The sequence below is a fragment of the Semicossyphus pulcher genome, unplaced genomic scaffold (assembly GCF_022749685.1).
Source record: "Semicossyphus pulcher isolate SPU_LCO1_2020_fin unplaced genomic scaffold, fSemPul1.0.p SCAF_6, whole genome shotgun sequence".
Taxonomy (NCBI): Eukaryota; Metazoa; Chordata; class Actinopteri; order Labriformes; family Labridae; genus Semicossyphus; species Semicossyphus pulcher.
In genome coordinates, this window is record NW_027211737.1 from 25,193,535 (window position 1) to 25,330,275 (window position 136,741).

Genomic DNA, 136,741 nt, shown 5'->3' on the forward strand with positions numbered 1-136,741 from the left:
AATATGAACTAAGAGGGGGTCAGAGTAAAACCAAGAGACGCAGAGAAAGAAATGAAATGAAAATGAGGGAAAAGGAAGATGAAAGGGAGAGAGAGATTGGTAGCTGGCTGCCATTCTGGCCCGGTGGCCCCTCGGCTGATGCACAGGGTTGCGTAATGGGTCTGCATGCAGTGTGAAGCACAGCAAACAGGGCTACAGCACATGTAGCTGAAGAGACCACTCAAGCCTTCTGGGGAAGGGGAAGTTATTTCAGTGAGCACATACATACACAGGATGAGACAACCGTGTTTTGACACAGTGCGCTAAAAATAGCACATTCTTAATAAAAAAAAGCAGAGTGCCAGTCAAATCCAGGCTGGCACGAGAGGGTAGAGATAAAACATCGCTTCCAAAGACAGTCCTGAGAGCTGAACCGGGGGGCATGGTAAATAAGAGGAGGGCGACCCGTTGCAGGGCAAACCACTCAAAATGTGAAACGGCTCACATCTCACTGAGACTGTGATCCCACCTGACAAGCCAGGCCGCGCAGCCACAATCACACACAATAAACGAACCAAAGCAATTAAGAATCAGCATGAGCAACTTTGCAGCTCTGTTATGTAATTCTCAGCCTGTGGGGCCGTGTGTTGGGAAATGGCGGGAGACAGGCCTGTTGTGTTTTCTGCTGCACATATATGGCCATTAATCACGCTCGGTCTCTCTGCTCTTTTTCTATTTCCAGAGAAGCGGAAGCCCGAGGGCAGCGGACCTACGGCGCTGCAGCACGTGCAGGCTGGACTTCAGCATCACTGCAAATGTCACACAATGTTAGGCCGCTCACTGGAGGGCGACCCGCGGTGAGACGATCACGAGAAGAATCTATAAATGGCACCTTTATGGAAGCAATGTTTGCTGTGCTTTGATCCGATGCTTGACTCAGTCTGCTGAAATAATGACCTCAAATGTGGGCTCTCTGAGGTACTGAGGCACTTTTAAGAGATATTAAATGCATCTGATGAATATAAATGAACTCCTGAAGACCCTCGGTTGGAGATATGAGAGTCGGCTCCCTGAATGAATGCGAAATACACTCAAGGGTCTAGCGGTTCAAAAACACCAGCTGCATGTTTCGTGCAAGGAACAGGAGGGAATACTGATGAGTCCAGGTATTTCTGTAAACAGGCAGACAGAGCAGGCAGATCAGGACACATGAACGGGTATATTGTGTGTTAGAGCCACGTAAAAGAACACATCCCTCTCCCCTCTCTCTCTTTTTCTCGCTCTCTCGGGTGCATGAGAGGAGATTTCTGCAGGGTGTGTTGGAGTGTGAGTCATCATCAGTGCAGAGAGAGAGAGAGGGGAGAGGCATTCTTTAAGTCGAAGGCAGTGCTTATGGCAGCAATGCAGCAAGGAAATACCAAACGCCCTGCCTCTTTAAATGAGTTCAAATCCACCACAGATATCAAACAACAGCTGGTAATGGACTCCCAGCAGGTAAATGTATACCCGAATGCTATGTTGGTGTTATGCAACAACACCCCGGCACATCAGCTCCAATGCAACCTACTGAATGATCAGAGCATCAGACACCAAAGCCTTCATGTTTGAATAATAATGAGTGACTTTCCATTGTGGTCATGTTACTCCTGCACACACCACTGTAGATCACAAGGTACAAAATGGTACATGACGTATCGAGTAAATATGAAGCATCCTTCAAAACTAATTCCATAAATGACATCTTAAAGGTCACTTTAGAGCTGAGACAGATTAATGTGACCAAGTTATTGATTAGTTGAAAGACAGAAATTAAGAATTACCGCTTTGCAGATAGACGTCTCCGCCAAGCAGCCAAGTTACAGTTTACATCATTCAGTGTTTGACGCTGTGACTGTGGACAGGTAGGCGATATACACGTTTTTTTTGACAGTATCTGAAAGATTATGTTAACCTAAAACAGAAGAGGAGGGACACAATACCAGAGAACGCCTCTCTCTCTGTGTTTCTCTGCAGAGCACATGAGGTAAACCATAATGACAGCAAAGAGAACCGGTAAGAACAGGAACTGTCCATGAATGGATTAGGGATGATGTACAAATGCAAAACAAACCAAAAAAAAGGACCTGAATAATCCCTAAGGGACATCTAGGCCATGACTTCAACTCCCCTGTGCTGGGATCTTATTTATAAAAGAGTGCACTGAATCCAGACTAAAAGTGTGCGTGCAGCGAAAACCCTAAAATAATTCAGATTTATAAAATCATGCGAAAGCTTTCTAATTTATGTTGGTTAACTTATGATGAACTAGGCCTGCACTATATTGGGAACTGATTAAAAGGATGTGTCGTGATTTTGCGAGAGCTGTCACTGACTATATCTACAGACACAGTCATCATGTGCAGGTGATGAAGATGTGCAGGGTGAGGTGACAGGTGAGGGCAGAGCGCGTGAGACTCTGACGCCACAGTTGTGATCACAGCAGTTATCTCACACAAAAAATCCGTATTGAAATTGTACTTGTGATATTCACAGTATCGCAGTATTAGAAGATTAATGAATGAAACTATTGAGGCTTTGTTCTACAATTTTTTATGCTTCTGATTTTGTATTTCAGGAAACAGCACTCTTTCCTCTGTGCTCCGGGGGAATGTGCAGGTGAGGCAGAGCAGACTAAATATTAAGCAGACTTTTAGTGAACATTTGTTAAAACTTTTAATTGAAAGGTGCTTCTGGAATGCGGTTCACTACAGGTACAAGTTCTAATAACACTGCTGGTATGAATGTGATGATGACTTGGATCGGTCAATAACGTTTGATATTTGCAGAAATAAAATGTGCGAGAGTCATCGATATACAATCTGGCTTCAATTCACCACCTCACCATGTGCGCCGCCAGTCTCGCCTGCCTCCAAAAGTATGCATTGGTACAGAGTTTGCTTACCATTGCACACATTTTCATGTCAAGTCTGAGATTATAGATCACAACTTTTGCATGCACAGTGGGGTACACCACTTTAAGGTAACTACAAACCAGAACACTACCCATTCGATATGTTGTCCTGAGCCTACAGACTCTGCATTCGTGCTCAGATATCTGCTGATAGAGATTAACAGTTGGTTGATGACTTGACACCCAGATCACAATACCAACAAATACTGCTTATGCAAAGCCTTTCATCAGTGGTTCATAGGCTCAACCAGGATATTCTTCATTCATTTGACAAAAGAGAGTATTTTAATGTACCGTTTTTTAACTGAAAATCTTTGGAATATAACTCTAAACAGAAAATCCAAATATTAAATGGGTCCAGCATCTCTCACGGTAATGAGTCGTATCTCAGCTCATTTTCTTTAAGTTTGAACAAAATGCAAAACATTTATCATAAACCATTAGAGCCAACAACAGGACAATCTTGCTCCTTGAAAGTAATGCTTAACATAAATATAGTGTCTACTGAAGGGATCTGACCTTTATACAGAGAATGGTTTCTCGACTTTTCAACAGACGTGATGTACTGCAATGGAAGGAGGAGGAGCTATCTCACGCCACTGTCAGAATTTCTCAAAGGCTTTATGTAAAAGTTAAGACTGAATATATAATGACTTGTTAAACTTGAACATAAACTCAAATACTGAACAGTAAAACGACGACTCGGATAAATAAGCACTCGTTATTAATGAAACGTTAAATTGTACAAGAAAAGGTTATCTTGATACAAAGACTCTTTCTAACTTGAACAGCAGCACAATCCAGCATTTCCTGTTGTGTGACTACAAAGAAAGAGTAATCGAGAAACAGGTCAGAAGAAGGTCTGACACTGACAAAGGCTGGCTACTTGTCCCATCGTGAAACATCAAAGAGACAACGTTCAGTCCACTCGTCTGAACTTTCCTCTGACTTCCTGGATTTTCTCACCCACACTGCACAGAGGTTACCTTATCAAAGAACTCTCACCGGCTCAGCCTTACCTTCTCCCACACAGAGACCGTGCAAGCCTTAAAGACTAGTTCCCTCATATCCACACAGGCAGCAGGAAACAAGCGGTAGGTTACGCTCTCCCAAAGTCTGTCCGCACTGTAGCGCAGATGGCGAGATAGACGGACCTCCCATCGCAGAATTTTGAAACCTAGGCACAGGTCTGCAACCTGATCCTGAAGTTCAGCTGAAGTCCAGGCTGCTATCTAAGCCTGCTGATTAAATTACTGCATGCTGCGATAGCTCCAGTCTCCCAATAACACACCATCGCAGGCTCTAACTGATAAGCAGAGCGTTTGACACAGTAAATTAAAATGAATTTGAGACCAGCAGTACTTCTTCAAGTGGTAAAAGACAGCCTGTTTATTTAGCAGTGGTACAAAATGCTTCTTTGATATTGTACACAGGTATTTTTTGACTCTCAGCCATTTCCTGGTCTTTCTCTTACTCCCTGAGGGAGTGCGAGTAAAATATTCAGTCCACGCTAAGTGGCTTGGTGCCATATTTTACTCTGTGAGACCTCTGTCAGACTACTCTTAAAGCGTGCAGAGTACATTTAGATGCTGCTCTGGGAGTGGGAGATTGGCTGCTTGCTATCTTTTTTGGATGTCGATAAAATTTCCAAAATATAGTGGAGGTTTATTCACTTTGATTTTGCTCTAATAGCCACATTCACAGGACTTTCCTGAGCTGTCTGGCTCTCATTTCTCTTTAAAGCTGTGGCAGCTTAGACATCAACAAAAAAAAAAAAGCAAGAAAGAAGGCGGAAAGGAGAGGAAGAGAGACGTAATCCAAGCAAACGACCCAGAAAATAACCTTTTGGTGAACTCATTGGACAAAAAGTCATGTCAGCAGTGGGAGCGGTCTGTCAGGACCGCTTGCCCCTCACACTCATCCCAAAGTACCAACTGAGATAAAACCTCACAGAGGACAACATCTCAAGAGCAGCAAGAGGCAGAAGTCTGAACTTCGACAACAAGCTCAGAGAAAAAAAACTCTTAACCACCGAACAAAACGCTCTGATGAACAAGCATGCCCATCTGAGACAAAGGAGCAATTTGGGGAAGCAGGAGAGGGTATAGCAGGATACAATAACAGCACTCCAGACACAGACAAAGCTCATCGCAACTCTTCTGACACAGTGAGTGGCCGGCTTATCAGTCAGCTCCTCTGCCTGTATGAGAAACGCTGGCAGCCATCGTTGGCCTTTAATTCCACCCAGGCACCAATCCAATTAAGAGGCGCTAGACTGAGCGAAATCACCCACCTCCTGATGACTTACAATTACACAAAGATTTCTAAATAAAGCAGCTGACGCATTGTGCAAATATTCATATCATATCAATAAAAGACAAAGAAGAAAACATGTGCAAGTGGAGAGTACTGAGCACCAAAAAAGCACTTTATATTTAGAGCTACAATAATATCACATCTTCATATAAGTATTATCATGGCTTGCCTAGTGATGAAGGCACATTTCATATAACCACATAGTGAATCATAGCTGCCTCTCTCTTGCCAGGTCATTTTTTTAAACACTCTTCTTCTCTTCATCTTCCAAATAAAGGCAACAAATACAAAGAAATTGGCAGCTCTTAGGATTCAATTAAATATATTTTTTTATTTCTTGTTTAGATGTGAAGTGTCCCTTTAAACCGCTCTTATACTTGACAGTGCAGCTTTGGGACTTCTATGACAGGCTTTGTAATTAGCCACCACATAATGGGAATGACCTTATTAAGCTGCTGCTGGGTCACAAGCAGATTTAGGTTACCAAAACACATGAGCTACCAGTCATTCTTCTTCATCAGGTACTATCTCTGCATACTTCTTTTTTAATCTTAGTTGGCACATGATTGCACAAACACATGAAGTCGGATCTTTTTTCAGGAGAGCGACTATCAATATTTATGCACTGGCTGAGTCCATAAATACCAATGGCCAGTCCAGAAATCAATGCACGCCTGCAACATATTTTAATCTCCCTATGAAGGTCACATTACTCCGACAATGCTTGAGCGGTCGAAGCGCACATGAACTCAGCTGTCGGCCAGCAGCCTTTGCATTTACACCACCCTGACCCTGCCCCAGTTCAAGTAATGTCACTGAACTACAAACTGAATCAGAGAGTGAAACACAGAGAGAGCTCATCAGCCATAAATGGATTATAAAAGCCATCACACAGCAGAATTTCTGGCTGCGTCTGAAAGGCTGTTTTCAGGGTTTAGCCCTTTGTAACTCGTGTACATTATAGATGAGGACGAGGAGAATTGGAGTGTTCAGTGGAGCGCTATCAGTTACCAGAAGGCCAATCTAAATCTCCCCCGTCATGACTAACCTCAGGGTTGACACAGCAACGAGCTCAGCCTCCCCTGCAGGCAGCTGTAAACTACAGCACAACTCTCCGGCCTCCGTGCAGCTGCACCGGTAGGAGAAAAAAAACAACAACTTTGTGTTCATTTCTAAAAACCGACAGACAGCCAAAGTGTTTCCTGCCATCACATGAATTTGTCACTTTGCTAACAGGGCTTATAAAAGTTAGATGAACATTTTACGATCTTGTTAAAACCGGTTACATTATTAAAAGGGCACATTCATCCTGCGGGGCGAGAAAGAGAGCCTGTAGCAGATTGAAATTTTAATAAGCTCATTGCAGTGGCTAGAGATTGAGAAACTTGGCAGAGATTTAGCTTTGAAATCCTGAGTATGGGCATGAGTTGATTTAACCGCATTGTATCATGCATGCACTCAAGCGGGTCAAAAGACAGGGGGATTCTGCGAACCTGTGATAAACCCATTAACTGGCTTAACTTCAGATGCTCCCCATAGCATTTTAATCTGTTATATGAAGCAATGTTTCTACTGCTATTTCATATGTAGTCCCTTTAAGTTCAGCATCAGAAGACGCTATCAGGACTACCAATATTTTTCTTAGAACAGATTATATTTTGCACAACTGTACCGGCATTTTGTTATCTTATATCTGCATGTTTTGCAGCAATGGGGATTTCTCTTTCCTACTGATGAATGAATACAGAGAGCTGTAGTGCGATGGCCATCATGAAAGCCCGGAGTGTAGAGGAAGGTGGTTCTGAAACACATGACCCTGGAGCAGACTGGAAAGGACTCTCTCTGCTATCTCTGATGAGGCTGTGATAAACGCTATCGCAGCATCATAAGTGTGCTGTTATCTGTGTAGTAAAGGCTCAACCACCGACTACATACAGTGCTGTGTGCTTGTATCTTTGTGTGTTTGTTTGCCCTTGTTTGTGTTTGTGCTAGCACCAGACACTCTGTGTGTTAAATCATGCCATCCATCCCGCCAGCTCCTTGCAGACCTGTTACAGCAGAGATGCAATGGGCCTTATTCCAACAGCAACACAATCTTACAGTTTACATTCAGGGCTTGTATCGCAGGCAGGAAATAAAACCGCAGTCAGAATCACTGCGCGTGAATGATAACATGTTTTTCAAGCCTGAATACTGATTTGTGGGCGGGTGATCATCTCTCAAGAAGGTTGGGGGTTCGATCCCTGACTGAACCCCAAAGACTAGAAAAACAATATATAAGTACAGTCCATTTACCATTTGTGGAAACAGTTATTTTATAATTAATAATTTATTATCTATTATTAAAAAATAATACTGAAAATTCAAGCTTACAACTAAGTTTACATGCTTTTTCTCTATAAGAATTTGACTTATTGATTCCTTGGAGGGCTGTAATGCAAAGAAGTTATCTGTATCTGTAACGTGTGTATTTAGATTTATAAAGGAAGTGGACAGGGCTTAGTTAGACATTGTATAGATTTATGGATTTTTCAATGTCTAAGATATAAAAATGAGAAGATATTGACAAGGTAAAATCCCAAACTAACTCACTGGGTCGAGTGGTATAATTTGAGAAATAGGAGGTTTGTCACCTAATGGGATGAGGTCCAAATGGAATTACAGTTAGTCTGAAGTGTCTATGTAAACAACAGGAAGCCACTGATTAAAATTTTAAAATCTTGATCATTTAACAAACACTTGTTAGATGGTCCCTAAATTCAGCTCATCTTTTAACTGTTTGCTGTCAAATGTTGGAGACTGGAGGCTTCAATATTGATCTTGAGATAAAAATAGCACCAGTGCAAAATCAGTAAAGCTTTAAAGAGCAGCTCCAGTCATGTAAGACAGACATATAAAATGCTCTGCTTGAAATAATAAATTGTGTCTGATATGTTTTTTTCCGCAAAATACATTTAATTACCTTGTAAAAATCCTCCCAAGACATCTCCTCCTTCTCTCTCATTAAAATTCCTGAATCTGCGTAGTCCCCGCCCACTATGCAAATTTTCGACCACCCCCTCCGTTGCAAAAACAAAACACGTCTCTGCCATCGTTTGATGGGAACTTGTTGAAACTTAGCTAGCTTAAAATGTAATAATTAGTAGGAGTAACGTTAACGTTAGTAGTCAGTAGTGAGTTCCGACGATAGTTACACATAATGATATGCATAGCATCACCCCGTCCATTAACGGGATTGGCTCCTTAGGTTTGTGACGTCTCAAACCTGCCAATCTGAAAACGTGTTGTTCAGCCTGTCCTTGGTACACTGCAGTTTAAAAGCAGACAGGCCCAGACATGGAGATGACTGCTTATGTTGTCCCTGATGTGACTTGTAGCACATGAAAAACACCACATGGAGATGTTTACAAGGTTAAACATTGAATTTTGACTGGGGGGGGGGGGGGGGGGTTTAACCTGCACAACCAATCAAATCCGTAGAAGACTGGTAAAAGTTAGTGAAGATAAACATTTAAAAACCTTTTATTGTACTGAAAAACATCTGTGTTTAAAGCCTATAGCCTTTACATTTGAGCAAATCTGAATTTTTCAGTAAGGAAAAGTTGCTTGTTTTGGACATCTAACAGACAACTGCAAAATGCTTGATATCATGAAATACTCATTTCAAATCTAGCAAGACTAAAAGCAATGGAAACATGGCACTAAAATATTCACTGTAGATTCCCACACTGCACGGTGTTGCATGTAAACCCTCTTCAGCTATATCTGCCATAATTGCAGACTTGAGGCTGGTACTACAGGCATAAACAAACTGATATCAAGCTTCCCTCTCCTGGATAACCCCTGTGCATCACTCAGACAATGACTGGAAAAGGAGTAAGTCCGCTGGAGAAGCAGAATGGGCTGCTGAGTGAACGGTGTGCAGCCAAAGCAGTGTGCGGTCCTGGGTCATCCAGCAGCATTGGAGCGTTAATAAGGGGGGTAATTGAATTAGAGGATCAGTGGAGGCCTGTAGTGTGGGCGCCACGCGGCTCTAATTTCATTACAAGTGATGTAAACATGTGGTTGGCCCCGAGCACAGGGGCCTCCCACATCAATACATGCACTAACTCACACGCACACACACACACACACGCAGAGAAAAACAACGCTCACATATTGAAATAAATGAAAGCACATATCTGCACCTGTTTGTCTCAGTGACATCCTGTCCCAGCATCCAGAGACTCAGCCTGGTGTTCACACTGTTCGATTCTCAGCCTGTGTGGTTTGAATGTTTTCTGAATATGAATAAATATGAATAAATGATCAATCTGGCATTCATGCTGGTGTAGGAGTATAGGAGACATCAAGTTGACACCAGGGAGTATTTTTAGTTGTTTGTTTAGAGGAACATGATGGATACAACCTATGAATATACGACAGTGTTTTTTTGAATCTGTGTGATTCATATTTATGATCAGAACCCTAATGTGCCTCGGCCTGATGACTCACTTGACCATCAGAGTGAGCGCAGCCGGAGTAAACCCGCAGGTTTGTCTGTAGGCCTGCTCCCAGTGAGGAATAGTTATGAGGGCAGGAGTTAACCAAGGAGAAACTGTTCACATCCCTAATAAGTCTCGCCCCTTGCCATCTCAGCTGCGACTATGAGACACTCGGAGACAGATCGGTAGTGGGTCACATTCTCGGCTCTTCATTATGCAGGTAGGCCAGTCGGAGCGCTGAAGGAACACGGACGGATATGGAGACAGAAATAGTGCATTTCCTATAACTCTTTGGCAAAACATCACAAATTGAAATTCTGGCAGCAAACGTTCTCCGCTTTAAACAGCACATCTGTTCATTCAACTCACATCTATCAAATGCTCAGCAGTAAAAAACGCTCAAACCTTGCTTCAACCAGTCTTTGACAGATGTGCCTGTTATTATTTTTTGACTCCTTAGAAAGTCTGCCAATTTACCTCGTAAGTTTACCCCTGCAGCAGAGCAGCAGGAAAACATGGAGGAGGATAGACTCACCAGATACAGAAACATCCCTGTTCTAAGTTATTCCTGTTGGTGTATTTAAGGCAAGGCTATGTAACTTCTGAGAAGAGAAAGAGCATGTTCTTCCTAATGCAAATGAGAAGCTTAATTAATAATAAGCCTTTTTGCTCAATTCATTACATCCAGAGGCTGTCTTGCTTGATCTGAAACAACAGCTTATAGTGGCCCATGTTGGCTAATGTTAGCATGCTTTAGCTAAATGTTGCTGACTGTCACTTTTGATCACGGTGGACCAATGACTGTACAACAACACTAGGTCAAAGCCTAGTATGTGACTGACCACATCAAGTCAATGTGCGCTTTTGTGGGCAGTGTGTTACAAGGACTGTCCTCATGAGGCCGATGACAACGTGTTTGAAAGCAGGTGTGCGCTGCGGACGTTGGTGATGACAGCGGAGGAGCAGCCCCGCCTACTCCCCGAACTAAGTATTCAGAGCCATATAGACAGAGAGTCTCGCATCGGAGGTCCTATATGCTCCATGATCCACCATTGTGATGTCACAACTCTCTCTCTCTAGGGCTCTGAAAGTACCGTCACTCACTCACTCACTCAGTCACATACAGAGCCATGTTTAGGGCTGACCCCTGTGGTCATCCAAAAAGATGGACGACATGACAGCTCCCTAAAAGTGAAGCCAAAACATCTCTAGTGCCCCCTGCTGACTGGCTGCAGTATAGGTCATAAAGCCCGCCTCTTCCATGTTAACAGATGGGACATGAGTCAAACTATTAACTATCATGCTGATTTACGTCCAAGTGTTTTTTCTAACAAGTTTAGTTTTAATTAGTTATCTGATGCTATAAAAAGGATGATTGACAGCTCTGTTGACAAATCTGGCTCCTGCAGCCGATCTGTTCCTGATTAGCAGAGTAGAGGAGGAACGGAGAGAGGAGACGTAACTAAAACAATCACTACAGTCATTGAAGTTCCCATACCTGTGAACGTCTGCTTCAGACCAACACAAGAAGCTGTTCTGCTGTTAAATAGACCGACGTGTGGGATCTTTGCTGTCTCGGTAACTTAAGTGTGTGTTTTGCTGAAGTGGCTGCGGTGGCTCCAGCCGCCAATCTCTACTGTGCAGCTCTGGCTCCAAATGACGTCACCATCGCAAGAGCCCAGTAGATAAGTTCTGGAAAACGTGTATAAAAACCAATCATGGTATTGACGGTATTGCAAAATCCATGTCGTGGCAGCACGTGACAAGACTAGGGCCCCCTTCACGAGGGTATTTTGGCTTTAATTTTGTTCAATGAGAGCAGATGGAGATGCGTCATCCATCTATATATATAGTCATTGTGGTGGACTCCGTTCAGCCAAAGTCATATAATATCTATTTTAAGAAAGAAGGGGCTTGGAAGAAAATAGCTGTGGAAGTGAATCTGGTCTGTGTTTGTGTTTTTGTGCCTATCGTATTCTTGAGAAAAGCTGCAAAAAAACGGTCCATCTCTCTACAAAGTGAATAAATTAACTCTCTTTTTGTTAAAACTTTCCTCTGTGTGGGTTTTAATGCACTAATTTTACAACAGATCAAACCAGCACAGTATGGGCAGAATAATGTTTGAATCTGAAGAACAATATGTTGTATCTAAATGTGACTGAAAAATAATGAAATGACTTTAATTTATATTCTATGACTGCATCTTTCAACTGTTAATGCATATTTTATAGGCAGCAAGTGACTAAAGAGAGAGAACTACTTCTTTCTTCTGCCACTTTCCTTGATCTGGAAAAACTCCTGCAGTCAGACACTTGAAAGTCTTATAACAGCGGAAAACGTTACATAAATGTCAACTTTTGCAGAATAACAACTCAGTATCTGTGAAATTCCCACTTCAGCACAAATCTGTATGCATAAAAGAGGACAAGCAACAAGACTGAAAAAGGTAGAAAATCTCTGGGGCAAAGTTAAAAAAAAATGTCACTTATCAAGATTGCTCACGGGAGAACAAACGCTACAACAATGTAGCGGCTGCAGACAGCTGTGTACACGAGCAAGATACCTTCAACAGGGTGTGTCTGCGGTCTGTTGATTGCATCTCCATCATAAGATAACGGAGCTGCAGGCTAATGGAGCTTGCTGAAGAAGTGCTTCGTGCTCTGTCAGTTTTTCATTACCACTTCACTCAGCTTTACGTAGGAACGTTCAGTATTGGTAATTACTGATGCTACACCAATCTTTCAGAATCCATAATCGGCTGTTTTTCCACTTGAGGGAACTAACAACACCACCTCCAACCCACCCACCCCCTGTTCCTCCCAGTCCATTTCTCTGTTGACTGAGCGGTGCAAAACAGCAGCTTAATGACATGATAGGATGAATGTCAACTTCAAAAGTGCTTGTTTCCCAGCAACCACCACAGGTACAAGGGAAGAGCTTTTATGTGACCAGACCTCTTTCAAGGATGTTAGAATACAATACAGTGAATTAGGAGTGAATTAATACAGTTGCCAAGTTAATCCATAAACTCAACATATCATATTAAAAATCACAAAAAGTGTCAAAATCTCTTTCAAGAAAACACAGGATTAAAGGTGCGTTCCACAGAGTTGTTGCAGGATCTTCATAGAGTTTGACAAATTCATTTATATTTCACTTTAAAGCCCCCCTCCAGTGAAAATCAAGTGTTTAACCTTGTAAACATCTCCATGTGGTGTTTCTCATGTGCTACAAGACATATCAGGGACAACATAAGCAGTCATCTGCACGGCTGGGCCTGTCTGCTTTTAAACTGCAGTGTACCAAGGACAGGCTGAACAACACGTTTTCAGACTGGCAGGTTTGAGACGTCACAAGCCTAAGGAGCCAATCCCGTTAATGGACGGGGTGACACTATGTATATCATTATGTGCAACCTATGGCAACCATGTGAGCCAGCTGTAACCATCATCGTAATTTTTGCAAACTCACTTTTTTGCAGTCTACATTTCAAACATGACGATTTTGAACGAGACATGACTCATTAGAAATGCGGAATGTCTGGAAGGGAACAGGAGAGCAGACAGCACATCAAGGCACCACACGGAACAAATGATTACATTTGACAGTGCATGTTTTTTTTTTAACTTAACTCTGCAGACATCAGAGGCGGGCGTCCTAGATTGAAGAAGTGTAGTTTAGCAAGCTCCCTGGCCTCCGCCAGATGACGTGTTTTACGTAGACTGGCAGAGGTTTTCCAGGGCCCATTGGAGAAGTGGATAGCGTCCTCCAAAGCCACAGAGCGAAATTGCATTTTTTTTGTACCATAATGGCATTAGCTCCCCATAATTGCATGATAGGACTAAGGTTGAAAATCGGCGAACCGGCCCTGTAACGTTACTACTACTTAATTTCAAGATAACCAAGTTTCAACAAGTTGCCACTAATCAATGGCAGAGACGTGTTTTGTTTTCGGCTGTAATTTTACGATGTAGCTTTCCAGTTTGAACATGCGAGGCTGAATTACCCCTTTATCACCACTTGCCACTGTGTAGCATACAGAAGCTAAAATAGCAAAACTGAAAAATCAAAACAAGCATTCAGCTTTCTGAGTTTGATGGACAGTTGAAGGGGAGCAACAGGCTCGTGACTGAGGGGGCAGTTGGAAATTTGAATAGTGGGCGGGGACCATGCAGACTCCCAAGGAGATGCCTTGGGAGGATTTTTACAAGGTAATTAAACATATTTTGCAGAAAAAAACATATCAAACACAATTCATTATTTCAAGCAGAGCATTTCATATGTAAAAAAACATGACTGGAGCTGGTTTTTAAAACATGTATTATTAAATTTAGTTGCTTGGGAAATGCTGCACCACATGACTGAAATGGCAGGCGATCCCTAAAGACATGTTGACAAGCTAATTATCAAGGAGCCATGTCACAAGCAGGCGGAGAATTTAAAAATAATGTTCACACCACCCTCATTATGCAAACAATCACAGTCAGTAGCGCTAACCTCGCACCCCTATAGACCATACAGCTGGCAGACTTCAACACGAGAGGGCCACGCTCTCAGTGTGTGACAAGAAGGTTAGAGGGTGCAACATAAAAAGAGAGATTATATAGATAACTACACTTATACTACACTACACACAGCCAGTCAATGATATCTCTCTCTTAATCACCAGGAAATATACTTCAAGTTTCATTAACATGCAGGAGAAAGCTGCTAATAACAACGCTTTAGTGTATGGTTTAGCCAAAAGATGTCACCCATAACGTCACCCTCTGTGAAAACAACAGTCTGGGGAAACACAGGACAGAAAGCCAGCAGCACCACGAACACACACACACACACACACACACACACACACACACACACACACACACACACACACACACACACACACACACACACACACACACACACACACACACACACACACACACACACACACACACACACACACACACACACACACCCAGAAACATACAACTCATTCCCTCTGCGCAAGCACCACACTGAGGTCTAATCGATGCAGCTCATTCATATTGAACCACAGACGTCAGGGGAAGCCGGGGGAATTACAAGCAGCCTCCACTGTGAGATCGCAGCCTGGAGGAAGTCTGAGGAAGACAAAGCCAGCCTCGCTCTGGAAACCTGCTGCTTACTGTCCCGGGTATTTTTCAACAACATGGCTACCAGGTCTCCTCGCTCCAAAGGGCATGATGCTGAACAGGTACAACACTAAATATACATATCGTTAAAGAAGTGGAGTGCAAATAATGAACAATTATACTAATATTATTTGGGGCTTTAAAGCCTATTTTACAAAACAAAAAAAAACTCTTACTGCTTTTACCACACTTGGATTAGCAACTACAAATAGACTTGTGTGCTGCAACTGGGTTACTTGTCATCAACTGTTTCTAATGGTGTTCAAATGTTTAATCAGCGTGACCAGTCCCGTGACGGTAACTTTCAGACTACTACTTCCTGTCACCAAACCCACAACCTCATGCAGTATGTAAGCAGCAGGTGAAGCGGCTAAAAGTAAACACTCTGCAGCACCTCTGCTCCGTGAACGGTCTGTTCATGCAGCCACAGCACCGGGAGGAGGTTCCGCTAATAATGGGGACACATTCACTGCCAACTCGCATAACTGCGCATCTGACTCAATCATCCCGCCAACATCATATACGCTGCAGCGTCACGCACATGTCTACAGGCAAGTGACACTCACTATGCATGCAGAGTGTCAGGCCTGTGTGTTCTGCGGAGATGCACTAAGTGATCTCAGACAGACTTTTCCTGTAGATAAGTTATGGAAAACGTGTATGAAAACCAATCATGGTATTGACGGTACTGCAAAATCCATGTCGTGGCAGCACGTGACAATGGTGACGGTGTGAAACCGGTATACCACCCACCCCTCCTTTGTGTCGCAATTTAGGTTGCACTGTCTTGGGGATACAACTGCCAGTCTTTTTACTAGTGGACGAGCACCTTGGCCTTCTGCCTTCTTCGCCCCCTCTTAATGATTTTAGTTTATACATTCATGGTTTAAATTACCAAACAATCTTCATCATATTTATTTCCTCTAAAAAGAAAAGAAAAAATCTCCCTCACCAAACTGATGCTACAAAGTTCATTCAGAATAGATATTTTAAAAATTACATAACAGAAATATGGATGACTTAATGCATGCTAAGTAAGCTAACGGGTCAGTCTCCTCCTCAGGCAGGGATGAAGTGATAGACAGGCCTGACTAAAATGGCATTGTCTCCTCACTTTTCCCTGTCATGGTCAGCGGTTATGAAATACCAAGAAGACTGCCACGAAGACCCCAATTAATCCCAATGACGATTCTAATTGAACACGGACAGAAGCGAGCATGGGTCATTTCAAAATTAAACCAATAACTGGAAGAAAAATAACTCACGGTTCACAGTTCACAATCCAAGGCAAGGAGAGGAGCATGAAAGCTAGACAACTGCTGAGAGCAAATGCCTCAGTAGCAGCCTTAACTGCCCCTAATGGTCCATGCCCAGTTCAGCATCAACAAGCCTTTATCTCCCTTTCACACAGAGAACTCACCAGTAATTTCTGGTTTAGCCTTTGGTGGCTCAGGGTCTCCGGGCCGAGTCTCAGAGCTCTGCTGTTGTCCTCTAGAAGATGAAAGCTGTCCACATGGTGCACACCTGGGTGCTGGAGCGGTGACACTTCATTTCTCTGTGGGAGCTGTGGGATTTAAAAGAAAAGAACACATTTAGTCAACATAATATAGTGATAATAATACTGTGTAATTTATTCGGAAACAAAACCTTTTCACAATGTTGAATTATCAGTATGACAATAGCATTCTGCCACATTGATTTGGCTGTTTTTGGCTGGCTAACTTACTCCAAATAACCCTGCACTACTGCCACCAATGCCCCCTAGTGATGAAATCTGCTGGCACTCTTCCTCCAAGTGTAGTTGAGTGGCCGCTCAGAGCTAGCAGGTGGTCTGAGTGGAAAAACAGCTAACAGTACACACTCATGCAGTGCAAGCAGTGAGTTTCCCTTCATCGATCCTCACAGGTTCTGTTTCACAAAAGAACGAACAAAGTATCTACTGGACTACCTGCCCACCTGCTGCTCTGAGCCCACATTGAACACAGCGTGCCACTAAACAACACATTACATAGAAATTCACATATGATAGAAATAGGAATGTTTTTTTCTAATGGATCAGCTGTAATATCTAATTAAAAATCTTGATGCGCTGTGTGAGTTAATATCTTCATCTCATATGCCATCAGCTGATGGTATAATGGTGACTTAATTGTATTATCACAGTCACCCAGATGCTTCACACAACTCTGTTTACTCACTCCAAAATCTGCAAACAACAAAGCAACATGTTGAACTATTGTATCAATGAAAAATAACACTTAAGCACTCATTCAACCAGATACTTACAAACCCACACAAGTATAAGATGCCAACAAGGTAAAATAACATCCTCTCCCCATGTTCAACCACTTAGCCAGCAACGCTGATAGCCCTACCTAAACTGCTTGTTATTGCCAAGCTAGTGGAGCTGGCTGGAAATAATAATGCCCCCTATTCAATTATTCATGGCTCCAGTCAGGTGGAACCAGATGCTGCTTTTGTGTCATAGAGGGAGAGCTGTAACTCGACTCAAGCATGGAAGGCCGTCGCTGCATGGAGGTACAGGCTTCATGGAACAAGCGTGGATGCTGCTGGGCCACAAACAAAAACACAGGATGTCATGACACTCGCAGGAAAATGTCACATGGAAACACAGAGTACACACAGAGCATGAAGGTTCAGTAGGTTGGTCCAGATGTGGGCGAACCCTCGGGCCCTGCTTGCAGCTCACCCACCCTGACATTTGTGGCCGTGGCCAGCAGATGACCTTTTTTATCCATGCCATGTTTTAGCTGAATACTAATGCTATGGTGCTGTGTGCCCGCCACTCATGGGAGCAAGCAGTGCTATTTTTAGCCACGTGTCCCCAGCTGCACATCTCCAACCCGGGGCCAATGGGCAATTAGTGTTTGTTTCTAATGGCGGGAGGCAGTGCCTTAACCTCGCTAACACAAACAGACATCTGGACAAAGGCTTTCTCTGTCCTGCCCCGTACCCCTGCTGCAGGGCACGGCTCCTAAAGCCATGTACTCCCTCCATCCCACTGAACCAATGTAGGTGCTAAGACGCTCTCCTCTCCCTTACATCTACTGCCATTAACTCTGGGAAAAGGTAACTTTTTAACCTACTAGTCAAGACATTTGCTGAAGGTTATATTGTCCTGTGCTTGTATTTATATATATGCTAACGTGAGTCCTTGCTAAGTCCAAACCTCTCCTTTTTTGGCAAAGGTGCCATCAATTTTAATTCTCAAATGCTGTAATTCAGGATGCTTAATATAGGTTTTTCGGTGGACAGAGCCTTACAACTGAAGAGTTAGAACAAAGTTATCTTCAGATTTTCCCTTCTGTTAATTTGCTGATACTTTAAACTACTATGGCCACAATATTTGAGAAGTAACATGCACAAACATTTCATTACTGTAAACATGCTCGGTTGGCTCAGACACACACGTAGGATCTGATTGAATGACATTTAAAGCAGCGTGAGCTCATTATTTGTGATAATTGTCAGAGCTGGGGGTAAGCTTGTTGTTTTCATCTACATAAGGAAGAATGTTTCATGCAGGCATTTCTAATTATGTTAAATTAGACACTGTTTGTTATTCCAGCATACAATCATTTTGCACAAACTCATGTTGGGTTGTGGCCCCTCGACTGTCAGCAGCTCTAAGATAATACCCTGTATTATGATATATTTGGCGGAGCGGGTATAATGAGTCAGTTTGGGAGTCTGTATGTCATGACGGCCTCTTTAATTCATTTTAGTCAGGGCAAAGCTAATTCAATCCATCTTATTACAGCTTCTTCATGCAATTAGCCTGTGCCCCTGTTCGATGATGGGACAACATGCAGGCAGTGGATTGGACAACGGGCTTACCAACCCACCAGGGACCTGGAAGCTAGGACAATGCAAAGTGCCCCATCATACACTTATAGATGGATCACTACAAAAAAGGATTTCTGTTGCATAAGATGAGCCTTTTTTCCAGGAATCTGCTGTGAAATTCCACTTGATCAGGACATTACAATCAATTACAGCCCCACATAAACACAAAGCATTAACTCTGGAGCACATTAGCATTCCATTAATCATCCTCAACAGTAAAAGTGCTGCAGAAACAGAAAGAGTGCCTTGAACTGACTGGCACACTGTGTCTGGAGCATTTGCTGCCAATAATATGTTATCAAAGCGTGTGCAATTAACCTCCAGCATAGTGGACAATACACAGAGCAGAGCGTGTCCGTATTAAGGACGTGAACATTGGACATGGTGTTCGACAACGACCTCACACATCAGAGGATCCTCCTCTTGTTGCCGACTGTTGTCAACTGTAAGCTCATTGAATGAACCAGGGTTCATACCACTCTGTACCGTCTTTTTCAAACATATCATTTTCTAAGTTAAGGTTTAATTAACTTATTCAAAAGGAAACTGAAAATGGTTTTGCTATTTAAAGAATGACCTAGTACATAGCAGACAGAGTAAGATAAACCTGTAAGCAGAAAGGCAGAGACAGAGACAGAGACCGGGATTGAACCTGCAGGATAAGCTTTTTATTACAAAGCAAATCCTTACAAATAATCATCACTGCCTGTGGATTTTGGCAAGATCCACATAATCATCCTCGGCGCCCGCCCTCATGCGTAAACGTCAACCTTTCAGAACGGAAGCAAACAGCCCTCCACCTCACTGAGCTGACCACAAATACAAACTCACTGACAGCTCAGAGAGAGCAGCAAAACTCTCTAATTGTCTTTCAGAAAAAGCTGTGGGTTTTGTCTTGTTAGTCGAGCCTGGCTGGAGCAAGCTAAAATCCTGTTGGAGTGCAAGGCAGGCGCTTCGCCTTGTCATCCTATTTCTCTCCTGCGCTGAATTTCTATTAAAGACAATCACTTACCTATCTTTAGCAATTTAACGCTGATGAAGCTAAAAGGAAGATCACTGTTGCAACTAACTACTCAGGGCTGCACAATATGGCAAAAAAAACTGTATTAGAATATTTTTTCTATTTTGATCATCACAATATCAAATTTGATAATGCTACCAGTTTGAAGAGTATCCTGACAATCCTGAAACCAGATGATTTAAACTTTTGCGTATATAACTTGATCAAGTTTTCTATCAAACATTTTAAAGCTGTTTTCCATCTGCAGTCAGTATAATCAAAACTGGTTAAAAGACAACATAAAGCAGTCTCAGGTCACAAATCAGTCCCTCTCTCCGACCCCCTTTGGCAGACACAGCATGTTCAGGAGGGCTGTGAGGCTAGCTGACACTGACATTAGCTCAGCTTGTTTCTAGCAGCTCATACTTTTAAGGAAAGATTCCTTTAGTGTTCAAGGTTTTTAACCAGAGGCAAGTTAGTTGCAGAGGTCTTCTCATCAGAACATACAGAGGCAGGGATAAAAACAAGTCATAACACTAAATAGGGCAGTTTGAGGTAGAAAACTAGTGTCCCTCAAACAAGGGCGACATTGGGGGGGGGGTCCAAATGAGAGTTATCTCCCAGAATTCTTTGTTCAAAAAGATGCACATTTAGAACATCGTTTGGATGACTACATTTGCCATTTGAATTCACACTTAAAGGAATAGACTGTGATTTCATTGAGATAGTCTCTGCCCCTCTACTTGGTTTTGGTCAGTTGCTTACTGCTTACTATCTTTGAACACACCTTGAAATTAGAAGTATACCTTTTCCAGTAGTAGCGAATAGGATAGCTTCCAATGGGGAAAAATACCAAAAGCATGTTTACGTAAATATGCTGATTAGAATAACAACTAATGCTGTACTTGAACAAATCACACATTACAAGTGCTATGGACTTTTAAGTAAGTCAGAGTTATTTAGTATTTCGCTGATTTGTCTCAAAATATGTCTGTGCATTTACATAGGAAAGCCTAATATGAATGAAATCATAGAATTATAGATTACAATTAATTTATAATGCGTTTTCTCTCTTCCTTATCATACCTTATCATGTTGCTTCACTCACTGTATAATATTTTGCCTGCTATATCTTTATTTATAGATGGTATTCATGTAATTTTGAATGCAATACAGGTCTACCCACAGCAACAATTCAAAAGTCGCCCTATTCCGAGGGAAATCCGCGAACCTGGCAACCCTGCAACGACGGGAGCGCTTCTTTGGGAACACACCGGTGTGTACATTTGGGAGGGGTGTCACACACTTAAGTTTTCCTTAACAAATGGAAATAAAGCAGATATGAGGACATATTTTCGACTGTATATTGGGGGGGGGGCAGATGCCCTCCAACACCCTTTGGCAGATACAGGTATGATGTGAGAGGCTGCTAGCTGAGCAGCCACTCATTTTTTTTCTTTTACAGAGTACATCCACTTTCTTCATGGGCAGTTAAAACAGTTCTTTTCAGTGGGAATTTGGAGTGTACTCCAGCATTCACCTCAAATGAAAGCATAAAATCTGCATGCTTACTGGCTGCTGCATTTGTGGAATAGACAATAGTTTGATCCATATAGTAAAAATGATTCTCACCATTATGGATGTAAATTTGATCACTAACCCCTACCGAGATCTTTTTACTGTCCAGTCTTAGATCCACTACCACTAACTTCCGGGGGCTCGTCTAATCTCATGTTGTTTACACCAGATCAGTGTTTTTTATCTGACTGGGTGGACAGCCCTGATCAACTCCAGGAACAATCAATTATGAATGCAGCCAGATCCCTAAGGTGATTACTGGCTACTCTCCTTTGACCTCAGCTGAAGTCAGCAGCCAGTCACTCTGGGCCATCCGAGCACCACTACAGCGGCCAGTCAGCGGTGCCGACATGACGACAGCTGGCACAACATATCTTCTTACATTACATATGAGCCGCAGGAGCTACGGCATTAACACGAACATGTGCTGTGTGTAAACATACACATGCTCATACATTAAGATAAAAACTGCAACACTCGCATCCTGGTGTTAAGACATGCAGGCAGATGCATGCAACCATATATGGACAAGAAGACAAATACACTGAACATGCGCTTTAAACGGATCAGGTCCGGGGGGGCTTATAGCACAATACATTTACATAAATCTGTCCTCACATGAAAATACCCTCAGGACACATCAGAGACACATGCTTGCTTTGTCATGCGCTGGACAGTTCAACAATCAGAGCGAGTGATGCCATCGCTGACAATGATAATGCACTTTCACTCCGCTGTCACTTAGTCTCCCGGAGCCATCTTTACAGAGCTTTCCCAGCGAAGATGGTGTTATGTAACAGCGGCCATGGACCCTGCTGTTCATATCACTAATGCCTCACACTGTGGCGGGGTCACGTGCTTTATCCAGGCCACATCCAGGCGCCAAGAGCACAATCCAGCTGTTACTACAGCATAGCTTCAGTCACTCAGGACCATGCTGAGCCATGCTTCTCTCACACTGTTACATCCTCCGCTGAGCAGCCATGTTCAGCACCTCAGCACTCCTCCTTTCACTTTGGTCTTTTACAACAGTACTAGAGACAGTGCTCAATTATAATTAAAAGTAATTCACCACATCTACCAAACAACATACACACTACTAATGTGTTAATACTGATGATTACTGGGGTGTTTTCAACTGGGCAAGACAACAAATTTGTCCCGGATTCCATCTTGGTTCCCAACTGCTAGCTGTGTGCACCATCTGCATTGCCCAAAAGGTTGCTAACTGTGTCACCACATGAGGTTGCACACTCATGCACATGCTGCATGAAGCAGCATTGGGCTCCTGATCGTTTTTATATAGACTTTAACAGAGCAGCTTCATGATGTATTGGCAAATTACTCTGCAAAATTGGTAAACGAGCATGAAGGTATCTTAAATAGGATTTTGGCTTATTACATATACATTGTTATTGGCATGTATGTCAGTGTCAGGTGCAAAAAACAGCAGTACAGTATGTTTAAGATAATTCTAACACTTAAACACTTTCTCAAATACAAAATCTCCAGAACTGACAAGTATACTTTTCAACTTTGAACCTACTCTAATTAAAACGTTATTTGTTCAAGGATCAAATGTTTGGTTTTATGTGAAAGGGGCTACTACTACACAGAGAATTATTATAGCTCATCGTTTTAGTTGTACAGCCACACCTTTACAGTTTTAGGTCACTCTCAGTGCTCTGCTCAGCTTTATTTCCAGACCCAGCTGCTGTTTTCAGCAAAAAGAAAAAACAACTCTGATAAATCCAGTGCACACTGCATGCCCAGCATAACAGCAGACAGACAAAGTTAGTGACGAGAAAGTGAAGACATTGGAGCATTTAACAGATAAATATCTGTGCGGGAGATGTAAGAGAAGCATGCCAGGTGGACATATGAATGCTAGTGTTAGGTCCATGTCTGATGGGTGTGTATAAAGTGCTAACTTAAAGTAATAATCTTTACGATTTTCTTTTAAATAAATGTCTGTTAAGTCATTATCTATTGCCGAATGAGGTAACATCATGGTCATGGAGCCCATTGATGAAAGCCTTTGCATTTGCAGTATTATTATGGACTGGATGTCTGTGGCAACATTCGTGGAAAAAAAAATCCCAAGCAGCGCCCAGTTAGTGACGCGTTTTCCATCACCTGGCGGTGGTTGGTCTAACAGAGAGGGTAGGCGATGCTAAGCGGATGCATTTCCGGTTTCTTGTCCTAAATAAAAACAAGCTGCAGTGTTTTTAAAGGATCAGTTAATTCTGCACGGCAGGAGACGTGTTGCATTTCAGCAATTAAAATGTACCATTTAGAAAATATCGCTCACAATTCAAATATAGCCTATAACCTGTTTTCGGGCAAAAATTCAAATACCAGCAAATATATCAATATATGAATTCTTAAAATGTCTTGAAAAACTAGCTCAATCAAAAACCCAGTCCTTGTGTTTTTTATTTGTACAAATACCAGATGGCTTCATTCTGGTATAAAATAAGTGAGAGATGCTTTTGTATTTAAATTCAGTGTAATGATTGGAAAGAAAATGATTGAACTCCCACTGTAGTTACCCTCGCCCATTTGGTGCAACCAGAAGAAGGAAATAAATAGTAAGAATTTTATGCAAATATTATTTGACCCAGGGCAGGATTTAAGAATTCTTAACAGTACTCCTCCTCCCTCCTTGAGCTCCCCCCTAGCCACAAACAACCCCTTCCCACCTCCTCTCTTGCAATCAGTTCATTGCAGAGCAAACAAATTTAGGTTAGAAATATGAATACCCGTCTCCTGTGCATAGTGAAGATAAAAGTCTCTTGCTGGCAACTCAGGGATAACCAGCAAAATGATGAATGGCCATGCCTGCTTGTCAAGGTGGGCAGGAGGAGCCACAGTGTGAATGGGAGTTTGTCGTCAGAGTACTCTCTCACACCCCTGTCGAGACTGACAGGCCTAATTATGGAAGCTCTTCAAATGAGCGACCTTGGGAGGCGGCGGAAACATCCATACCTGGGCACACATGCAGAGACACAGACAACACATTTTTGCACAGTTCAGCCTTCACTGTTTATTCCCACTGCAACCCTCTGCACTCATGACTGCCACCTATAGGATCCTGTCTGATTCGAAACTGATGACACGACATGCAGAAACACTTACATCCTTTACATATCTATTAATGCCCTCTACAGCCCTCAGCATCAATGTATAATGTGCACACACACAAACACCCTCAAGGACACCTTTTTGGTGTGTGAAAAAACAAACAAACCAAACCACACGGTATCAGCTGATGTCTCTACAGCCTTGTGATGGAAACAGTCTACACTGGCAAACAACACTGAAAATAATCTGCACAAATGCTTGACAAAATCCATACAAGCAGTTTGATCAATAGCAATTTACTGCTGTTTACCAGTTAGCATTCATGTCACCTAGTCATTCATGCAACTTCTTTACCCTGATGATTTTTCTCAACTAAAAAACACACCTCTGCTCTGCATGCAGACTCAATAGAAAGCATCTTCTGACAGGCATGCCAGTGACAACCGGAACAAGACCGATCATGTTATATCACCCACAGACAATAAACACACTGCTCCTGCTGTGCAGAATGAAGTGATCCTTTAAAAACACTGCAGCATGTTTTCATTTAGGACAAGAAACTAAAACTACATAGCAGTATGACAGTGAATCCTTACTGCATGCAAATGATGTGCAATGTCCTCTGACTCTTCTCAGCGCTGTCTAACCTGGATATTCTTATCTCGTCTGCAGAACAGCTCAAAACAGGCTTATCCTTCTCTTAAGAAATGCATATAAGGGTAGAGGGCTACATGTGTATGATAAGCAGAGGAGTACATTTCAATTATCGTAGCCGCTAAGAGTCCAAGACATGTTATGGTCATCCTTATCCCTCCAGCAGCAGCAGCAGCATCAGCAGCAGCCAGGGATCCTGCAGCAGAGGCAGCACAAACATCCCTGGCTCAGAAAAACACACACGGCTTGACAGCAGACAGTAGATGGTACAGTACCTTAGCAGCAGCGGTTTAAGCAGCGATGCAGTGGCAGGTGTTTCTTAATGTGTTAGAAGGACAGAGAAGCAGCCGGCAGCAGGACTGGGACGATGGCTACGGCAGCTCTGTAGCATAAAATGGTTCATTAATGCTCGGCAGGAAGAGGCACAGCCAGGCAGTGCAGGGAGAGAGAGAGAGAGACAGCCAGCGAGCATCACTCAGCTCACACTACCGTGGCTGTGCAGCAGAGCACACACATCAACACGCCCCCTTTCCCTCTCTCTCTCTATCTCTCTCTCTTTCTCTCTCTCTCACACACACACACGCTTAGTCACACAGACACAGGCACGCAGGGGTGCAGAGGCAGTGCAGTGCGCAGCAGCACCGAGCAGCGCTCCCTCGTCAGGATGCCTTTCGTCTTCCTTAATCAGAATTGGTCATTCTCTTTCTTATTCTCAGCAGTCACAGACGATCCTGTCAATAAACCCCTCCAGCCACGTGCTCCATCGCCCCGCCTGCCCACCTAACCACCTCTGATGAGCAGCCATGATTGAAGCTGGCAAGGTCATGTGAGGTTCCCTGGCGTCCCCCCCTTGGTCTATGCTCCCAGTCTCGTTGCAGTGTTTATCAGCTATTTTTTTGCAAAGCCGATACAGGGACTCTGCCTCGCATCGTCATGGGTCATTATGCCACAGAGGCTCCCTGGAGGCTTGGCTTGACAAACCCTCACTCACTGCACGGTGGTCCAGACCAATCAGCTATCACAAACAGCAGCAACAGAATTACCATCCAATCACAGGTCGGGAAATCAAGTGCAGAAGGGTATTAAAGGGGATTATTTGGGACATCCTGGGTTTTTTTTCTCCACAGGGAGATGTGGAGGAGAACAACACAGCATGTGCAATATGGCTGCCCTCTGTGGCTGACACTGGTGCTGCACTCTGTTGTGGGAAAAGGCAGAGAGGAGGAGCAGGGCCCAAAACAGATATGCTCTCCTCAGCATTGGATGCCTAGCAACCAAAGCAGCTCCTTACCTCTGTTAAGAGCCGTCCCTCCCCCTCCAGCGGGACCACCTCTGCAATCCCAATTGAGAGCTTATATTGCACAGTGGCTGTTTAACACGCAAGACACCACAACATCACACACAATTGATGTCAAATGTTCCCGCCCATGTTCTCTACCTGGTGTGTAAACAGGGGGAGTAACTGCGCTCTAACAATAAGCAGGAAGCACACCTGATGTTTTCACTCACACATCGACCGCCATGGGGAACTTTTTAGACATATTAACATTGTAGATTAGATCTCCACTTCGGCCATTACTCAATAAACCCTTAAACTAAAGACTTACACTTCTTTCATCATTTTGACAAGGAAACAGAAATCTATCTCTGTTCCATTTAACCTGGATGAATGACCTTCAATTGTCTGGTTGAATGTGTCTCAATGAAGGAGAATAATGTAGTTCTTTATTTTTAGGTCAAATTCACTTGCTTTGGGAAAGTTATAAGAAATACGAAAGTTTGCACTGACAGAACATTTTAATAAAATCATTAACTGTTAATGTCAAGCTGTAAATGATGTCTGAGCTAAGTGGGATCAAGGCTTTCTCTGACTCTTCACCAGGGAGGGCAGAGCTTTGTAAGGTGAACCAAGTAGCTGGTGCTGCTGCTGGTTGCGTGTAAGCCTATTTTTTAAATAATGATTCAGAGGACGCTTGCCTACCTTGTACTGTTTAGGGGAGCCAAACCTGTTCAGACAGCTGTCAAAGGACGTCAGAAGGCAGACCAGGAGCTCCGGGCCTGCCTTAACTCAGCTGGGTGAGACACGTGTGAGGTGTGAACAACTGTTTTGACATTCCCTTTTGTGAAAGCCTCTGCAGATTAAAAAAAGCTGCATGAGGTGCAACAAACACATCAACACAGAGAGCTAAGGTAGCTTCTTTATCGAGAGGCAGCAAATACAAAGGAATAAAGAATGGCATCACTGATGTTTTGGGGATGCTAACTTGTGCAGTCAGATATACACAAGACATCTTGAGACCAAAAAATCATAGATTTTAAATATAAAAGTAACAGGTCTACCTGTACAAAAATTCTTTAATCACATCCATCTTTTTCAACACGAAAGCGGGGCATAAATGCTGGCTTCTGCTACAGACCAGTTTGACTGACTTTGCTCACAATGACAGTTCATGTGTACTTGTGAACAACTCTGATGCGGTCAATATCAGCTGGTGTTCTTGCTCACCTCTTGTTTCTACATCAGAGTTCTGTCTGGCTCTGATTTCTAAACAAGCATCCGTATGAAAGGCGAGTGGATTGTGGATTTTCCTAACAGAAAAAACCCTATTCTCTTTGCAGACATGGGCGGGCATTTGTCATGCTCATACAGATGGGCAGTAAAATGCGAAGACTGTACCGCAAGGCTATGCAAAGAAAACACTTATGAAAAAGCATAACTCTTAAAGACACTCGCCTCTCTTACTTCCATTCTAAACAAATGACTGCAACTGTGCTGATTATTTACTCAAGCAACAACAACAATTTGGCCCAGTGGGGAGGACAGTCTGCCAATAATAACCCTGATCTAACACTTAGTAGTAGAGACATGAAAATGCTACTGTAGCCATTGTGGGACTGAATAAGCACTTTAGGTTTATGTGTTGCAACGTAATTTTAGTCAAATTTCACAATTCTATTGTACTTCCTACGAGAATAGTCTGTTACTTCCCATCAATACTTGCACAAATACAGATCAAGGAAACACAGAAACTAACCCAGTTCTGCACTTGAAGTTAAACAGATTAATTTAAAACAGCATGGCATCAGTCAGGCACAAAGAGGCTCCAACAGGATCAACAGCAGCTAAAAATGCTTCATATCAGATGATGAACTGGACCTTGACACTGATAACATACTAATTAAAAGCAAATGTGTTGCATTGTTTGTCAATGTGACTGAACCTATCTGAAGCTTAAAGTTTATTTCAACTGTTCCGCTAACTCATAACTTCAAAAGCAGCATGGGATGGTATGTGTATAAGTGTAACCAGCTTAAAATGGTTTACAGTGTACCCTTCCTAAATCCAAAAACATCCATTAACAGGTTCTCATATAGTCACGCACAGACAATATAAAAACTCAAGCCACCCTGTAATGACTAAATGTTAATCCGCACATGGGCACTGATGTAAGCTACTTAGACTATTTACTAACCCAGCTGCATTTTGCACATCCGGAAAATAAATGCATCTCATTTTGTTGCATCTGATTTCTGCACTGATGATGCACAGCAATTTCAAATCAGGTCTGTTCTGTTAGATCTCTTTCTTGTGAGTCTTCTGTACAAATGAATGAACTACCAGTAGTTCAATGCCACAAATTCTACTGCTAAGAAAAAGTCTGAGTTTCTATACTTAAGTAGCTCTTTGGCTCTTTGTCTGCTCTTGTGGAGCATTATGTCTAGTTCCTGTGAATCCCTGAATTTCATATTCTTTAAACCTGCAGCTAACATGCCGATTATGAAAACTAACATGTCACTAAATCATTTAGTATGCTTTTTATCAGTTTAAATATACTTGTTAAGGTGTGGGTGTATACTTTGATAGAAAAATGCAAGAGTTGTGGATAAACAGCCTAAATTCAATTAACATGTTGTCACTGTATATTGATGCCTTATTTACTAAAATGCATATTACATAATGGCATGCTGGGTAATCTCTTGATAAACAAGCAAACAGCACTAATAGTAAAGCATTACAACATCTTGTTTGTTTGGTTGCTAAATTCATCAGCGATGTAAATACAATCACCGAGTGCCACATATGGTTGCATTTGTTAATGATGAGCCTTAGTGACAGTAAAGAGCCTTGGCTGAGGAGTGCAAGCTGAGGTCACACAATGGCTGCAAGCATCAACAAGTGCTTATGCTGCTAGTGTCCAGACATGGCTGAATCAAAGCTTATTCATAGAAAGCTTTAAAAACAACACACCACGCTCACCTTATCTGTGTCCCTCACCCGGCTGCTCTTCTTTGCTGTGGCTAACCTCTGCCTTTGGTTCCACACCACTTCCCTCTGTGGCTGCTTCAGGAGTTTCTCCACCTTGCAAGTCTTCTGACAACCCATTGTCCCCTGGCACATCAAAACGGATATCAAGTTAAGCCACGCATCAATCACATTAAATCTTAGTGATACATTTCCAGTTTGGTGCAAGCAATAACCTACCATGACAGAACGGTTTGCATGCTTCCCCAAACGCTTGTCATGGTCAGCAGCGCTGGGTGATGTCATAACTCCAGCATGTTCAGATTATAAATATCTGTATCCAGCAGAGTTACATAATAATGGATGTTGGATTACTGTCAGTACAGACAGGAAAAGACAGCACAGCTGCCACAGGAAATACATAAAACTATAAAACCACCTAAAATGGCCTTTTAGTGATTTAAAAAAAAAAAAGTGGCAAAGGCTGCTTGTAAGAAAGTCCATGTGTGTTTAAAATATGTTGAAAAGAGTATATTAAGATTTTTCACACGCATCTTAAAAAGTGTAGAAATCATGAAAAAGGTTACATATTTTTAAACCTTCAGTTTGTCCAAATACATGGAGACAAAATGCATTTTGATTGACTACATAACTGGACAAGAGCCCACAATTAAAGGTTTTAATTGACTTTAAAATTGGGATTTTAGAAAGCAGCTTCAGGCTACATGTGACTAAAGACTAATAACACTCTACAAATCCACTAATTTTAATATTTTGCTCCCACCCACCTCTGATGCAGGATAAGCCAGGGGTCCATTAGAAATGAGGCAGCATTTTAAAACGTACAGAGGTCCTTTCATTCAGCATGCACCAAAAGAACTGCAAAAGAGACCCAAAGCTCCCTTCAAAGTCAGTAGCAATTCCAGCTAGAGCAAGCACTCAATTGTACCATGCAATTCACTCTTACAGCTTTAAAAGCAGGCCATATTTCAGACAGTGCACACAGCAACAAAAAAATCTTTCTGCTGCCTACAAATGCCATAAAAGTCGCTTCAACCGGAGGACAGGTATTGTAGAGTGAAGGACTCCACTTGAGAAATATCCAGTAGTGTAGGTTTTCCTGGCATGTGTGCCATGTTTGCCTCTGGTGGCTGTGTAACTTTGTAGCCCATGACAGAAATAAACATTTTGTATCGTGAGGGAGGTAAAGTATCCAAAAACTGTACTCAGATAGATGAGGCAATCAATATAACTTCTTGAGTAAGAAAACAAAAGTATCCACTAAAAAATTGACTGGTGGATAAGATAGTTGGTAAAAGAAAAAAGAAAAAACACCGGCACACTACTGTCTTTTCCCTACTTTATACTTAATATGACATCATCTCACAACAGCAGGTGTTTTTCTGGTAACGGTAAAGACGTGAAAATGTGCCTGAGTTTATGGTCAGTTGGTAATGATATGTTGCTTCATCATCTTCTGATTAGATAATCTGCTAAATATACTCTCCTACAGTCTCCTACACTATTGTGATTTTTCAAATGTATAAGAACATTAGATTTGCATGGACTATGTCTAATCTGCAAACAAATATAAATATAAAAAGTATCAACCTGTTACAGCATCCCTCAACTTGATAAATCCAGTACAAAATCCCAGTCCATCAGACAACCACGGATTATGTGTCAGCTACCACATCAAGGTCTCTCCTGTAGATGCTAAGATTACAGAGGTAATCAGATTAGTCTCTAATCTTAAAGAAAATGTCCTATATCAGACAATTTAAGGCTAATAAGGAGATACTTACATGACGTTTTATCATTAATGGAATATTAAACACAGGTGTTCGTTTCTTCAGTATTTCCTGACATAGAAAATGGGTGGTTAAAATGTTGTATCGGTCATTCCCACATGAGCTTAAAGAAGCAAAATAAATATTTCGTGAGTACATAATTCCAGTCAAAAAAGTTTAAAAGCCTGATATACTGTGTACGTAGAATTAAACTTATTAGCTCAAAACATAGACATGTATAAACAAGGCTCAAACATACAAACGCTCCCTGTCATTTCAGTGTCACTATGGTTCATCATGATGTACTGACCTCAGACCAGCGTTTACAACCGGAAGTCGCTGAGCGCTACGCTGTTTTTTTATATTACCTTTCCTACATGTACTTTTGGAAAGCCAGAATACGAATATAGCAAATAAAACAAGAGAACCCCAGAAAGCTGTGCCTTATCTGAATTTTCCGCTGTAGTTGAGATATGGGGGGCCTGGCTGCGATGGGATAATAGAGCACCAGCAGACCTGAGATCAGGGGACCACCAGCCTATAGACCATTTAAATATTTTATATCTAATTAAGATGTTTCCTGTAAATTGTTCTCCCAAACGTTACTGATGTACATTGAAACCTTATTAAAACGACCAATTTAGTGTATATAGTTAATAAAATATATTTTACCAAAAAACGTATTGTGATAACAAATTCGCGAAACATGCTAGCTGCCGTTAGCCCTGAAAAGTTGTAGCTACTGCATCCAACTTACCAATAACGTCTCTCCTCTGTTCCTGTGAGGACAAGTGACGGCGGAAGAAATAGCCGCAGGTCACACTGCTATTATTCCTCCAGAAGTCTCAACCAGCAGCAAAACAGTGTATACCATAGTTAAGTTTCTAACTTCTATTAGCGCTATGGAGCAGTTTTGTTTGTCAATTCAGACGCGCGCGCATGAGGGTGACGTACTTAACGGCCCTTTAGACAGGTGGAGGTAATGCAACAGGAAATTAGGGTCAAAGTCCCTCCCCTTTTTGTGGACTCTAATAGGACTCTACTAATTTCAGAGCAATGCGGTTGTCAGTGATGAGAGACAGATATTTTATTCACATGTCAAATTGATCAGTAAAAATAGTTGTTAAAACTTAAATATATTTTTTTACGCTGGCCTCACCAATACCAACATGGCTGTGACCTTGGCTTATTTCCTGGTTCTATCAAAATTGGGGGAAAGTATACAAAAAGAGGTGAAAATCACTATAGGCCATGTTTAGAGCTACAGCTATGCAAAAATAGTTAGAACTAGCATGCAGGGCTGCTCTAAAAGTTTTTTTGAGTACTAAACTTATGTCTCTTGTGTAAGAGTGTGTAGTCTCTTTAATTACATATTTTCATATTTTACACTTTTACTGCAAAATGTGTCTTTCTTGACTTGCAAAATTATATTTTACATTGACAAAAAACAAATGTTATGGCACAATACAAAGGGACACAAAAGTTATTTGTCTCTCACCACTGACAATCATACATGTAACCAGTATGGCACAGAACAAGAAGTTTCTTAGTTGGGCTGAACTGAGGGTTTGAATTTTTAAATGGTGAATTTGACTGTGGATTCACAGAGGTGAATTTGTGAGGTACATTATGTTGACTACAGACTGTATTGGTGTGGAACTAAATGTGTTCACTGTTTCGAGCTGGACTGAAATTGCAGTGAAGAGAAGAGGGAAAGGGTGTTAGAAGAGGTGGTAAGAGGGAGTAAATCCATAAAAGCTAGTAGCAGTAAGAGATTGAAAAAGGATGCAGCCTGCTCAGGTAGGATGGAGAGTTAGAGAAGAGAGGATAAGGAGAAGAACCAAAATGCACGATGTAGTGGTAAAAGATGGGGGAGTAAAGATAGTGGACTAAAGCTGTCACTAAAGCTAACAAAAATCTTTGTAGTGTAGAACCAATGTGCGATAAATAAGTTAAATATTGTTACATTTCTGACAGACTGACAACAGAGTTGGGTATGGGTATACTAGAATTTTAACTGGGAGAAGCAGTAAGGTATAATAACCCCTGCATTAAAGAAAAAAAAATAAACGAAGAGAAAAGCAGTACCATGGTGGGATGACAAATGTATATAGCGGTGGGATATAGAAATGAAATGTAAAATGACTGGGAAGGACAAATCATTCGATATGATTCAGTATGAAGAAGCTCAGGCAATTGTGGGGAGTACATTAAGAGGCAAAAAGGACTCAACTGGGAGCACTATTCAGGTAGGAGAGGTGTGAAGCATCTTTAAAAAACATGGCAGAAACAGAGGGGGATGAGAGTTATCCAGTATTAGTACACATCTTTTATAATTGTCTGGGGAAGAAGAAGAGGCAGATGGAAATCCAAAAACATGGAGGCCCAAAGGATAAAGAAAAGCAGTGAGTGTGAACAAAATGCCCCATGTAGCAAGAGATGACAAAATAAGGCACTGACTAGAACTGGGTCGACGACAAAAGGGAAATATGAAATATGTAACATCATGCTGAAATGTTTAAGTATGACAGAAGTGATAGTGTTAGTAATATTAGATAAAGTGTGGGAAGAAGGAAGAACTCCAGTGATGTGTAAGGAGGTGATAAATATTCAGATAAGGAAAAGAAATGCTCCCAAGCTGCCAAACTACAGACCTTTTGCCTTGACATCACGTCTGTACGTTGATGGAGCAGATTGTTAATGAGAAGCTAAAAAAAAAAGAGGTATGATGGCTATGAACCAAAGCAGATTATGGATTCAGAGTCGTGTCTGGAGGATGAGATAAGAAAAGCTTGAGTAAATAAAGAGACAGTGGCGGCAGTGTTTTTGATGTTAAAAAGCAGATGACATGTTATAGAGAGAGAGGTTGATGAAATTGTTATCTCGTTTGTTGTTATGGACTGTCTAAGTGGAGGAGCTATTCAGGTTAAAATGGGATCAGACTAATCAAATAAACACTTAAGACTGGAGCACCTCAGGGAAGTGTTGTAGGTCCTACTTTATTTCCTGTTATGATGAATGGCACGTTTGTAATTGTGCCAGTGAATCGCTGTCTTTGGCTTTGTGGAAAAGAGGAAGAATAAAGAACATTAGGTTAAGAAAAAGTTACAATAATTTATCCCCTCTGCACTGCTAAATGCTCCATTGTTTTTTTCTTTCATAGCAAACTGATGTTTTGCAGTTTTGTCAAGTGTGTTCATTTATCAACAACAAAAGGTTCATGCAGTTTTCCTAAAGAAGGAAAGGGCACAAAAATAATTTCCAATTCCAATTTTGGTTGGATTGATTTTGCCCAATTGTAATATTGGTTATTAGACTTGTCTGAATATTATTTGTGTTAAGATCTGGAACTGTTTAAGATCAACCGCAGTATCAAAACCACGGATTATAATTTCTATAGTTACAGGAAACAAGGCTTACTGATGGATAAAAGGATCCACATTTAGATGCAGGCAGCTGTGATTCACAGACACCAGGTGAAAATAGCAAAATAACATCAGTTTATTTCAATGTATGTGCTGTTGCTGTATTTGTTTGCTGTGTCTGTTATGTAATAGTGGACTAAACAGGTGAGATCAACCAAAATACTCTTATGTGGGGACATCTACACTCAACCTACAATAACATTTTTTAGTAAGAGATAAGTGGACCCAACATTTTTAAAAGGGCACTTTTGATGAAGGTTACAAGGTCATTGTGATCAGTGTAGTTAAAAATAGACAGCAGAACATAATGTAGTAACAAGCAGAAAATAAACTGCAAAAAGACCAGTGATGATCACGTAATTGGGGACAGCATGGCGAGTAACAGGAAGTGTAAAAGTATGAAAGATTATGGAGATGGGGCAGCGTGAAGGGCAGAAAAACATTATTTGATATATTGTGATTTTTTTTAGGAAATCTACTGGATTAATTGCACGACTGTAAAAGATAATTAACGGATATCGAGGAGGACTATTGCCAGGAGGAGGCAGACACACAACATAAAGGAAGCTAACTGCTGGATAAAGTATTATATAATACTCAAATTAATTCAAACAGACTGCTGGCTGTCACAATAAGAACCTCAGGCTAATGTCACATGATGAAAACAAATATATTATAATACTAACATTTAAAAATACTCTAATTAGAATAAACAACCATACATGTCAGTTAAAATATAATTTATTCTCACTTACTAAACCTTAAACATCTGCATCTCACCCTGGAAATTATTCATCCAAATGAACTGCCGTGTCCCAGTAAAATCTGAGTTCTTAATATCACTGGACTTGATAAAAAGGATGTCTTGCTTAGTGTCCTGAAGCACCCCCATGTACAGATTTTTAGGACACACACTGGCTCTCTGAGTGCACCTCTGAAGTTTCCTTTGATGTGATTCAAAGACAGAGTACAAGTTGCCCTCTGGGGACTTTCTTCCACTCTCTTCACTAATCTTGTTTGCTTGATTACACGGAAGTCAAGCGCTTTGTGCAAAGTGCTCATTAGTCCTGAAGTTAACAGCACCCTCTTTCTGTTTTCCTGTAAACAAAGTGAACCTCGAAATGTTTGTAGTATTAAAAGAACAAACAAAATCACCATTACAGTCTAACACATTCAGGGGTGTTTGCACTTTCAGATATCTGGAGCGACTCTGTATTTGTGTCTTAAAAATTCAACCTTATTACCTTCAACATGAAAGGAAAGAGACAACAGAAACTTTCTTCACTGACTTTCAACTGTTTATTTTATAATTACATTGCTGTATAATTAAGTTTCAGTACAAAATACAAGATATAACTTACAAACGAATAAAAACTGAATGAAAAAATGTGTGCTCTTAAAATAACATTGTTCAAGAGTCCAACGCAATATTTCAGTCATCGCACACTGTGATTGTGATAAATACAGTTCAATAAGTTAAGGTTTCAAAATAAAGGTCAAGAAGGCACTTCACTAAGGTGACTGATTAAGAGCTGTTACTAATAATCTGAAACAATTCCTTCTGATTATGGTATAGTTAACTAGTAACTAGGACATTTTTATACATCTGTATATATATATCTACATCTCTAAATGTCTCCTGAGCTGTAGCCTTTTTACATTCAATTCACATGAACTATACAGAAGGACAAGAGAACATGAGGAGCATAAACCTGAACGCGTAAACACAATTTTTAGCGATTAATAATTGCACAGTGTCTTTTAAATATCTAAGCAATATTTCAACATTTTGGTTGAAGACCTTAATCACTTTCTTGCAGCGAGTAAGATGAGAAGACCCCTCTCATGAGGCTGCAGCCAGCAGTTTGTTCGCCTAGCTTAGCACAGAGTTTGGAAACAAATGGAAACAGCTAGCCTAGCTCTAGAAAGTAAGAAATCAGCCCGACACCACATCTAAAGCCCAAAAAACATCTTTTTTGATTAGATTGGACACAAAAAGAAGCATAATTATGAAACATGGTGGTTTTACGAGGGAGTAGCATTTTCCTGGAGTTTAGCTAGTTGTCGCGAAACCTCACAACAAGACTCCAGGAAATAACTGCTTAGCCACAAAATAGTCCGACATATAACCCCTCCTGTAAAACCTCAGGGTGTATTTTTTGTTACTGCTTACTTTTGGACAAAGTCCGGCTACCTTTTTTCTGTTTTACAGCCTTTATGCTAAGCTAAGCTAAGCTATCTGGCTGCTCATGATAGCTTAATGTTTACTGTACAAGCATGAAAGTTGTATCAATCTTCTCCTTTAACTCTCAGCAGTAAGATGAATTGGCTTCTATCCAAGAAAGAAAACTATTCCTTTAAAGTAGTTAGACCAAGAAATGTCTAAAAGTGACACATATTATATAATTTTTTTTTTTTACAACTGACATGACAAAATGGCAGCAATACAGACTGTAGACCAGTGTATAAATCCGATGCGCTGTCAGGGATGTCTTCTAACAAGACCCTGTATTGTAACTGTAAAAAATAGCTCCAGGACAGTGTGGTATGTCATGAGGTATGATGTTACCGCTGCAAAGTGGATCACACACTTTATAAAGTGTGTTCAGGAGATCCTCTCTGTAATGCTGTTGAACAGCGAATGGCTTTTTATGATCTTATCATGCTTCAAGAGCGGACTGCTGTGAGGTTGTGAACCATGAAATCCATCACTCAAAGGTTCCAACTATTATGATGAGCAAAAGGAGGAGACCTGCAGCCGCACACATGGCAAGACGGAGAAGTTTCTGTCAGGAGAAAAGGGGAGAAAAGCCTGTGAAAAAGTGCGTTAAAAATCCTACTAAGAATGAATTAATAAACACAAGATAGATGAATGGACGAATGCTGTGTTTAAGGAACTGAAAGTGCTGGATGAAGTGTTACCTCACGCAGTAGTTCTCATACAGGCGGTTTGGTTAGTCCAACAGACAGGCCAACAATTAGTGCAATGATAGCAAGCAGGATCAACAGAGCAAAGGCAAGGATGATGTATTTCTGCCAAGTGAAAGAGAGGTGGTTATTTGAACCTCAACTAAAAGTAGGTTACATGGCTTTCAACAGTTTTAAAAGCTCACATGTAATGACCTTGATACCATAAATAATTGACATTTTTGACAATTATTTTACTTGTGAAACTTTGGTAACACATTATTAGAAAGGAGCACATACCCTCCGTGACTTTTTCTGGTATCTTAGGGCTTTTTTCGTCTCCTCCTTTGCACTACAAATGTATTCGGCCGCACTGGAGACGTTGTTCTCAATGTTGTTCACCATTTCTCCCTGTAAATAGGAGAATCCGAATGCTTTTATTCATAGCATATATTATTGGGTTGGCAGTATTAGAAAAGAAACACAGTGGCTACATACTGACACACATGTATTGGAAGTATCCTATGACAGATGCTATTAGATACTGACTAACACGACTAAATGTTGCACGTTTCTTATTGATAAAGTGGGTTTTTCACCTATGAAACTTTCAAGTTGTTTTACCTGAGTTTCTACCAGCATTGCCATGTCCATGAACATGGCATGCAGCTCTCTGATGCTCGACTCCAGGCGCATGATGTCCTGGTGTCGGGACTCGATCTCATTCAGGGCCTGACGTGTGATCTGGGAATCAGAAATAATCTGAGGGAGAAAAACAGGGATCCAAGGTGAAACAATGAAATTAAAATCACCAAACAAATTTTCCCAGTAAAAACACACCCTGGCAGCAGACTACCCCACCCCCAATGATTTACTCCTCCTCCACCACTAGATGGCAGTATAAGCCTTTAACCCTGCAATGAATGAACTATACAGCATACTGCACAGTGAAAAATGAGAGAGCTCACATCAGAAGTGAAGATTGATGGATTTCCACTTTCCAACATGTCCTCCAGTTCTTCATTGGTGGTCACTCTTCCAGCTGAAACAACAAATAGCAGGCAGTGATTATTCAGCAAAGAATTAAAACTGCGTCCACCTGATTTCTTACTTAAAGATTGAAACCTTTAGCAACATGTTGATGATCATGGAGTGAGGACATAGGAAACGTAATGCATAAACCATCCTTATGAAATAATTCAAATGTACAGTAGATGTCAACCTTTCTCTATATACTGTAAGGAAATGTATTATATTCTGGGAGTAAAGTAACAGACAACCCTGGATTTAATGGGTTTGTATATATTTGAAAGAATGAATGACTGTTAAAGCTCCTGTGAGGAACTTTTGTGTTGATTTTGGCGCCCCCTGTGGACAAAGCCGTACCTCTCATCTCTCTGCCGATTTTGTCCTGTACATGCTTAAGTGGTGGTTTTTAACAAGAAATCTCATCGTGCTGTCTTTAACAGTCATATGTTACACTCACCTTAGATTTTTGCCCTGGAAAATGTAAACAAAGGCAGCGCGCAGTTAATCACTTCGTCTGACACCTACCCCCCCCCCCGCCAGCAATTTCAGGCATTAAAAATAACTACATAGAAATAATCAATCTTGTCGCTGATAGTCTGGTTTGCTTTTGTAGGTCATATAGAGTCATCAGAAATTATTTCAGTCTGTTTCATAACCAGCTAAAAACTCCTCACAGGAGCTTTAAACATCATTTAGATGAAGAAATTGTTCTAAAAAGGTCCAGAAAACTGCTCAGAGACAAGAAATATGAGAACATATGATTTAATTTACAGGCCTTAAGGTGACTGAAAAGACTGCAGCTATTGATCGCTTGTTAGGTGAAAACTGAGCCCCAAGAACATAACAACACTCTTGCCCTTTTATTTTCCCTCTGGACCTTTGATTCAATATCCGGCATTAAAACACATAAAAAGCCAGCAGTGAGGGAAAGGAGACAGAGAAAGGGTTAAGGTGTAGTTTAGTCAATGACTAAAAAGATTGATTATCTGACACACTTTATAATAACTATTTTTATCATCATACTTGCAGCATGCTTGAAAATATTAAAGACACAACTCAGATGTTTAAAAGACAAAGGTAGTGAGTGTAGATGCCAAGACTGAAAGCAACAAGCACAAAGATTAATCTCGTTACATTGGAAGGAGGCCTCGTCTCCCACACTATCAGGGATACTTGGAAGTTCTTGACTTTAAAGAAGATAAGTTTGTTATTTGTGGGTCTAATATCAGTTTCTCTAAAGTTTGGCAGCCTTTAATCACATACTTTGTTTAATGTATTTATCTTCTGTCAAAGCAGTTTAAAAAGGCACTTTGTAACAGCAACTGCTGTTAGTGTTGTCTATCTTATTGTGTTTGGCTATAAATGTCTTTTTTCTTTTCTTTTGCTTATTTCTTCTGGCAAACAGGATGATATTAATTATCATTTTAATGATAATGTGTTCTGAAATGTACCATATAAATAAATTGGTTAAATAAAAGAGAATAAAAACAACAGACGCTTGTGCTTGTCTCTGGAACAATATATACTGTTGTGTTGTTTAATCCCAGGATTATACATTTCAGTGCAGTGAAGCTGCTGTGTGAAGAGAAGAAGCCTCATTGTAGCTTTATATATTGAGCTCTGTTTTCTACCCAGGGAACACAGCAACAAACACAAAGCTGACTTTTCCTCAGGTATAAGGAGATGTAATAAACCAATACTGACTTGAATATACTGACTTTATGGAATAAGACTTTGTTTCAAATGTGATGCTGAAATAACTTAAATGTTTGACAGCTTTAAACTAAGGCATAGCACGAGTTATAATGGTTGTTAAGGGTCAGAAAAAATGATAGCTAAATAAATCTACAAACCTAAGTGCAACAGTTTCAACAATGTGTTTAGTAGTGTGCTGCTAATTTAAATAACTTTGTGTTTAATTACTGTATTTTCCTGCTGTGTTTCCAGTTAATTCCTGGGTGAGGGTGTAACTTGTGCCTAAGATTAGACGCGTCTAGAGGATCAGAAGAGGAACAAAGGAACCCGGCAGCCCTCGTAGACAAACAGCTGCTGAAACTCTATAAACAGAAAGCTTTCTCTTCCTGAAGCCGTGCCTCCTGTTGTACACCAAGCTCCCCGGAGAGACGGATCTGTGGGCAGGTGCTCACTGTAAGTCACACACCTTTCGACTGTTCCTCAGAGAGACGGAGCCAAACAGCAAAAACACACCACCATTACACCTCATCAATGCACATCAAGCAAACACAGTAACACCTCTGAATGATGGGGATTAAAGGTGTAAGTTCTCAACACTTCAGTGAGAGGAGGCCGTGTCAGAGACAGGTGAACTACTGTTACACAGGCCGCTGAGCCCTCTGCCCGTTTCCCTGGTAACACAAACACAGCGAGCCGTCTCCAGTATCAGTCTTCTGTCTGCAGAGCTTCTCATTAATGGCCGCAGGGATCATGGGAGATAGTCCTATTTTTGCCTTTTGCTATAGTCTTGTGTTACTCATATGTGCACTATACAATGCACCTGATAGACACGGCCTCTCATTTGTTTCTCACTCTTACTTTAAACAAACATACTCCTAAAAATGCTGGAAAAACAAGTTAAACTAATAAACCTATAAAAACATAATATATATTTATTTACACTGCATGTTTTTTGACACCTATACAGCTTTTTTTTTTTTTGCTTTTATTTGCTTTTATTTTATTTTATTTTTTTTACATATATTAGCATTTATCCTGGTTTGCTGGTACCTTACTCCTGCCAGTTATGTATCTACATACAGGATACTAAACAAGAAAACATAAGGACCACATTTTTATAAGTCTTACCTACCATAAAAGAGTTTGTGAAGCTACATGATGTTTTCTGTATAGATTGTATGTGCTGGAAGTCTCCTGTCTTACGTTGAACAGCTATTTTAAATCTGTTTTGTAGATATTGATACTTTATTGTACAGCCTTTGCTTTGAACAATCCTACTAATACTACTTCTCATTTCACTTCCAGAAAAACTTGCAAAACATTAAAACTCTAGTTTTTATATGTGAAGATTTGTGACTTTGGCTGAGCAAAAGAGAGCCCTGAAATCTAAAAGAAACCTGAATAAACTCCGTCCTGCTGCCGGCGTCTGTTTATCAACAGTCAGGTTTGTGTTCAGAGACTCAGAGAGGAAACCGGTGTGGTCTGTTTCCTGGATCCTGTTCTGACACAGCCTCAAGGTTTTATGTGTCTCTCTTTTATCTCTGGATCCTGCTCTTACAAATCTTCAACGTGCAACCGGATTGAATCCTTTGATGTGTTTAAAATAAAGACGTAGAATTCTCTATAATTCCTGTCCTTTGAGGGTCCATTATTTGTCACTTACTTATCTCCAATTGTCTCTGGATCCTTCCTTTGCTTCTCTCCCGAAAGGACACTTGGGTCTCGTTGTACTGGGTCATGACCTCCACAAACTTCCTGGACAGCACTGTGTGCTGGGGACGAGTGACAACACAAGGACAGAGGGTGAATGTACATAATAAGAACACTGGTATGTATATGGGATTATAAGAACATTTTTACAGGCATTTCTAAGCTAAGGTTTGAAAATACAGCATAAAAAGGAGAACCAGTTTATGGTGCTATAGATTTTCATCTTGTCTGTCCTTTTAGTTTTTACTTAATTTTTCTTTTATGAAAATATTTCTCTCCTTTTTTCTTCTTTAAGATTATTTGGCCTTTATTGCATAGGACAGATTAACAGGGAATGGGGAAGAGGGAGTGGGGATGACATGCACCAAAGGGCTGCCAGTCAGAGTCAAACCCACCGCCGACGCGTCGGGGTCCGGAGGATTTTGCCTCTGTGCATGGGGCGCCTGCTCTACCAAATGAGCTAAACCAGCTCCCTCTACACTGGTTTTAATGTTAATTTACTTTGTAATTATTGTTCCTGTGAAATGCCTGTATAATTTGCTGCTGTAGCACAATAACTCCCCAAGTACTGGATCAAGAACCCATGTCTAGCTCTGGATCGATCTACAAACTCAGGAATAGTGTATGTGTCAGATAAAGTTGGAAATTTGAAAGGACACAGTTTTTATATCCTACAATAAATCCGTAATAATTACTTTAGCTCCGGTTGTTTATGTACAACTAAAAGATGGGCGATGTTGATCACATATGGGCTAGAAAAATATGCAAGCAATAAGCAGCCGTCCATCTGTTTCCTGACCTGAGTCTTCTGGATCCTGAAGTCCACAGAGGATCTGTTAGATGCGTCATCTTTGGGCATACTTTGCTCCATGGCTACAAAATGAGAGAGTGATGATAGAACGTTACACAACAGCAGATAATATCAGCTTTTGTACGCTGTGGTCGATTAATGTCTGGGTGTGACAGTCGCCTACATTTGAGTTTAGTCCGCACCACGTTGGCGTTCCCTTTGATATCGTTTGTCAGAGTACCCAGTTGATCCTTTGTTCCTTAAAACACAAACATGAAACACATCACACAGTAATGTAATTTCAGCTCATCACCGGCTTCCTCCTCCTGTCTCCTGTAAATATTGAATTAGCTGTGATTTCCTCGTGTAACTTGGCAACATAGCAGAGACAATCTAGCAGAAGTCTGACAGCTGCAGGCACAAGCCCATTGTTTCTTTCCCTGTATGTACTCTACCAAGTCACATCAAACACAGTGGTGGACAAAGTGCACAACTTCATTACTTGAGTGAAAGTATAGATACTCCTGGTCAAAGCATTCACTTAACACAGTGAGAAAACACTCAAATCTTTTTTAAACAGCCATTATGTATGTGCAAGGCCTCTTGAACGATGCAATTGCGCAGCATGTTCTGATTCCTGATGCTGCCAAAGCTCCCTTTGCTTTTTTCACTTCTCTGCAGCGGTGTTAGCATGCAGAATATACTAAAACATGTAAAAAGAAAAGGGCCTCTGCGACAACTTCTCTATTCATATTCTTATCTTAATTCCCTGATGCTGTATACTTATCTGATGATCTATGTAACCATGGAGATGCGCAAGGTACAGGTACGGCAACAGCACTTAGACAAACGACACGCAGAACTACACGAACACAGTTTATTTTCTTTCTGATTTTAGAAAAGAAAAGACAATTCATGAGCTGACTTCAGAGCAAACGTAGCGAGTAACGAGAACATTCATAGAAATGTAGTGGAGTCAAAAGTACCATATTTCACTTTCAAATGTAGTGGAGTAAAAGAAACATGGTTCCCCGGAAGATAATACTCAAGTTAAGTACAGATACTCAAAAAATGCCAGGGCCAGGGGTTCATCCAGTAGTAAAACTCAGATGCATACACAAATGTCGAAGTTATAAGGGTTTAAATCCTAATAAAACTTTGAAAATGACTAAAGCTAAAGAACGAGTGCCCACCAATGACAGCATGTTTGAACCCCTGGCTGTTAAAAGGTTTTAAAGTCGGAGCCCAAACTACAATAGGTTGTACTTTTTGGAACAAAACAGAGCCGTCACAGGTTTCCTGCACAGGCGGCTGTTCATTTACACTGAGGAGGAGAATATAACAAAGGAAGTGAGACATTTGTTGTGCGCCTCAAAAGTCAAACCCCAGCCAAGCCAAATTAACCCTTTAAAAACTGCAGATATAACACTGAACTTCAAATACCCTCGGTTTCCATTCTAATGTTTTATGAAGACACACACTTACTGTCATCTGGGTTGGGTGCGGACAGGATCATGCTGTGCATCTTCCTCACCTCCTCCACTTGGTAAGAGATCTTATCAATCAGTCCTCGAACTTCTTCCACCTGAATCAAACAATAAAACATGAGTATATCTATCCAAAAGATTAGGTGCACATCCTGGAAGTTGCTGCAGAGACACCCACCCTTCTGAAAAAGCCCTCCATGAAGCCATCTCTGTCGACTGCCACTGTAACACCCTCTTCTGCTTGTGTCCTACTCTGTACGGATGAAAAATGCGTTTTTATGAAGCCTGAATGTTTCACCTGTCAAGTTTTAAAAAGAAAAACAACTTACAGCAGCCAACTCAGCCAGTCGATCCTTCATCCCACCGATCAGCTCGTCTCCTGCCAGGATATTTTAGTAAAACATCCGCTGGGTCATCCTGGAAGTCTCCGTGTGTAGAGTAACATTGAGCACCTTGTGCACGAGAGCTTTGACATAAGGCCTACATCGGCTTTATTAAGAATATAGAAATAGGAAGAAGCAGCGTCGAGTCTAAAAGTTTGAACTCAAAATTGGATGTAAAATAACGCGATAAAAAGTGAGACCTCGACAAAATAAATGTATTTTTCTAGTCCAATCTGTGTCGATATTTCACACCGCACGAGCGCTAAGGACCTGTTACATGTCCACGATATCTCTTTCACCGGGATACGCCTTTCCCCTCACCCCTGTCCCTCCCTCTCCCTCTCCCTATCTCTCTCTCTCTCTCTCTCTCTCTCAGGGGGCAGAAACTAGTCCACCCTCAATTAAATTTGATCGGTCCATCATGATAAACAAACTGAATTAAGGTAATCCTATTATATTTGTGAAGGGTGGAAATAACAGAGGGGAGGGGAAAGGAAATATTGTATTAACTCTATTAAAAAGTATCATTGTGACACATGAGTCCTCTGTGGTTTATTATCGAAAACAACAGTGGTTTTCTCGTATATTTTATCATATGATGGATTTCAGTTTGACAGAAAACACCCGCAGGCAGTTATACGAGAAGGTTGGATAAATATTAGATGAGCACGTCTGGGTGGCCTCTGAAATGTTGGTTGTTATGCCACATGGTGGCGCTGTTTAACTGGCTAAGTGTGCAAGTTGACCTTGGAACGAGGACGGGAGTAGTGTGACTTCTTCAGGTGATTCCCACACCTGTGGGTACTCTCCAAACTCTTAGTATATTTTACTTAAAAAGAGGAGATGAACTCATCTCTTACAAGTGTATTATTGTGAAATGATGCAGAGTGAGGTAAGTTATCTTACTAAATAAATGTCTGAGTGCTTGATTAAATTAACCGAACCCATTAGGTCACGCTTAAAAACTAATTAGTGTTGCAGTTACTGTATCTGATTTCGGGGTCTATGTGTCTCTCAATTAACCATTAATGAAACCAGCCATCCACACATCAGCGTCCCTGTTGTTCCCAGAGGAGGTTGTCCTGTATCGTCATGACACTACAGTATCTTTTTTATCAAAACAACAATATTTGAATCGCATCGGACGGATCCTGATCTCATTCACTCCTCGCGCAATCTCCAATTACGCACAGATAATACCATTTACGCACAACTCTAACGCCCCTCCTCAGAAGATCCAAAAAAATGACATCACGTTTTGCAATTCCCACGTTCAGTCCAAGAAGTCAGTCCGCCTCCACGGAGCTCCCCTTCTCTCATACAGTTTCCAGATGCAGGCAGAGGAACTCAGAGAAGTTCCATGTAGGAATACGGATCACGGATTATAACTTTCTGCGTGGAAGTGAATGTGGGGCTTCAGATTTATATTATGAAAGAGCATCTTCTGAAGTTTTTCTGCCTCATGCCAGGACACTAGGTTGACTCATTTTGCTAATATTTGATATTTATCTACATTTCTACGCCTGGACACATGGACTAATCAGAAGTTTTCACATGTTGGAATAATGCGTGTCTCCTCCTGGATTCATCTTTGTCTGGGGATTTAACAGTTGTTTAAAAAAGACTTTTTTAGGGTACATTTCACAAAAGCTATGGGATTTTCTTTGAAAATTCATCTTATTACAGCTTTTGTCTCCTGTATTAAGGTAAGAAAAAAAAAGCCCACCAAACATCAGTTTGATCATCTGTTGAGTAGCATCCTTTATAAACACATTTGATTTCTTTACAGGTTTGTGCTCAGGTGGTACAATCTGCGAAGCACCCAGGTAGTAATTACTTTTTGGGTTGTGATTTACTTAAAATTTAAGTTGCCATACTTAAGATGACATTATAAAACTTTATATTGGATCAAAACAATACGATGAAGGGTAAAAACAAGTATCTTAGCATTTTATAACCATTAAATCAGAGGATGTTATATGTTTTCTCCTCTTATTACCCAGAATAGTCTGTTGCTTTTACAGCTGTTGGCTTTTTTTTATTATCAATCTTTTAATCTCCTAAAATTCAAAATGCTTTGCCAGGAAAATAGATGTAGACTAATGGGCAGATCTTGATTAGGGGGGAAAGCCCCTTCTGGACGCTTGTTTACCCGTGAACTCTTCCTGCAGGCCTGCAGGTGTTGTCCACGGCTTCGCATTATTGGCCTCTCGATGCCGTGGACGGAATCCATGAACTGTGGGACCAGATTGGAAACAGACCAGGTCATGTTAACGGGAGTAACATAAGTATGTGCATACATAAGCAGACTGCATATGCTCACAGGAATGCAACACTTAAATGTTTTTGTCTGATTGCTCTCTGCATGGTCTCAAGCTGTTTCTCAGCACCATCCTTCCAGCCACAGCCATCGTGTCTTTTTGAATATGCTGCTATGTTAGGAGATTTCTCACCAAAATTATGAATTAAGTATCTTAAGTGTGAAGTAACTTGTGGTTTAAAATGCTTCAATTTCTCAGATAAATATTTAAATATGTGGAGGTGGAAAAATTATAGAGATGTTCCGATACCTGGGGAGACTGGGGGCAATTGTAACAGGGGGCAATTGTAAGACACTTAATTCCTCCAATAAGAAACAAGCTAGAGTGATGAAAGTTACTTTGCACATATTCAGTAGGACTCTCTGCCTTCTACAAAGGAGCAGGATCACTTCACCGTAGCACAAGTACAGTATTTCTTCTTCTGCTGTCTAAAGTTTAGATGACTGTGAATTTAAACTTTGAACAATTTCATCTGTAGGCTATTAATTAAAAATGAACATGAACCACCTTTGCTAACATAAGTGTTGCTAGCTAGTATACGAGATTTTATCATGGCTGCCGGGTAGGGGGCAATTGTAACACTGTGATCGTATTATTTAGTAGTATATGTATCTTATGTTAAAAGTTGACAAGTGTATTTCAATTAAACTGTGGAACATTTATGAAGGAAAATGTAAAAAATGTTACAATTGCCCCCGGTCTCCCCTACTGAATCCAATACCTCGACTTAAGTGTTGCCCAATACTGAGCACTGCTCCAATACCAGCGTGATTAAAAAAAGGAAAAATGTAGGCTGTGCTACTAAACCTGTATGAATTCAATGTAATTGCTATCCTTGTTGTGTGGTCTTTCTCAGTACACAGAAGAGATGCTAACCTAAAAATAAGCTGAGCTAAAGTAAGCGGCAGCTCATGTGAAACATTTTATTTTTGTTTATTTACCACTTTTGACTATCTTCACTTCACATTTTAATAACAAGTACAGACATAAATTGTGTGACAGGAATAAAGTAATTGCTAACATTTTTTTGCTAGCTTTGACCTGGGTCACGCTATCTGCTCGCTCCAAACAGTTGTGTTTGCTAACGTCACATCATAAATGACCTTACTTTTTCTCTTTGTCATTAAAAATAGAAGTAGTATAAAATATCATTTTTATGTCGGCTGCTGTTTTAGAGAAGAAGAAACCGGTCAATTCACCATATTCACACAGCAGCCATTTTGACAATGTTAGCATTCTGCCACTTACTAGCTAATATACCGTTATCTAAGACTCGGCTGAATGCTAACATAAGGCTACATTACATTTTGGGCGACAAATAGATGACGGTATTAGACGATGCATTGACAGGCGTCCTTGCCAATACCTCAGATGACATTTTAGACTTATTGGAAGCATTACGATTCTAGCATGGGTATCAGAGCATCTCTAGAAAAATATAGGGGGTAGATCATTATGCTGCATCTTAATTTTTTTCATTATATTGTAAAGTACACATTGAGTTCACAGCCATGTCAATATTTTTGTTAAAAGTTGTAGAGGGATCAGGTATAGACTCGAGTTCGATGTGTGGAGTCACCTTGAGTATGGGAAAAGTTAAGAGCTGAACCTCTGTGAGCGCTGCCACCGTGCACTCAGCATCACTCTGTCTCATACCTGCGCACCACGTCCCTCCTGTTGTCTCCTTTCACTTGTGTCCTCTGTTGTGTGTCTGTTTAGGTATGAATCACTGTTTCTCTCCGTTGTCTCTGTCCAGCTCTCAGAATCCACAACCACACTGTGCTCCCTTCCTCACATAACTCTTCCTATGTGTATACCAATGACTCTGCCTACACTAACATTTCTGCAACAGTAGGTGAGGATCAATCTCTTTCTGCTCTCTCAAATTCATCCGTGCATCAACACCTGCTCTCCGGTGTCCCATTTCACACTCCTCTCCATGTTCAGTCTGTTGTCTGTGCAGCACAAAATAAGGAATTCTCTTAATCATTTTTATATTACATGTAGGTCACTTGTTTAATGACTTTGTGTTATTTTATGAGATAACAAGAAAGCTGTAAAACCCCTCATGTTCATTAGCTGGAAAACTTCATGATTAATTGACTATAAAGGGACTTTGGATAATATGATTTATTAGGTACACAGAGAACCTAATATTTTAATGTTTTGGCACATATCTTGGCAACCAAACAGTGCTCATAATTTTCAAGCAAAATGATGCCTTTGATTTGTGGTTTGCTGCAGATATTGTTGAAGGAATGGTCAACAAGGGCATCTTTCTGGATGGAGACAACGGCGGTACTTTTCTCCACTTTGGAAGCTACCGGAACTCTTGCATTAGTGACCCCACTCTGTGTGGTCCGGAGGGTGAGTGCATGGCAAATTATTTTTAAAACCTTTTCCGTCTTTTATGTTGATGACTACAAACTTTTCCTTTTTCTCCAGGGATTACATTCTCCTTTTTTTGGAAAAACCAAGAGGCAGAGTCCCGCTTCGCTGTGGCCTCTGGAGGGAAAGTTATCTCTAATGGCTTCTCCGTCTTCACCAATCCCTTTGGAGGATATGTGGAGTTTTACACGCGAGGAAACTACCACAGATGGAAGGCAAACATCAGAGTTCCAGGTAATGTGAATGAATTTGCCTTTTTATTACATAATGTTCATTTAATTTCCCATCATGAGGAATGCACTTTGGTCTTGGAATTATGTATTTTTCTGTTTTCATACATAAATTGGAAGTTATGTAATTGCATTCACGCTTTGGTTGAATGAAACCAGATGTAGTCACAGGGAGTTGATTTGGCAACCAAAGGATACATTTCATAAATCGTTTGCTGTTTCACAAAACATACAATTATCATGGCTGGGTAATGAGATCCAGTTATTTCTCTGCTGAATACAATAATGTTTTGTGAAGAGTAAAAGTTAAGTTAGATGAAATTTGATAAAAGTCAGAGTCACTACTTTCAATTCAATTCTAACAATAAGAGTTATGTTTAAATGAGATTATAGGATTTGTGAAACTGTTTTGACAGAATGGGAAAAAACATATGAGGCTTAACGTAACGTGAAACTCTGACAGATCAGTGTTTTGTTCTCAAATGACTTCTGTCATTTCTGTTTTTGCTGCTTTTAGTAGAGCTTGTGTTCACGGGGCGTCATAACTCAATTTGCATTGGAGTGTACAGTTACCGAGGATCAAACATCATCTGGTTCTCATACAAAGTGAAGTTTCAGGACAGTTTTCTCTCCTGCAAGTGTGAGGAAAGGCTTTCAGCATTATGGATTAAAACCTTGTGACAAATATAATTGTCAGTGAAGGCTCCGAATACAGCGTTACACATGATAAAACTCACTTCATAAAGAAGTGATAGTGAGAGTTAAAGCGTTTTAGTGGGGTTGGTCTTTGGCACATATGGTTTATATTTTTAACACAAATGAGATGTGCTCTGGTTGTTTTGCTCTACAGGCAGATCTGTTTCCAGACAGTGAATGTATTGTCTTTTGGGACTCCCCTTGTTGTAAATTTTGTTCAGAGAAACAAGGGGAAGTGAGGTCTTTGTAATGTAAATGTTACTGGGAAGAGCTAGCAGGAGGAGAACACTGACTGTGAAGACTGTGGCCTTGAGTTCTCATAGGGACACAGGATTTATAATAAAAAACAATTAAAACATTTAGAGCTGTAACAATATTAGCATAGCCATTTTAGCATATTAGCGTGCGGGTGTTAGCTCAAAGGTTCAGCTTGCCTCACAGAGCCAATAATATGTTGCAGACTCCTGTTAGAGGAAAATGCAAACATTTCTTGCCGAAAGAATATTATTTAATTATTAACCATTATTACATTAAATGAATTAGCAACTACTCTGATAAGCTATCAATGCTGTTTTAACCGAACTAGCATTGACAAGAGTAATTGTAATAGCTTTGGTGGTCCCTTTTTCATCCAGCACATCCAGTAAAAAAGTATTTTATACATTTTGACCAAAAAACGTAATGACATTCCTTTAGCGTCAGTAATTCTTTGTGTTAAAGGATATTTGAGAAACGTTTGCATTCTAACGTGCTAAATTAAAATGGTGAACAAAAAAAAAAGTTAAATGTTAGCATGGTAGCATTGCATATTAGCATGCAGCTGTTAGCATTTAGCTAAAAGCAGCGGCATGCCTCACAGAGTTAGCATGTTGTAGCCTCCTGTTCAAGCAAAGCGCTAGTATTTCTTGGTTCCATCTTCTCAGATGTAATGATATTTTGCCTCTTTGTGTGATAAACGACAACTTACTGAATATATTTAGGCAAAACAAGCTACTTCAGAATAATTACAGATTTTTTATGATTTTCTAATGTTTTTGGTGTAATAGTGAACTGATTAATGGTGTAATTGTAAAAATATTCCACAAATTAGCTGCTTACTACAAGCTTTATTTAAGATAAAAGCAATAGGCTGGTTGTGTCCTGCTCATTTTTATTCCTCCATTTCTTTTCATTCCCCTATTATATTTTGCTCTTTATTTCTTAATGCTTAATTTTATAGAGCTGCCATTTTAAATTGCATACCATATACTGTATATGGCTTCTTTTTCAGGGCCTTACTGGACCCACATTCTGTTCACGTGGACCAAAAAGCATGGTCTGATGGTCTACATCAATGGGACCTTCACCGCTGGTGACACTAATGGCAGTGTGTCGGAGAACTATGGTGACCCCTACCCCGACCTCGTAATCGGAACTGGCAACAACAGGGCATACAGTCACTATGTTACCGGCGCCTTCGATGAGTTCGTCATCTGGGAGAGGGCCCTTTCACCCAGCGATATCTTGCTGTACTACAGTGCAGCCATAGGTAGGACGTCACGCTCTATTGGATAATATTAACTGTCAATCTAGGACATGGCATTTCTATTTTCATGTTTTCTTGCTATTGAGTCTTCTCTGAGGACAAAAGGCTTCTCTGAGGTTAAATAGCAGTTTACGTCTTGGTCCTCACTTCATCCACACTATTTATGCATAATGGAAAGATATTAAACTTTGCAAATATATCCCAGCCCCCTGACAATGGCTCTTATAGCACAAAATATTTTCCTGACCTTCCACCATAAAAGTGGCACGGCTCGCATAGTTCTGCCTTATAAGTATTTATAACAGTGCAGAGGCACGCTGGGGTTGCACGGGGCAGATCATTTTGATTTAATGTGACAGGTTTTAACACGCTGAGAGAAAAACACTTACACTCCTGACTCTGTTTTTTTCTCTCGCTGTTTACCTCCTTTGGTCAGTTGAGTGCCATAAATGGACGAAAATATATTGAAATTTATGAGAACTAAATAATAATATGACTCTGTTAAATGGGAATTCATATTACCAAAACTCCCAAGAGATTGGGAAAGGTTCAAAGCCTGACATAACCTTTAAGCTATTGTATGATCATTCCCGTTTAATGAGGGTGAATGGTGTCTGTTTCATAGTTTGTATGCTAATAGTATACAAGACTATGACTGTGTACTGCTGGAACTTCAACTGGTATGAAGTATAAAGTGCACATGTCCTTGATTTCTTCTCCAAAGCTGTTACCAAAAAGCAATCCTCAGACCATTACTGTTATGGTTACAGAAAAATATTATCAGATCACTCATATGAAATGCTGCATTGAAACAAGGAAGAGCAGGAATCGTTCAGACTGTTACCTTCAATGTCCATATAAGGTGGTTTGTGGTAGCTCGTTTATGCTGCTTTTATTAAATGACAGCAAAGACATAAAATGTATTTTAACCATGTACAGAAGCTGGACTTATTTGATTATCCCAGTTTTGTGCAGGTTGTACTCTATCTCATTTCATAACTTGGCTCCGTCCAGCAGTCTCATAAAAGTAAGCTGTGTGGTGATAAAGTGCAGCTACATCACAGCAGCTACGCCCGGTCAGGTTCAACAAAGGACCTAATAACAAAATCATAAAAAACGGCAATCAAAGGATATCCAAACTAGAACGTTTAACACAACCAATACAAGTCACCAGTGTTACTCTTAACCCCTGTGTAATAAAGTCCTTTATATTTTGTTTTCTAGGTCAGGCCATGGTTTCTGCCACAACAGCCAGAGCCTCCAGAGAAGTCACCTCAACGACACCAGCATCTGTGAGTTTGTCAGCTCTCACTCTGCATGACTCTCAACAAGATGTTATACCTGAACAGTACAGAGTCTTTACTCAAGTAGAAGTAGAAGGACAGAAACTTCACTAAAAGTGAAACAGTACAGGCTCTGAAATGTACTTGCGGAATACAAGTACATAGTAGTCCACCGAGGAACATTTCTTTCAGTTGTTTGTGTGCAAAGTTAATTGAGCTTCACGTTAAATGTAGGAGAATTTAAAATTCAGAGAACGGAAATGCAGCCGCTTAGCTCTGCCTACCCTCTCTGGCAGATCAACCACTGCTGGGTGATGGAAAACGTGTCACTAACTGGGCGCTGCTTGTGATTTTTTCCATGAAAGTCGCCACAGACACCCAGTCTGTACTACTGCAAATGCAAAGGCTTTCATCAGTGGGCCATAGGCTCAATCACCATTGTGTTAACCCATTCGGCGATAGATAGTGACTTAACAGACATTTATTTAAATGAAAATCTTCATCAGTTGGATGGGGGAATGTTCCATCTCTGCGGTTGAGTGGTCTGTGTCATCTTGATACAGCTTTTACATTGTTTTCTTCATGTTAGGTCAGTCTATTGCGATACGGACAAGGGGAAGTAGAGGTGGAAGTAGAAGGTACAAATTTTTGTGTCTAAATGAAGGGGGTTACAAGAAAAAACATACTCAAGCGGAGGACAGATACTTGAAAACTCTACATGAGTAAGGAAACAATGTATTTGTGCTTGGTTACCTCCCACCGCTGTTCCAAGCAATGAGGCAAAAAGCTCCACAAAAGGGCATTTTGCTTGATACATTAAAAATGCAAAGATAGAGCTAATGTTCCTTTTGAAGAGAGGATGGGGAAAAGGATGTGGAGCCCACATGTAAATACGCTCGTCCTGTTTATTAAAGAGCTTTGGAGGTACAAAACAGATAAAGAAACAAAAGAAAGTAGACACAGCTGTTTAACACCACACACACTATGTTTCCCTGAGAGTATTCCCCACACTTATCCAGTCAGCATCAGTCACTAACATCCTGTGTGTGTTGGAGCTCGCTGCCTCCTGAACTACCTGATGTGTTGTCTCCCCAGAGAGCCACTGAAGCGAGTCCTCCTGCTGACAGCAGTCAGCCCGTGGAGGATCAAAGCTCCCAGGACCCGCCGTCCACGCCAGTGTTGGGCTTCCTGAAGGGGATGCCGAACAGGACCATTCCTCACAACACTGCCAACAACCTCACACAGGTCTTGGAGCACAGTCCTCTAAATACACAAACATTTTACACACTGACACGCAATGCCCACCCGTGTGTTTATGATGCAACAGTTCCGTGATGTTCGTTTTCTTCCACTCAGGCTTTTCTCAAAAGTGTGGAAGAAGTGCTCGCCTCTCCGGTGGCGCCAGAGGTAAATGAGTTCACACTGTTGTTGTGCAAAGTTCAAACATGACCTAATGCAACATATGCAATTTGGTGAATACTTTAATCCAAGGCATTTAAAAGATCTGCGAGTGTGAGATTTTAATGCTACATATTTTTGGCACAAGTGGTGCCAACAGCAATAACAGAACCGGGCAGTGCACCCACTCAGGATTACAGCATGTGGTCAAATATGGTGGTGAAAATCGTATAAGTCAGTTCTATAGTGTTGACTATAAAGTACACACACAAGCAAACACACGTTTTGAATGTAAATTTGCAGCTTCCTGTACTGTACACCCATCCTGGCCAAACCTCCAGGCTCCTATATACAAACACATTGTTGCCAGAAGAAAAGCGAGTGTGTGGTTTCAGCACATGGAGTGCTCAGAAACAAGCCTGCTTGTTTTTGTAGGAGCAAGCTGAAACAGATGTGCACGCATGAGAACCCACAACTTGGATAGATCAAGTGTTCTGTAAATCCCCCTTTTGATTACCTTTTCTGACCCGATTCACGCTGAGTGTCAGAAAACTTCACTCCTCAAACTTCGCAAACATGTTTATAACATTTCTACGGTTCTGATCTGATCTAAAGACATTGCGTGAAGGTACTACTTGTCGCTTTTGATTGTCAGCAAACAATAGAAAAATGCCTGAAAGCTTTCGTGCAGCGGGGTGTACTGTCAACAGCGTAAAGAACCCAGAACATGTTTTTATAAGCATTCAAACAAAAAAAAGGAGCATTTAAGAAGACTAAAGTGGATACAGGCAATAAGATGTGATATACGATATTGTATGGACACACATTTTATTCATGTAAATATCGTCCGTCATCTTGCACGAATCTGTGCACACTGTTTTTTTACTGTAAATACTGGAAACTATCTACCTCATGTAAATTAACCCATCTATACATAATCATCTAAATCATATATATATCAGCATCATTGCACTCCTCATACTTGCAGTGTTGTCTTTTTGCAGTCTTGTAGATACAAGTTAAATATTTAGTGTTTATTGTAGGCCTGTACAACAGAACATAAAACAGATTCTGATTCTGGGGTATTGGTAGAAAAAGGCTGTTACAATTTTGGCAATGCAAACTGTAGAGGTCAAAGCTAAGCTGTTCTAAGGCTAAGTTAAGGCTAAGTTAAGGCTTGGTTCGGTTAAATCTTTGATTGGGTAAATGATGATCTTTCCTGGTGAGTCAACCTCTAACTGTTCATTTATTGTTTTTCCAAGACAAGCAAGGAAAAGAGAAAGGTCAGAGACTAAAAATAGTATCAAAATACTTTTTCTCTCTGGTAGGCATGGGCGCTAGAATAATCCTTTGATATGTTGATATCTTGTGTTTTTGGCTAGTTACAGACATTTTATCAGAGTACCAGCACTTTGTTGCATATGGTTGCAGGAATTGTTCTCGCCTCCCGTGGGTCTGGGTTACAGAGTATGACACATTGTTCTCTGTCTGTATGGTGGCTAATGCTAGCTAATGTTCACAAACTTTACTTGTAAAACACTGACATTTTCACTTGTGCTCCTTTTACATAGCTTAGCATTACAGATGAATACTTGGAGTAGTTTAGAATTGAGGATTATCCCGTACTGTACTTGTCGCTGTTTAGCACAAGTTACATAGTCCTGCTTTAAAGGGTATCGAAACCGCCCTTTAAAGAGCAGCTCCAGTCATGTTTTAAGACGTATAAAATGCCCTGCTTGAAATAATAAATTGTGTCTAATAATTTTTTTCTGCAAAATATGTTTATTACCTTGTAAAAATCCTCCCTAGACATCTCCTCGTTCTCCCTCATTAAATATTCCAGAATCTGCATAGTCCCCGCCCACTATGCACATTTCTGACCGAAAACAAAACACGTCTCTGCCATCATTTAGTGGCAACTTGTTAAAACTTAGCTAGCTTGAAATGTAATTAATTGTAGTAGGAGTAACATTAACGTTAGTAGTCAGTAGTGAGTTTGCAAAAATTACGATGATGGTTACAGCTGGCTCGCATATCGCTGAAGTGGTTGCCATAGGTTACACATAATGATATGCATAGCGTCACACCGTCCATTAACGGGATTGGCTCCTTAGGTTTGTGACGTCTCAAACCTGCCAATCTGAAAACGTGTTGTTCAGCCTGTCCTTGGTACACTGTAGATTAAAAGCAGACAGGCCCAGCCATGGAGATGACTGTTGTCCCTGATATGACTTGTAACACATGAAGAACACCACAATGAGATGTTTACAGGGTTAAACACTGAATTTTGACTGGAGGGAAGCTTTTACTTGACCTTTTTTATATTTGTAAATTGACCCTAGCTAAAATAAGACAGTCCTCGACATTAAAAGCAGCAACTTTGATTTAATTGTGAACTCTTTTCTGCTGTGTCATCATCGAGCAGCAGTCCATCCCTGTGGTCAGCGGCCTGATCGAGACCGTGGACAGAGTGATGGAACATATGGTGACTAACCTGGAGCCCAGCCCGAACGCGCTCATCTCCCTCGGTGGAACATCCTTTGTTGCAGGTCAGTTTGCGCTCAGCTCTCCATGAGGTGACTCACTGTTTGCAGTTTGTGTGGACACTGTTAGAGGGTACAAGGAGTCACTGACATCATTATTTTTCTTATTCAGAGGACACATGGCGGTCAGATCAGCAGAGGTCATCCCCGTCCATGTTGCCTCTCAGGGGTGTGGGTCTTATTTTGCATAATATTTAGTTTGCCCCTAAGCTTGCTTTTGTCTGTCTCCCTAGGGTGTCCTTACATCTTCTATCCACCCCTGATACAACACATGGATCTTGTTGCTTTTTCCTCAGGCTGTTTTTCTCAACAATTCTTGCTGTTTCTAACCTCTGACCCCCCTCACAGATTACTCCCTGATGAAATTCTCGCAGAACTACAACCTGCCGCATTACCGCTTCCCCGAACAGGGCAAGAGCTACATCTCGGTGCCTGGAGAGGCTTTCACCATGCAGTGTAAGTGCAAATATTAGAGAGTCACATGTTTTGAGTGATGTACAAAGTGTCCTCGCTTGAGGATTCCCTGTGTAAAAACTAGTAGCTTCTCTAGCTTGAGTGTGAATCCTGCACATTAGTCGTGCTCTGATCCTGCCAAGAGAAAGCTGTCCAGCGTGGAGGCTCTTGTTATTAGCCTGTAATTTATTATACTTAGATTTAAGACTGCTAACATAGCATACAGTGTAGGACAAGAGTGCCATGAGAGCTTTTGTGTAACTTTACGGTGCTCCATAGAAATCCAGCTACGACTTTAATGCTGGCAGTTACCCTTTTATCCAAAAACGGAGCGAATGAAAGGGAGAGCACTTTCTCTCCACTTTCCTCCGTCATTAAAACGAATGGACTCACATAGCGGAGTGAAGGAGAGCATTAAAACTCTGTTTGTTTGACTTTATGTTCAGGTCAGATTCGCTTGGCTCCACCTGGCTGCTACATGTACAGTTTGCCTTAAAATTAGTGGAGTAAAACGTTTTAATAATTCATTAAAGGGCTTTTATCCGGAATCGAATACATGTTATTGCTCGACTCAGGAGACAAATTAACTCACAGCTCTGAATACCTGGCTGTTTAAAATCCTCCAAGGGAAGGTTTTATATCCTAATTAAGCGGGGCGCATGCTACATTATTACTTTTTCCTTATTCTCTCCGTTTCTTTGGAGAGTTGCATGAAAACGCCAGCCACCTTGAGATCTCCTGTGGGACTTGCAGGGGGGAACTTTCTGTTGAAATGAGGTTTTGGAAGGTTCAAACTCCCCTGCAGCATACACACCGCACATTTGTTTGACATCATCAGGCTTTTTTTTTTTTCTGTCACAGCCAGCGGGGCCCGGGTAGAGGCCCCTATGAAAGGAGGAACAAGACCATTACGGATTTCCTCCAATTTGACTGTTTATCTTGCAGTATTGAGGTGGGACTGAGCTGGATGATAGGCCAGATTAGAGGAGGGGGAGCAGACCTCCTAGCTCTCCTGGTGAAGTCATGTAGAGGTTTCATAAGATTTCCCAACATCCATGTGGTTTTCGGCCCTCTGCCTTTCACCCTTGTGCGAGCATACGGCCGTCCCATTAGCCTGCCGGTGCCAGCGTGCGGCGGCAGGCCGGCGTTAATTAACTTCTCTTCTTTGTGCGCATTTTAGCAGCACTGCTTTACATTCCCAGCCCGCTGCCCATGTCGTTCATGTTCAAACACTGTGTGTTGTCCTCTTTTTCTCAGCTCAAACCACCATCGTTGGCCTGTTCTACCACAACATGCACAACTACTACAAAGAGATCAGCCCTTTCAAGACCAGGTAAGAGGACATCCCCCAATGTGACGTGTCCTTTTTGTTGATCGAGTCTAATCCTACAATGAGACTTCAGTTTGTCATGGGTTATATCTCCGAAAATATATTCTTAACCTTCTTTCAAATATGGGTTCAAGTCCTTAAACAACAAAAACAATGCTCCTCTCTTTGTACTTCCTGTGTGGGGAATCAGGTCCCCCCTGCTTCCTGAGCCTCAGAACAGCCGGTGCCCGGGGGGCCAGGCCTTATCTGTCCTCTGGCCTATCTCTCATCTCACCACTCAGCCTCCGCTGACTGATACACCCTGCTATTAGCGCTACACAGCCACTTGCCCCCCCCCCCCCCCCCCCCCATTTATTGTCTCATCCTGGACCAGCTTGTTCCACTTGTGCTGCACTGTTTATTTTTACTAAACATGACGTTACAACGATTAAGCAACCTGTTTTACTTCACAGAAGTTAAAGTATTGAGAGATGTTTGTGACAGATTGTTTTGAACATGGCTCTCACGCTGTGGGGGAAAAGTCCCCTCTGTTTCATGATAGAGGTGATGCTTGTGTGATCCCGATGTCACATATCAGCTCGCCTTGGAAAAACTATTGCTGCAGTTGTGCTGGTTGTTAGTGTGATAACTTTTATAGACAAGTGATTAAAGTCCCACTTAAATGCTACTGCTGTGGGTCCGTGTGTAACACTTGTGTGTCGATGTGAATGACACAATAGAGGGTTTTTTTCTGGTGTCTTTGACCTCTCTTCTCACCGTATTTATCTTACATTCTCTGTGCCCTATTTTTTGTCTTGTAGGATAAACGAAGCCGCAGATTTCAATGATCACAAGATTCAGGTGGCAAGCTGTCTAATCTCTCTCAAAGTGGAGCCCTCGCCGGCCCTGTCAATCAACCTCTCTGGAGCTCCACTCATCAAGATAGTCCTCACCCACATCCTGGTAAGAGTCGACCCTTACAACGCCCCAGCTTCAACTTATTGTTTACTTATTGTCTGAGTCAGTCATACTGGGAAAGTAGAGTGTTTTCCCAGTTGTTGGGTGTGGGACATCCACCTTATCAGAGGAAAGAGGGCCATGCTGCGCCTGTGGCCACAGTAGCCGGATCTCTCCATAAAAATCCATCAGCTCTATTTCTGGCGTTGTCTTATGTAAGAAGATGAGCGGCTGTCACTAACTGAGGCCGGTGCAGCTGGGCACTCAGCATCACAAAGAATGACGCCTGTTTTGGTTTTCATTAGCCTGCCTTAAGTCGTCCTCGAGGAGCATGTGGCTTCCAGAGAGCAAACTGATTATGGACATTCGAACTGCAGGCTCAGGGCACTTTGAAAGGAACAATAACTTTCTTTTATGAACAACATATTTTTCTTTGCTGCTTTATGGTAAGGGCCGTGCCAGCTTTCCATGGGAAACGCAGTTGAATCACCAAAGGAAAATTAACTGAAAAATGTGTATCGCATTAGCTTGTTTCCTTGTTAAGGCAGAAATGGGGCAGTGTACTTCATGGCCGTGTTAATTTTTGCACAATGACAAGAGTTTTTGGAGCGATTATTTTCACCGACATAAATTTTGTTAATAGCCTGTTTGGCTATTAAACAACAGCACTAATGAGGCAGTTAACAAAGCCAGCTGAGTAAACCCCCAACAATTAATTTACAAGCCCTCAGAAGAATTATTCACTTTCTATTGAAGTGAAATCATTTTTTCTTTAAGAGCACAAATTAAATCCATTCAGCTTCATGACACAATGGTAATATCTCTTTGTTTGCCTTCATTTCCTTGGTGAAATCAATGTTTATGCTGCAATAATCTGGCTTGGTTCTTCTGACAGTGTTTGTTTTAGCGGACGCCATGGGAGAGGGTTTGTAATCCCCTTTTTTCTGGGAGTGTTGGAGATGCTCACCAGCCCTGCTGTCTGTTGGGTCGAGGTGTTTCTATTCTAGTTTTATAGCCCTTACCTCTGATCTAAGGACAAATCCGGTTTCTGGCATACTTTCCCTAACAAATAGGCTGTTATACTTATTATTACACATACTGATTGGAACGCACCATGCCAGCGCATTTCAACTTGACTCAGCCTGCATAACTTGGACGCTGATTTATATTTAGGGGCTGCATAGTAATTTGGCACGCAGCGCTTTTGGCTGTGATCGCGTCCAGAAAAAGACTTGTTTTGCTGCTCAGACTTTATGTTGGATTCTATCAAAATGAGACTATTTTGGGGGTTTTTAACATCCTGGGCAGCTGCTGGATACTTATCACCTCCCTCGCTTGGAGACAGAGAGGGCGTCTCACACAGTATGTGGCAGACTTTCCCCGTCTTTGTTTATGTTGCTCTTTACTGTCTGCGCAAGTTAAAGCCTTAAAGATGTCCTCTATTGGCACCAGTACAGTGTCCCAGAGGAAGTGATTTGCAACTGCGCTCTCAGAACGTAGACGGGCACCCAGTGAGTTCATTAAAAGCTGGCGAGGGGACTGAAGAAATGTGTCAGCTTCCTCATCTGTCTTTCCATGCTGTCATGGTTACAATACGTCCTGTGTGCCATCTCTTGTACCTCACAGTCACCGTCTGTCGTGGCTCAGACCCAGATGTAATCCATTTTCCTTATCTGACACCTGCCATGATTAAATGCTTTGTACTGTGGATTGATGAAACTTGTAAAGAACCTCGTGTCACGGCAGGTACCTCTCACTGAAGGTCAAAGCCATGTGGTTGGTGTCACAGTGACCTTGCAGTCTTGATTGATGCTCTTCTGAGTACGCTGAAACAGCCCGGTGAGGTCATGCCATTCCCAGCGGACTCAGTCGGAGCGGAGATGCTGCCTTCACACGTTATGTGGCACAGGCACAGCGAGTTTGATACCCACACAAGGTGTTATCGAGGCAGCTGGAGGCCCACATGCTTTCTCACGCCATAAGGCTGCCGTGTTGATAGACCCTGGCTCCATCAGTGAGTTATTACAGCTGTCTGACTCAGGTTCAGTTTGAGAGAGCCTGGGGGAAGACGAAAGAAAGAATAAATGAGGGTGGGAGGTATTGGGGTCTGTAGTTAAACATTAATACATACATGAAACAGCTGACACCTCCTCTATGTCCTCGCTCAACGTCATAGCATCACACTGATGGTCTTATAAAGCGGTGTAAAAGTTTGGTGGCTTCCTTAAGAAGGACCAAGGCAAAGAGTTTAAGAGGAGGGCAGCATTGGAAAAGCGCTGATGGAATCTATCTTCTATTTTGATGTAAAAACTACAAGAAATGTACCACAAGAAAAAAAGATTGATGTTTCGCTATTAACTTTTTGGCTGCGTTTTAGATGAGAAAATAAACACCTGACTTATATCTGTATGCTACAGCTAGCAGCTGTTAGTTTAGCTTAGCTTTAAGACTGACGGGAAAAGAGCTATCCAAGCTATGTCCAAAGCAAACCAAAACAAAATCCTCCCACAAGCACCTCTACGTGCCCGAAAAAACAATGTGTCTTGGCTAGCTGTGTTTCCTGATTCCAGTCTTTGTTCTAAGCTAAGCTAACTGACTGCTAGCTGGAACCTTAGCACATATTTGACACTTGCCTTGTCCAACTCTCAGCCAGGAAGCAAATAGTATTTACCAAAATATCATACTTTTACAAACTTCTTCTTGTCTACACACACTGAATGCATGAATACTGAATTTATCAAATAAACACAGATATCCCCGTTACTTTATTAGCTGTTTTTATCCACTGAACGACACCTCTTTTGTATAATATCTTACAGCTAGCTGGTGGTTAGCTTAACTTAGGCCAAAGGCTAGGGACAGGGAAAGAGCTAACCTGGCTCTGTCCAAAGCAAACCAAAGAAAAAATACACATACCTGCATTCTTTCTGATTTAACCCTACAAAACAAGATTTCTTAGCTACTCGGTTTCCCCTATTTACAGTGTTTGATCTAGGCTAAGCTAACTGGCTGCTAGCTGTAGCCTTAGCACATATTTAACATTTGTCTCATCCAACTCTTGGATTAATTTTAACAATGGATTGACACCTTTCTTATACAGTATCTGTATCTTACAGCTAGCTGCTGGTTAGCTTAGCCCGAAGGCTGGAAACAGAGAAAGAGCTAACCTGGCTCTGTCCAAAGCAAAACAAAGAAAAAAAATATTTTATTCAACCAATCATTTGATTCAACCATACAAAACAATATTTACGGGTTAGCCAGTTTCCTCTATTTACAGTGTTTAGCTAACTGGCTGCTTGCTTTAGCTTTCGCCACTATTAACAGGCGTTTCTCATCAAACCCTTAGCTAGGAAGCAAAGTTTTTCCTATAATGATAAAACACATTTTTGTATTTTTCTATACACACTGAATTAAACCAAGATTTTTTTGACTAAAAAGTTTTAAAAATAAAGAAAATATGATTTCTGAATTGATCAAATCGACTCAGATGACTTCATCATTACTCTTTTAGTTTACATATTAACCAAGTGACTGGACTTAAAACTGTTGGTGACTAATTTCCTTTGGTACCCCTCCCATAATTTAAAGAACATGTAAAGGGACTTAATGGAGAGTGAGTAAGAAATAAGGGGTTAAAGGGAAAGTGGACGGCTTGTTTACAAAGACGTCTAGACTTGTTGGAGCTTCCTTTACGTGTGGAAACTCATGGGATTAATTGTTCAACAGCTTTGACAATAAACACGTTATTTAACACTCTCTCATACCCGCGCTCTTTATCGTGTAATCATGTATGCCAGTGCTGGTATCAGTCCTTTCTGCCACAATAAGAAACCGTTCTGTTTTGCCAGGCTTTTTATAACTCCCAGCACACGCCCAGCTTAAATCTTGTGGGCAGAATGTCTCCCAAGTCTCTCCCAAGCACCCACACCCATCCATACACGACCAGCACACATACAAACACAAGCTGTAAGAGCCAACACGCTGATCAATCACAGATGGAGGTCTGGCTATTGCTCTCCCTCTCGTGTCAGAAGAGTTTTGAGTCCTTTTCAAGGCTCCTCCCATTTAGCGCCCTGTTTCTATCAACACTGCAGCCTCGCGACCACCATAAAGTCCAGAGCTTAAGAAGAAAAGGTCCTGCTGCTTATTGTGACTATATGAGTGCTGTGGCTGCAGATGAGGGTAAAATAGAAAGGCATTTAAATAAAATAATCATTCATCTTTTTCTAAATCTACTGGTTTATGATTGTCAAATGGAAGATTTTCCTTTTTTTCACCATCTTATCTGGCACTGGGTCGAAAATTCTTGGCTTTTGGAGTGTTGATTGATCAAAAGAAGCTATTTGTAGACAACTTGTTAGGCTGTAGAAATAATAAAGACAAAATAATTAATCCATTTGTCATGAAAAAAAAAAATCAGAATCAGAAATACTTTATCTCTGGGGGAAATTCAGGCGTTACAGTTGCTCTGATACAGAGAGAAGCTTGGAGAAATCTATGGCATGAAAAATAACATATAGGAAATATATATAGTAAGAAATATTTCAGATATGTGCATTATATATACAATAAAATAAGAAATAAATATAAAGATTAAATGCTGAGAAATGGATCTATTGTGATTTAAATATGAAAGCCAGATAATCAAATGGCAAATTGATATCATTTCTACTGGCTTGTACTGGTTTTCTGTCATACATTGTAGTTTGGCCAGAATTATTGTGAAGCAGGTATAATATTTAATTCTGTGTGGCTACAGAAAAGGCTAAAAAATATGCTTAAATTCAAATTGGTGAACCCTGCAGAGGGGCTGAAGGTTGTGCAGTGTTTCTCCCCGTGCAGCCGTGGGCTCCCTCTCGGCACTCTGGTGTCCTCCCACAGTCCAAAGACATGCTCGCTAGGTTCATTGGTAACAAAACTCTGTCAGCCCTGTGAGTGACAGGCGATCAGTCCAGGGATAGGCTCCAGCCCCCTCGCAACCCTGAACGGGATAAGCGGTATAGATAAAGCAGAAACCCTGTTTTTACTAGGGATGGGCATTTCAAGCAAAAACACAATTCTTTTTTCTTCTTTTGTTATTTAATGGTTGTTGGCAAACAGCTTTCCACTTTTTATAAATGAATGATTTTGAATCTGCACCTTTTTATCCATTGATACAATTTGTGCATACAGTTGCTTGACACTCACATTTAAACAGTTAAATTTATTCTGCCCTTGATAGTCTTGTAGGTATCACTGAACACTTATTTGATCCCACATATTCCCACATTGGAACTTTTCTGCAGAGACTTTATACACAGCCGTCGACATGTGAATGTAAACATGTTGTTCCTTCAGAAACAGGCCAGAAACCAGACACACATTACAGTGGCCTCATGTAAAAGCCTGTGGGAAATGGACACATGGATTCAAGCATGGAGAACCTCTGTCCTTGTCATGTGCGTCCAGTTATAAAAGGAGAAAACACACATGTGTGTCATGTGTTGTTTGAAGTAAAGTAATAAAGCCACAGTACAGTATGTCTACCACCGCTCACTTTATCAAAAACAACTCTGTAACTTCTGGTTTGTTTAATTGTCCCCAGTTTTCCTCACACCCTGAACGCCTCTCAGCACGTCTCCATGTTTTCTGTGTCTACCTCTGAGACCCAGCTGAGACCACAGCTGCACGTCTTATTGCATTTCCCCTGACGGCATGATCTCACTCAAGGCCAGTTGTGTTTTCCTGCATTTATTCAGATTGTTACTCCTCATGCTGAAAGTCTGACCTCTGATTGAAAAGCCCTGTTATCACAACACAGATCTGCACTCAGTCAGAGCTGCAGGTTGTATCAGTGTGATGCTTTGATGTATTGGTGCTTTAAAGGGCACGCTTTTCTCAATCTGCAGGTCGAGTTTGGAGCTGTGGTTTGTCTTTTTTCTGCCTGCTGGACTCAGTCATGTAACACCATACCTTGGTGTGGCTTTCCCAGACTTACAGCAATAAAGTGTTTCCTTCCCTTACTAAATTTAACAGCACTCAGTGTCGCTTTTTAGAAATGCATGCATGGCCTTTCTGTTGTTGCGCAGAACAATTCAGCCATTGTCTGAGCCTGGATAACACTTTCACCTACTGAACACACAAAAGATAAAGGCAGGTCTAAAAAAAGTTTTGTCGTCGCCTAAAGTTGTACTGATGAGTTTCAGCGCTGTGATAGGCCGCTGTGCTGGCAGCTGCACCCGTAACGATTGATATCTAAACCAAATGTACAGAGCTCTGTCCAAATTACAGCCTGGCTCTCTGTGCTCTCAAATATTTGGACTGTTTCAGGGAAAAGCAGAAGATCGCTCGCTTGTACTCTCACACTGTTGTGTAATTTTGCTGCTGCTTTTTAAATTCAGCAGAGCCTAAGCTTGTATTTAGACCTCTTTGCTTCATTGCTCCTGTGGCTGCATATTGTTGTACCAGCGCTGGATGCTGAAAATGAGTGGGTGTGTGCAGAAGTGATACTTTATATTTATTCAAGGTCCACTCAGCAGGCCGTTCTGCAGCGTTCAACTACATCCTGTGATCTTAAGCCTCAGAAGAAGCTTGTGAATGACCCTAAAATTATAGATTTGTTTAATCCAACTACTGTAATGCTTTATCTTTCATGTTCTTTCAATCAGAACTCATATTAGATGTGATTAATCTCACTATCCACTGCAACAGGAATATGTTTAATCGTTCGCATCTTCATTTGATTCAAATCGTTGGGCTGTAATTCTGTCTCCTGTTGAAAAAAGGATGATGGGCGTCATGAAGCGCTCTCCATCTTTTCTCTATTTGCGCATGGACGGAGATCCAGCTGTCAGGAGCTCAGATTTAAATTGGCTCGGAGTTGCCCGGTGTCTTGGGATTTGCAGAAACACACTCTGCAGACATTTTGTTGAAGCTACTTCGACCACAGCGAGCCTTTGCCAGTCAATGGAGGTCTGAGAGTCACCGCAGAGGACAGAAAAGCTCGCATTTATACAAATTGCTGGGTGCTGTGTGTCATCTGCGACTTAAATGCTTTTGTGATGCGCAAGAGTGTTTATTTTCATCCCTCATCGTATTTACCCAGAGTGCTGCACAGCTACTAAGCGTGCTGTAGGACGAGGAGTGCTTTAGTATATGCATCAGATAACAGGAAGTGGTTCTATATGTTGAAGGCCGGTTGTTCCCAATGACACCTGATTGGTGTGGTGGTGTAAACAGTAGAGATATATTGTAATTACAGTACACCATTAAATATTGATAACCTTAAACACTTTCATACTGCAGGTATAATATGTAGATGGCATGGCAGCTGTTACATCAAACCTTACAATGCTTTGAAACTCTCAAATGCTCGTTAATAACACCCAGCACTCACACAGTGTGTTATAGCTGCTAGTGGTGGAGAGTAATGATTTTACGCTACCTTTTAATTGCTTCTACTTCACAAGGAAATATATAGCTTTTTACTTTACTACTTTTCCTCCTTTAACCCATTTGATTTTACATTTTACATTGAAAATTGTAAACATGTAGATTCCTGTCGCTCTTGGTTCCTGAAACTCTTTAAAAGTGTCTTTTTTGGGCCTGTTGTTCTATTTCAGATGTCTATGACTCGTAAGCAGTCCTGTCAAAGAGTGATTTCCACTCTCAAAACAAATTGTTTTCCTCACATAACTTTGTTTTCTTCTTCTTTCTTACCCGACTAGTCACTGACGACCCCTCAGATTTATCCGAAGGTGACCCCAACACTGGAAACCACAACTACGTAACTGAATGTAAAAGAAAGAGGTCACCAGCTAATACTGTAAAATGATGCATAGGGGATGCATATAAAATATTACATATTTATCACAGGGATAATTTTCTGCAGAATGAGTACTTTAACTAAGAGGTGGCTGTGGCTCAGTGGTAGAGTTGGTAGTCTCTCAATCGGAAAGTTGGTGGTTGAATCCCCAGCTCCCTCAGTCTACATGTCAAAGTGTCCTTGAACCCCAAATTGCTCCCGGTGGCATAGCGATCGGTGTGTGAATGTGATGACTGATTGACAGTTGGGCACTTCAAATAGCAGCCTCTGCCACCAGTGTGTGAATGGGTGAATGTAACATGTAGGGTAAAAGCGCTTTGAGTGGTTGTAAGGCTAGAAAAGCACCGTATAAGTACAGTCCAGTAGGATTTTAATAGCATATAATGGAGAACTTTACATGCCGTTGTGTTACTTTAATGTAAGTTAAGGATCTATATCATATTCAAAATTGATGCTGGTGAATGAAAGATTTTTGATGATGTTGAATTCTCTAAGGTGACACAGTGGTGCAGTGGTTCGCACTATTGCCTCACAGTTAGACGGTTCCTGGTCCGAGCCCGGTTCGGATGTAGTGGGCCTTTCTGTGTGGTGTTTGCATGTTCTCCCCGTGCATGCTTGGGTTCTCTCCGGGTACTCCGGCTTCCTCCCACAGTCCAAAGACATGCTCGTCAGGTTAATTGGTGACTCTAAAATGACCCTGTCACTGACTGGCAATCAGTCCAGGGTGTACCCTGCCTCTCGCCCAATGACAGCTGAGATCGGCTCCAGCCCCCCTACTCCCTGAACATGAATGTATGGATGAATTTCTCTACTGTAGAGTATGAGTTATGGTAAAGTACTTGTGGAGCTGTGGTCAACAGCTGCAAAAAGGGAGACATGTTAACAACACGCAGCAGACACACCTCGATTATCTCCGATGTCTCAGCCTGTCTGACTCCTCTCTTTTATCAGCCTGCCACTCCGCATCACTCTCCTGTCACTGGCCTTCACTCTCCTCTCTCCTTTCTTCCCCTCCACGTCTGTTCTCCTTAGGAGCATCAAAGTCAGATCCGAGGCGGTGTTTGCTGGCCTTCTGTTGTTAATAAAGGCTTGGAGCTCGGGCTCTAGTCTTGGCTGGTGGTTGGCTGAGGCCTCGGGGCACCCAGGGAACAACGGCGTGCGCTCATAGCTCGCCAGATCTCTGAGTGCATTTTAACACTGAGCGGGGATTTTTTTTAGCTTCCTGCACCTCTCCTTAGATATCCATTGGAAAACACTCGGTGGATGTAGCACAAACAGACAGTTGCTATAGAGGAAGCATAGCCAAATAGTGCTGTGATGGTCTGTTTGTAAATGTATATTTTAGTTTGTGTCTGGTCTGGTTTGATAATGATTGTTTCTATAAGGCAGAGGTTACATTGCGTGCTTAATGTGGGCCTTCCTTCATTGCACTGGAACAGCCATTGCAGAGAGCGAATAAGACACTGTAAACTGAAGCTTACAGTGCGCCAATTAGTTTGTCTCTCTTCCATCTGCTTTCATTTACACCCAACAACAAATGTGACTTATTAACAGGCCGCGGGAGAGCAGTTGACTCATGCACGGGGTTGCCTTTAGCTCCTCAAAGCTTGTGATGACGGGCTGCATTTACGGCGCTCTCATAGTTCTTGGACCCACTAACGAGCCACATGAATATCGATCCGTTGCATTCATCCCCAGGCTCACAATACATGACGACTGCAGATCTGCATGTGCAAAACAGACATAATGAGAGCGATGATTCGGTTACACAGCGAAGTCAACGTATGCTTTGTAATATGAATCTCGGAGCCTATGGGCCAGGAAGCAGACAGCCTGACTGTCACTTTCACTCTCACTTTTTCCAGGAGGAAACGGTGCAGACGCAGGCCGTCTAATCATACACTTATACAGTCTGAGATTGGAGGCTGAGGGAACGGGAAGAGGTGTGCAAAGTGTTGTTTTCTTCACATGACAGATTGAGGAGGGTAGTGGTTTGACCTGAAACCAGGGCCAGGCCCCAATTACTGCATTCTTGCACTGTAGCCATTAGCTCACTGTCTCCGGGGATTTTGAATCTCATATTAAGGAACGACACGGAAAAAGTGAGTTATAATCAAATAAGAGACTTGAAGACAGTTGGGATTTTAGCTCGGTGTAATCATCACCTTTGCTGAGTGTCAATCTGTGTCTTGTCTGTCCTTGAGAATGATCTCACACCTCCTTAGATGAAGTCTTCATTTAGTGGCATTAAAGCAACCAAAGGCGCATTTTTATGTTCCTCAAGAAGCAACATTAATACTCTGGTTTTCTTTAGACACAAACTGAACCATCTTAGCTTTAGTATATGAAGATCGGATGCTCCTGTTGCGCATGTGCATGGAAAGAAATCAAAGATCCTCGAGGAAGGAATGCCGCTAATTTGCGTCTAAGATGTTCCACGTTTTCTTCATCAAAGCACATTTTCCGAACACTTCCCTCTTCGTTCTGGGACAACAAAGCTTGTTCTCTAATGAGCCAGAACAATCCAAAAGCAAATGTTTTCCTACACCACATCCTTTTCTCTCGCAATTTGAGCTCTCAGTTTGATTTTTCCTCTTTCTGTTTCAGACTAAAGAGCAGCAGGAGCAAGTCCTAAATCAGAGCAACAAAGTGTTTCTCTACTGCGCCTTCTTGGACTACAGGTGGGTTTGTGTGTTTAGATTCAGCGAGTCTCAATTATTCATTCGGACGTAGAGCCAAATAAGACTTCATCTTCATCACAATGGATTCTTTCAGCCTTTAAATCAACAGTAATGGCCAGTGATTTGGAAAAGGTGTAGTCTTCTTTCCCCTTTAAATCAAAAACATCCAGCGCTGCATGTGTTGCTGTTTCAGTTTGGTTTATCTTGAGCAACAGCCCTCTATAAAAATACTGTGGTGATCTGATAAATGGAGCCAAAACACTGCTTAGAAAGGATAAATCGTTGTAATCGTTGTAAAAGGGAGTGTGTTTTCAGTGGATTCAAAGCTCCTTGCTCCACTTTGCCCTGAAGCTCAAGAAAAATGTGAATGATTGGACTGCCCTGTCAGATCGCCCTGCTTCACTCGGCAGAGACCTTTCTCTGTGTGCATCCCACTTAGAATCATGATGACTGATCCCTGATAGCAGATCGCTCATAAAAATCTCTTTTTTCTTTATATTTGCTCTTTACGTCAGCATCTTCTCTGTATATAACATCTTATTGTCATCCTTTTCAGTTCGAATGAGGGCGTGTGGTCCAACGAAGGCTGCGTACGCTCGGATGGAAACATGACGTACTCCGTGTGTTTGTGCAACCACCTCACCAACTTTGCCATTCTCATGCAAGTGGTGCCCTTAAAGGTATGACCTTCTGGCAACTCTTTAAAGCTGATCTCATTCAATGTTTTTATTTGAAAAAAATGGATCACTGCAGGCAGCTGTTTCCAGTGAATCATCTTCGGTAAACTGACTGTAGCATGCATGCCCCACACCAAACTTAACAACTAACTGGTGAACATAGCGGAGTATTAAGAAGCTCAAAACCCAGATAAACTGTAGGTCCTGATATTGGTTAGTCATAAATCACACTGCTCCAAATAAAAACTAATTTTGCTCCATATATAAAAGGCAACTTTTCTCATATGTTAACCATGTCATCTTTATAAGGCTTTAATGTGGCCGGCCAAAACACTTCCTATTCCTTCCTGTTCTTGTGGGTTAAAATGGAGCTTTTTCACAGAAGACATTTTCACATGGCCAATAGGAAATGTAAATTATAAAACGGCAACTACTTATTCAGCTGCTGCAGTTTCTGGGTCTGGGTAATGCTTTTATTACAAGAGCTGGATATTGGGCCCACCACTCGTAGTGTTTTCCAATAGACCTATATAAAATAGGCACCTGTAAAATAGTTTAAAGGATGCCTTCAATTGCAAACAAGGTCAGTTACTGCTCGGTGCACTGATAAGTTTAAATCTACGGATTTTCTAAATGTGTAAACCTTTTTAAAGGGCAGGTATTATGCTAACTTCAAGCTTCATATTTCACTCTGTGATGCCTGTGGAGTAGCTTAGCATAATTTAAAGTTAAACAAACTCCTCATTTTTCTCACACTGGCGCTCTGTGCAGGCCCGCATAAAGCCTCTGCCTGTAACGACTCAGCCAGCTCTGTCCCTTTAAGAAACCCCGGCCATACAAGCCCACTACTTTCTGATAGGCCAGCTCTCTGAAGCCTGCTGAGGCTGCACTTTGTGACGTCACAAAGTGCAGCGTGTAGAAAAAACTGTGTGACACCTGGCGTTCACAGCAGCCTGCAGACTGAGCTGAGAAGCCTGGGGATTACTCCAACATACTTTTACCTACAGATTTGAAACTTCACCCACGTTTAGTCTGGACATCCAGCACTGTAATATTATATATATGTCTTAAAATGTGAAACCGCATAATACCCCCTCTTTAAGAAGTGTGATTTACATGCATGAAGCCATCCCTTTATAAAGTCTATGGACTGCCAGTTTGAAAAATGCAAATGTGCATCGCACAATGTAAAGTAAACCCAGCCGCCAGAATACTTTTTAGCTGATGCTCTCAGAAAGCAATTTACATGCAAATGAGTGGCTGCCATCTTTGAGACCAGTAAATCCAGTCCTTATAACACATCTATGCTCAAAGTTATTTGCATGCTCGCTCACTGTTAAACTGTCATGGCATACTTTTAAATAGGACAGACCTTTTGTAAATGCTGTCAGTAACATGGGTGTTTTACCTGGCATAAGAGTACGAATGTCTGCAGTGAAAAAGGCCAAATGATTTTCTTTTAATGTGTCATAGCGACACTTCAGAAAGGTTTGTCCCTCTGTGCCTGCCATTAAAGCTTTTCCATCCTTCTTTGTCTTGGCACAAAATAAGTCGATTTGTCGGATCATTATGGGACAGGAAGCAGCGGCTTGCCACACAGTAATCCACTAACAAGAAGCCCCCACTGCAGCCTTTAGACAGTTTGTCGTTCCTCCCTTTAGGTCAATTTAAAGCAGACCTACACAGTCACAATGTCGGTTTCACTGGTGGTTTAATACAGAAGTACTTTGGACAGCTGTGATTAAATGTGGTTCTCTTGGGTCGCTGCACAGGTCAGTGGTCCTTTCCTCAAAGACCACAGCATCTCTAAAGACCAAAACCTGCCCCTTTAAAACATCTGGATCTCTTTTCTTAACTCTGTCCTGCACAGAGTTTCACATTTACATTATATGCACAGAGAGCTATTTGTAATTCCAACCGTGTGTACATTGTCCCCACAGTTTAGCTTTTTGTTATCCAAGCATATGAGCCACGAAAAAATGGTCAGCATCCACAATTGCTTGAATAAAAATAGAAAAGAGAACCTCATATTGCAGCGAAGTGGGCCAGCGCTGTATTTAAGGAGCAGAAGTCTATTTGATGCTATACTTTCCCTTAGCCAGTCTCTTATTAGTGGGCTGCCTCATCGCTCAGCTGCCAGGGAACATCCAGCGTATCCCTTTTTCTGGAAGTCTGAGACTCCTCTGCCCTCGTAATGACAAGGCACATGTGAAGACAGTTAATGGAGAATCAAACCCCAAACCCTGAATATAGTCTGAACTCCAGAACATCAATGAACGGGGCCATACGGCATGGATATGTGCATATAAATAAACTCAAAGTTGATTGTACTTTTAAAGTGACTCCACGCGAGAAACAAACAACTTTAGCTCAAAATATGATGCACAAACACACGAAACACCTCTACTCTTCAAACATTATTATGTATAACCATGCATTTAAACCATTTTGCAAAGGCCTTAATACACTATGTCCCTGTCTCAGCAAATAGCATCATCATAATCTCTACAGCTTCCTGTGTTCAGTTCAGTTTCCTGGCTAACAATACAGGCTTCATGTCAATGTACTGACCCACAATGTAGACTATAGAATATAATGATGTGTCCACATGTCGTCTTGTCCAGTGTTGATTGTGATGTGTCTCTGTCCACAGCTCACCACTGGCCACAGGGTGGCACTATCAACCATTGGTTATGTTGGCTGCTCCATCTCCATCGTCTGTCTTGCCATCACTCTGGTTACTTTTGCAGTTCTGTCGTGAGTGTCATCACTTAATCACATAAGCAACACATCTTTTATAAATCAATAGATTTACAGATAAACTCTGTGTGCACATGTATGGATAGAAGTATCATAGGAAATGCATGTGATGTTGTCCTTGTGCTGCTCTGCAGGTCAGTGAGTACCATCCGTAACCAACGCTACCACATCCACGCCAACCTGTCCTTCGCCATCCTGGTGGCTGAGATCTTACTGCTCATCAGCGCTCGCTTCGACCCGGGCACGGTGGGTATACAGTTAGATGTTGTTGATGAGGATTGCTATAATGTATAGATTAAAAAAATATAATGATGATATCAAAATTAATGACGATTGTCAAATATTAAACCTAAAAAAAGAGTAAAATAAAGACAAGGAAAATGCCGATCAGCAAAATACTATAGCACTAATATGATAACATAGCATAGATATAATCACGATTAAGAAATCATTTCATAATAAGCATCATAAATATACAATTTAGTTAAAAGCTAACATGAAAAGTAATGATAACTTGATTTTGTCTTGTGTTCCAGCTGCCTTGTAAGATAATGGCCGTCCTGCTTCACTTCTTCTTCCTGAGTGCCTTCGCCTGGATGCTGGTGGAGGGCCTCCACCTCTACAGTATGGTGGTTAAAGTGTTCGGCTCTGAGGGCAGCAAACACTTCTACTACTATGGCATTGGCTGGGGTAGGTCTGCTCTGCAGTTAGATTGAAACCGCTTTCTAATATAATATGGACACCTTTTTTTCCTGCATGATTTTTCACTTATATAACGTTCTTGCTTCTCTGTTCAGTAATATGATCTTATGGTCCTGTCCTTGATTTCCTCCAGTGTCCTGCTTCTACCTCATGCTAGGCCTTTACTGTAAATACAATTCGACTTGTTTTGATTTTTTAAAGTGACCTTACTGGTCAAAAATTGTTTAAGAAAACTGAAGATCTATGACCGTGCTAAGTAAATCTGCTTTGAGTTACTTTCCAGTAAAACTATTGCCTCTCCTGATCTCAGTGACCCGGAGTTTGATGGACAGAGAGAGAATCTGGGACATACTTACGTACACTGTCTTTGGCTGCAGAGGAATGCATAGTCTCTCCTTCACATGCTGAAGCCATTAGTGGAAAAACGATCCTTTTTTATTACTTCCCCTCTGCTGGCCAGAGTAATTTTTCATTTGTGTGGCCAGCTGCAAATTATGTGCCTGAGACTTTGTGTGACAGAGGTATAGCTGTTACACATAAAAAGTAAATACTCCCTTTATAATGAATTGCTGTAGCTATTAGCTGTGATAAAAGCTGCTGACTACTTTATCTTTTATTTCCATGTCGTATAAAGTGCTAGAAACATTTGGGCTTGACAGGGAAAGATCAAAGCAGCAAAATAAAAGAGTCAGGGAAATGAGCAATTAGCAGCACAGCAGATAAATAAACCAACTCTGGATTTAAAAGTAAAACATGTGCTAAAATATACAGAGTCTAACATGTTGGACAATATAAGAAGTGCAATAAAAGTTTAACAGGGCCACAAGGCTGTTTACGAACTCTGTTGCCACTGTTAAAATATAATATGAATTAGCGTATTTTATCAAATAAAAGCCAGGCTTAAATTACAATAAAGGAACAAATAATACAGTCACATATAAAGAACAGAACCAATTTCAAGTTATATGCGAAACTGTATTTTTCAGTGTGCCACAAAATAGCAGGAGCGACTTTCAAGTGTAGTACAGGAGCTGTGCAAAACATGGTACTTCAAATTTTACACAATCAAAAAAGCCTTGTTAAGAAATGAAGGGATTCTGTCCATTAAAACACTTACAGGCCTTTAATTTGAAATGAATACAAGCTGTGTTGAGTCTGTATTAACAACTAAGTAACTTCAACGGGGCAAATGTTTGCAGATCAAAACGAGGCCTTGTACTAAAAGACGACCGATTATACTCCTCAAACAAACCTCTAATTAAAAATAAAGGCCTGCCTTTAATAGAAGCAACTGTCCCATCAAATAAAGGCCTGGTATCTTCTGCAGTTCAGGCAAATAAAGGACCAGGTCTGTATTTGAGGAAATACAGTATGTTGTTCTGGCTATTTGGCCTAGATTTGTCTAACCTTTATTTCTGAGGCTCTAGTCGAAGTGTTTTACATATTTTAGGTTGTTTAGATGATCCCTCATCTAAATATAACTTTTTGTTAAAGGAGCTGACATTTATATGGGCCCAGTGTCAAAACTAGTGCAGAGTCATTCTTGTGTTTATGCTAGCCAATATTCAATGTTTTTTTTTTCTTTCTTTGCTTTGTTTTCGTTTTCTTTGTTAAATTACCTTGAATTAAACAAATATTAAGCAAACAGTGCAATTTAAAACAGAGTTAACATCTGCTTCAGACCAACACAAGAAGCTGTTCTGCTGGTAAAAACGCCAAAGTGCAAGATCTTTGCCGTGTTTTCTGTGTTTGTGTAATAACTGTTTGTCTGGTTAGTGGAAGTGGCCACGGCGGCTCTACCCACTGATCTCTGCTGCGCAGCTCTGGCTCTAAATGACGTCACTAGCGCAAAACACCCGTCACAGGGGCTACTTTGGCATCAATTTCATACGATGAGAGCAGATGGAGACGTGCGTCCATCTATATATACAGTCATTGGCCATGATAGGCACTTGATTTTGACATTAGCACAGTCCAAAGAGAGTAGGATGAATAAGAGTCAAAGGGGCGCCATATATCATCACCTCATAGCACATTTATCCAGTCATGGGTACTGTGTGCCATTGTTAGTAAATGTGTAACATGTGTGTGTCTTTATTTTCAGGCTCTCCATTGGTTATATGTGTGGTGTCCATGACATCAGCTCTGGATAGCTATGGTGAGGTTGACAAGTAAGTATGAGCTAAAAAAATCAATCCTAGAAATAATATGGAATTGATTTGAGTCCATCAAAAGTTGGTGGCATTGCATGAGAATGAGATCACCTGTGGAAGAAATTGGAACCGTCAACCAAAAGCTTTTAGTTTAATAGTAATAACACATGTCACTTCATATTTACATTAAAGCTTTTTCACTTGGACGGGAATCAAATGTGATTTCTCTTTTCACTCTTGCCCCTGTTCTTGCTTTCTCAGCTGCTGGCTGTCACTGCAGAACGGAGCCATCTGGGCGTTTGTGGCACCGGCTCTGTTTGTCATTGTGGTGAGGAATTTGCAACAATTAGCATTTGTCCTTTCACAGTTAGCAATTTGTTGCTTCACTTTAACTATAGTTTATTTATTGTAAACTTTTATCTCATTCAAGGAGGAAAGTAACACAACTGTGTCTCCTGTGTCAGTGTTTAAATGTATTTAACCTCCTCTCTGAATTCCAGGTGAACATTGGCATCCTGATATCTGTGACCAGGATCATATCGCGAATCAGCGGAGAGAGTTACAAGGTTCATGGAGATGCCAATGCAGTCAAGTGAGTTTATTAGTTTTTATGATCAGATCAATGCCATTTTAACTTTTAATTGTTCTCTTATTAAAAACTCCCCCTTTGTTTCAAGGCTGACTGTAAAGGCCGTGGCTGTGCTCCTGCCTATACTCGGCATTTCCTGGATCTTTGGCGTCCTTGCTGTCAACACACACGCTTTGCCATTCCTATATATTTTTGCCGTTTTCAACTCGTTACAGGTAAGTTCTTCACTGCAGCATTGTTTCTTTTAAAAAATGTTTGCTGAATTTTGTGTAATGTCACCTAAAGCTTCATGTTCTTCTTTTTCTTTAGGGGTTCTTTGTCTTCTTGTTTCACTGTCTTCTCAACTCTGAGGTATGGCGATAAACATGTTGAAAATGTGTTTTAATGTTTGGAATTTTTACGTCTGTTGGGAAAAATATAGTCTTAAATTGTGTACATCTTTATTCTAATTAGCCCGGTGCATTCAGCCTTACATTTTTACCATTTTCTTTTATGGCTTTATGTCTTTCTGTAGGTCAGAGCTGCTTTCAAACACAAGACCAAGGTGTGGTCTCTTACCAGCAGCTCCATCCGAAACATCAATGTGAAACCATTCAACTCTGACATTGTGAGTACGGCTGTTAAAGATTTTCTAAAACAAAAAATAAGTTGAACTCTCTGAACTCTAACCGCTCTCCTCCGCATCCTCTAGATGAATGGAAACAAGGAGGGTGTGACTCCCACCAAGATGAACACATGGGACAAAAGCACCAACTCAGCCAATCGTATCGACCTCTCCGCCGTGTAGAAAATCAGACCCACACTCACTTCTGTCTGTGGCAGGAGAGCAATCTGAAGTTCAGTAGTGTAGACTGACAAACACTGGCCAGAATATTCTCCCACTATGTTATGTAATGATTTGGACTCCCATCAGCTCAAGTGAAAGTGATACCAAAGGAGGTGTGTGGCTGAATAAATCGCTTCACCTTTAAAGACAAACAGACTCTGAGGACTGTGCCGGATATTGTTTTATAAAAACCTACAGTGTTCCCAAAAACAAGAGCAAGGATTTCTGAAGAGGTCAGTGAAGTTACAGAGAGATCCATGGGTGTAGTTCACGGTCTGGTATCAACACTGTGTAGTGTAGTGTCTCGACTGATGCATGGTCCACCTTTGACATTGCAGTTAATTTTCTAATGGGCAAAATTATATTTAACAGAATAGTTTTACATTTGGGGAAATATACTTAATTGCTTTCATGCCTAGAGTTAGATGAAAACATACAACCATTTCTCAGTTTGAAGGTAAATATGAAGTTACTAACATGAAGTTGTTAGCTTCGCACAAAGGTTGGAATTAGGGGAAACAGCTTGGTTCTGTTTTGAGGAACATGCCAAAACAGCTAGGTTCAGGCTAATACCTGTTGATAGCTAGCTAAGCTATTTTCAGGCTAATAACTTCTAAACAACTCTAAGCTATCTTCATGCTTATAACTCTAAAACAGCTGGCCAAGCTATCTTCAGGCTAATAACTGTTGAATTGCTAGCCAACCTATCTTCAGGCTAATAACTCTAAAACAGCTAGCCAATCTAGCTTCAGGCTAATAACTGTTAAATAGCAAGCCAAGCTATCTTCAGGTTGATAACTGTTAAATAGCTAGCCAAGCTATCTTCAGGCTAATAACTGTAAAACAGCAAGCCAAGCTATCTTCAGTCTAATAACTGTTAAATAGCTAGCTAAGCTATCTTCAGGCCAATATCTCTTAAACAGCTAGCCAATCTATCTTCAGGTAATAATTCTACAACTGCTAGCTAAATTATCCTCTGGCTAATAACCATAAAACAGGTAGCAGTTTCCTTGTTTCTTGAACTTGTGCAAAGTTTAGCTAACTAGCTGCTGTTGGTTGCTTTCTTCTGAGTGTATGTAGATGACAGTGGAAGCAATGGTTTCATCAAACTCTTGGGTAGCTATTAAGCTTTTTTCCCAAAACCTCAAATTTAACTTTATATCACAGTGACATGATTTGACTTGCAATTTTGCTCACAAATAGTGCCATTACATCTGCTTTAATATAGTTGCAGATAATGTATCATATTACAAATAGAGGTGATATTTACAAGGTATAGTTGGGTACAAATGCATAACTTAGATATAAAAGACTAAGGAAATAATTTTCCTTATACATAGTATTAGATGTATGCCTTAAATCAATTCACCAGCTCTCAACAGTATTATCATCACAAAGAACCAATTACTTTTTAACCTGAATGACCAAGATTTTTTGATTTATACAGTTTTTATCCAACTTTGGGGACATCGCAACACAAACGCATAACAATTACTTAAGTAGCAGTGAATATTTCCATATGTAATTCTGATATAATGTATTTATTTATTTTGTGATTCTGTATCGTGTCTTCTGCAAAGTGTCACTGCTCAACAATCAGTTTGTTCTCATGTTGAATTTTGTGTCTTTTTGTGTGTTTTCTCTTGAAATGAATTGACTGGTATATTTGCAGTACCTCACATCAAAGTAAACTGCAGTGTGTTTGCTTTTTGAGGATAAGTGAATATTGATTGTGTCCTTGACGCAATTTTGTGAAGTTTTATGATGTCTTTGGCTCTTTCTGTTGCTAATTTCTTTTACAGTTTCATACTTTTTGTACGTTGAAATATGAACAACAGAGGGACTTGATAAGGATCTTATTTTTCCTAATATACTGTGAGAATGGAGTGAAATGGCATATTTTAAAATGCCATTGATCTTACACTGTACACACATGAAGTTTCATAAAACAGGATTTACTGTATGTCACTCTGTGCTCAGTTTTTACGCAGATTTAAAGTTAAATATTTCATTTTTTTCTATGCTTGTATGGCCTTTAATGATGGTTTTCTTATGGTACTATGGTTTGTGCTTTCACTTATCTTTATTATAAAATGTTAATGACAAGAAATCTGTGTCATATTCATTACATGGTTTTAAACATGTTTGCATCAGTTTTAGGCTTGTACAACTATATGGTGCTATGTGGTGGATAGTAGTAGTTTATTATCTGAAAAATGAATATTACGTGTTTTATGATGATTCAATGCTAACCTACAGTAGGCCATTTTGCTGTGGAGCAGGTAAAATGCTAACTATAGAGGAGGAGATTAAAATTAAGTGAAATGAATCTCACTAGTTAAGGTAAAGGTTTTGAATTTTATTATACTGTAGGTATTTGGTTATTGTTGAATATTTTTAGCTATGTTTTATTTGAATGTTTGTGAATATGTTACACTTTGACATACAAAGATAATATAAGGATCATAAATACAATAGCAAAAGCGTTGTGCTTCAAAATAGAAACCCCAGCCACCATAGCATTGCTATTGGAAAAAGGGTCCGTCTTGATTCAGCATTTAAAAATAAGACTTACCCAAATTAAGACATGGAAGTAAGAGTTTACGAGGTGTCCCTGAAGGCGCCATCATCAAGCGGCTGCCACACTGTTTGCGCATGCTCGCAGTGTGATATGAATATCTCCGGCGTATGGCTAGAAAGGTGAGGAAGACAATAATATCTGCGCTTAGAGAGTGAATACAAACAACGACAAAGACTAGCGTGAGGTTTTTTAACTTTTTAACACTTCTGAAAAGTAACAGTGATGAATTTTAACCGGTAGATTTGCTCAGTTAGTCGCTAACATTTTGTTTACATACAGTTGGTTATTCTTACCCACGTTGATCTTAGTTTTGGTGTTGACACAAACTTCGTCACGTTGTCATCGACATTTTCTTCGTACGTAAGGCTTTAACACGTGCAAAGACAGCATTTTTCCTCAATGAAATGGGATTAACCGGCACGAGGGAAGTATCGTGGGACTGTACATCATCTGTTTCAGTGGGAGAGTCAACCTCTTGAACCTGCTCGGACGTTTTAACGAGTTTATTTTTTTATCATCCATGGAGTCTGTTGGGAAGTTTGAGTTCAACAGGAAAGACCTGATTGGTCACGGTGCCTTTGCAGTTGTGTTCAAAGGCAGACATAAAGAGGTACATTTTTATTTCTTAATACTTTTGTATTTGTCAGGTCATTGTTGTCTATTTATGCTCTTATTATAATGTATTTTTCAAGAAACGTGACTGGGAAGTTGCTGTGAAGTGCATCAACAAGAAAAACTTGGCCAAATCACAGACTTTACTTGGCAAAGAAATCAAAATATTAAAGGTAACAAGTGGACTTTTAATGATGCATTACATTCTGTTTCAGACTTTTTCTCTGTACCTTCAACTAAAATGTTTTCCACCTTCTATAGGAACTTAAACATGAGAATATTGTCAGACTACTTGACTATCAGGTAAATATGGTTTATCCTCTTTCCACCTCTTCTTTTATTTCATACAAATCACACACTGTCCGCAGCTACAGGACAGTACACCCACAGTACTGTAGACTTCGCTGCCACATGTTGCATGTGTTTACATATTGCTGCAACATTGAGCGCTATTGGCTCATGTGATTCAGGTTTGGCTGTTGTAGTTTTTTATGAAGCATGCGTACTCAATGGCCCAAAGCTGTAGTTCATGTTGTCTTCTTATAGAGTGAAAACATGGTTTATGGCAGATCTAAAGATGATATTGATTCCTTTTTTATGGTGTTTTTTTCTGTATGCCACAGACTGAACTCTTAAACATGTCCCACATAGCACATGGCATTAACCATTTGCTTGGTTGTGAATTTGCGTGTGTGAGTGTGTGTGCTTTCATGTTCTCACCTTACTGACACCTGCCAGGCATCCAGACAGGGGGGGGGTGAGCTGATCTCTCACTGTATTTCTAACAGATGGCAGGGTGCAGCAGGTTAAACAATGGCTTATTAAACACAGAGCCTGAGCACCTTCTCACACAGACACACACCAGCATGCAAGGCTAATGAACTGGGATGACTCTCTTGGTCAGGCTGCAGGAGCCTTTTGTAGCACACAAAGTGTAGATTTACCTGGCATTACCAAACACTGTGCTTTCTGTTATCTGTAATAGTTATACTCACTACATCATAACAGCCATAGGGTGTTATTAATGCAGGAGTTCACGTGCGAAAACCTCATCTTCAGGTTTTGTACCAGAGGGAACTTGCTCCCACACTTATTAAATTGAATTAAAATGAGCTGGGACTGAGTGACGCTCTAAATTTCTCACCCTTTAAGCCTACCTCATGTCACCTCTTAGCTCTGTGACTCTTTTGATATCGATGGCGTCAAATAGAGGTGGGGTACTAGTTGATCCAGGGGGGCCCAGAACTGGACAGGCGTCGTGACGGGGTACAGTTTCAGGCTTCTGAGTTAGCTGCCGTCAGGAGGTCCAAATTTCTAGAAGCTGCTGGTGACAGGCCAAAAAGGAGTTAAGTCAGAAAAAGACATGAGCTGGTGACACTTGTTGTGTAACCTCAGGCACAGCTGCTGATGTAGTCTCAGATTGTTGGGAAAATCCCAGTTCTTCAGCTTCTTACATGAAATAAATGTGATCTTTTTTTGGGTGATTTTTTTCACCCATTCTGAGCAGAAGTGTATTACCGTTTAAATGCATTGATAACCTGCATTGTTTCTGGTTTGATTAACAGGAAATGGGAGGATGTGTGTATCTCGTCATGGAGGTATGTTGTGGAAAACCAGATCCCATTTACTAACAAGGCAGCACCATCCAAGCTTCTGTTTAGACTTGTCTTATTTGTCTTTTCAGTACTGCAATGGAGGCGACCTGGCAGAGTACCTTCACTGTGAGTTTGCTACATCCTGCTGTGTTAACTTAGAAAAAGGGGACATATTACGCCTCATGGCTGCACAACAACAAACTTGCACCTTGTTACATTTATGTAAATAAGGTTGGAGCAGCTTACTGTTGTACTGGCGAGTCAGTTTGGCTTTTAAGAGGCTTGGCGAAGCTTTTTCAGTGTTTTGGAGGAATAAATAGGATTTTAAGGAGGGATTGCAGCACAACCATCGAAATTCAGGTTCAAGGTTCCAAAATGTCAGGGAGTGAATATCTCTAATACTTCCAAGGGCTTAACTGAGATTAAATTAAGCACCTGGTGTTTGCTTGAAAAGTTTCCTACAAATTTGTTGTTGTTTGCTTTCTTTACGATGTCTTTTCTGCAGATTTGAGTTCTCAGAAAAGTTACTTTAATCACGAGACAAATTTTCCTTGCCTCAAGTTTCAAACCCTCTTTCAAAATATCATGACGCGGTGGAGGCCATGCAGGTGATTCTCCTCGGGCTAAATTTACCTCATCAGTGTCGTTGTGTCTATTTAAACTCTGATGTGCAGCCTTGGTCCAATTCTGCCAGCGTGCCAGCAGCCTCTCTGCCCCGTTCTGTGTCCCTGCCAAGGAGGCTCATCCAGCTTCTTCTTGCAGCACAACACACAGTCACACTTGGCAAGGTTCACAGAGCACCCACATGACCTCGCCCATCTGTCACTCACTTATCCCCTCCTGTCCTCCGGTGGAAAAACACAGCAGCTATAAATACTGGGTGTACTGGGGGGGGTGGAGGGTGTAGGGGGTGCTTGCATGTCTGACAGCTTTGACAATTATTTCCAAATGAAGCCACATCGTAAACAAAATTCTCCTCCAAGAAGTTCGACAGCAGTGACGCTGATGTGATTAGAGGTGTGCATGATCAGCTTACATCATATTAAAGTTCGCGGTGATAGTGTAAGAACAACCAAAGTAAATTATATGTTCAAGTAACATCTCCAACTAAGGGTTCATTATTTTAAATGGATTCTTCTCTAATAAGATCTGGGTGCTAGTATCCTTTAACTTCCTTCTGGATCATATTTTGCTCTTCCTACCCTCAGCTAAAGGGACGTTAAGCGAGGACACCATCCGCGTCTTCCTGCAGCAGATCGCTCAGGCCATGAAGGTCCTGCAGGGCAAAGGCATCCTCCACCGAGACCTCAAACCCCAAAACATCCTGCTCTGCCACCCCGAGGGGCGCAGGTCCAGTCCCACAAACACCTGCATTAAAATAGGTAAAAAGAACTACATGAAAATGTGTTGGTGTAGAGGTGATGGTGGATTTAATTAATTTCTAACTGCACGGTCCTCACCATGTGTCTCCCCCCCTCCAGCTGACTTTGGCTTTGCACGTCACCTCCAGACAAACACGATGGCAGCCACGCTGTGCGGCTCTCCTATGTACATGGTGAGCACTGATGTCTCTTACTTTGGCTTCTGGTGCCAACATGTCAGCATGTCTCTAAGCTGTAAGCTGTGTTTGTCCGGTCACAGGCTCCGGAGGTCATTATGTCCCAGACCTATGATGCAAAGGCTGATCTGTGGAGCATAGGTACCATTGTGTACCAATGTCTGACTGGGAAGGCACCGTTTCATGTGAGTGGCACTCAGAAGCACACACACACACACATGCATGAACAAAAACTTAATAATCTCTTTGAAGGTGTTTAGGAAAGTGGATTTGGGTAAGAAATTAACAAATGCTCACTAAGGCCGCTTACGTAACCACAAACACTGCAAACTGAACATGATGCATCCCTTTCACAACACAGAGAAACAACGTGATCCACAATGCATCCGTTAAAAACCACTGCCTGCTGGGTGACTCTCTCTAGTTTCTAGTGTCGGAAAATGCTGGAACAGCTTGTCCACTTGTTTGTAAAGAGCCTTGTTTACAGACGGTGGGCATGCGGAAATGGCTGTTAGCCACTTCTCAGAACCCACAGTAAATATTGTTTCACAACCCTGGGTATTACTTTCTACTGTTCACGTGGCGGCTCGGATGAAACTTGAACTGCATGTTGCCTCAGGTGTGATCTCTCTATAAACACATGCTTTAGTCTCTTTTAGTCTCTTATTTTCCCCCCTTTTTCCCTGAAGCCCTTTTTATCTGTTCTGTTAGCAGTAAAAGAAGCACAAACACATGCTTGTTTGACCGTTGAACCTCTTAAGGTTATTTATGCTGCAGTTTCCTTGAAAGCATTTTCCCTGAGAAAGAAAGGGAAGATCGGCTTCTATTTTAGTTGGGCAGGTCAGCGAGTTGAGATGAGTCTAAGGGTCAGCAGCATGAGGTTAGCTGATGATGATGCTGATGATGTTTACATAGCTGGCTTACCTGGAGTGTCCAAGCCTTCCACATGGCGTTCACTGGAATCATCAAACACACACACGTTTGTCATGTTTGGATTGTTCGCAATGTGCCATAAGAGGTTGATTTGTAAAGAATAAGGCAAAACATGGTCAGACTGTTAATTATTGTTTATGTAAAAGCCTGTTTGTTTGGATGCAGGTGTGTGTACATTTGAAGGGTTATTTTCAAGGGTAACTAATTTAGAGGTTCTCTGATTAGTTAATTCATCGTGTGGTCGATTGTAAGAACAAATCATTTCATAATTGATTAATTGTTCAAAGGGCCAGTTTGCCTATTTTCAACCTCAGTCCTATCATGCTATCATGGGGAGCTAATGCCATTATGGTTGGCTAAAAAATACAATTTCGCTCTGTGTCTTTGGAGCGCTATCTGCTTCTCCAATGGGCCCTGGAAAACCTCCGCCAGACTACGTAAAGCGCGTCATCTGGCGGACGCCAGGGAGCTCGCTAAACTACACTTCCTCAATCTAGGACGCCCGCCTCCGATGTCACGTCTCGTTCAAAATCGTCAGGTTTGAAATGTAGACTGCAGACCCGAAGAGTTTTTAGACGATCCAGTTTATACTCATCCAATTTCGGATTCTGTACCGCTCTGAGCCACTGCCTGCAGCGAAAACGGTAGTATTTCACTCCAGCGTCTCTCGCTGGGCCGTTCCTTTCAGAGGGAGGGACGCAATACATGCTGGGTGTTGTAGGAATGTAGAATGGGTGAAACCACGAGCTGTTTGTACAACTTTCTCCACAGCTATGGCGCCAATTTCAAACATTATTGCTTCTATGGATTACAGAGAACACCAGCTTGACCAGACTGATAGAGGCTTTTTCCAGGGGCGAACTGCTTCTTTAAGTGACTTTTCCAGTCAAATATGAAATATCTGCTTGTTCCAGTTTTCTGTGACGTGATGCTTTGCTGCTGTACATTGTTATCTATGACATTACATGAAGGGTCTTTGATTTATGTTGCAAAAGAAGCAATAAAAAGACTTTGCTTGGCTTTCAGAGGTTGTGCTGAGCATTTGAGCAAATGATTGATCATAAAAATAATTAGCAGAGTAATTGATAATGAAAGTAATTTTAATTTGCAGCCTTTATTTCATGTTTCTCTTGTGTGTTTTTGTGTGCTGACAGGCCAGCACGCCGCAGGAGCTCCGTCTCTACTATGAAAGCAATAGGACCCTCTTACCCAGGTTAGTGCACCCCTGAACAACCCCTCTCCAACACATATATACAGTACATGTACCATGCACACACAATACACACAGGGGGATGACAGCAGGACGGTGTAAACAGGCATTACTGGAAAATCTTTCTCTGCCCTCAGTTTGCTGATGACTTAGTGACGGTGTATTTACCCTGTGCCCACACTCCAGTTTGTTTGTAGGTGCATAATGTTCAGTTGGCATGTGGACAGTTTATGTAACATTTTGGATGAGCCACACAGACACCACGAGAAATAACGTGAACGAAGCTGATAGAGACACATGATTGGATGATAGCCTGGAACTTTCTCAATGAGCTCGCACATGGTGGAAATTTGAAAAAAAACAAAACGTGACGCTGAATCCTGGCTGTGATTTATGTCTCTAGATGAGGTGTTGTCCATGTGTAATGTGAAACTTAATGTATCTGCTTTGATATAAGCTGGCAAAGATCTTAGAATTTGCTCTCTTGGCTATTTAAAGATATTTAAAAACACTGAATATCTCATATGTCTCATAAAACTTGGATCGAGACACATGGTTGTTAGCCGACTATTTTCACAGTAAACTATGTCAGTCTCGTGGTCATGCTTATCTCTCCCGGCGATAAAGCCAGGTGATAACACGGGCCCCTGTTTTTGTGTGAGGAGGCATGGTTTGTTGTTTTCTTGTCATTCTATATATAACCTGCTCAATCTGCCAGCTAGCGCTCTGCACTGCTATCATTTTCCACATGACCCACATAGCTCCATGACGACGTAAACACACACACACAGACACACACACAGTCTGAGAGCCATGATGCCCTCAGGTTTTGCGCTGAAGCCATAAATTAGGATTAAATATTCACGTGTAACTCAGAGTAAGCTGTAAAATAAGTGACCTAAATAATATATAACATATATATAACATATATATATAACAGCTGAAAATATATATGTATGCTACAAATTCGTCACACATGCAGGGTTAAAACCAATCAGGGTTTTTACTGTCACCATGGATCGTCTTATGATTTAAAAATATTTTGGTTCCTCTTATACATCCAGATTAATTTTGATGACCACTTTTTTGCCATGACTTATATTAGCAGTGTTATTGCTTAATATTTAATACCTTTGTATTTTCCCAGCATCCCAAAGGAGACGTCTCGTAACCTAAGACAGCTATTGTTGGGGCTGCTGCAGAGAAACCACAAAGAACGGATCGGCTTCGGTAAGCGTTTGCCTTTAAACATTCAGAACCCCTTTTCATTTTTAAAAACGTATCTTACATTAAAGTTGTAATCTTGAAGATCTCACTTCAGTTCTCTGTGGCGGCACCTTGTAACGCTTGATTTTCTTTTCTGATGGTCGCTTCTTTTTAGACTGTTTGCCTTCATCTGAGCGTCGATTTTGTTTCTCTTTCTTTGGATTTTCACTTATTGTTGAAGTTGTATCTGTAGTCATCCATCTTTTCTTTGTTTGTTCAGCCATAGTAGATTACTGTTTACTCACAACACTCGCAGAGACCGGAAAAGCAGCCGCTTAGCTCCGCCTACCCTCTCTGGCAGACCAACCACTGCTGGCTGATGGAAAACGTGTCACTAATTGGGCATCGCTTGTGATTTTTTTCCATGAAAGTCGCACTAGTGACCCAGTCCATAATTATACTTTATACTGAAAAAGCAAAGGCTTTCATCAGTGGGCCATAGGCTCAATCACCATTGTGTTACCTCATTCGGCAACAGATAGAGACTTAACAGACATTTATTTACATGAAAATCTTTAAGATTGTTACTTTAACAAAACTTACATTTAAATGTTTTTGTATTTGCAGATGAGTTTTTCCACCATCCCTTCTTGGATTCTTCATCCGCAAAGAAATGTAAGGATTGCATCTTGCTTGTCTAAGTACAGCTTAGAATCAGTAACGGTGATGTAATCAAGGTCCTAACACAAGCACTTCACATTTTTCTCTGCACAGGCTCTCCTGTTCCCCTGATCTCTTACCCTAGTTCAGGCTCGGGCAGCTCCTCCAGCAGCTCCTCCACATCCCATCCGGCCTCCCCTCAAGTGCGTACACCTTTTCATTTTTTGATTTGTAATACAAAATCCCTCTGCAAAAGACATATTTTATTGAACGGTCCTTTTATCTGCAGCATTCCGATGGAGAGATGCACCGACTTCAGCCCAAAGCCCAGTTTTCCCCGACACAACACTCCCCTGTCTTCAAGCTGAAAGAAGTAGCCAATCAGGACAGCAGGAACACCTCGTCTTACACCGAGGACTATGTCATGGTGCCGGCCCAGTTCACCAGTAAGACATCAAAGCCTCACTCTGATTATTATGCAGACTTTTATTCACATCAGTAGAAGGTGTCTGACTGTTTCACTGCTTTGTAGATGAGTACACGTGTGAGGTGGAAGTTGGGTCACCCATTGAAAGTTGCCTGATTTACAGCGGGTGAGTAGTAACTGCTTGGGAAGTAGCCTGATCCATCACACTGATTTACTGTAAGGATATTTGTGTTTGAATATGATTATTTCACACCTATTTTAAAAGATAATAAACAGATGTCTTGATTTCTTCTCACAAACTGTTACACAAGTGAAACAATATTATTTTGGTGCAGAAAGAGCTAAACCAATATCTTTTTTAGTTGCTCACAACTGGTTGAGAGAAGCCCTGGATCTGCAGGAAAAACACCCCCACCCTCTCCCCGGCTGCACTCCCCCTTAAAGCCTGTTAGGTAAGAGACAGGGTCAGATTTTGGTGTGCTGAAGATAAAAATGTCCTGTGATAAATTATTAACTTGAGTGTTCCATAAACCAAACAGCATGTGCAACCATTTGGTACAATATGAGAAATTAGGGTTTGATTGTACATTACTTTGCATAAATTATTTTTCTAACTGCAAAACCCTGTGTCTCTTCCTCCTTTACTTCCTCTTTCATCCATACAGCAAGCCTGTTGAATTTGTCGGTCGTAGCTGCAGCCAATCGGTGCCCATTCCTGTCCCAACTCAGATCCAAAACTACCAGCGTATGGAGCAGAACCTGCAGCCTGCCGGCCTGCATGGCTCCACCAGGCACGTGTAGCCGCTCAGCTGTCTCCTCTCTGAACCCACTTCACCTCGGTGTCTTCTTGTAACACATTCTCTTCTGCTTCTTTCTGACTGTGGCTAATTTAGGGTCACACTCTGTTGTGCTGGCAGCAGCAGTGAAAGCTCCCCACAATATGGAGGCTGTAGAGCTCCAGGTCCAGGATCTACCACTGGAGGAGCCCGACCACCACAGTCTTCTCCTCAAGGTGGGAATCTCTGCTGCCTTTTGTTTCACCCTAATAAAGACTGTTTGTTTAGCAGAGCTCCTTTACAACAACTCTCACACTCCTCCAGATTAACACACTCTTGGGGAATTTGTCAGTGTGATGTCTCGTTATTGGCTTGTTATATGGCTAGGGCCATTTGGGTGTTAGCAACGATTCAGCCATCTGAAATATGTCACGTTCAGTGCATTCCTGGAGATGTTTTGTGGTGAAGTGTTTTAGTTTGATTCTCTCTGCCTGACTCATCTACTTTTATTTAAGCCTGTTGACAACACCCAGAGAACATGTCTGAGCCTGTTTCATTCAGTATTATGTTATAGGCAAAACAGCGAAAGTGCTCCAGGTAACACTAACGGCTTAACAAACAGGCCTAACTCACTGCTCCTGTTGATGGTTTGATCTTTATATTACTCCTTACTTTAGTGGGAATGACCCCAAAGACCTCAGAGCAGACTTTCCCGCTCAGCACAAGAACTGGACTGCTCACCGGCTCTCCTGGCACACAGGACACCAGCAGCCCCAAGGTCAGCCTCTTGTACATCTATATTACAGACACGGGACATGAATATTTTGTCATGTATACAACATCATGTCTGGCAATTGTTGAAGTTTTTGTTTCACTGGCTCAATTTTGTTTCACCGCTCTTAAAACCAGCAAAGAATCTTTAGCCCTAAACTACACTTCCTCAATCTAGGACGCCCGCCTTCCGATGTCATGTCTCGTTCAAAATCGTCAGCTTTGAAATGAAAACTGCAGACCTGAAGATTTTTTAGATCCACCGATATATTCTCGTCGTATTTTGAATTCTGTACCGCTCTGAGCTATTGCCTGCAGCGATCAATGTCCTTGACAGGAAAACGTTAGTATTTCACTCCAGCGTCTCTTGCTGGGCCGTTCCTTTCAGAGGGAGGGGCACAATGCACGCTGGGTGTTGTAGGAATGTAGAATGGGCGAAACCACGAGCTGTTCGTACAACTTTCACCACAGCTATGGCGCCAATTTCAAATATTATTGCTTCTATCGATTACAGAGAACACCAGCTTTGGCCGACAGTGGCTTTTTCCAGGGGCAAACTGCTCCTTTAATGTAGCTCACACAGTAGCAACAAATACTTCTGACATCAAACATAACCTAACTGTGCAATTTATATTGGAGTCATAAAATCAGGTTTCAGAAGTTCATTTTTTTTCAACAGCAGGTTCAGCCAAGAATGCCAAACCGGACCAGGACAGTCCCAGACCTGCAATCCCTTAACACATCTCCTGCTTCCCCGAGCAACATCAACAGGAAATCAGCCACCAAAAAGGGCCCTTTTAAAAGGTCAGACCAGCATCATGTTAAGACATTATTATGTGTGTAATAATAATAATAATAATAATTTAACATTGGAATTAAATGTGATTTTGTTTATGTCAGCATCTAATGAGACAATGTCATTCATGTATAAACCTGCCTTCTGTCACCTGGACATGTCACACAGTATCTGCCATCTGATCAATGATTAAATGCTCTGAATGGTGTCTGTGGCTGTCTTGAATATCCAGATCACTGAGCACAGGCAGGTTGTCTGACATGCTCCTGAAGGCGGCCTTTGGAGCTCACCTTTTAGAAGAGGGAAGTGACGAGAGCCTCAACTGTGAGAAGGGCATGGATATAACAGGTACCATTGGCATATATTATAAATTGGACAGGTCAGATGATTTATACCTATACTGGATGTATTGGTTCAACAGTATTTTACACTATGTAGATGTTGTGCATTGGAAAGCACTCTCTATATTGTTGTAAAAACGGCACCATAAAGTAATGCAAAGGGAAAGCTGTATGTAATAATTAATATCTAGTGGAATAAACACACATCATGGTGGAGGCAAGGTTAGGTATCTTTCCTGAGTTCAGATTGGCTATAATGTATTTTCCAAGGATGTCTTTGCCATCTGACTCTATCTCTTCTTCTTTGCTGCTGCAGCACCACCTACTGGTTATCAAAGAGGCTTTCAGTTCTCAGACAGCCCACCTCCTGCTGTCTTCACTATGGGTTCTCCAGCCAAAGGAAACACTCCTCCTGATGCTTTAGCGTCAAGGATGTATTCAGGTCGGTGTTCCAGCTATCCTGATTATCATTCAATTTTAATCAAAGTGATCTAAGCAAAGTATCAGTAGTGTGAGACGTTGTAAACTGGGTACATTTGGAGGTGAAATATTTAAACATTGGGCTGATAAAGAGGAAACTGTAATTCTTTACATTAAAGTTACAGTCTGGTGTATGTTAGCAATTGCATTGTTTATAATAAGTGACATGAATGAGAATTGGAGTGACCTGGTTATTGTAAAAGGCTGCCCGGTGGTGCAGTTGTTAGCACTGTCGCCTCACAGCTAGAAGGTTCCTAGTTCAAACCCCGGTTCAGATGTAGTGGGCCTTTCTGTGTGGTTTGCATGTTCTCCTTGTGCATGTATGGGTTCCCTCCGGGTACTCCGGCTTCCTCCTACAATCCCAAGACATGCTCGTTAGGTTCATTGGTGACTCTAAAATTGTGTTTAAGTGAGAATGTGAGCTTGAAAGGTTGTCTGTCTCTGTGTGTCAGCCCTGTGATTGACTGGCCATAAGTCCAGGGTGTACCTCGCCTCAGGATAAGCAAAAGATAATGGATGGTTATTGTAGATCTTGCTCTGTTCATCAATTGTATGTCAGCTGTTTATTGTTAAGCTTCACTCTCCTTTGTCTTGAATGCAGGCTCTCCCAGCTACATTAACTCAGCCTGGCTACTCAACAGTCGTCTCCTTCAGGGAGGAAGCCGTAGAAACAGTGAGACTGAACCCATGGACTCGACTCCACACAGCAGTCTGATGTTTCACCCTCCAGAGCTCCCTGAAGATACACTGATGGAGCAGCCTCATACAGACGCTCTGAGTGAGCTCCGTTTCACGCTCGCCTTTGTCCACTGTGTCATGGAGTTGGCTTCCTCAAAGGAGCCAGGGTTGGATACCGTCAGCAGTCCTGATGTTTCTTTTCTGGAGAAGAGCTTGGTGACAGATCAGATTAGCCTCCTGAGTAAAGAGTGGAGGTGAGAGGCGTTACATTTTTCCAAAGGTGTAAAGCAACTCCATTCCTTCACAAATCATCTTGGGAATGACCTTTCTGTTTTTGTTACGTGCATTTTCCAGCTATGCAGAACAGCTGGTGCTGTACATGAAAGCTGAAGAGTTTCTGTCTGCTGCTCTGCACACTGCTAAAGATAATATCAAACAAAGTCAACTCCTTCCCTCTGCTACAGTCAAACAAGGTGAGAACTTTTGGTTTCAGTATCACAGCTTAAAATGTTTCTTTTAAATAGTTTAGCTTGTGTTCATTCAGGGAGAGCGAGCTTTTAGATGCTATAGCAGAAAAAAAGAAATGCTATTGACATGGGTCAGTTTCTATGCATTATTAAATGTCTTAGCCTAATGTATTTCCTCTGCAGTGATCAAGAAGCTGAATGAATTGTACAAGAATTGTGTGACATACTGTCGCTCCCTCAACCATCGGCTGCAGACCTTCTTGCTTGACAAACAGAAGCTGATGGAGCGCTTCAATGGACTCACGGCAGAGAAGCTCATCTACAGCCACACTGTGCACATGGTGAGCTCACACCACATCAGGACTGTTAATACTCACTCTAAATCAGATTCTGTTTAGTGTGCATCATTCTCTTAATGTATCTATAATGTGTCTTTGATGCATTCAGGTGCAGGCTGCTGCTTTAGATGAGATGTTCCACTCTGGAGCAGCATCAGTCCAGCGCTACCATAAAGCCCTCTTGCTGATGGAGGGTCTGTCCCGAATCATCACAGAGCAGAAGGACATTGACAGCGTTGACAAATGTAAGTGGCAGCAAGAATAAACCACAAGCATAAAGGATTTCCCATGTGATGTTGCCATGGTTTTGACTAGTTTTATTCTAATCTGAAATTTTAACTCTTTTGTTCTCAGGTAAGCAGTGTATTGAGAGACGCCTCTCTACCCTGCAGACTTAGCAGTATCCATGAGCTCTGTGACTGCATCCACAGCAACGGCATTATCTTTCCTCATCCGTCTACCCTCAGTGTAGAAGGATCATCCTTGACTGTCAATACACATGAGCACTTTGATCCGTCTTAAGGGAAATGACCAGTGGAGCATCTGCTCTGATCCCACCAGCCAGTCTCTAATCTTTTCATAAATGCACAGAAAAGACTGGAAGTCCTGTTTGGAAACTTTCTTGACGACAGATTGTGTTTTGATTGTTTCTTTGATTGGGTAATATGTTGTCAGTATTTGTTTGTTACAGACTTTGTGTTAGTGTGTTTTGTCTTTGCACATAGAATAATTATCTGGAATAATAACTGATATTTAATGAGTTGTACTTGAAACAAAAATGTATTAGTTGTGAAGCGTTTGTGCATCTAGAGTTAGAGTTCACCAGCAAACAGGAGTCAGAATGTTTCGAATGAGATGACCAAATATTGCAAATCTGCAGCAGTAATAGCAAAACTGTGCCTGCTTTTTGTACATTTTTATCACAGCAGAGTAGTGGATGTAAAGTTATTGGAAGTATGGGTGACCTCATAGAGATCAATGGTCTTACATCATAGACTTTAATAAATAAAGTTTTACATTTGACATTTGAATGAGATCTTAGTTTTTATAAAAGCCGATCCATTAATGTCCTCTGTCAAGTGGTGGTGTACTCAGTCTACAGGTACATTAACTACAATCTACATTTCTCAAGTTTATCTGCAGTTTGGTGTGTGCGTGTTTTTGAATTAGTTTGTTATGTTGTAGCTGTTTGGATAAATGTTAAGAGATTGCGTTAGTTTGTCAATGAATTTGCACATGATTTATGCCTGATAGTTCACTTGTTCCTTACAATTACATATACAATTTTGTGTAACTTTATTGTTAAAACTGATTTTTTTTTTTTTTAGAATTACGAATTGACCTTTTCTACTTTTATTTTGTGAATGCCGGTAAGATTTGCCAAAATGAGTTGCTACACACTGTTTGATGAAAATAAATATTTATTGTTAAAACAATTGTAGTCTGTTTCATTGTGTTTTAGTCTGCTACAATTACTTTAATTCCAGTTTGACCATAATGTTTATAATTTTTCCGAACTCCAACTTCCAAATAATTTGTTACATTTTTGTACTGAAAAAATGTATTTGAACTAAAAAATAATGCTGTTTGGCTATCGTAGTATTACCGCTTCCTGTAGATTGAATGACTTCCGGGTCACACTAAAGGTCGCTGCGGTCGCCATGTTGCTGAATGAAATTAGCTCCAAAACATTGAATAGCCGCTAGCAATATCGATATTTTATTTTTTCGCGGAATAACATTTGTTACACCATTTGACTTATTGTAAATATGACTTAGGATTTATGAAACTCCTACAGAAGCCCCATTCCCCGTAAGTAACCCCGTTAAGGTGATAAAATGTATTTATTCATCGGCGGTTGGCCTGCCAGCAATAACAAGCTAACATCATTAGCATGGGCTAGCACGCGTCCCGTTGCAAGGGTCATTTTAATCAGCGAAACGGCACAGACAGCATTATTGCAGCTGTAACAATTAAACACTTTTTATCCAATTTATTAATATTTACCACACAGCCCTAAGGAAATGCCTAATTTTTCTGTTAATTGCTGTTAGCTAGCTAGCGTTAGCTTACGTTACGCCCCGCAGCGGATCCTGAAGTGGGAGCTAACGTTAACGGCACAACAAACAATGAAAATATGTACACAGCTAATACGACTTCATATTTATTATGATGCTTGCAAATATAATGTCGTCACTGTTTTTGTTATAAACGTTCTGTAGTCTCTCAACGGTGTAATTTTCTGTGACTATTAGGCTATCCATGATCGAACAAATCATCGGTATCAATCACGTTATGTCACCTTTGTTAAAATGCAGGTTGGCTTTGGCTGATCAGTAGTAGTAGACTTGATAAACCCATCATTTCCATTGCATAAGAAATGTATTGTCCAGCGTGTTCTTAGATATGCACAAATGTAAAGATGGGTTGTTTATTGCGTTAAAGGTGTACCGGTAAAACCTCTGTATGCAAGGTGTATGTTATCGACTTAGAGGTAAGACCATATTGATATTAACAGTCCCTTTCTGTATCTAATAAACGCGTTGTAATATGATGTACCAGCTGTCAAGCCTGAACTCTGCTGCCCAGCACCCCGGTATCTCTAGTAAATGCATGTGGACTGCTGTGTATGGTTGTATTTAAACTTTGTTATATATGTATAACAGTTTAATGCCAGTCCTTTGTCGCAGTATATATAGTTTTATATTAACATATTGGTATTTTTTGTTATACAGTTCATTTTCTGTTGAATCAATTAAGAAAAGTCATTTGCTAATAAAACAGAAATATCTGTTCTAGATAAATCAAGACGGTTAAATTCCTGACAAAAGAATCACGCAGTCATAATTAACACTATTGATATAATGCTATATTTAAATCAATATTTTCGTAAAGCACTGCTGCTCCTGAAGTTGTTACACTGCACTCCTAAAGACAGATGACTTATTGATATTGCATATGTATAGGCATAGTCATATTGAAAACCCTACTTAAGACTATAATACAGCGAGATGTTTAAAATTCTGTCGCCCTTTTGCATGTAATTTTAGTATATCCATATATTATAAGTGTATGCAGTTCTTAGAGGAACTACAAGCCCTCTGTTTTTGTGTCATGTTCAGTCAATATATTTCTTATTGTTGTTCATTGCTGTGTCCTTTCCACAGATTATTGTGTTTAGACATAGTAACAGTGCCACGCGATGCACCATGGAAGTGGATCACAGAATATGCAACGACAGCTCCAGAGATCCAAGTCTGTCAGTGGGTCTGAAGCAGAGGAGCAGCAGCCCACCATGGCAGTCACACAGCAGCAAGCTACAGTTAACCATCCTCAATCTCCTGTGACCACATTCTCCTCTGCTGCCAGCCCTTCAGCCCCTCAGTCACCCAACTATCAGATAATCATGAGTCGTAGCCCGGTCACCGGCCAGAACATGAACATCACATTACAAAATGTGGGACAGATGGTGACTGGTAATCAGCAGATCACCCTAACCCCTCTCCCCATCCAGAACCCTGCATCCCCTGGCTTTCAGCATACTACACCTCAGTGGAGGTTTGAGCATGCTCCACCCTCTTACATTCAGGTTACCTCACCTGTGCCCCAGGCCATGCAGCCCCAAAGTCCTACCCAACACAGCCCGGTCCCTTTGCAAGGTGTGACAAGGCCAGGGGCACCTACAGCAGCATTGTGCGGACAGAGTCCAACCAGATTTGTTGATGCAGGTATGTTGGTGAGGCAAATTAGTTTAGGCAGTCCATCAGGAAGTGGCCACTTTGTTTACCAGGAGGGGACAGGACTGGCTCAGATTGCCCCGGCCACACCTGGCCAGGTACAGCTGGCTTCTCCAGGAGCACCAGGCTCTGTGAGGGAACGCAGGCTGTCTCAGCCTCACTCACAGACTGGAGGCACCATCCACCATCTCGGACCTCAAAGTCCTGTGGCCACCGGTACAGCTCTCCCCACTTTGAGCAGCCCTGGTCATATCACCACCTCCAACCTACCTCCACAGATCAGCAGTATCATTCAAGGACAGCTGGCACGGCCCATGATCTTTGAGAAGACATCACAGGGTGGGGTTGCAGGAGTAGGAACCACAGCCACAGCATCATTCAGTATACCCACCTCTATTACACCCTCAAGTCCATCCCTCACCAGTCCTACCCAAGGCATCCCCAACAATTCTCTCAACCCCAACAACATGACTGTGGGCACTGTGAAGAAGCTGGCCCCTAAAAAGTTAGAAGAAATTGCTCCTTCTACTCCAGAGATTGCCCAGCTGAGGAAACAGTGCTTGGAGCACCACAACAAGAAGATGGACAGCCTGAAAGAAGTGTTCAAAGAATACCTGATTGAGCTATTCTTCCTGCAGCATCTCCAAGGGAACATGATGGACTACCTAGCTTTCAAGAAGAAGCCCTGTGTCCCCTTGTATACTTATTTGAGACAGAATGATTTGGACCTTGATGATGAAGAGGAGGAAGAAGAACAGTCAGAGGTCATTAACGATGAGGTAATACATTGAAAGGCTGTTGTGATATCACGTACGAGTTTGCAATTACAGAGCTGTACGTTCATTGTATTATTTTAAATCTGCATCTTTTTTTTTTTTTCAGGTAAAGGTAGTTACTGGAAAGGATGGCCAAGCAGTGACACCAGTTGCCATAGCAACACAGCTTCCTCCCAATGTTTCAGCAGCTTTCTCTGTCCAGCAGCAGTTCCAGGTGATAAATGCAACACTGTTTTTAAGCACTTATAGAAATTAAGCTATATTTTGTTTCTTTGTTTTATTCTATGAAGAGTTTTTGTAAAAGATAATCCCTCACTAACTCCTGGAGATGTTTTTTTTTGCAGGGACACCAAGGGGGTGCTGGTGGCACCATGACAAACCCTGGAGACATGGATGCCTTTAAGAGGCAGCAGGCTATGGTGCAAGCAGGTAGGGCAAGGATCGTAGACTGCTGTGTCTCTGATGTTGCTTTGTTTCCTCCCCGTTTGCTTTGTTTCTGTTTCTTTTCTTTTCTCCCTCTAATTGCTTCTGCTTTTAGATATTTGGCATCCTGTACTAGCGCTCTGTGTTGAAGTCTTTACCGGAGGAAGGAGAGGTGGCCTGTAAGGTCTGCAGAAGGTCATTGCTCTGTGCCGAGTGCTTTTGTTTTGCGTTATGAGGGTATTGTGTGTTTTAAATCCCAGATCAGGCTAAGAGGTCCCGGATTGACGTTGGTCGCCATGGTCTGATTTTCCAGCATCCTGGTGTAGGTCCTTTAGGATCACCTGGCGTTCCACTCCAGCAGCTTATGCCAACTGCGCAAGGTAGGAGTGCTACAACCAGGCCGCTCATTGTTCTGTTCGATGCTGCCGGATGTAGCCCCTTCCTCAAAATAAGGAGATTTTAAAAGAGTGAACCACAACATTCATCTTCTACAAATAAACTTCAAGCAGCATCAACAAACTGATCTTCATCCATCTGCTGGATTTCTCAGCAGCCAACAGGAAGTTCAGGCTTAGCTGTACCAGCAGCAGCTCTCTCTCTCTCTATCAGGATAAACGGACAATCCAAGTCTGAAGAAGAGTAGCCACTCAATGGGAAGATGCCATGTCTTTATGATTTTCCTTTTTTGTTTTACTATCGATCACCTGTCGTTATCCATCTCTTCTTTTCTGAAGTTTGTTCCTGTACGTCATCTTTATTTGGACCGACCTTCCTGTGCGGATGGATCTCATCTTAAGTGGATCACAGAAAGTGGGAATAAATTAACTTTCCAATGGGTTTTGCTTGTTTTCCCATTTTACGAATCCACATGTCATTCTTCCTTTTGGTTTCCCATCGTCATTCCTTCTCAAGTCTTTCCCCCTCTCCGGTTGTTCGTCCTTGCATCATCAACAAGGATTCCAAATCATCAGTCTCAAATTCATACGTTGCATCTTCAAGAGTGTCTTTTCTTTATCTCATACTCACATTTACTTGTTTTCCTTCCATGTTGTTTCATGGCATTTTGTTCTGACTTGGCTTCTTTCCCTCAGTCTAAGTAGGAGGGGAGTCATGTGGAGGAGTTGCGTTCGCGGCACAAGTTTTTGCGATTGCGGTGGTGTGGGTGAGGCAGGGCCAGGTGTTGATGGCGTCTAGGCAAGGTGGTGTGACGTGCAGGGAGGTAAGGCAGGCGCTGCTTTAGTGTGCACAGCTCTGCTCAGGCCTGCTGTCTGCAAGACCCCATGTGTGTCCTTTTGCTCACCTCTGTGCTTTGTCGCTATGTGAGGCATCCCGATGCCTTGGTTACCGCTAGAGTGACATCGCTTCATGCATGCCAAACATGGTGTTTTTGTGAGTGTCTGCTCTATATTTTTATTTCCCCTTTATTCTCCCTTTCTCTTTATTTTCTGCAGTTCTTTAATTTCATTTTCCTTTGTAACATTTCTATTCCTCCTCTCTAAAAACCTCTCTTATTGCACGTATAATTTTTGATGTTTTTAACCACATTCTCTCAACATTTAAAATGCAATGTTTTGGTTTTGCATTGATCAAAGTAGTATTTTATTTGAGAGACATGTAGACTTTCACATTGATTTCATTTCTTCTGTAACCATTGCTGTATGACTCTCATTAGTTTCCGCTCTGATCATCAGGAAGTAGTACTCTACTGTCGATTCATACAGTACATCTTGTTCATTAAGGCAAAGGACCTGAGGAGCTCTAATAACTGAAGCTTAAACCATCATTTAAAATTTAAAACTAATACTTATCTACTTATTAGTGGTAAGATGTAACATGCTCAAAGTGGTCTCTCAACTATATATTAGGGGAAAGCTACCAAACATTTTATAAACCTTTTTCTTCTCGCAAGAGCAAAAAAGACATTTTAGAAGACAAGATTAACAACTTCTTACCGTCTTTCTCTGTGTTGCTCTCTACACCACCCCTTTGTGTGTCTATAATTTGGCTACTATGTGTACAGGCGGGATGCCGCCTACTCCTCAAGCGGTCCAGATTGCAGGACAGAAGCAGAACCAGCAACAATACGACCCATCCAAAGGACCTCCAGTGCAGAATGCAGCCAGCCTGCACACCCCTCCTCCCCAGCTGCCCAGCAGGTTGCCCCAAGGTGGCCTCCCGATGGCTGGCCTGTCCATGACACTCTCTCAGCAGGCCCAGTTAGTGGAGAGCACAGCTCAGCCTGGTGGTCAGCTGGCACAGGTGAAGGTGCAGGCAGGTGGGGCTGTCCTAGCCACTGTGAACCCCCACACACAGCTCCAGGCCCAACTGCAGCAGCAGATGCAGACAGGTCTTCATCTCCAGCTGCAGCAGCAGCCGCAACAAACCCAGGCCATTCTCCAGTCAGGACAAGCGGTCAGTCCACCTGACACCTTATACATGTACAGTTTGTTGAATGTATGTGAGTGAATGAAGACACTACAATTGACCTTTTAATAATATATTTATTTTCTCTTTGTAGACGGTGGCTCTTGCTCGCCCTGGTACAGACTCAAACCAGCCAGTTCAGAGGATAATGACCAACTCAATATCCATGACATCCATATCGTCTGCTCCCCTCTCTGCTCCTAACTCTGTTCAAACCCCCCATACTGCAAATCCACTCCGCCCTATTGGCGCTAACATCAACCCAAGCACCCAGTCCAAACTGACTGGAACCAATGGCATATCTACCGTCAAAATCGGGGGCTTTGGTCAAAATGCGGCCATGCAGTCCTCTCAGGAGGGCTCTCAAGACAAACAAGTGGAGCAGGCCAAACTGGTGAGTTCAAACACACTTTGATCAAATGGTTATGATGTACATGTTTTGTGGCAAATTGAGCTCAGAGGGGAAGGGAGATATGCAGTAGAGCAGGGGGTCAATCAAGATGCTTGTCGAGATGCATATTAACTGACATATTTAAAAGCAGTCAACTTGCGATCCGATCACCCAAAATGTTTATTACAGCCAGGTGTAAACAGAGCCTTTGTTTGCTAACAGGTACCTGCAACTAATCATAGCTTGAATGTATTCAGGGCCTTTAGATGTCGTAAATTCACTTGCATGTTGGCTTCAAATCCTCATCACTGTGTTGCTTTCTCAAACAAGGATGAATATATTCCTGATTTTTATTCTAATATAAAAAAGGTTGATGTTTCCCAGGAGAGTCAGGTGCATCAACGCATCTCTGAGCTGAGGAAGGAGGGCCAGTGGTCGGCCAGCAGACTCCCAAAGCTTGTTGAAGCCTCACGTCCAAAGTCCCACTGGGACTACCTCCTGGAGGAGATGCAGTGGATGGCAGCCGACTTCGCCCAGGAGAGGAGGTGGAAAGAGGCTGCTGCGAAGAAGGTAAGACGGACATGGAATAACTCGATGAATAGCTCAAATTAGACATCAGCACCAAAGAGGAGTCACTACAGAAATGGATGTAGTGTTAAACTGTCTCCTGTGTCTCCTCTTCAGCTTGTTCGTACCTGTGCCCGTTACCATCAAGAGCAGAAGAAAAGTGAAGAGAGGTCGAAGAGAGAACGGGAAATTCATCTTCGTCACATTGCCAGCACAATTGCCAGAGAGGTGGAATTCTTCTGGTCCAACATTGAGCAGGTGTGTTTATCTATTCATTTATGTTTCTTATCATGTGACCTTCTCTAAATTGACAAAATAAGGTCATTTGAGTCTAAATAAACGTTTTGTTCTTTCAGGTTGTGGAAATTAAACTTCAGTTTGACATTTATGAGAAGAGGCTCAAAGCACTCAGCTTACAGAAAGCCTCAGCCAAAGGTACGTCCCACTTAGCAACTACCATAACAAACATGCAACGTATTTGTTTACTTTCCCAAACTCTGGATTAAAGCTGAGCTCAGCTAACGTTAAACGCCCATAACTCTTTATTTTATAACCTGATTCATCAACTCCGCCCTCCTTGTTTTACAGTACCTGCGCTGACAACAGGCGTAAAAGCTGATAAAGAGGTTGGTGCTACATTGATATTATAAGGAACCACAATGCAAATGCGACATATTCTATTGTATGTGTAATTTTTAATATAAATATTTTATTTTTAAGGAGGTGGGGACATCAGCTAAGAAACGAAAATCAAGTTCATCCTTGGTTGAGGAAGATGGTAGGTGTCAAACTGACGAAATTCATTGAATAAAAAGGGATAAGAAAACCATTTGTGTGAACAGTTACCTTTGCACTGCCAAATAATCTCAACTGTTTGTGATTTGATTGTTTTCTTTTAGTCCCAGATGAAGAGAGCACCATAGAGGAGCAGGAGGTGATGGAGGGAGAAGCAGACCACAAAGCAGAGTTGGTCGACCTCGCCAAAGATGGTAGTTACTTTTCTTCTCAGTGTGTGTATGTGGAAAGGACAGGAGGACAACTTGTTCCCAATCTCCATTTGTTTTAATTTATCAATGAATTAGGCTGTAGAGGGTATTACATTTTTCATAACCTTTCTGTGAGGAACGCACACAGACTGAGACTGCATACAGCTGAAGTAGTCCAAGAAATTACAAATAAATATGATTACACAACTTAATTTATTATTTACCTGCTTAGTTCAATACACCATACCGGCTCTTTGTGTTTGTATTGCTCATTAAAATGTGTTTGTATTTTAGCTGAGATGCCTCTGGATGCTTTGAAGAAGCAGTACGCTGGCGCCTACGCTGACAGCTTCGAGTGGCCTCAGCCCAGCCCTCACAGTGAAGAGGAAGAGATGGAGGAGACTGAAGGTGCCTTTTTAATAAAATAATTAAATCATTCTGTTTGTGAATAATGTGATTCTCAAGTAGTTTATATTCTTTGTTTTCCAGAAGTAGAGTGTCCTGCTGGCAGTCCACCTGAGGCAGTGATGATCGACTCACTGCTCAATGTGGATCAGTACCGTGGTGCTGACAAAGCCACTTCCTCTGACTCTGATGGGAAGCCTGGCAGAGACATAGCTGAGGTGGCTGCTGCCACAGAGCTCATCTTGCCCAAGGGCAGCTTCAGGACCACTTCCTCAGTGAGACAGAAACACATGCACACACACTAAAAAGATTTGATATAATTTCCCTTTAAGATCGATAAAATATGTTTGATTCTGAAGAGAAAAACGATTATCTTTTATTTAAATGATGTCTTATTTTAACAGACCCGCAGCCCAGCTCCTTTTCTCCTGCATGGGTCGCTGCGAGAGTATCAGCAGATTGGTGTCGACTGGCTGGTAAACCTTCACAAGAAACACCTGAACGGCATCCTGGCTGATGAGACAGGCCTTGGCAAGACTGTGCAGACGGTGGCTTACATGGCCCACTTAGCTGGCCAAGAGGGTACGGCTCTTTTAAAAATATACAGGATTTTTAAAAGGTTAATATTTGTATTTTTTATAATTGAATGATTTTTGTTTGCAGGCATCTGGGGACCCCACCTTATTGTAGTACGCACGTGCAAGTTGCTAAACTGGGAGGTGGAGTTCAAACGCTGGTGTCCCGGCCTTAAGATCCTCCTTTACCTGGGCAACAGGAGGGAGCGCAGATCGAAAAGAATGGTAGCCTTTTTATTTAATCAGCACTTTACTGATGAAATTATTAAATATAGAAAGCCCTTTTTATTAAACAGCTGTAAATGCTTTAACATATGATCTGATCACTGACACAGTGGTGGGGGGAAGCCAACAGCTTCCATGTCTGCGTGACATCCTACAAACTGCTGATGAAAGACCAGAGCCATTTCCTGAGGAGGAGGTGGAGGCACCTGGTCCTGGACGAGGTGCAGCTCATCAAGAACATGACTGAGAAACACTGGGAAACAGTCTTCGCTCTCAGAAGGTGAGCTGGCTGATAAATATTATATAAAAACTGCATAAATTCACTTTTAATATTCTGCTTGTAAAAAGGCTCTGTGACTAAGTGAGAGGTTTGTGTGTATCTTGCAGTGAGCAGAGGATTCTCCTCATCAACACTCCTCTGCAAAATACTCTGAAGGAGCTGTGGACCATGATCCACTTCCTTTTGCCAGGAATCACCAGGCCCTACGCTGACTTCCCTGTGAAAGCGGGCACAGACCAGAACCAAGACTACTGTCATAAGCTGGTCATCCGCCTGCACAGGGTGGGTTTCAGCACCGACTAACTCCTGTGCTTATTAAACTGCTGCATGTTAAAGCTCAGACCCTTCACCTGCAATCCTTTAATGCACACTACATATTAAATCCTCTTATCCGTATCTGCAGATGATCCAGCCTTTCATCCTGAGGCGCTCAAAAAGGGACGTGGAGAAACAGCTGCCTAAGAAGTACGAGCACATCCTGAAGTGCCGTCTCTCCAGCAGACAGAAGAGCCTTTACGAGGATATCCTCACTCAACCAGGGTGAGTTATATACCATAGATATTACTCATAGTTATACTGTGATTTCCCTGGAGCTGTGAATATCATTTTACAATTTCACCACGAGGAAGCAGGCTTTAAAAAGGTATGGAAGTTAAAGAGATGCCTAAAATAGAACTCATACATGACCCTGTCAGCATTGATTTTATCAAGTATAGTTAAAGTTGTTTTCTGTGATAAATTATCTTTTTCTTTTCACTTAAATGATTTTATACCTAAAATGTTTTGAATGTCCATTTTGGTTGTATTTGTATTTGTTGCGTCGTAATCATGTTGTCTGTCTGGGTTTGCTCCTGTAGTTCTCAGGAGGCGCTGAAGACGGGACATTTTGTCAGCGTGCTTCAGGTTTTGATGCAGTTGCAGCGAGTGTGTAACCACCCTGAGCTGGTGGCACCCAGAGAGAACGGCAGCTCCTACTTTGGCTCCTCTCTACAATACAACGTGCCATCGCTGGTGCTGGGAGCTCTGAAGAATGAATCAAGCAAGGTATGCATTATGGAATATCACCAAGGCGTCTTCTAGGGCTGAACGATAAATCATTTAACCATTGCAATCGTGATGTGCGCATGTGCAATAGTCACATTGCAGGACGTGCGATTGTGAGGCAAATTAACTGAAACAAGTAGAGCTGCTACTTTAATACTTGGTGCAAAAAGAGTACTCGCCATTTTGTCGTTGTCAATCACCAATCTACAACAAAATTCTGCCTGACATAACACTACTGCAGCTCTTCATCAGAAAACACTGTGAACTGCCCGCTGATCTGCAGAGTCTGTGTGTCACCTGATTGTAAACTGTAAACAAGCACGCGATGCTGCTGCTGTCACGGATCATGTTGGCAGGATGATCAGGCCTGCTTTTGATGCAGGCTTTTATTTACGCGTGGCGACTTTGGATAACGTGCCGTTGTCAGCGGCACCTCATCCGGGTGCCTGTTAACGTAGTGGCTACAGATAGGAGCTGGTAACGGAGCTAAAGTGCAGCAGAGCGTTTACTTTAGCGGCTACACCTGCAGCGTACACACGCCGTGAGGAGGTGTGTGCTGACAGGAAGTGACATATGGGGAGATTTTGTTTCCAAAAGTTCCCGTCATCGGGCAGACGACTTAACATATGAATTACGCAACTGCAGCCCACAAGTCTGTCTGTATGTATTTTATAAAGAAACGTGTCGCTCCACCTGAACTCTCTCTACTTTTTCGTGGGGTTGTCAGAGTCGCTGAACCAAGTGTGCTAAAAGCAGGAGTGGGTTTTGTTTTGTTAGAAGAAAATATACTTAAGACCCAAATAATAAAAAATTATCATCATTTTCATAAATACATCATTATTTTTATGTACATAAAAACACTGCATTTATCTGGCATAATTTCCTATATTTTTTTTAAATCACAATAAATATCGCAGAACAAAAAGTTATCGCAATGTCACTTTTCTCCAATATCGTGCAGCCCTAATGTCTTCTAGCCCTCTTTAACTTTCTAAACTCAAAAACTATATGTTTACAACCTAATGAATATTAGTGCTAAGGATGAGGACTTTACTTAAACATTAGGTTGTCCTGCTTTCTCTTTTTGATTTAATAATAAAATAAGATGCTTTGGTGTTTTAGTATAATTCTTAATAAGCTGTATTAAGACGCTGCTTTAGGCTCTGTCAACAGCTGGTCAGTATTTGTATCTTTTTTTCATTTTTTAAAGACTTGAAATTAATTAAAAAAATGTTCAGATGAAATAAAAAAGATGTTCACTTGTTCACGGAAAGTTGATCCACTAATTGATAACTAAAGTAATTGTTTCCTCTTATTTAAATGCACATTTTAGTACTTTATATTCTTGTTTTTGCTTGTCTGCTTCTGCAAGTCAGTCATTACTTTTCTTAAAATATTCTATTACTTCTTCCTCATTTTAAAACGTGTGCATATATTGTATAACAATCTGAACTCACTTGTTTTGGATGTTGTCTTTTATTTTTCCTCCTAGATCGCGAACTTGTCCATATTTGATCTGATCAATAACGAGAACAGACTGACTCGCTATCAGACTGAAGAGGCCGCACCCAAACTAAAGATCACTCAGCAGCTCATCGAGGAGATCTACACTGCTCCAGATCCACCGCCACGACCTAAGCCATGCCCGATAAAACCCATGAGGTCAGCAAAAACATCTCTAAACATCCAAGTAGCATGACACGGACATTTTTGAACTGCTCTAAAAAGTTTGTTATTCTCGCTTTCTTATTAGATTGTTCCAGCCTGTGCAGTATGGGACAAAACCAGAAGGTCGCCTGGCTGCCATCACGAGTGCAACAGGCCAGCGTCCGCCTACAAGCTCTCCCACTACAAACACCTCTGCTACAGCAACCAACCAGTCAGCACAGAGCAGGGGCAAGTCCCCCGTCACCACGGCAACTACTACAGCCACTTCTCACGGTAAGATCATTACAGGACAAGAACTTTGTTTGATGATTCCAGGAGGTGTCATAATATCAGAGCGGTGTTGGTGACTAATGTGCTTACACTAGCTTTATCCTTGTGATTGGTGCATTATACAAAGTAACGCTGCATGACTGTGATGCTGTTTTGCATTTATATAAGCCTGTTTTACCTTGTTTAAAGAAATGCATTCATACTGTATCTGTACCTATAGTGGCATCTATTTATCTTTATTTCCTGACGCCCATTTAAAACACAGTGTGTACATGCTGTATATATGCACAGCGCTGCATATTTTAGGTTTCTGACCTCCTCACTGGCAGGTTTTGCTGGTCACAGAGGTTTTACTTGTTTACATTGATATTTCGATGCAGCAGTGGTGGGCTGGCCAGGTCTTTTTTCCCTTAATGGCAGCGCATCCATTAAAGCTTTCATGCCCTTTTGGCACTACATTGTCATTTATTGGCTTATGGCCAAGATCTCTTGTAACAGCCTGCTTATTATTCAGTGATATAAAAGTTATGTAAGTGATAATGTTGCAAAGGAGGACACAACTGAAGAAGGAGTATTATTAGTAAACTTCTCAGATGAAGAGCTGCAGGGAAAAGAAATAAGGAGTTTGATTAATGTTTTGCTCATTATTTTGTCTCTGAATACACCCACAGATGGGCCTGATGATCTGGAGATACATAACTACTTTTTTATTGTTTGGTAATATATAATTCACACATCAAATCATCAGTGATTAATCACTGAAAAAAGTGCGTCTTATACACCGAATTTTACGGTCTATCCCTAATCCTGCTTGCTCTGTTGGCCCACCACTGCTGACTACATGCAGGAAACTGTCTGATCGTACTGCTTATTTGACTAAATACTGGGTTCCCCCTAACATGTAGTCCCGTACCCCATTACCTTGTACTCCACAGCGGTTGGAACAGCCTCTCAGAGAGCCCAGACTGCCCCTCCTGTCAGCAGCAGCAACACTGCCGCCTCCACTGTAGCCTCCTCTGGGAACGCTGGCGTTGGGCAGCATGTGTTGGGGGCTCCCTCTGTGGCCTTGGGCCAGACTTTAACTGGCACAGTTATGGGATCATTAGCTCCCATCAGCCAGCCTGGATTAACACAGGTCCCCAGGCCAGCTCTAGCCCCCAGCCATGCCATCCAGCCCAGCTTACTGTCCCAGAGGCTGGTTCTTACATCCCAGGCCCAGGCACGGTTGCCTAGTAAGTGGCCTCCCCTCCCCTCCCTCTCAGCATCCCCCCCTACACCTCTGGCACACCAGTATGGGCTGTTCTACTTTGAGGCCTTCACTTGGGGCACTGCTGATATGTGAATATGGCTTTTTGCAGAAGCACTGGTAAAAAAAACATTTGGTATAAAAACAAACAAAAAATAACGACAAACAGTCCTTTAAAAAATTGAATCTGTAGCCATATCAGCAGCAGCTCCACAGCCTCAGTACTCTCCAGTTTCTTTCTCAAAACCTGCATGTACACTGTGAGTGACCCACTTATGTTTCAGTGAACGACACTACACTATTTAACCTAATTATTATTTTCTCCCCCTTCTTTTTAATCAGTTTTTCTCCCGGTTACTAATATTCTTTTGTCTCTTGCATCAGCCCAGCTGCAGGAAGAAATCCCAAAGCTTTGGTTGTTTCATTTTGTTTCTTTGCCGATGTCATGATTTCACTTTGATGGTATGCTTCACTGCAAAGCATGCGATGTGGTAGCACAATGTGCAAACCCTTTATGCTTTAATGTGTACAGAGGAAGCTTTTCAGTAACAACAGACAGTATTTAAATACATAAAAGACTGTTTTTTATATATATATATATTTTTTTTTTTAACTCCTCTGATAAGCTGTGTTTATGCAGTTTTAGCATACAGACATTTGTTGGAGCCTGAGAAGGGTCATTAAAATGATTTCCAAACAAAACAAAAGGCTAAGCAGAAACAGTGAATTGCCTTATCAAATAAGTAAATAAAGAAAAGATTGATTGATAGAGGGTTTTCAGACTGACACTGACCCCTAAGTATTCTTCCAGGTGAACAGTGTTTCTGGGACTCAGTTTCTCTACTTCACTTATGTTTCAGGCTCTCTGTCTCACCTGAGGACCGCCCTTGTAGCCATTTTCTTTTCCCTTCAGGATGTATAAAAGTAGGAGCTGTTTCGGTTCTGTTGTGGAGGGCGGCTGTGCTCGTTTCTCTCATTAATACCACCCTGGTTCTGCATGTTTTGTCTCTTTTTCACCCTTTAACTAACTGATGCAGAGATGCTGTTAAAATGTCACACATGTCGGGCACCGTTTTCATACACTCTTTGATAAAGTGTTTGTTCTTTCCTTCTATTGAAGGTGGAGATGTGGTGAAGATCGCACAGCTGGCCAACATGGCCGGCACGCAGAATCGCATCTCCCAGCCGGAGACCCCTGTCACTCTGCAGTTTCAGGGAAACAAGTTCACTCTGTCCCCCAGCCAGCTCCGCCAGCTCACCACCGGACAGCCATTGCAGCTCCAAGGTACACTCGGTAATGTACATCCCATTGTCACACTTTCTCTCAACCTTTCTCTTCATTCTTTGTTTCCCCTTTTGGCTTGTCCATGCAATCCGCCTGCTACCTGATGATAATCATATAACTACAGTATGATACATTTTAAACTCCCATATCAAATTTTGGACTTTAAGGGGCCATATCTTTTAAATGGATATTCTGATATTATGCATTGCCCCCACGTGGGGGAGGGGCTGTGCGGTCACAGGCCTTAATTAAAAAATACTGTCAGCCAATCGTGGCTAAGGTCTAACCTTTGAATGGCAAAATGACTCGTTCGTTTCAGGAGGAAGGAGAGGCTCCAAAAAATAATTACATTAATATATGTATACGATTTTTAAAATGAAACACACTTTACCGACGTGATTCAAAAACACATTAGAATGCTAGAAAATTGATTGCATAGCTAAAATATGTCCCCTCTAAACTTCTCTGCATGTCACCCTCCTCTCGCCCTGTGTTTCCAGGCTTTATGTTTTGAGCTGTCAGTAGAGACTAAATGCTAAAAATATTCCTTAGGCTGTTTGATAGTTGTTAAAGACAGTTAAAAAGACGGTTATACTGTTAGGTAACTTACAGTAAACACACGAGAAGTCTTGTCCTGCACCTTAGCTTGTTTAAAGAGCAATTAAAAAAACATTCACTGGGGAAAAGGAGTTAGTTGCTCACCTGAGGGAACATTTCTGATATTGTAATATTTTCTATATGCTTTTTTCTTCATTTAAAGATCTGTTGACATTGTTTTTTACTTCAAAAACAGATGAGAAATGTGACTCAGTTGGACTTGATGTTAAGCATAATTTCTGCCTTGTCATGCAAACCTTCATTGATGTGATTTGTTTTCCATATTAACTTAATTTAGTCATAAATGCCATTATAGCTAGCGTTAAGTTTGAGAAGGCACCTCTAATTCTGTTTGCTTCATATGTGTTGTGAATTTAGGCAATATCCTGCAGATAGTGTCGGCTCCCGGGCAGCAGATCATCAGGCCCCAGGGATCGATGGTAATGCAGGCGATGCCTCAAGCTGTTCCTGCCTCCAACTCCTCAGCTACACCTGGCACCCCTCATCCTGCTCTGTCAACCGCCCAACAAGGTGACCCTGTCAGAATGAAGACATACCGTCTTTTAATCAGTTATACAGTAACATAATTCAATAAATAATGTTATTATAATAATGTTTAATAGAGTTTTGTGGGATATAAAATGCTACCTTGTTCCTACAGTTGCATCACTTTCATATATCTTTTGTTTAAAGCACTGGGTGGGGCTACAAATGCCACATCAGCCCAAACCAAGCTCACTACTGCAGCTCATGCAGCTTCTCAGGTTAGTGTTTCATTTTCAAGCAGAATCATGTTTACAACGCCTGCTGTCAGACTGAAGTCAGTAAAGGCATGCAGACGTATTTGAATAACACTGATTAATTATGGTTGTGTCGAACATCTGTCATTTAACGTTCAGGAGTCGTCAGAAGAAAAGAGTCAGCAGCTGAAGGAGCGCTTCGGACGCCTGTTTCAAGCGAACGAGCGACGCTGTAGCCGCAGAGTGCTGTACGGGTCAGACCTGCTGCAGGCGTGTACTCTGAGCTCAGAGCCGGGTCACTCTGCCCTGACTGCTGGAGGCTGGAGGTGGGTGGGCAGAGAGAGCTGCCTCAGGGCCCAGAGAACCTGCGTGGCTACCACCTCTACACTGCAGTCCACTCTGCTCTCGGTGGAGGACCGCCTGGAGGCCGCCAACAGCCTGATCAAGAGGTGCTTCAGCTCAGTGTTAAACCTCCGTCACTCTGTACTGCACATGTTGTTTGAAAGAGTCATAAGATACATTATAAATCCATGCACTCTGGTTATGTTGCTTATTAGCCACAGTGTTAGAACTGCATTGGTCGGGTAAAAACATTAATAAATAATAAAATCTTAATCTTAACGATGTCTGACTGCTCTCGTCTTCTTGTAGGCTGGTGTGTGTGGTGCCTCCGGCTGTAGCCCCGCCCCCTCAGCTGTATGCAGCCAATCCCCCGGTTCCCTACAGCCTTGAGCAGAAGTCCTTTCAGCGTCGGCTGCGGGATGCCTCTGCACCCCTCAGTGCTGATATCCATCACCTTACATCCAGGGGCCTCCTCCGTTTCCCTGACCTGCAGCTGATGCAGATGGACTCAGGTTAGCCCGGCAACTTTTCAGCATTTTGTCAATTAGCAAGCTGGAAGGTAAAAACAAAAAAAGTATTAAAAAATGCATCAATATACATAAGTAATAACAACTTGGCTAATAATTAATAGTTTATATGTATTGCATGGGGAAACAAGAAACTGTCTAGACAAGTTGAATTGGTTAATTCCTTCATATACCTTTTTCCTGACAGAGAGTAATACACTCCCATACACAGTCATCATGTGGAAAGAGTAAATATGATGACATGTGAACACAATATATAAATAGAACTTAAAATAAGTTCTTTGTTTACCCTTCAGGGCAGTTTAAAGAAAAAAATACAATGCTAAAGACAGCAATGAAGTGTGGTGAATAGGCCTTTTTCCAATATTCAGATCTCTGCAGCTGAGTTAACCTTGCTAAAAAAACACGTACTGAAACATCTGATCCAACTTTTCATATTTGTCTTTTTCATAGGTAAACTGGAAGCTCTCGCCATCCTGCTGCAGAAGCTTCGGTCAGAAAGCCGCCGCGTCCTCATCTTTACTCAGATGGTGAAGATGTTAGACATCCTGGAGGCGTTCCTCGATCACAGGCAGCTGAGTTATGTGCGGGTTGATGAAAGCTTCACTCCTGATGAACGACAGGTAAAATCACCACATCTTAAGTATGTTACGAAGAACCATTGCTTATCTGTCTTTCTCCCTCATGATCGAGTTATCAATACTGTTTATTCTTTGTCTATAATACACAGGTAAAGGTTCTATTCCAGTAGTCATATGAGACTCCAGAATGGGTCACATGTTGCATGGATCAGAAACACACTTGTTGCACACAATGCCTTGTCTTTAGGCAGTACTACATCTTTAAATGTACCCTTTCATCCATGTGTTTGTATGCCTCCCTGTCGACACTGGGACCTCCCACTGTCAGTGCAGAGTTCTGGCTCTAAACAGGGACAGACTGTGTTGCTCTCTTCCCTCCCTGCTGGATTCTGGTCCTTCTGGGGCCTTAAGAGATGCAGACATTAGTGGCCTTTCCATTTGCTGCTGCACACTATAGGTGTTAGTGTTGATGAACTGCAGAATGTTTCTAACCTATGGTCTATAATGTGATCCCTTAGATCGTCAATCAGACCGGGTGTTGCTTTAAGAAAGTAAATATAAAGACAACAATTTTCACCGGCAACTTTCATCTCAGAATGTGTATTAAACATAAGATTAAACTTTAAAGACATATATAAATGTTGGAAAGGTTGCATTGAGTTATCATGATTTAAGTGGATTTCAGGTATAAGACAGTTGTATTGCAGCCCCAGGTACTCTGCTACACACGGACTATTAGACTTTGATGTCTGTTATTTTTTTTGTTTTCTTACGTGGGGTTTGGTTTAAAAAGAAAAGTGTAAAATGCAAGATTCATTATACCTCTAGAACGAAAGAAATATTTCGGCTAATTTACGGGACAAAACAGTTTAGAGTGTTCAAGGTCTGCTGTTTGCTAACATAGTCTGACAAAATATAAGAAATAATCTACATTTTTAAACAAAATTGTTTAAAACTTTGCTTTTAGTCTTTGTCCCGGTTTGTTCACGTGTTTGGTGTTGTGTCCCTGCAGGAGAACATGAAGAAGTTCAACCGGAACAGGAAGGTGTTCTGCAGCATCCTGACAAACCGCTGCTGCGCTGCTGTTGGGACTGTGTTTGACGCAGACACCATCATCTTCTACGACACGGACCTCAATCCCAGCATGGACGCCCGCACGCAGGAGTGGTGTGACAAAATAGGACGCTCCAAGGATATACACATCTACAGGTGATATTATCAACACAGACATCAGTTTTAGTTCTTTAGATCTTTGTTCTTTAACGCTGCGAAAACTCTACATATAATGTTTACCCCACTTTGATGTTAAAGGAGTGCTTTGGTGCTACTTGTGCTCACGTTTTATGCGTTGTCCAGGTTGGAGAGTGGGAACTCCATCGAAGAGAAGCTGCTAAAGAACGGCACCAAGGACCTGATCAGAGAGGTGGCTGCCCAGGGTACCGACTACACCCTGGCTTTCCTCACACAAGTAAGATGAACTCCTGTCCTGGATTTTTAAGAAATTCTTCATACCCATTACTGTACTTTAACTTAACCTAGCACATGTTTTAACTGACCTGATGTTTTGTTTCTAGCGGACAATCCAGGATCTATTCGAGGTGGAGGCAGGCTCGGGGGAGAAGGTGGAGGAGTTTGTGGTTCTTCATCAGGAGCCGTCGGCCTCTGAAGCCATCTCTCCCCGAGTGGCCAGACCGTACATCCAGGCTCTGCACAGCATCAACCTGGATGCTTCGCCAGAGGACGAGGAGCAGCAGCAGCAGCAGCAGCAGGAGGAGGAGTTGGCAGGAAAGGAGTCAACAGAGGAAGACCAGGAATCAGAGAGTCAAGCTAAAGAAGATCCTGCACACAAAGAAGAGCTGAATGCAGTCATGGATCAGGTAATTTTACTTTACTTAAATATAGTCAAATTAGTGGAAAAAGGAAAAATAGAAGAAATGCATTCGAATAAATGTCAATGCTTATTTGTGTTTGCAGCTCACACCAATCGAAAGGTATGCCCTGCATTACCTGGAGTACCTCCACATCAGTGACGATGAAACTGCTCTCAAGGTAACTGTGACATATATACATATATTTATTTACTTACTTAACGTGGACATGGAATTAATCTTCAATTAATCATTTTTCTGTGTAGGCATTTCAGTTTATTGGTCCTGATTAATAGTCTGATTGATACATGCTCTGTGTTCTGTTCCTCAGGAGCGGTTGGAGTGCTCTAAGAGAGGCTGGGAGCTGCAGCAGCTGCAGAAGCTGAAGGAGAAGGAGGAAGAGCAGCAGATGATGGAGGGAGATGAAGATCTCTTCACCTACACCAGAGAGGACGCCTACAACATGGTGGGTGGCCATTATGATCTCTGCTAATCAGAGGAGAGGCGGTGTGTGGATGGAGTTGCACTGTTGTTAACCTTTTCTCTGTGTTTGAACAGGAGTATGTGTTTGATGCAGAGGACGGACACACTGAGATCATGCCGGTAAGAAATCAAATGTGATGTAACTGGTTGTATACTTTTGTCATCAGTAACTATAGATCTTCTCTTTTATCTTCCTAATTGTGTTTTTTATATCCAGACACATCATAAAGTCTTATCTGAATGTGTTTCTACACAGGTTTGGACTCCACCCACACCACCACAAGATGACAACGACATCTACATCGACTCTGTGATGATGCTGATGTATGACACCACACCCATGCCGGAGTCGAAGCTGCCTCCAATCTACATCCGCAAGGAGCACAAGAGACTCAAGATGGACCCCTCAGGTGAGATGAGATATCTTATGAAAGCTTCATTATCTCAAGCATAAGAAAGACTTCTACTAGGCTACAAATTGTTTTAAATCCTGGTGTAAATGTGTGTTTTTAAGGAAAGAGTTTTAAAAGCTTTCAAGAATAGACCCAGTTTGTTTCACTGTTCTCACTCGGGTGTGTTTGTCCAGCAGCGGCCCGGAAGAAGAAGAAGGGTCACGGGGAGACGGTCATTCCTCCACGCTCCCTGTTCGAAAAGGCCAGCATGCTCAAAGTTCGCCGCGAAGGCAAGGACCAGAAGAAGAACTTCTCCCTCAAGCAGCAGGCACCCTTTGCCAAGCCCCTCCCCTCGCTGGTTAAACCTGCCATGGAGGCCGGCCAGGACAACCCAGAGTGGCTCATCAGCGAAGACTGGGCTCTGCTTCAGGTAACAGCTCCACTAACTACTACGATACGCTTTCTCTCCAAGCTGTTTAATAAAACAAGATATATTATAGGTGAATTCAATGTGTAATTATCATTGCTGTGTCCCTGACAGGCTGTGAAGCAGCTGCTGGAGTTGCCTCTGAACCTGACAATTGTGTCTCCTGCGCACACTCCTAACTGGGACCTCGTGAGCGACGTGGTGAACTCCTGCAGCCGCATCTATCGCTCGCCCAAACAGTGTCGCAACCGCTACGAGAACGTCATCATACCCAGAGAAGAGGGCAAGGTAACGAACACAGAGTCAGCCTATCTTTGCACAACACCAATATCCAGCTCGCCTTGTTCATGTTTGGCTAAATCATGTTGTTGTTTTTTCCAGTTGGTGTACGAGGCAAATCCCAAGAAGAAAACCAAGAGTATATACAAGGTACCCAATCCTGCTCTTATTAACAGTTACTTCTGTCTCTTCTCTTGAGTTCCCTGCCTCATTTTCGTTCTGTTTCTTTTTATTGTGTTTTTCAACGCTCAGTCAAAGAACAGCCGTCCTCTGCGAACCTGTCAGATCTACACGCAGGATGACAACGCCACACACATCCAGCTCTACAACAGCCGCTTTGAGCTCATGAAGATCATCGCAAGCAAGAGGAGCCCACCGATCAAACCTCTGTAAGTACTGATGACTTTCTGTCTTCGCTGGCTCCCCGTACATTACAGAATCACATTCAAAATCCTATTATTAGTCCATACAGCACTTCGTGGTTCAGCTCCAGAGCATATTTCTGTCCTGCTCACAGACTACAACCCAATCTGGCCCCTCGGGTCATCAGGTGGAGGTCTTTTAGCTGTTTCTTTTAGTCTTTTAGAGTAATATTTAACTATTGCAAAACAGTAACATGGGCCAAACAACCCTTTATATTTCACACAGATTTATTTTGTCTATGAATAAGGACATAATGTAAGTTCAGATAGAATGTCCGTTTAAAGTTGTAATCTCATTTCACTGCGGGAGCACACTTCCCAGATATCCAGACAGTGTTGCGTGTGTGACGTCCACGGTTGGCTCGGGTTGTAACTCTTGATTTTCCTCTCTGACGGTCGCTTTCCTTTTCAGACTGTTTGCCTTCATCTGAGCGTCGAATTTGTTTCTTTTTCTTTCGATTTTCACTTATTTTTGAAGTTGTATCTGTACTGTTTACTCGCAACACGTGCACTTGAAGGCTTTCATCAGTGGGCCATAGACCCAAACACCATTGTGTTACCTCATTCGGCGACAGATAGTGACTTAACAGGCATTTATTTAAATGTATTACTTTAAATGTATTAATTGAATGTGTACATCCAACAGGCTCGGCATGAATCCATTCCAGAAGAATCCCAAACATGCCTCCGTCTTGGCAGAGAGGTCAGTTAATGTTGCCTTTTTTTTTATTGTGATTGACTTTCTAACCTGAAATGTGGGAAAAAAGAATAAAAGTACAACATCTGTATTTATTTTGTTTAGTGGGATCAGCTACGACAAGCCACTACCTCCCGTTCAGGTGGCTTCTCAAAGGGCAGAAAGGATAGCCAAGGAGAAAAAGGTAAATAAGGACAATGTGTGTATATAACAGTGTGCTTGTGGAGTTTAAAAAGTAAAGATATACATATGAAGGGCAATCAGGAGCATCTGCTTTGTGTTTCAGATATAAAGAGTCTTTGTCTTAAATCTCTACTGTGTTTAATTTTGTGCATTGTGTGTCTTGTGTGTGTTGCAGGCCCTTGCAGAGCAGCAGAAGGCCCAGCAGTTGGCACAGCAGCAGGCCGGAGCTCCCCAGGCTCAGACTGCACCCGGCCAGGCGCAGGCTCCTGCCGCCGGTCAGGCTCAGGCTCAGGTCCCTCAGGCTGCCGCGGTGGCCGCAGCTACTGCTGTTCCTAACGCAGCAGTTCTGGTGAGAATCAACACATCCTCCTCTAATATTCTTTTACTAATCATGAGAGCCAAAAGAACCTCTTACCCATCCAAGTCTCTTACTCTTACGTGTCTTGTTTTTCAGGCCGGAGCCATAAAAAATGCCACTGTGGGCACAACCATCCAGGCTGGTAGGTTGACACACATATGGTTCACATTACAGATCTGTTGGTGTTCCAGTAGTTAATTATTTCTCTTTGTTGCTTCCAGCCACTGTAGGGGGGAATGTGATTGTGAACACAGTAGCTGGAGTTCCTCCAAGTCCCTTCCAGGCCAACAAACGCCTGGCATCTCCAGTCATACCAGGCACCCTGTCTGTGAGTCAGGCTCATTATTACTGCTGCTCTGGCTGAACTCAGCCACCTACTGACTAACAGGAATTCATGATGCAAATAGCTTTTGGATGAAGCAGAAAAAACACCCACTGCTCTCTGCGGACACATTAGTGTTGGAGCCTTTACTCATTGTGTTTCTGTTGTTCTTTTGCAGCCTGCCGGTGCAGCTGGAGCTCAGGTGGTCCACGCACAACAGAGGACCGTCACGGCTGCCGCTGCTCCCGCTGAAGTGGTCGCTATAGCTACAGGTCAGGGTGTTCGAGCTGTTACCCCAGTGACAGCATCTGCAGTAGTTTCTACCACCCTGAGCCCGGGGCAGTCACAGACTCGCCCGCTGGTCACTCAGGTCACACCAGGTACTGAAATGAACACCAACGACTCTCTGTTCTGACATCCCTCATTTACCTTTTACTGATGTACAGTTCTGACTTATCTCCTATTCTTGATGTAGCCACAGGGATGCAGCTGCAACAAGGAAAGACGCTCACCCCGGCTCACCTGCAGATACTCCGACAGCAGCACCAACAGCAGCAGCAGCAGGCTGCTTCCCCACAGATCAAAGCTGTGAGCAAACCCCAGGTACGCCACCTGCATCTTCACACAACAGATCAACAAAATGCAACAATCTTTTAAGACTGAATAGGCGCTTGTCTTTGTTGAATTCATTAGACATACTATCAGCTGTAACTGACGTGTTTGTGAGTGTGACGGTGTCGGCCTAGAGTGTTAAGATGTAAAAACTCTCTTTGATGGAAGAAAGTATTTCAGACTAACTATCACTATCTAACACTGTGTGTTGAAGATGCACAAGCATAAGTTGCAGCTGCATCAGCAACAGCAGCAGCAGCAGGTCGCTGCAGCAGTGGCAGCGGCTCAGGGCCAGCAGGCTGCAGGGGCCCAGCAGGCCGCTCAGGTGCAGCCTGCACAGGCCGCACAAGCGAACCCCCAGCTGGCAGCTGTGGCAGCACCCAGACCTGGAGCCGTGCTGACCGGCGCCACAGTGGCCAACCTGCAGGTCGCCAGACTGGTAAGACTGTGAAGACAATCATTTTAGAAAAATAGAAAAATACAGAATTTGCAAGATCGAAAGCTTGTCCTCTGCATTCTTGTTCTGTTCTTTCCTTTAACGGGAGTTGTGTTTCCTTTCACAGACTCGAGTGCCCACTCAGGGCCAGATTCAGGCTCAGGCAGGACAGACAGCCCAGGTGACCCTCACCAAGCCTCCTGTGGTCTCTGTGCCAGCTGTGGTCTCATCAGCTGGAGTCACCACGCTGCCTGTTACTGTAGCAGGCATCAGTGTGGCTATCGGTCAGGCCCAGAAAACAGGTGACGGTTTTTATAAACCCATCCTTATAGAAAAGCCATTTTGTAGACCTTTATTGTGCTTTGGTTTGTTTTAGTTTGTTCGTATCTCACTGTTTTTACATTCTAACTTTTTATAGTTCTGTCAATATAGCTGTTTACTCGCTTACTTATCGAAATATCTTTGACAGTGTGCCTTGGTTATTATAATCACAAAGTTGGGCTATGTCCTAAACTTCCAATATGTTGTTCTTTCTCCTCTTTGTCAGGTGGGCCCGTGCTGACGCCGTCCTTCCCTCAGATGCAGGTCCAGCAGCTGCTTCAGATGAAGAAGCAGCAGCAGGCGGCAGCAGTTCAGGCGGCTCAGCAGAAAGCAGGGCAGACGCAGCAAGGACAAGCCACTGTACAGCAGAAGGTACCATCAAACAAAAGTGCATCTTAACATGTTTAAAACGGATTATTTCCATTCAGTGTTGTTCAGTCACATGTTCTTCACACTGTGCTCTGCTTTTCTTTGTACATTAGTATGAACTATTAGGAAGATGAAGTGAATCTAGTTCCTGTATTAACTGTAGTTGTGTTACTTCTCTCAGATCGGCACCCAGCAGGTGACGGTGCAGGCGGCCCAGCCTGCTCAGCAGCAGCAGAAGGTGACCTACGCTACCACCACCCAACTCCAACCAGGAATCAAGACCCAGTTCTTCACTACGTCCATCGCCCAAGCTCAGAAACCCACCGGAGCCCAACAAATCCAGGTACATCAACAGGGACAGTCACTAAGTCAATACTTCCAGATAAACATCGGGTTCATGTGTTGGTATGAGATTCTCTTGTTTGCTTCTCTTATCAGGTGGCTAAACTCCCGCAAATAGTGCAGCAGCAGCCCACCGTGGCCAATATCCAACAGATCGTGTCTTCTCCTCAGCAGGTAGGTGTTGCTCCTGACGGTCACGTCTATGTAGTTGATAACTTCAACTCTTAGACTGCTTACCTTCTTATAAGTCTCACATCCGCAGGCTTTGAGAATTTGGGCATAGAAGTAACTGCCTGAGGAAGCTGGGCTGTGAATTATCCTTTTAATTTTATGCACATGCTGCCTTTATTTTGCATCTTTTATGCTTCTATCTTTCTACTTTGTTCTAATGTAATGTTTTCATCAAGGCTTAATTGAAAAATACTGAATGTTATTCTTAATTTTCAAGTATCTAATGATCCGTGAAGGGCTTTGTTAGCTCTTTGTTTAAGCACCATAAATGCAGAGGAATGGATCGCATCAAACCTGCTAAACATGCCAGATAAATGTTTGTGTTGTTTCCCCGCAGATCCAGGCGCAGACTGTGACTCTGACCCAGGCGGCCGCGTCTGCTCCTGCTCAGGTGCAGATGATCCCCGCTGGGACGGCGACGGCCCAGGTGGTCCAGCAGAAGATCATCCAGCAGCAAGTGGTGACCGCAGCCACGTCGCCGCAGATCCAGACGCCTCCTCCCCACAGCCCCGCCCAGCAGCCCACGGCGACCACTGCTGCCGATTCCCCGGCGCAGCAGGCCGCTCAGACTCAACAGCCCACCAAGGGGCAGGCTCGCCAGGGCGGCATCAGGGCCAAAACTCCCGCCAAGCCCAGTGGGGGGGGCAGCTAATGAAACTATAATACAACGTGTTTCCTGCAGTACAGATGTGACAGCACTGAGGTTGTGCTGAAGCTTTCTTATGGATCCCGTCATGTTAACCACACCGAACCTTTACCTCACTCACCCCCACCATCTCTAATCTGATTATAAATGTGTTCGACATGACGCCATGTCAGTGCTCGTATCTAAACTATGAGATCAGTAACAGCACTGCTGCCCCTAACTCTGGTGGGATCCTTAAATTTGCTTTACTGAGTCAACGTTGTTACTTCTACTCTTTATTTGGTTCAGAAAATGTGTCCTGAAACTACCACAAAAAAATCCCTCCCAATACATTAAGTGACAGACACATTCATGCCTTCAAAGTGATGATTTATTACAAAACGCTGAGGCTCATGGGTAATCCTGCGTTGGGAAAATGCAGCTGTCCGTTAGAATAAGTGTATTCATAAATAGTCCCTTTTATGTCTCTTTCCCTTGTTGTCTATAGATACTGAATGGAGAATAATGCACGTTCCTTTAGTCCTTTGTTTTTTATTGCAGCAAATACACTGTAAACATGTACTTTAGTATTTTGTGTTTTCTCATAAATTGTCTTTTTTTATTGATGTCAAGAAAAAAACAACTGTAAATATCAATGAAAAACATTTGTACTTGTAAAGTAGTCGTGTTTTCATTGGGTTTTTTCAGCCTAATTGTAATAAAGTGTTTTGTTTTTATACACAAACTCATCTTTTTTCCTTTCATTAAATCTGTTGTAAGTACTTGGAAATCTTGTGAATTCTTATAACACATTCTCTGATATTATATTATTGCTCTGTTGTATTTGTAGCCTGAACATTGAGCTAGGACTGAAACCTTTTTATCTGACATTAATTACCAACATTCCTAGAGGAAGGATCTGGATCAGTAGATTTCAGCTACACAAACGCCTGACTAAACAAAAATAGTGGTGAAAGGCTGCTCTTGCTCTTCAGTAATGGTTTTGGATTGGTATCTTATTGATCTTGCTTCTTCAGCGTCTTGTTGTACAGCCTGTGGAGACCATAGGAGACTAAAAAGCCCCTCTCAGCACTGGCTGCCTGCCGATTCCTTCAATGCACTACTGCTACTACAAATTAAAGGACACTAAAAAATTTGTGTTGTGTTTTTGCTACCAAACGTCAGGGTTTTTTTAAAATTAAATACAGGAAACCATCTATCAATCACAAAAATCTAACTTTCATGGAAGATCTGCTGCTCCTTTGCAAAAGTGCATTTATTTTTGGCAGTGCGTATTTCAGCAGAAAGAGTAAGAGATAAAGATCCAAGCTTATAAAAGAAATTATAAACATTTGTCTTTTACGTATTTTTCTTTGCAAATTCACTTCCTAAATCAGTAAAATGGGAATATCTGCAAAAAAGCACTAATTAAAATGTTTTTTAAAAATAATTTTACTTTCTTACTAAAAGAAGAGGATACAAACATGCAGGTCATATGTACAAAAGCCCTATGCGGACATGAATCCATACATTCTATTTAGTTAAGATTTTCTCGTGATAACAGGATCATTTTCTGATGATCTAGAAAACAAAACTATAGGATGGTCTTTGTGATACTACACACCACGTCAGGCCATGCTGCCGTTGCCCACACTAATGAGCTAAGTTGAGCCTGTTTGTCTTTGGAGATACGAGTTGTGATCATCTGATGTGACAGCAGTGCAGCTTTGTTACCTTGGGACTCAAGATAGCGAAATAAATAAGTCGAGATCTCGAGGGAAAGTCGAGTAAAAAACTGAGAATATAAAACGTATGGATGCATGTCCACTTAGTGCTTCTGTAGCTTTGCTAGGTCGGTATATTGATATTTAAAAGGTATTTAGAAAATGAAAGACGTTTACCTAGATGATTATGTGATATATCAAATATCTAAAAAGCATTTCTTAAATATTTGCAGTTAAAAAGCTGCATGTCAACGAATTCTTAACAGATTATTCTACCTCTATCAAAACTTGAAGAACCACCTTTACAGCATATTGGTGGGATATACTAAAGATTGGAATGAGCCGATTGGAATGAGGCTTGTTTAAAGCGCAAAAGCAAACGATAATTACAAGATTTATGGTTGATGAGAATGTAACTCCTGTCAAACTTTACCATATGTCTGCTAATATTCCAGACGTCTGTTTAAACAAGAAAGGTAGTCTTCTTCACTGCCTGTTGAAATTTCTGGAAGGGCGTTAATAAATGTTTGCCAGACGTGTTTAACACCGAAATCCCTTTAAATGTCAAACTGTATGTGCTTGGAATATACTATCTAACTATGTGATGTTATAACAAAGAATAGCGATAAACAAACAGAAGTTGATGCAGATCTATTTTTGTCCACAGGGGGGCACTGTTGAACCAGTATCACGCTCCTCGCCCTCTCTGATGAAGGACCAGTACCACTCTGGATTTTCCAGCTCATTGAAACTTCCCATCTGCTCCTCGGCGCTCACCCTGCGCCTCCTCGCTCGGCTGGCACTCGGTGGCCGTCCACATTCAGCTCTAAACGAGGGAGACAAGGGAGGTGAGGTGGAAGAGCGGGCCGAGAGAGGAACAGATGGACAGAGCTGGTTCCTTTGGCCTGGATATCTCTCCATCCTTGTGCTCATTCTCTCTATTTATACTTTTAATAACTGTCTACTGTAAACACGAGTTATAAATGGAGGCTTTTTTTAATACTGCCTGACATGAAGGTCAGTAGGAGGGGAGATAAAGTAGGGCTTTACATTTATTAAATCTGAAAGGAGGAACAGCTGGCAGACGTCAGAGCGCGGGAGCTGTCATGCTAGGAGAGTAGGTGAATCACACACTTTAATTCATATATCACATCACCATCACACTAGCTGCACACCTCCTCCGCTTAGTGTGTGCATTTGATGGAAAGAGCGGCAGATAAAAAAAGGAAATGTAGCACTTGTGGAACCACTTTCCACCCTCTTCTCCCTGCAGCCACCTTTTATTCAAATGTCACTTTACAGCAGGTGGGAGGTGAGCAGCGTAAGTGCACCTTTTACGCACAAGTGTAAACATGCATTCGTGTTTCTACTTTGATTTAAAACCAGAGGAAAAACTCTGTGATCCGGGCGCTGAGAGTGAGACGTTTACAGCTGGAAGTTGAGTGCGTTAGGAGCCCCCATGGCAGCTGCTTTGGAGTGCAGGCTTTTATTTTGATATCTTTATTTCCACATGTATTAGGAGGGGAGCTGCGGCTGTCAGAGTGGGTTTCATCTCTCCGCTCAGACACCAGCAGCCTTTCCACCATGTGAGTGTTTACCTCAGGAGGGTCTTTAAAGCCTCTGAGCAGTGTCAAATGTGTGAGGGGCTGATTTCTCTCTCCTGTGTGTGTGTGTGTGTGTTTTCCTCTCTTTGCACAGAGCTGTGAACAGGAGCCCCCCCGAAGCATGTCGCAGAGCAGAGGAGCCGTGATGGGAATGACAGCCTCAGGAAGCGGGGATGATTCAATCATTACGTGTGACACAACGACAGCGAGGAGATCAACAGGGAGAGCGCTTTGTTGCTGCAGCAGAGAGGAAAGCTCAGCCGCCACGGGGAGGAAAAAACAACCACACAGGTACAAAGGATGGAGGTTTGTCTCATCAGGCCAAATCCTCCGTCTATCACCCTCCGCACGCTCTCTAATGTCCCGGCCCGGCGCTGATCCCACAGCCCCGGGGGCTCCCTGCTAATGATGCTCCTCCAATGATGCTCATGATCACCGCTATTGGAAAAAGAAGCAGGCCATCTATACTGAAAGGTTGCCATGGTAACCCACTGCGACCCCTTTAGTGCAAATCACAGTGCTGGTGTAACAATGTGTGTATGTAGCAGACACGGCACACACACGCAGCTTTGCAGTCATGCCTCAGTGCAGTCTGTAAATAAGGAAATCACACTGTATCAACAGACATTTAGCGTTTAGCAAACACAGTTTAATTTGGTGCTGATGTGACCTCAAGCGTCCTTCACTCAGACTGTGGAGCGGCTTTGTGGGGCTGGTGCAATAAAGCTTTTCCAGGTTTGATAACGATACCTAGACTTTAGTATCGGTAGTAGTATTCATCAACTGTGCAACATAATAACTTCTTATTATCACTGCCGATGCTGCTGTCGGTGTAACTACCAGTACTACTTTTCTAGTTACCCACTTTTCAAATTAACTTTATTTATAATATAAAGTAAAATATTCTAAATAAATAATTTCTATTGTTCTATAAAGCACCGTCTCTTTGCGTTTGACCCATATACTCTTTATATTTTACATTTCACTTATATTTGAGTTGTTTTTTTTGTGCTAGCAATCTTGAACTAGAATTTCCTTCAGGATTATTATCTTACACTTGTTATCCCTTCGATACCATCCATCTATTATCCATACTGCTTATCCTGTTTTATGGGGACTGCATCCTTCTGCATCCTTTTAAAAAACGCAGGTTATAAAGGATGAGTCATTCGTAAGCTGTGTAGATCGCTGAGGCTGAACTGAAATGAGACGGTCTGCTCTATGGATGATTTCCCGTTTGCGTCACCAGCTGTTCCCGCCCTTATCCTCGCATCACATAGTGCCGCTCCTGTTGCCTAGCAACATGTAGCTAGCTGGCTAACTAGCTGACATAACTAACGCCGCTTAACATAACCTATTGTTTTAAGGATAATTTAAAGTTTCAAGGCCTTCAAGGCTTTTACATTAAAAAGCGTATTCCTCAGCTATTTGAGAGACTTGTTTGAATTGACGCGCAATGGACTTCAGGATACATTGGGCCGCAAAGGATGCAATGGATCCTGCGTAGCCCGGAAAAAGGAGGATGCATTTGTCGGCTGCAAATGAATGAGCCTTCGAAATGGGACATCCTTCATAGGATGCAGCCCCTGAATTGGAACACAGCTATAGAGAATGAGAACCACTCACATGCAACAACATCCCACGCATGCATAGGAAGAACATGCAAGCTCCACACAGAAAGGTTCCCTGCATTCAAACTGGGACTCGAACCAGGAACCTTCTGTGAGGCTACAGCACTAAACACTGTGCAGCCGCTCTCTGATACCAGCAAAATGTTGCAAGCTTGGACTTACATTACAATCTGTGCTAACACCGCACTGTTGTTGTCTGGCATAATCACCTGATCATGTTCCTGGAACCTGCGGAGACCTGTTGAGAGGCCAACAGCTGAACTGTTATCAAGAGTTGACTTCCTGCTTTTTGAAATGACGCACAGCTCCGTCCTTTCTGATTCATACTAATAAGCATAAAAGCTGATATGATTTCTAAGATGTCCTCCCCCTGTAATAAGACGTCTTCGCTCTGTTTAGTCATCTCCCTGCGCTCCTTAAGCCTCCTACGAGCGCCGAGACTCCTCAGGCGAACACAGGACAGGCCTATTACTCTAAATGATGAGTCACAGGTCTGCTGGCTGACTCCTCTGAATTGCAGAAGGGGGGGTGATGATGGTGATGAGGGTGGAGGGAGAAGGGGAGGGGGGGGGGATTGGTGTATGCCAGTGGTAATTGCTCTGCAGGCAAGATGGGGTGAGAGAGCACCGGAGCTGACACGCTCCACTTCCTCCGACACGGTGATAGGAAGTGTCATCCGGCACTTTGAAAACGCACCGAGGAGATCTACAGTATAAGTCTGCCACTCTGTGCTCCCACCTCCCACTCCTCTCTCTCTCTCTGTCTTCTCCTTCTCCCTGCTCACCTCTTTCTCTCTGCTCCTGTCAGCTCAGCACGCTCGGCTGCTCTCATCTTCCACGCAAACGCCTTGTGGTATGACAGTCATGTAAGCGAGCGGCTGTGAACCACAAAGGGGATCTCTCCTGTCCTCCCTCTGAGTCTTGGCGATAACCTCGGCTGAGGTGTGGCCGCGCTCCGCCTGCCAGCACGAGCCCCTCGCTCCCCCACCTTCTGGCCTGCTTCTGCAGTCCCCTGTGTCCTGTGCAGCATGTGCATTTCAAATATTTAGATACTGAAGCGAGGGAAGAAAGCCAACCTGAAATGCCCTCCGCACTGTTAGTTTCTCCTTCGCCAAATTCAGTCATCCTCTGTAATTAAACATTTCCACTGTCCTGTTATGGAGCATAAATCATCGTCTCCTCTGTGGCTCTCAGGATGTGTAACAGTCTGAGGCTGTCGCTTCTTGTACAGCGTGAAGACTTAGATTTTTATGAACAGTGACCTGAATCTGGAAAACTGCCACTAATGCTCAGCAAAATGAGTCATATTGCCCCATTTTTCACACAACATACATATTAAAGGCGCAATTCAGCAATTTAATGTTGCATTTGCATGATGTTTAAAAACATTTCTTAAAATAAGGATGTTGTAGCAAAAACTTAAGTCCCTAAAATGGGTCAAGCATTAAAAACACTGTAACATGTCTCATAATGCAACTCAATAGCATCTTTCATTAAACACATCATGCTCTGTGCTCAATACAAACCACATTAATGAGGTGTCAGAATAATGGACACTTTTGTTTCAGGCTGGGAAAACTCATGCGAACATCCAACAAGTCAAGTCAAACCAACAATTTGGAGAGCGGGAGTTAACAGACTTGACATCGTATCCTGCAGAAACATGGTGGAGGACAGTAAATGTCGGGTTTAATGTAAGATATGTGTCTATTCTTGGGGCGCCGGTTTAGCTCAGCGGTTAAAGAGGCTACAGTCCTCGATGTGGCGGCCCAGGGCTCGACTCTCCTCCCCGTCCACTGGCCTCGCTCTCTCTCATTTAAGGCCCAAAAAAAAGGAAATGTATCTGTTCGAATCCAACAGATTGTGCATCATTGTTTGCTCATATGTCATTTGAAATGTTTTAACCTTAACATGTTGTATAAGAGTGACCTAGATTAGTTATGTATTACCATAAACCCCAATAACAAATCAGGTCAAGCCATGTTTTAGTGGTTTAATGGACTGTACTGGTGCAGCTATCAACAGGGCACATTTTCTTTGTAGCTTCCACGTCGTTTCACCATAAAGACTTCAAGCTCGTTATTCCACCAAAGCCGGAAGAACGACTTCCAAACCAGGAAATGGGACCATCAAGGAGCGGGTCAATGCAGACCATAGACTGCATAAAAAGATGGACGACAATCCCTAAAAGTGAAGCCAAAACATTTGGAGCGCCCCGTGTTGACTGTCTGCAGGATAGGTCATAAAGCTTGCCTCCTCCATGTTAACAGATGGGACATGAGTCATCAGTTTCGTTCAATGAGAGCAGATGGAGACGTGGCGTCCATCTATATATACAGTCAGTGATGCAGCAAGAACCTACAGACATGTTAGCTGCTCTGTGAGACAGCACACGGGTGCTTTGAGCTCAGCGCTATCAGAAGCATCCTAACATGCTAGCAATGAAAATGCTAACATGTTGATGTAAAGTATAAAGTTCACCAACATACCCAACTTAGTTTAGCTAATTATGCTAATTAGCACTTAGGACGAAGTAGCTAAAGCTTTTTTTTTGCAGGTAATGGGTCATAAACCAAAGACAAACTAAAAGCTAAACTGGTGCTTAAGGACACAAAAAAGATGTCTGAAATCATCCTGCTCCCGAACAGGAACGTGGAAGTCTCACTTGTTTGCAATCAGCTCTTCCTGGTTCTAGTTGTGTAAAGATTTGAGCGCTTGTATTTCATTTGCAGAGGAACAAATCACAATCTCATCCCATCATTCCACTGCAGCATCGCTGGTAGTTTATCTGGACAGTTTTTTTCGCACTCCTTCTCCTGCAGTTCCCTGGCTCGCTGCATGTTAGGAAGAGGTGTGAGGGTTGCATTAATGTCCACCAAGTTTGATTGCAATCCGTCCAATATTTGACTTTTTACTTTTAAGAAAATAACGAATGTATGCTTGCTGGTGGCTACATCGTTAGGATTCATCCCCCTGGGGCCATGAATCTCTGAACAGCATTTCATTGCAAACCATCAAGATATTATAGTCCAGACCAAAGTGGTGGACGGACTGACCGCTGTAGATCAAGATTACCAACCATTAAGTTTTATTGAGACCACAAGCACAGATAAAAACATACTGGAGACAACCCTGATGACACACTGAGGGTCACTTCTTCAGACTTCATAAAGAAGAAGATATTGTAGCGCTGTTGCTCCTGCATGACACGAGAGTGAAAAAGAAGACACACTTTTTCTTCCTCTTTGGAGCTTTGAAGAAAAAAAGTGTCTAATGTTTAAACCACCCACAGAAACCACAGCACAGAGGAGGCGGTGTGGAGATAGAATATAGAACGGTGTTTAGGGGGAGGGGTGTGTTAGAGGGGAGAAGATGTAAAAAACATAGAAGACCCCTACTTCTCCACCACACACACACACACACATGTCCCCACCCCCTTCCATCTTTCCACTAAGCCCCCACCCCCTAAACAAACTCACACACATGCTGAAAGATGAATGTCCAACAAATGGAGGCGAGGGGTGAGTGAGGGCCCCGTATGAGAGGTGTATTGTGCAGCCGGGGCCTCCATCCCCCCCTCAGAGGCCAGTAATCAAGGGGGCCCAGTCTGCGGGGCCAGGGGGGGCCGGGGTGGGACGGGGCAGTGGCGGCTGAAGAGGAGGCCGTTTCTGTCTCACTAGGATGTTATTTATTGGCCTACTTTGAATCTCCTGCTGCCTCCTGCACTCCCTGTCACTCCCATTGATCTTGTCCTGATCCGCCCCCACGGATGGCTCTGCAGACCCCCCCTCTGCTCCTCCTTCTCCTCCTGTCCTCCTCTCATGATGTACACCGTGTAAAAAGCCTCCTGCTCCTGGCCTGACATCCAGAGGGAGCTGAGAAAGTGCCTCAGCATCACTTCAGCCCCTTTGACTAAAGGCGATTTATATGTTCAGGGTTATTAAAGGTGAGTCATTGTTTACAGACCAGGCATGGCCTCCAGCTTTGTCATGGGGTAAGCTGCTTTGCTGTGCACAGTGTGTGTCCAATAGAAATGTGTGTGCAGGTTCACAAGTCCTAACTTTATGGCTTGATTATAGCGGGCTAAAGTAGTGGTATCTAACTTTGTGGCTAAATCGCGTACATACGGGGCAACTTCGAGGTTTAAGGAGTCAAGCATGAAGCCGACATTCCCGGTTCAAGATTTGGTGTAACATTTCCACATCTCTCTCTATAAATACCACTTTAAAATCTCTGAAAAAGGGTTTAATTTCCCCCAAAATATGCATGACTAAGAATAAGAACAGAAAGCTTGTGGTTAGTCAGGAGTCAGGCGAGGCATTTTTAGCAGGTGTTGAGTTTTAAGTCACAAAATGTGATTTATGAACCTTGATTCATGCCGTTAAATGTGTGAAAGAAGTCTGTTTGAAACACCAGTGACTAACTTATTCACTATACAAGTGGTTAAAGACCCACTGGAAGTACACAAGCAATTTTACCGTCACAACTTCTTGCATGTATGTTGTGGGCCGCTTGTAAGCAAACAAACAGCTTCCTTCTTTGAAAACCTTGTGTAAGCAACCTTCCACTTTCTCCCATCTGATATGAGTTTTTTCTTGTTTTTGTTTCTATGTTTGTTTACACCTGGTATCAGCATGTGTCCTGAGTGATGGGATCACAAGTGGACAGCCTTAAGTACAGGTGTAAACACACCCGGGACGAATTGAGGACGCATTAACATCCGATCACTTGGGCCACATTCGGAGGTGTTCTGGGACACATTTGAGACGCATTTTGCCGCGCCTGCACATGTCCTGGGCCACTTTAAGGATCGCCCTCTCAAGTGACGTCCTCTGCGGTAGGCTGAGAATGGGAAGACGGCTCCTCAGTAAGCCGATGTACGTACTAATTTGTGCGCCAACAACGTCATATTAAAGTTCAAAGCAACAAGAAGAGCCCACAGCAACCAGGCAGCAATTGACAGAAAAGAAGGTTAAGGGATTCTAGTGGATGGAGCGCAAAGGGAACATGCTGTCTGATTTCTATTTGTGCTCGAGAGTCAGTCTAACAAAAACTATTCATTGGCAAGTGGATTTCGAGAGACGGGAGAGAAAAGCCATTTGTGGCAGCAGTGCCAACACAAGGTTAAGCATTGAAAGACAGAAAGGTAAAAAACTCCAACAAGTCCTGTCAGGAAAATATAACTTTTATAACAGGTTGGACCATGTTCTTGGAGACTGACCCTCTGTCTGTCTGGAAGTTTTGGACTCTGAGCTGGATTGCGCTGAAGATGACCTTCTTCGCAATTCCACAGAGGACGCCATTACAGAGCCAACAATCACGGCGAGGGTCCAGACGCCTGTTAAACCCAGGGCGACGACTGCGAGAATAACAGGATGTACCGAATAACTTCCGTGAAAAATATAATCTTGGAGGAAACGGACATACAAAATAAATGTCCAATAGTAATCCTATTCTACACAGACATGTTCCCACAGCACACAAGAGCTCACGTTAGCTTGACACAGCCATAGAGAACAGTGAGAAGTGGCAGGAGTGATTTATTTGGGTCTTCACTGTGTGGCTGTACTGGTGCTTTGACCTCCTCCTAACATCTCTATGCTAACATGGTCATAATGATAATGCTAACATAGTGATATTTAGCTGCTGTGTTGTTTACCATGTTCTCCATCTTACATTAGCATGTTAGCATGCTATATGCTACTTACAATTAGAGGAAAAGTCAGGTGATTGCCAGACTGCTGTTGGTGTATCTTCTGGGAATAATGAATATCTGTTATCTGCTATTTACTATCAATAAGCAGTGATTATGAGGTAATTGAGGTGAAGAAGTTGTAGAATATCCCTCAGTTGCTCGCCTTAGGCATGCTGCTGCCAAGACTATGCAGGGTGGTCAAGTGAGCAGTGGCATCTTCTGGGTTGTAAAGTGGACACTCTCCTTCCTCAGTGTTTCACTGATAGGCCAACGACACCTCCAGAGGGTCCAGCAGTGAATCCCAGTGTCCCAGGCTTACCCCCTGGGAGCCCCTGTGGTGTGTTTTCTCTTCATCCAGAGCCACTGACTGCCCTTTTCTGCAGCTCTGGAGAGGTCCTTGACTTGCACCCCCATCTCCCCGTGAAGCTTTAATACTAATGTGGCTATGAAGCCTCTGCAGCCTACCTCAACTGGTCGGACGTTCACTTTGCAGCCCTGTTGCTGGGCTTAGCGTATCTATAATTTCTTGCGCTCGTAGGCCTCTTCCACCCCGTCTTCCCTGGGCACTGTGAGCTCGATGATGTAGTAGAGCTGGAGTGAGGCATAGCACAAATAAATGAAGACTGATTGATTGATATCGCCGGCAATCTCTCCATGCTTCTAGCGTGGCGTTTAAACACACTCAGAACCTCACAATGTTGTCAGTGCAGACTACAACCAGCTTACCACAGTGGAGAACCTGGCCTACAGAGAACCATCTTTACACCTCTCTACATCCTACAAGGTTCTAGGTATCCAACATATTCAGAAGTCAAATTTCCATGAAGTGAAATGAATGTCAATTTCTGGACATTTGTTTTATTTCCATCTCAATAGGAAACACTTAGACACAGGTGGGCTGGACAGCTTTTCCAGGAACGTTCTCACCTCCAGTGTTACAGTTTGAACTAGGGTCAAAGCTTCCATTGGAATTAAGTGTTCAGTACAGATTTGCAACTAAAGTGCCTTATGCATTACCTTTACCAGACTATATCCTGCTAAAACATGGAAATCCGAGTATGTTTCCTCACTGTGGTCTATCTTTGTTCTAGCGTGCCTGGTTCATGATAGATGTTTTTTGTGGAATGCCGGGCAGCGCCTGGAATGTCCTGACTATGATGGGAAACATGTGTGTTAGAGGAGGAGGTCGGTGGGAGATAATGAAGTTCACTGTCACATGTAAGCCTGGGGGGTTCAGACTGCTCAGGTGCAACACATGGATCATACAAGTCAGCTGCCTTTGCTCCATAAACTACCCAAACTCCCATTCACAGTGTGAACTCGTGTAAATGTCATAGTATGTGTGAGGGGCCTCGCTTGTACAGTACTCCTACACCAATATATTGTACACACACACACACACGCTCCAAATACACACAAATAGTAGTGAAATACAACATTGAGTCAGAGCAGTGCAGAGGCACAGGGGCCATTAATCTGACTGTTGTTATTCTGGTGTAACAGCATCCACAAATCTCCAGCTCAGCCCCCTGGACAGCTACCGGCCGGAGGATTCAGGCATGCAGACAAACTATCTAATAACATCCCTGTTATTAGTACCTGAAAGGCGTGCACATACAGTAAAGGCTGCAGGGTAGGTGTGGAGTGGCTTTAGCTGCAGCAGAGATTAGCATCTTTAGCCATGCTGGTGCTGGGGGTCTAGGAAAAACAAAACAGATCTGTTGAGTTGTCATTTTCGCCCCCACTTTAGTCAAGACTGAAATATCACAGCACCTGCTTGATGGATTACCATGAGATTTTCCACAAACACGTGTTGTACCCAGAGGATGGATCCTTAAGGCTTTGGTGATCCTCTGACTTTTTACCATCTTGCCCTTTAGCTCTACCTTAAGGTAAACTATTTTTCCTAATGTCTTAACAGTTATTGAATGGATCACCATGACATTTGGTACACACATTCACGCTCCCCTTAGGGTGAATTGTAATGCACTTTGGTCCTCTCTCAACCTTTTCATTTAACCAATAATTTGGTTTATGACCAAACTACATGCTAGACTAAATCCCATAAACCTCAGTGTATCCTACATGGTGTTTAGTGTTTACTATGTAAGGAAAAATGTATAGTGAGCAGGTTGAGACAAGTCCTGCTCACCCTGTCACACTGCCCATAGCAATGGTTAACTCTGCAGCCTTCTTAAAATGAGCTAACTGAGCTAATATTACTCAAATTAAAATTAGCTAAGTTAGCTCTTTTTACTTACATTAAAAGTAGCTAAGCTAGCTGTAATTACTTACATGAAAATGAGTTAACAGAGCTAATGTTACTCACATCAAAATGAGCTAAGCTAGGTGTTATTACGCACATACTTACTGATGGTGAAGTAAGACACAGTGAACCGGACAGCAGGAACCAGCGCAGCACCTGACTGAGGTTTTCTGTTTCTTCACTGTCAGAGTCTGTTGACATTTTCTTTTCCATTCAGCACCGTATCCCATAATGTGTTCTGTTTAATGTTTACTTCATTTGCCGTCTTCAGTTTTGTAGATCTCTCTTTCGTAGCCTACAGTTTTTGTGTCTTTTAACCTTCATTGCTTTCTCTCCGCTGTTTTCGTCTCTTTTCTTTTTTTCCCTCTGTGAACAGACCAACGTCAAATTTACCGGACTTCTTTCGGCGGATTGATATGATTACAGTTAGGCATCAGGATTGTGTGGTTAGAGCTGCCTGTTATCGAGAAATAGCGGACCTCGAAATGCAATAATTAACCAATCAGAATCAAGGATTTAACACAGCCGTGTAATAACTATTGTTAGCATGCTAAAACCCTAAACTAAGACACTGTTTCCATTCAATATTATACCTGCTAAGCTTTGTTAGTATGAGCACGTTAGTATGCTGATATTAGCATTTTACTTTAAGCTGTGCTATAGCTAAGTACAGCCTTATAGATCTGCCATGCTAGCACTTAGCATAGCATTAATTACAAGCAATTATGACCCTAATATCCTCATGTCTGCAGCTCTAAATCACGCAACTACTACTGTAAATTCCTGTGTGCTATATCCAAATCAATACACATTCACTTTACAGCAGAGGTCCACAGGTTTGTCTGTGTTTCTATGCATGGTATTATTGCTGATCCATAATGCACTCGATCATTCATGGCCGCTGCGTGTCACATTCAAAGGCTGCATTACTATGTGCGGGAGCTGCTGCGGCGCCCGCAACTTCCAGCCTGCGAGCACGTCGATAACGAGCAGCAGCCTCTCTGACAGAATCGTTTACTGCCTCGAGGGCACGGAGACGAAAGCGGAGTGTGCATGCCTGCCTCTAACCTACTTAAGCCTCACGCTGCACAAATGGAAGTGTTGATATGCAACATGAGATGTCCTGGTGGATTCCTGGCTACAGGAAGACTGACCAGAATAAATGTGTGAGATTAAAGCCAGAGGAAGTTCTGGCTGTGTTATTGTGTGTATGTGTGTGTTTGATTTATTCACTGCGTATGTCAGCATGTGAGATTAGAGGAACAATAATTAAGTAACGTTGAATTAAACATTCTCTGGGTGTTTAGTCTGGAGTAGTGGTCAGATCAATGATCCTTATCGAGTGTTCTCACTTTATACAGCAGTACAGTGTAAAAATGTGCAGGTATGAGCAACAAAAACACACAGCTTTGTGTGTGAGAGGGATCACGCTCTGGTTTGGGTGTGTGCTCCGGCTGTCAGCTGAGGAGCTGAAGCATAGTTTCACTGACTCGAGTCGGCTCCTTAATTCTATTTGCCTCTCAGGGGAACCTCCCCCAAACCTCTCACACACATTTTTAGAGAGCTTTGTTGGACGAGGCGGGGGAGGATGGGGGGGTCGGTACTCCCAGCTCCCACTGAGTCTGGACAAGACACATAAATCACAAACGCAGACACACACATGCACAAGTACTGCTATGTCATGAGGAGATGGGGTCCAGTATCTGGGCCAGGGGCCTCGTCTCCTGACTGAAATGTTGGAAGGGGCGGAAAGTAAAGAAGAAAGAGAGGAGAAGAAGAAGAGTGGGGGAGGGGTGACTTATTATGTGCACACTATTACACTGTTAATTGTACTCACTGATGAAAGCCTTTGCATTTGCAGTATTACAGACTGGGTGTCTGGTGCGACTTTTGTGGAAAAAATCACAAGCAGCGCCCAGTTAGTGACACGTTTTCCATCAGCCAGCAGTGGTTGGTCTGCCAGAGAGGGTAGGCGGAGCTAAGCGGCTGCTTTTCCGGTCTCTGCAAGTGTTGCGAGTAAACAGTAATCTACTATGGCTGAACAAACAAAGAAAAGATCGGTGACTACAGATACAAAATCAACAATAAGTGAAAATCCAAATATAAAGAAACAAATTTGACGCTCAGATGAAGGCAAACAGTCTAAAGAGGAAAGCAACTGTCAGCGAGGAAAATCAAGAGTTACAACCAGAGCCAACCGTGGACGTCACACATGCAACACTGTCTGGATATCTGGGAAGTGTGCTCTGCTTATCGCCATAGGTGCCGCCAAAGAGGACGAAACTGAGAGCGTCGAGATTACAACTCTAAAGTTTTTCAATGTGGAGTTTGTGTGTTTTCCCCGCTTGTTGTTTGTGGCACTCATGAAACTGAATATCTTTCACTGCTGACTGGACAAAACTAGCATTTTGAAGACATCATGGGATTCTGGGTAATGGTGTAAGACATTTTTCATACAGAACAAATAACTTATCAACATTTGGAAGAAGTCGCAAAAAGAAGCAGCAGGTTGTTTTTGCCCCAGGGACACTAAGAGGTTAAATCCAGCCATGGCTGTAAATCTAGTAAAAGTATAAATTGGGTGTTTCAGATAAGAATCATTCATGCAAATATAAATGTAATGTTTTTATCCCTTTTAAAACCCTGCGAGAACTTTTGGTTCCTGGAGATGAAATGTTTTTTTTGCTCTGAGGTGGAGAAGAGGTTTCACGTTATTTCCCTCATCCTGACTGGCAGAGAGGCCTTTCACCATCAAAGGCTTCTTTTTTTAAAGCACAATAAAGATTGATTTGGCAATTAAAGCAATCATATTTGGGGCGCTGGTTTGGCTCGGTTGGTGGAGCAGGCGCCCCGTGTGCGGAGGCTGCAGTCTTCGACGCACTGATCGTGGGTTCTGCTCCAGGTCTGCTGATCGTTTGGTGCGTGTCGTCCCCCACTCTCTGCTCCTTGTATTTCCTGTCTCTCTTCAGCTGTCCTGTAAATATAGGCAAAAGCCAAAAAAAGCAATCATATTTTATCCCACCAGCCAAGTTGTAAAAAATAAATAAGTTATGTATAAGAAGTGAGTATTTTTGCAGTGTACTGACTCTGCTCTGCTGTAAGCAGGTATGAC

General features: G+C 42.0%; 4 protein-coding genes and 1 non-coding gene across 6 annotated transcripts; 4 read left to right on the top strand and 1 right to left on the bottom strand.

Annotated features, from left to right (window-relative positions):
- Positions 1–36,947: 36,947 nt before the first annotated feature.
- Positions 36,948–44,767, bottom strand: stx2b (syntaxin 2b). 2 transcript variants are annotated; one of them, XM_069682529.1, is made up of 11 exons: positions 44,477–44,767; positions 44,326–44,400; positions 44,146–44,245; positions 42,845–42,919; positions 42,670–42,743; positions 41,824–41,932; positions 38,405–38,478; positions 38,061–38,198; positions 37,737–37,847; positions 37,452–37,562; positions 37,296–37,315 (listed from the first exon to the last, which is right to left on the bottom strand). In XM_069682529.1, the coding sequence occupies exons 1-10, from the start codon at positions 44,504–44,506 to the stop codon at positions 37,467–37,469; spliced, it is 882 nt and encodes a 293-aa protein (XP_069538630.1). In that variant the 5' UTR covers positions 44,507–44,767; the 3' UTR covers positions 37,296–37,315; positions 37,452–37,466. The 2 variants fall into 2 exon arrangements, with proteins under 2 accessions (XP_069538631.1, XP_069538630.1); XM_069682530.1 differs by lacking the exon at positions 37,452–37,562 and having other exon boundaries at positions 36,948–37,315.
- Positions 44,768–46,146: 1,379 nt separating this feature from the next.
- adgrd1 (adhesion G protein-coupled receptor D1) lies at positions 46,147–79,920 on the top strand. Its single transcript, XM_069683229.1, has 26 exons — positions 46,147–46,236; positions 46,320–46,356; positions 46,702–46,818; positions 48,608–48,706; positions 49,096–49,218; positions 49,297–49,473; positions 51,436–51,693; positions 52,915–52,982; positions 54,069–54,218; positions 54,330–54,380; positions 56,797–56,920; positions 57,263–57,370; positions 58,625–58,700; positions 59,498–59,639; positions 70,045–70,118; positions 70,675–70,798; positions 73,449–73,552; positions 73,690–73,801; positions 74,092–74,245; positions 76,362–76,428; positions 76,672–76,738; positions 76,911–77,002; positions 77,088–77,214; positions 77,309–77,350; positions 77,514–77,606; positions 77,691–79,920. Exons 1-26 carry the CDS (start codon positions 46,183–46,185, stop codon positions 77,784–77,786), a joined length of 2,736 nt encoding a protein of 911 aa, XP_069539330.1. The 5' UTR covers positions 46,147–46,182; the 3' UTR covers positions 77,787–79,920.
- A 1,006-nt stretch (positions 79,921–80,926) lies between these two features.
- On the top strand, positions 80,927–94,629 carry ulk1a (unc-51 like autophagy activating kinase 1a). The gene is made up of 26 exons (XM_069683033.1): positions 80,927–81,016; positions 81,099–81,191; positions 81,280–81,321; positions 82,584–82,616; positions 82,703–82,739; positions 83,822–83,995; positions 84,095–84,168; positions 84,255–84,356; positions 86,259–86,317; positions 87,462–87,544; positions 88,148–88,195; positions 88,295–88,383; positions 88,470–88,626; positions 88,713–88,773; positions 88,970–89,059; positions 89,273–89,398; positions 89,501–89,619; positions 90,061–90,161; positions 90,834–90,958; positions 91,183–91,298; positions 91,608–91,733; positions 92,373–92,703; positions 92,804–92,922; positions 93,100–93,257; positions 93,364–93,499; positions 93,609–94,629. Exons 1-26 carry the CDS (start codon positions 80,927–80,929, stop codon positions 93,650–93,652), a joined length of 2,733 nt encoding a protein of 910 aa, XP_069539134.1. The 3' UTR covers positions 93,653–94,629.
- Positions 94,630–94,919: 290 nt separating this feature from the next.
- ep400 (E1A binding protein p400) lies at positions 94,920–121,481 on the top strand. The gene is made up of 54 exons (XM_069682633.1): positions 94,920–95,066; positions 96,422–97,770; positions 97,874–97,981; positions 98,112–98,196; positions 98,451–98,570; positions 100,211–100,602; positions 100,709–101,008; positions 101,390–101,575; positions 101,690–101,830; positions 101,929–102,007; positions 102,161–102,198; positions 102,293–102,350; positions 102,472–102,561; positions 102,853–102,966; positions 103,048–103,238; positions 103,368–103,545; positions 103,627–103,763; positions 103,874–104,043; positions 104,151–104,325; positions 104,447–104,583; positions 104,901–105,087; positions 106,580–106,749; positions 106,841–107,028; positions 107,961–108,257; positions 109,392–109,556; positions 110,532–110,684; positions 110,847–110,917; positions 111,053–111,342; positions 111,545–111,747; positions 112,216–112,385; positions 113,356–113,552; positions 113,700–113,811; positions 113,918–114,220; positions 114,318–114,392; positions 114,543–114,677; positions 114,770–114,814; positions 114,951–115,104; positions 115,284–115,516; positions 115,628–115,801; positions 115,895–115,942; positions 116,045–116,181; positions 116,861–116,917; positions 117,017–117,095; positions 117,270–117,443; positions 117,549–117,594; positions 117,674–117,780; positions 117,953–118,154; positions 118,250–118,377; positions 118,601–118,825; positions 118,950–119,124; positions 119,370–119,515; positions 119,694–119,855; positions 119,951–120,028; positions 120,423–121,481. The coding sequence occupies exons 2-54, from the start codon at positions 96,457–96,459 to the stop codon at positions 120,735–120,737; spliced, it is 9,414 nt and encodes a 3,137-aa protein (XP_069538734.1). The 5' UTR covers positions 94,920–95,066; positions 96,422–96,456; the 3' UTR covers positions 120,738–121,481.
- Positions 112,638–112,767, top strand: LOC138610997 (small nucleolar RNA SNORA49). The gene has a single exon (XR_011309591.1). It is a non-coding gene; the product is annotated as a small nucleolar RNA SNORA49 (small nucleolar RNA).
- Positions 121,482–136,741: the final 15,260 nt, after the last annotated feature.

Excerpts from the sequence above, each read along its gene's own strand:
- stx2b (XM_069682529.1), bottom strand. The coding sequence starts at position 44,506 with ATGAAGGATCGACTGGCTGAGTTGGCTGCT. Across the intron at positions 42,744-42,844 it reads GGTGCGGACTAAACTCAAAT|CCATGGAGCAAAGTATGCCC; the intron begins GTAGGCGACTGT and ends CTCATTTTGTAG. Across the intron at positions 38,199-38,404 it reads CATCAATCTTCACTTCTGAT|ATTATTTCTGATTCCCAGAT; the intron begins GTGAGCTCTCTC and ends TTTCTCCCTCAG.
- adgrd1 (XM_069683229.1), top strand. The coding sequence starts at position 46,183 with ATGGGATTTTCTTTGAAAATTCATCTTATTACAGCTTTTGTCTCCTGT. Across the intron at positions 57,371-58,624 it reads AGAGGCTTTCACCATGCAGT|CTCAAACCACCATCGTTGGC; the intron begins GTAAGTGCAAAT and ends TCTTTTTCTCAG. Across the intron at positions 77,003-77,087 it reads GGAGATGCCAATGCAGTCAA|GCTGACTGTAAAGGCCGTGG; the intron begins GTGAGTTTATTA and ends CTTTGTTTCAAG.
- ulk1a (XM_069683033.1), top strand. The coding sequence starts at position 80,927 with ATGGAGTCTGTTGGGAAGTTTGAGTTCAACAGGAAAGACCTGATTGGT. Across the intron at positions 89,399-89,500 it reads GGCCTGCATGGCTCCACCAG|GGTCACACTCTGTTGTGCTG; the intron begins GCACGTGTAGCC and ends TGGCTAATTTAG. Across the intron at positions 90,959-91,182 it reads AAAAAGGGCCCTTTTAAAAG|ATCACTGAGCACAGGCAGGT; the intron begins GTCAGACCAGCA and ends TTGAATATCCAG.
- ep400 (XM_069682633.1), top strand. The coding sequence starts at position 96,457 with ATGCACCATGGAAGTGGATCACAGAATATGCAACGACAGCTCCAGAGA. Across the intron at positions 104,584-104,900 it reads GATATCCTCACTCAACCAGG|TTCTCAGGAGGCGCTGAAGA; the intron begins GTGAGTTATATA and ends TTGCTCCTGTAG. Across the intron at positions 110,918-111,052 it reads CAGCTCATGCAGCTTCTCAG|GAGTCGTCAGAAGAAAAGAG; the intron begins GTTAGTGTTTCA and ends TTTAACGTTCAG.